Consider the following 143813-nt stretch of genomic DNA (forward strand, 5'->3'; position numbering starts at 1 on the left):
TTTGATGCTGGAGATTAGTGTAGCTGGAAGCCTCATCTTTCTTAACAGGAATATACAATGGTCCCAGGCTTCATCAATATTCTTTCAAGTGAATGTCTCATCCCAATCTTGCTATTATAAAGCCCTGGTTCTTGGTCCCCTGATTCAATTAAAGGCACAATTCCCAGGAAAAGCTGCTGGCCTACTTAGGGATTTGGTCCTAAATGCAGCAGTTGGCACAGATGAATGGCAGGTGTGCTCTATATGCTTTGTGGGATTATCATTGGACACTAACCAGTTATTCCCTGGTTTCCCCAATAGGGTTGTGGCAGAAAGATCATGCATTCCTCGTTTCTCGACATACAGTACATCGATTCATGAACACTTTCACCTTGCCTGTATGAGGTTTAAAATAAAATCTTGACAAGTGTCTAATCAGGAAACAGTTACAGTATAGAAATGTTGCCAGTCCTGTCTAAGCTAAACCCCTTCCTTTGAAGATATTCAAAAAGCAATACATTGTGGAGTATATAAACTGCACATCAATACTGTCCACCACAGTAATTAACGAGTCAATTGGCATTGAGTAAAAATCTTGAAGATTTAGAGCAATCTTATTTAAACAAGTCTCCGATAAACAATTGTGTGTAAGATCAATGTCTTCATTACTAAAATAGACCAGCTCACTGGCAGGGGCTCCCAAACTCAGTCCTATGGACCCCAATGACTGCATGGTTTGGTTTTTGCCCTAGCATTACACAGCTGATTCAAATCAACTATTCATCAAGTGTGTAGTGTTAAGGCAAAAAAAAAAAAAAAACGTGCACCTCTTGGGGTTCTGCGGACCAAGTTTGGGAAACCCTGCTCTATGGAATGTGAATGTGTAGGAGGTCTGGCTGTTGAGGTCAGAAGCTATTCACTAGTCAATGAAGGAAAAACATGGCCATGAAGACACACCCTTGTTCCATCTAGCACAGCTATTTGATCCATACACTACACAAGAACAAGTATCTGAAAGGCGACCTTTCAAACGCACATGCTGGTGAATTGTTTCAATAGTTGCTATTCTTGGTTTACCTTTGATCTTGGTATCTTTCACACTTGGCAGTGTTCAAACATTAACACTGAACGGGGGAAATGGTTTATAATAGTATTCTAGACAATGGGTCTAATTTACTGTCCCTTTGACATTAAACTTCTTGCAGAAGGTATAACATCAAATGGTCACGAGCTGCTGAGGCAATATTTGAAGCAGTACTTCGACTTGGTTTGATCATCAAAGAGCTGTGAGCAGGTCTACAGAGCATTTCTTAATTATAAGGAGTGTTGACATTCGCTTGCTCCTGCACTCTTCTGGCAAAATCTCCAACACAACATTGGAAACATACAAAAACTAAAAAGGCACACAGACGAAGCATACACTAAGGGGAACCAAGTCAATTGAAATCAGGTAGAAAAACAAATGACTAGGATTTTGGAACCCTTGCCACATTTAAGTATTGTTTATTTTTGTCTGCCCATTCCCTATGAAGTGTGGCGTCCTCAGCCTACGTTTTGGGACTCCAGGACACAACACTGAGTCTCTTCTTGATAAGAATGGGCACTGATGGCTTCCTTGTTTAAGGAATTTGGTCACCACCACAATCCCCTTTACAAGGAGACACAGACACCATACACTGCATTCAGAAAGTATTCAGACCCCTTGACTTTTTCCACATTTTGTTACAGCCTTATTCTAAAATGGATAAACAAAACATATCCTCATCAATCTACACACAATACCCCATAATGACAAAGTGAAAACAGGTTTTTAAAATAGTTTGCACATTTATAAAAAATAGAAACTGAAATACCTTATTTACATTAGTATTCCAACCTTTTTCTATGAGACTGGAAATGTAGATGTTTCTTCAACTTGATTTGATTCCACCTGTGGTAAATGTAATTGATTGGACACACACCTGTCTATATAAGGTCCCACAGTTGACAGTGCATGTCAGAGCAAAAACCAAGCCATAAAGTCGAAGGAACTATCCATAGTACTCCGAGACAGGATTGTGTTGAGGCACAGATCTGGGGAAGGGTACCAAAAACATTTCTGCAGCATTGGAGGTCCCCAAGAACAGTGGCCTCCATCATTCTTAAACTGAGGAAGTATGGAACCACCAAGATTCTTCCTAGAGCTGGCCGCACAGCCAAACTGATGGTCACTGACAGAGCTCCAGAGTTCCTCTATTGAGATGGGAGAATCTTCCAGAAGGACCACCATCTCTGCAGCACTCCACTCATCAGTTCTTTATGGGAGAGTGGCCAGACGGAAGCCACTCCTCAGTAAAAGGCACAATGCAGCCCGCTTGGAGTTACCCAAAAGGCACCTAAAGGACTCTGACCATGAGAAACAAGATTCTCTGGTCTGATGAAACCAAGATTGAACTCTTTGGCCTGAATGCCAATTGTCTGGAGGAAACCTAGCACCATCCCTATGGTGAAGCATGGTGGCAGCATCATCCTGTGGGGATGTTTTTCAGCGGCAGGAACTTGGAGACTAGTCAGGATCGAGGGAAAGATGAACAGAGCAAAGTACAGAGAAATCCTTGATGAAAACCTACTCCAAAATGCTCAGGACCTCAGAATTAGGCAAAGATTCACCTTACAACAGGACAACAACCCTAAGCACACAGCCAAGACAATGCAGGAATGGCTTCAGGACAAGTCTTTGAATGTCCTTGAGTGGCTCAGCCAGAGCCCGAACTTGAACCCAATCAAACATCTCTGGAGAGACCGGAAAATAGCTGTGCAGTGATACTCCCCATCCAACCCGACAGAGCTTGAGAGGATCTGCAGAGAAGAATGGGAGGAACTCCCCAAATACAGGGGTGCGAAGCTTGTATCGTTATACCCAGGAAGACGAGGCTGTAATCGATGCCAAAGGTGCTTAAACAAAGTACTCATAAATGTAATTTATAAAAACCTGTTTTTGCTTTGTCATTATAGGGTATTGTGTGTAGATCAATGAGGGGGGGAAAAAAACTATTTAATCCATTTTAGAATAAGGCTGTAACATTAAAATGTGAAAAAGTCAAGGGGTCTGAATACTTTTTGAATGAATTGTATTGTGGTCATTCCTGTTATACATACGCAGTATATATAATATGACAACAATGATGGAGACAGAGAGACATCAAGGCAGACAGAATGGAGCCAGATAGCCGCCTCCTAGAGATCGTAAAGCCTGGAAAACAGCATTATAATGCATGATTATCTTTCAAGCTCAGATTTCTTTGGACAATCAAATACAGTCTGTCAGAGATCTGGTTCAGACTTCACCGCTCAATGGCAGTCAGTGAGAGGAATTGGTAGTGGTTGAGAGAACAGACAGATCAACTGTACATGTGAGGGTGAGGACAGTCCAGCTGCTTGGGTTGTGTGGTTGGTTGATGTCTATGTATCAAATTAAACAAGGTGTGAAAAAAAAGAAGAGTGCTTTGATTGTGTTGGAGTGCGACTTGAGGTCCAATTCTGTTAAGTCTCACTGGGCACTGGTAGGAGTCTGGTCGCAGCCTGGGTTGTGTAACTGTGGTTCTGAGTCCAAGCTGTAGGGCAGTGGTCATTCCTGTTTGGTCCAGGCATATCAGAAGTACAAAGCAGGTTCACTGCTGAAATCTGACAGCAAGGAGCTGTCTGCTGGGGTGAGCTGATTATATATAAAATGAAGAGCAGGGTAAGGGTGGAGAGAGAGAAATAGAGTTACTTTAGTAAATTATGTGCTGTTATGCCATTCTGATCCTTTTAAAGTAGCCCCACAAAAGTTTAGGTTGATTAATGAATGTGTCATATCATATACAGTACTAGTCAAAAGTTTGGACACACTTACTCATTCCAGGGTTTTTCTTTATTTTTCTACATTGAAGACATCAAATCATGTAGCAACCAAAAGAGCGTTAAACAAATCAAAATATATTTTATATTTGAGATTATTCTAAGTAGCCACCCTTTGCCTTTATGACAGCTTTGCACACTCTTGGCATTCTCTCAACCAGCATCATGATGTAGTCACCTGGAATGCATTTCAATTAACAGGTGTGCCTTGTTAAATTTATGGAATTTCTTTCCTTCTTAATGCATTTGAGCAAATCAGTTGTGTTGTGACAAGGTAGGGGTGGTATACAGAAGATAGCCCTATTTGATGAAAGACCAAGTCCATATTATGGCAAGAACAGCTCAATTAAGCAAAGAGAAATGACAGTCCATTACTTTAAGACATGAAGGTCAGTCAATTCATAAAATGTCAAGAACTTACAAAAAAAAACATTTTCAAGTGCAGTCGCAAAAACCATCAAACACTATGATGAAATTGGCTCTCATGAAGACCACCACAATAAAGGAAGACCCAGAGTTACCTCTGCTGCAGAGGATAAGTTCATTACAGTTACCACCCTCAGAAATTGCAACCCAAATAAATCCTTCACAGAGTTCAAGTAACAGACACATCTCAACATCAACTGTTCAGAGGAGACTGTGAATCAGACCTTCATGGTCAAATTGCTGCAAAGAAACCACTACTAAAGGACAACAATAATAAGAAGAGACTTGCTTGGGCCAAGAAACATAAGCAATGGATATTAGACCAGTGGAAATCAGCACTATGGTCTGATGAGTCCAAATTAGAGATTTGTGGTTACAACCGCCATGTCTTTGTGAGATGCAGAGTAGATGAACAGATGATCTCCGCATGTGGGGTTCCCACCGTGAAGCATGGAGGAGGAGGTGTGATAGTGTGGGGGTGCTTTGCTGGTGACACTGTCGTGATTTATTTAGAATTCAAGGCACACTTAACCAGCATGGCTCCCACAGCATTCTGCAGCGATGCGCCATCCCATCTGGTTTGCGCTTAGTGGGACTATAATTTGTTTTTCAACAGGACAATGACCCAAAACACACCTCCAAGCTATATAAGGGCTATTTGACCAAGGAGGATAGTGATGGAGTGCTGCATCAGATGACCTGGCCTCCACAATCACCCAACCTCAACCCAACAGATGGTTTGGGATGAGTTGGACCGCAGTAAAGGAAAAGCAGCCAACAAGTGCTCAACATTTGTGGGAACTCCTTCAAGACTGCTAGAAAAGCATTCCAGGTGAAGCTTTTTGAGAGAATGCTAAGAGTGTGCAAAGCTGTCATCAAGGCAAAGGGTGGCTACTTTGTTTAACACTTTTTTGTTTACTACATGATTCCATAGTTTTGATGTATTCATTATTATTCTACAATGTAGAAAATAGTAAAAATAAAGAAAAACCCTTGAAATGAGTAAGTGTCCAAACTTTTGACTGGTACTGTTGCCTTACCATAACTTCCCCTGACATCTGTGTGCGCTGGAAATTGGTGTCCCCCTGGTAAACAGGGTCATCAAGCTTATGTTCCTGCCAGCTGTTAAAATCCACTGTGTGCTTGGGAATGTAACTGGACAGATCTGAAGGCATAGGAATGGGGAAAGCACAATGCAAGTCTGTAGCACATTAGTTATTTATTATACATTCTTTTATTGCACGAGCTCATGTACACGTTGACTAAAGATTGGCAATAAACTGTGTAATGAATAACTAATCTAATTATACTGCATGTCTACTGTTTAAATGGGGAGACATTTATGGGAGAGCAGATAAAAATGACAGATATGTTTAGTTACAACTCACTGAAAGATAGTTTTTGCCTGCTGAACCCCAGCGGTTTCTTCATTAGGATGTAATGCTAACTCTGACCAGTAGGTGTCTCCCATGCTACATCAAACAGTAGCAGTTCGGTGCCAAACCACCATGCAGCCATTTCCAGATTACTAATAGGTTGTATGAATTCATTACTTTCCCTTATCGTACCCTCTTCACCATTAGAATAAGTTTCATTTAGTCAGTTTGATTACTTTCCCTTTAACTCTGTCCTCTTCTCACTCCAATTCCATCCCCTCCCTCTTCCTCTCATTCTATACGTTTCCTGCTTCCCCCCCCCCCCCCCATATTCCCTCTTTCTCTCTCTCACCAGTGCCGTTGCTGGTGTAGCTCGGACGAGGGATGTGGATGCGGCCCACCATGCTGGGTTGATCCTCCTCCTGACCTCCTCCCTTCCCTTCCGCCACCGCCTCCTCATCATCCTCCTCCTCCTCCTCTCCGCTGTCCCACACGCTGCTCTCTGAGGGTACTCATAGCTGCTCTGCATGCTCGACTCGTTGAACGATATCTTCAGCTGAGTGAGGGGGAACGGAGAAGTCCGTCAGTGATTTAAAGACACTCAAACATAAGACTCAGTGGTGAAATGGTAGGCCTGCTGTTTATGGTTCTCTTAAGGGTTGAGTGCTATGAATTGAATCTCCTATCAGCACTTTCAATTAGTAAGTGTACCAGAGAGAAAATGTCAGCTTCATGTCAATTCATGTACAAAGCTTGACATCAGGCTAACTCAATGATTGGGATTTCCCCTAGCTCTGCTTGCCACAATAATAATTTTCTTCCTCAGCACTACAAAGTCAGTTTAGTATGATAGTACAGCCACAAAAGATTCAACGCTGCAGAATTAAAATACCACCGGTTTATTGTGCATACTGTACTTTACTCCCCTATGATGACAGAATAGTTCTGACCACATTGAACAATAAAAGAAATTGGTTTCCTTATTACTGTATCATTAAATGTAATTTGGCTTATTGCATTGTCAGGCCGGCCTACTTTGATTGGATGAATTTCAACACCAGCATTGTATGTGTACGTGACCCAAACTGAACCTAGTAGCCTACACAAGCACATTATCTTGATATATTGGGGTTACCTTAAAGGCACTTGTAAATATGAGAATATGTGCTTGACCTGTGAGTTTAAATTTTCCAGTGTTGGCCTCTAGTATCATGGCACAGGGCAGGTGGCAGCGTTGCAGGGGCTGCTGGCATTGTGATTGATGGCTGGAAAGCTAGTTGTACGACATCTCCGTTTGGCAACAGTCCAGCGCTGCACAAACATGCCACCGTGGGGTGAGACTTTGTGGCAACATGTTGCAGAACGTGACTATCAACTTCACAACAGCCAACCTCAATAGTCTGAAGGCTTAATGAAGCTCAAAACATTGACCTTTAATGGCTAATAAGCTGTGACAATTAAGCATACAATGCAGATGGGTACATGTACAAAATGAGAATAGGCTATATCTCAGACATTCAATAACTCAAGTAATTTCTCAACTTCTCAGCCCCGATGATACTGTATGCTTTGATAAAACAAAAACCCATTGAGGCATGCTGCCTTATCGCTGATTTCGAAAGTGCTTTCATTTTCACTTGTGGTGCATTTTTCAGTTCATCATAATAAGCATGTGCTTTCAGAAGGGAAAGGACATGCATTGAACTCTATTCATAATCTAAGCACTATAATTAGACTGATTTATAAATCAGTCATTTTAATTCCTTACAATTAAAATTACATTAAAACCCAAGAAAGATGCAGATATCATATTAGGGACAAAACCAACTTGTTTTTTAATCATGTGATCTATCAAGACAGTGAATTAGTTGTGTGTTTGGCCTGGTCGTGGCTGAACCAGTGGCAGCCGTGGCCTTCCAGTGACAAAGACCAAATGAGGAGCACAAATACTATTTTTAAAAGGTATTAAATCCAGTCTAAAGCCATATCACTGGAGCTCCAGCCCCAAAAGACCATCAGCTTTACAAATCAGCTCTTTTAAATGTCTAAAACCCTCGCTCTCTCCCAAGTTCCCTCATCAACTTAATCACGCCAAAGCATTTCACCACGTGGCCCATGTCCTGCTTTAGGAGTCCATCTCCATGCCACGAGAGTGTATCAATAAAATCAGACTAGCCGCGGGGTTAGCTTCCTCTCTGTGTAGATCTGGGCTGAGACGTCAGGGCTGCCCCTCTCTCTGCCCACCCGTGGCTATGAAGGCCTGTATTATTCAAGAAGTGATTGCTGTCCTCCTCTCTGGGCACTGAGACAGGCCAACAGAGGGCCGATTCAGGCACCAGGCTCTTCCCATTCACCACTGCACACTTCAACAGGACAGAGACCACAGAACCAAATTGTCTGAGCGCTCTCTCACCCCAAAAACAGGACAATGACACGGAAATGACTCAGCTGAAGAGGATTTGAGCATTTGCTGTTGGTTTTTATGATTTTTTTTCCTCAAGAGAGTAGTGAGAGTGTATTAATATAGTGTTGAAAAAAATGGTGTCTGTTTGCAATTCTGTCTGTGCGGGAGAGAAAGTGCACAACAGAAAGAGTAACAATGCGAGAGAAGGAGCGAGCCAAAGCGAGAGGGAATTAAAATTTTCCAGGCCACCCAGCACGCTGTCCTAGTTTAGTAGAGGGTACAGTGACATGATGCACATTGAGACACACACGGTGGAATCTGGTAGAGTTCATCCCAACATTCTGGCAGCGGATTGGAGGGGAGCTCTGCTGTGGAAATTGGGTAGGAGCTACAGCAAGTACAAGAGTGCAGGGTTTGGGCATTTAAAAGGACCCATGAGCACCAACAAGTGAAGTTCGTAGGATAATGTCATTCATTTATATATATAAATTATATACATAGTACCAGTCAAAAGTTTGGACGCACCTACTGATTCCAGAGTTCTTATTTTTAATAGGTTCTACATTGTAGAATAGTGAAGACATCAAAACTATGAAATAACACATGGAATCATGTAGGAACCAAAAAAAGTGTTAAATCAAAATATATTTATTTTTTGAGATTCTTCAAAGTAGCCACCCTTTGCCTTGATGACAGCTTTGCAAGAGGTTCTCCTGCTCCCTTATAATTATCCGTGAATTCCTTTTTGATTGGTTTTTGTGAGAGATGTAGCCACTTTCGTTTGTTTCCCGCCGTTTCAATGGAAGTGCGTTGGGCTTCTCTTTTGCGGTAAAACCATGTGTGGTTATTAGGAGGATGAGGATTATTGGCTTCAACTTGGCCATCTATACAAATCCTTAAATTTAAAAAAGGAACCTGGTTTTTGGTCACTTTCTCATTATAAAAACAGCGATGGTGAGATTCAAATGGTGAGATGAATGCTACAGCTAGTCATGGCTTTATGTGTCCCTGCATCGGCCACATAGGCTACAGAAAGATTGGATGCATGGAGATTTATTTAGTCAGGCAATGTCCACATTATTCTCACATTTTAGAATGTAATAATAATTTTTATATCGCTGCATTGGCAAGGCCTAAAAAACAATTATTCTTAAAGTGGTAATGTCCTACTTTGATACTTTTTGCATGTTTTTTGGAGCAGTAGGGTTCTATATTAGGCCCTATATGTACAATTATATAACATTGAGGTCCTTGAACATTACAATGAAGTGCTTGTAGAAGTCCCTGAAAGTCCTTGAATTTTGCTTGCCAATGTCTTTATGAACCCTGCTTAGAGTATGTATAGTCCTATGTTGTTGTATAGGTGGAGTTATGGGCCAATATGCATATATTCATTTTTATTCCTCTAAGTACACTGCATGATCATCTTTTAGATTTTTGTTTCAAACCGTTTAGAAATTTTGATCACGATGTTACACATTGGCCCCATTATTTATAGAAAGACCCATATACCTGTTTAAACAAGTTTCCATCCTGAAATTAGGAATAAGCAAAGGCTTTGATTTCTGGTCAAATAGATGGAAAAAGGTTCTTAGACCAGTTTCACAAACTTGGTCTTAGTCCTGGGCCCCCCCAGGTGCACATTAAAATGTAAATACTACAGTATTAACAAGTATTTTTCACTACAGTGAATACTACAGTAAAGTCCCCAAAAACACTACAGTGAATACTATACTATTTATAACATAGTAAAATAAAAGTAGAGTACAGTAGAACACACTAGAGTAGTGCCTACTGTACATATTGTATCTGATTTGGTCTCGTCTGAACCAACCAAATATGGTGTTTGGGGGCAGAGCTCATTACAATAACAGCCAGTGTGTACAATAATTTCCAGATATGCAAAAGAAGGATATTGTATATTTCTACCTTTGTGTTCAGGATACATCACCATGAAGAGAAGGACATTCATATCCATAATTATACATTTCTGTATAGTACAAATCAGGGACCCATGATGAAATTCCGTTAACAAAATAAAACATTTCAAAGTCAAGGTGTCTTTCTGCAGACATCTTTGAATCTTAATTCAGAGCAGATATTTAAGAGCTTTTGGAAAACGTGGTCTCATAAAATACTGAGGGAGATTTTACTGTAATTTGGTTACCAAACTTTGCATTTGCAGTCTACACAGTTCTTCCAGCAAATATGTTTTTGTGAAGTTCAGTGTAAATTGTTCAAAGTAGTCTTTGTGCATAGAGTTATATATATTGATATTTTATTTAACTAGGCAAGTCAGTTAAGAACAAATTCTTATTTTCAATGACAGCCTAGGAACAGTGGGTTAACTGTCTGTTTGGGGGCAGAACGACAGATTTGTACCTTGTCAGCTTGGGGGTTTGAACTTGCAACTTTCCGGTTACTAGTCCAACGCTCTAACCAGTAGGCTACCCTGCCGCCCCATATGGTTTGTTAAACTCTGAAATCTGTTTGGCATACATTTTAAAGTAAAAAAACTGAATCAAAGCGTAATTGCATTACTGTGGAATTACCCAATTGTAGGTGTGTGTGGGTTTACATGGGTGTGTTTTGTGATAGGAGGGGAGGAGGGATAGCCTTGTTAATGCCCCTCATTGAGGTGTGGGACACACTGACCAGATGCCTGATTAAAGCTCATCTCCTGCCAGCCAGTTAATATTAGAATCCTACTACAATGGAGGTGACAGACAGCCACTCGCATACATTATCATATACAGAGAGGAGATTTGAGCGTAACCGATGTGAAATAGCTAGCTAGTTAGCAGTGCGCGCTAGTAGCGTGTCAATCGGTGACATGTCTCGCTCGGAGACCTTGAAGTAGTTGTTTCCCTTGTCGCTCTTTTTATAGAGCGATAGGTAACGACGCTTCGAAGGTGACTGTTGTTGATGTGTTTAAAGGGTCCCTGGTTCAAGCCCAGGTTGGGACAAAGATAGGAACGGAAGCAACACTGTTAGATGAGCATGGATTGGAGTTATTCCACTAACATGTTGACTAAACCATTGCAAAATAAATGTACACGTTATTCAATCATTTCATTCAAATTCCTCGCGGGCGTTTACGTAGCCAGGCGCTAAAATCGAACTTGCTTCTATTTTAGGCACTTGACGCGCTGCAAGTCCCGCCTCTCCCATCTACTCATTGGTTTATAAAACGAGCATATCATCCCACGTGGGTGTTTGAAAGATGAGTGTGGACATCGTTCCAGTCCAGTTGGTGGCGATAATGCACCTTAAAGGTGGTTACCAACAGCCATATATAATCCACAGAAGAACAAGACAACAAACAAGGAGAGATTAATAAAACATAAAATAAAATAAACTGCTTTCACCAGTAGATTTCTTTTCCGAGTAGAGAAAACCTGATTTGACTGAAATTTATAAATTATACAAAAATCCAGCAAAAAAATTAAATTAAAAATGCCCATATGCATTTCAGGTAAAATAACCCAATCTTAATCTCCCAGGACAAATAACCTAGCAACAGCAAACTATCTTAATGTCCTCAAATTAAAACACTACATGATCAAAAGTATGTCGACACCAGGTCGAACATCTCATTCCAAAATCATGGGCATTAATATGCCGTTGGTCCCCCCTTTGCTGCTATAACAGCTTCCACTCTTCTGGGAAGGCTTTCCTCTAGATGTAGGAACTAGAGGTCAACCAATTATGATTTTTCAACGCCGATATCGATTTTTGGGGGAAATAATGACAATTACAACAATACTGAAAGAACACTTATTTTAACATAATACATCAATAAAATCAATATGGCCTCAAATAATGAAACATGTTCAATATCGTTTAAATAATGCAAAAACAAAGTGTTGAAGAATGTAAAAGTGCAATATGTGCCATGTAAGAAAGCTAACGTTTAAGTTCCTTGCTCAGAACATGAGAACATATGAAAGCTGGTGGTTCCTTTTAACATGAGTCTTCAATATTCCCAGGTAAGAAGTTTTAGGTTGTAGTTATTATAGGACTCTCTCTCTCTCTATACCATTTGTATTTCATTAACCTTTGACTATTGGATGTTCTTATAGGCACTTTAGTATTGCCAGTGTAACAGTATAGCTTTCGTCCCTCTCCTCGCTCCTACCTGGGCTAAAACAAGGAACACATCGACAACAGCCACCCTCGAAGCAGCGTTACCCATGCAGAGCAAGGGGAACAACCACTCCAAGTCTCAGAGTGAGTGACGTTTGAAACGCCATCAGCGCGCACCCCGCTAACTAGCTAGCCATTTCACATCGGTTACACCAGCCTAATCTCGGGAGTTGATAGGCTTGAAGTCATAAACAGTGCAATGCTTGAAGCACAACGGAGAGCTGCTGGCAAAACGCAGGAAAGTGCTGTTTGAATGAATGCTTATGAGCCTGTTGCTGCCTACCACCACTCAGTCAGACTGCTATCAAATCATAGACTTAATTATAACATAATAACACACAGAAATACGAGCCTTAGGGTCATTAATAATCCGGAAACTATCATCTCGAAAACAAGACGTTTATTCTTTCAGTGAAATACGGAACCGTTCCGAATTCTATCTAACGGGTGGCCTCCATAAGTCTAAATATTCCAGTTACATTGCACAACCTTCAATGTTATGTCATACTTAAGTAAAATTCCGGCAAACTAGGCGGCCCAAACTGTTGCATATACACTGACTCTGCGTGCAATGAACGCAATAGAGGTGACAATTTCACCTGGTTAATATTTCCTGCTAACCTGGATTTCTTTTAGCTAAATATGCAGGTTTAAAAATATATACTTCTGTGTATTGATTTTAAGAAAGGCATTGATGTTTATGGTTCGGTACACATTGGAGCAACGTTACGCACTGCATAGATTATATGCAACGCAGGACACGCAAGATAAACTAGTAATATCATCAACCATGTGTAGTTAACTAGTGGTTATGATGATTGATTGATTTTTATAAGATAAGTTTAATGCTAGCTAGCAACTTAGCTTGGCTTACTGCATTCGCGTAACAAGCAGGCTCCTCGTGGAGTGCAATGTAATCAGGTGGTTAGAGCGTTGGACTAGTTAAATGTAAGGTTGCAAGATTGAATCCCCCGAGCTGACAAGATAAAAATCTGTCTTTCTGCCCCTGAACGAGGCAGTTAACCCACCGTTCCTAGGCCGTCATTGAAAATAAGAATGTGTTCTTAACTGACTTGCCTAGTTAAATAAAGATTAAATAAAAAGGTGTAAAAAAAAAAATAATAAAAAAATAATAATAATAATAATAATAATAATGTCCAAAAATACAGATTTCTGATTATGAAAACGGCCCCAATTAAATCGGCCATTCCGATTAATCGGTCGACCTCTAGTTGGAACATTGCTGCAGGGACTTGCTTCCATACAGCCACAAGAGCATTAGTGCGGTTGGGCACCAAAGTTGAGCAGTCGGCATTCCAATTCATCCCAAAAGTGTTCGATGGGGTTGAGGTCAGGGCTCTGAAGGCCAGTCAATATCTTCCACACTGATCTCGACAAACCATTTCTGTATGGACCTCACTTTGTCCACGGGGGCATTGTCATGCTGAAACAGGAAAGGGCCTTCCCCAAACTGTTACCAAAGTTGGAAGCACAGAATCAGCTACATTAGGATGTCATGTTGTAGCGTTAAGATCTTTTCACTGGAACTAAGGGGCCTAGCCCGAACCATGAAAAACAGCCCCAGACCATTATTATTCCTCCACCAAACACTACAGTTGACACTATGCATTCGGGCAGGTAGGGTTCTTCTGGCATCCGCCAAACCCAGATTTGTCCGTCAGACTGCCAGATGGTGAGAGTGATTCATCACTCAAGGAGAACGCGTTTCCACTGCTCCAAAGTCAAATGGTGGAGAGCTTTATACCACTCCAGCTGATGCTTGGCATTCCGCATGTTGATCTTAGGCTTGTGTGCGGCTGCTCGGCCATTTCATGAAGCTCCCGACGAAAAGTTGTGCTGACGTTGCTTCCAGGTAGTGAGTGTTGCAACCGAGGACAGAAGATTTTTACGTGCTACAGGAGCTGTTCCTCCTAGATGTTTCCACTGCACAATAACAGCACTTACAGTTGACCGGGGTAGCTCTAGCTGAGCAGAAATTTGTAGCAATTACTTGTTGGAAACAATGACGGTGTCACGTTGAAAGTCACTGAGCTCGTCAGTAAGACCATTCTACTGCCAATTGTTTGTCTATGCAGATTGCATGGCTGTGTGCTTGATTTTATACACCCGTCCGCAAAGGGTATGGCCCGAATCCACTAATTTGAAGGGGTGTCCACACTTTCTTTTTTATATATAGTATAGTTTGTTCACAGTTGGTTTTGGCATTTTAACCTGCGTGTCATGAACGTGTCTGGTGGAGATAAACAATCAACATGCGCACAATGACACGCGGAGCCGGTTTGATCAGCATGTAACGCACAACATTTCAATTCCAATTTTTTAACCAGCCTTAAAGTAGACAGCAGCTCTACAGAACACAAAATAGTACCAGGAACCATTGGTTTCTGAACTCGCTAACAACCATTAGCAAATCTTCAACCATGTGTTAGTAACCACACTTACTGATTTAGTGCCTTGAAGTACCACCCCCTACTCCTTACACACAGTCAATCATGTAGGCAGAATCTCACAGCTGTGGATGAAAGTGTTTGTTTGCTACAGTGTGAGCCGTCTCTTAGATACAGTCAAAGAAAGAGAATATGACAAATTAATGAAAAAGTGATATGGTCCATTACAATGTCAAAGCTAAGGTGAATATATACACCAAATGTACAAAACATTAGGAACACCTTCCTAATATTTAGTTGCACCCCCTTTTGGCCTCAGAATAGCCTCAATTCATTGGTGTCAAGTGTTCCACAAGGATGCTGGCCCAGTTCTTGACACACTCAAAACTGTTGCGCCTGTCACCTACTACCATACCCCGTTCAAAGACACTTAAATATTTTGTCTTGCCCATTCACCCTCAATAGCACACATAAACCATCCATGTCTCAATTGTCTCAAGGCTTAAACATCCTTTAAAATCAGTCTCTTCCCCTTAATCTACCCAGATTATAGTGGATTTAACAGGTAACGTCAATAAGAGATCATAGCTTTCACCTGGGTTCACCTGGTCAGTCAATCATGGCAAGAGCAGGTGTTCCTAATGTTTTGTACACTCAGTGTCAGGAGTAAGAGAGAAAGCAAGTGCTGTGTATGGACCTCTTCCTTATGCTGGAATCCTAATGGCAATATAGAATGGCCGCGGCTTGCGTTGCCAGGGTGACAAATGCCATAGATAAATGGGAGAGAGGAGGTGGAGCACGAACAGGCAGTACAGGGCTGAGAGGGAGAACGAGAGAGAGTGGAAGAGGCATGCTAGTAGACAGACAGACCGTATTGTATATGCTCATTGAAAGAGGGAGAAATAGGGCATAGCATTTGAGAAAACTAACTGAGTCTGATTATAACCTTACCACAGAAACACAGTGCAAGAACATAATAAACCACAGAAAACCATGGCACTACAGACAGATATGATCTGTGAGAAAGACCATCTACAGTACATGCAGTTGGTGCTGTAACTGTCACAGTGGGGTTAGAGGGGAATGTGAATATTATGTGTTTGTATATAAATAGACAGTAGCACTGAACACACACAGTGTTACATATACAGTCAGGCAACATTATCTACAAGAACACACTGAGAAATAGTGATATTAATAGGGGCTGTTCCATCTGCCCACATGACCTCAACACACAGTACTGTTTTTATACATCCCCGAAACCACCTACGCATCATTCTATCCATCCGGTTCTCAAACACTTCTCTTTTCCTCGTTCTTTCGATCGCTCTGACACACACGGGTCAGGTCTGAATTAAACATGACACTGACGCTTTGCGGGATGAATTCTAATTAGTGACTGGCGGAGCTATACAAATGACACAGGCTGTATGAGAGCTGTGTGTGTGTGTGTGTGTGTGTATGCATGCATATGTAGGTGCAATATTTGACTGTGTGTCATCATTATGTTGTTGGCATTGCCCCAATAGTTCCGTTTCTCACCCTGCCCGCCCGGGCTCACAGAACTCTACAGCCAGATAACACTCACTGGAACGGTCACGCTTGTCACAGGCGCCGACGAACCGCACACAGGTCGGAATGAAGCTGAAGACCCAGTATCAATGGCATATTTACACCTCGGTATGGGTCTTGAGGGAAACACTGATCTCTGCTGCTGCAGTAGATGCACCTTAAATACACAGACCTACTGGAGAGGCACAGGCAGGCAAGCGTGTGACGTAGTCATGATGAATGTTCCAAGATGCTGAGATAGTGGCTGAAACGGTTCATCTAAACCACACTGAGGCTCTTGGGTCCGACAAACAAACACACACACAGTGCGTACAGAATCAAGCACACCCAGGCAGGTACAGTTGAAGTCGGAAGTTTACATACACCTTAGCAAAATACATTTAAACTCAGTTTCACAATTCCGGACATAATCCTAGTAAAAATTCCCTGTTTTAGGTCAGTTCAGATCACCACTTTATTTTAAGAATGTGAAATGTCAGAATAATAGTAGAGAATTATTTATTTCAGTTTTTATTTCTTTCATCAGAAGTGGGTCAGAAGTTTACATACACTCAATTAGAATTTGGTAGCATAGCCTTTAAATTGTTTAACTTGGGTCAAACGTTTCGGGTAGCCTTCCACAAGCTTCCCACAATAAGTTGGGTGAATTTTGGCCCATTCCTGCTGATAGAGCCAGTGTACCGGAGTCAGGTTTGTAGGCCTTCTTGCACACACACGCTTTTTCAGTTCTGCCCACAAATATTCTATGGGATAGAGGTCAGGGCTTTGTGATGGCCACTCCAATACCTTGACTTTGTTGTACTTAAGCCATTTTGCCACAACTTTAGAAGTACGCTTGGGGTCATTGTCCATTTGGAAGAACCATTTGCGACCAAGCTTTAACTGATGTCTTGAGATAATGCTTCAATATATCCACATCATTTTCCTCCCTCATGATGCCATCTATTTTGTGAAGTGCACCAGTCCCTCCTGCAGCAAAGCACCCAAACAACATGATGCTGCCACCCCCGTGCTTCACGGTTGGGATGGTGTTCTTCGTCTTGCAAGAATCCCCCTTTTTCCTCCAAACATAATGGTCATTATGGCCAAACAGTTCTATTGCCATTTCATCAGACCAGAGGACATTTCTCCAAAAAGTACAATCTTTGTCCCCATGTGCAGTTGCAAACTGTGATCTGGTTATTTTATGGCGGTTTTGGAGCAGTGGCGTCTTCCTTGCCGAGCGGCCTTTCGGGTTATGTGGATAAAGGACTCGTTTTACTGTGGATATAGATACTTTTGTACCGGTTTCCTCCAGCATCTTCACAAGGTTCTTTGCTGTTGTTCTGGGATTGATTTGCACTTTTCACACCAAAGTACATTCATCTCTAGGAGACAGAACGCGTCTCCTTCCTGAGCGGTATGACGGCTTCATGGTCCCATGGTGTTTATACTTGCGTACTATTGTTTGTACAGATGAACGTGGTACCTCCAGACATTTGGAAATTGCTCCAGAGGATGAACCAGACTTGTGGAGGTCTACAATTTTTTTTCTGAGGTCTTGGCTGATTTCTTTTGATTTTCCCATGATGTCAAGCAAAGAGGCACTAAGTTTGAAGGTAGGCCTTGAAATACATCCACAGATACACCTCCAATTGACTCAAATTGTCAATTAGCTTATCAGAAGCTTCTAAAACCATTACATAATTTTCTGGAATTTTCCAAGCGGTTTAAAAAGGCACAGTCAACTTAGTGTATGTAAACTTCTGACCCACTGGAATTGTGATACAGTGAATTATAAGTGAAATAATCTAACAATTTTTGATAAAATGACTTGGGTCATGCAGAAAGTAGCTGTCCTAACCAAAACTATAGTTTGCTAACAAGAAATTTGTGGAGTGGTTGAAAAACACATTTGAATGACTCCAACCAAAGTGTATGTAAACTTCTGACTTCAACTGTACATACACACTAGACAGAAATACACACTAGACAGAAATGCAGACAGAGACCGACACACATAGTCAAGGAGAGAGGCAAAGACTGAAGCGTGCAGAAGAAAACGAAGTAGTGAGATAAGAGGAGAGAAGGAGGAAGTGTGATGAGGGATGGGAAATGACTCCAGGTGGTAAATAATTAAACACAATGGACCTTTACACCTGGAGCACACAATAATTGGATTTCCTGTGTTACAGACACGGTGCATTGGCATTATTTAAGTATAAACATTTTTAACTTCCCTTACGCATGGCATGACTTTCCCACAACCAATAAAAAACAGTTTCTCTTAACATTGGACAGAGGAATGCACTATTGTAAACCATGACTGCTGCCAGGATTGTAATTTTCCAATTTGAGATATTTCAACTAGGGCTGATCCCAATTAGTTGACTAGTTAATTGTTTGGTCGATGGGCTGTTGGTCAACAGTGATTTTTTATTTGTCAAGCAGTGTGTGAGATAGATAAATAAAAGAATGATGGCACACGAGACACCCGTCTGATTTGTACCCTTCTCAGTAAACTAATCCATTGGAGGCCACGTGAATGGCACAGTCCAAGAAGAAGGGAATTGTGGCCAAAATGCACATCTCTACAGAATGTGCTCTCTCCCAACAATTGGTCCACATTCATTGTTTCATAACTTCATTGTGTGAATTGTTTGCCTTGATTGTTTTTACATTTTTTTTATTTAACCAGGCATGTCAGTTAAGAACAAATTATTATTTACAATGACGGCCTACTCCAGCCAAACCCAGACGATGCTGGTCCAATTGTGCGCTACCCTATGGGACTCCCAATCATGGCCGGATGCGATACAGCCTGGATTCGAACCAGGTACTATAGTGCCGCATCTAGGACTGAGATGCAGTGCCTTAGACTCCTGTGCCACTCGGAAGCCCTATCAGTTCCCCATTACATATATTTATTTTTTACCTTTATTTAACTAGGCAAGTCAGTTAAGAACAAATTCTTATTTTCAATGATGGCCTAGTGGGTTAACTGCCTGTTCAGGGGCAGAACGACAGATTTGTACCTTTTCAGCTCAGGGATTTGAACTTGCAACCTTCCGGTTACTAGTCCAACGCTCTAACCACTAGGCTACCCTGCCGCCCAATATCACCAGTAGTAGCCTACATTTACTTTGAATTCCTAATCTGTTTGTTTGGTTATGGTCATTTCTATTAATGCATTTAATATATTATTGCAGTCTTTCACCATTGTCATTGTTGGAGTGGACACGTTGTTTGCACAGCATACAACCTATGCTACACATGTGAGAAACAAGTTTGGGTTTATTTCATTCAATTTAGTCATTTGTTTGAAGCGCTACTTGTCAATGTTGAGTAAGGACACACCCCTGACTATGTGTAAAAGTAGGCATATAGACTACCTGGCCTGCCTGCAAATGTAGGCATATAAATATGTGCACATTTGGGGATCGGATATTATTTCTGATTGGCTTAATGAACCACGACTAATGACCTGTGGAGCTTCTCAAAGTAATGTTTTCTTCACCTCAAATAGCAGGCAAACAAAGTCTGTTTTTACATCCATTGAGAATTACAATAGTTCATCAATGTAGCTGAAAGATCTTTCCAGCTCTCTCCCTTTTCTATAACCACTCAGCGTGAAAGGGAAAAATATCATGCCCTGATCCAGTGGAAATGTCATAAAATAGATCTACTTGATGAGCTCTTATCTCTAGGGAAAAATAGCCTACTGCTGTGTCTGTCAAGCTCACTGGTGGAAAGAGGGCCCTACATTTTTTTTCAATGTTGCAAGTTTGCTAGCACAAGCTTCTGGCTGGACCAAAGTTGATACAATGTTTAAAGTTGGTTGCAGACAGGCCATGCGTAGCCTGTGTGTTTTATAGAAAAGAAAATACTTTTTGTTGATAATTTTTACCTGCGGGCTGCAATGTTTTTATTTGTTGGCTTTATGTAGATTATTTTTACATAGTTGGCAATTTCAATAGAAATAACTTTTTAGGTTGGGACGGCAGGTAACCTAGTGGTTAGGGGCGTAGGAATAGTAACCCAAAGGTTGCAAGATTGAATCCCCGAGCTAGCAAGGTAAAAAATTAAAATCTGTCGTTCTGCCCCTGAACAAGGCAGTTAAACCCACTGTTCCTAGGCCGTCACTAAAAATAAGAATGTGTTCTTAAATCGACTCTGCAGCACTACTTTGCCCCGACAAGAAAGGGCTGTTTGAAAAGGTTTCCCTGTCAAGATGAGCAGTGACACGGCGTGTTGAGGACATCGCAGAGAATATGGAACAGTTGAAAGACAAGGTAAAGGATTTCACCTATTTCTCCTTGGCCCTGGATGCGAGCAGTGATGCACGTGACACGGCGCAGTTGTTGATATTCGTAACCCCAGACTTTGAAATTGGAGGTGATTTCTTCAGTGCAGTCAATGAAGAGCACAACCACAGGGAAAGATTTATTAGAGGAGGTTAGTAAGTGGGTGGCAAAGCTGGGACTGAGTTTTGAAAAGTTATCCAGTGTGACCACTGATGGGTGCCCAAACTTGGACAGGGAAAAAAAAGGATACAAGATCAAGTAGCTGAGCTGAACTCAGATCAGAAAATTATTTCCCTGAGTTGCATTATTCATCAGGTGCACTGAAAATGTGTTGAAAATTAAATGAAAAATGTGTTGAAAATGAGTCATGTTGGAGAAACAGGTCATTAAAGTGGTAAACTTCATAAGATAAAAATATTTAAACCACAGGCAGTTTGTCTCACTGTTGGAAGAGAGTCCGGTCATGCAGATCTCCCCTACCATACAAACATGCGATGGCTGAGTTTGGGGAAGATGCTTAAAAGGGTGTGGGACCTGAAGTCAGAGATTGCAGAGTTTTTTCAAATGAAAGGAAAATATGTGGATTTCCCTCAACTGCAAGATAAAGAATGGTTGGCTGATTTTGCCTTCACCGTGGACATCATGGCCCTCATGAATGAACTGAATTCCAGACTACAAGGATAGGCCTTTTTGCACATCAGATGTACAGCCTTGTCAAAGCCTTCAAGGGAAAATTATTCCTCCTGACCCGCCAAGTAGAAGCCAACAATCTCCCCCACCTTCCGACACTACTAGTCGGTTCCCTATCAGATGACCAGCGGGAGAAGTATGCATCGCTGCTGTGTGCTTTGAACAGTGAGTTCTCTCGTCATTTTGAGGATTTCAAAGTGTTGGAAAATGTCATGCTGTTGGTTTCCTCTCCTTTCACCTTCAATGTGGATAATGCTCCCACTGACCTGCAACTTGAGCTTATCGATCTTCAGTCTGATGCAGTGATTGGAGAAATATTCAAAACAATGTCACTGACGAGCTTCTAAAGATTTAGGAGTCATGCTTAGAAGATGTATGTAATGTTTGGGATAACCCATGTATGTGAACAGACAGACGGTGATGAATTATAAGTCAAGGCACAGATAATCTCTTACTGACTCACTTCTCAACAAATCCTGCACATGGCGACGTCAGAATCTATACCGGACTTCACTGCTCTAGTCAATGCCCATCAGAGACTTCACTACTCACACTGAGTAGCTTAAATGTAAAGTTGAGCTTATTTATGTGCATGTTGAAAAAGCAAAATAAGAGACATATCTGGACGTGATTTACAGTAGATATATCTTTCGACACATTCATACACATGATGTATAATCCTGTAATATGATACCTTGCTGATTCATATCATCCTACTTCATTCTGGCCTATGTGACAGTGTAACATCATGGGTCCAAACTACAGTAGCCTATACTCCTCATCATGAGTCCCATATCTGGATAACAGGCCCTAAACTCCTGAGCACTAAATTGATAGCTGACACAGTTGCGCCTGACCAGCCTGGAAGACAAACAGCAGTTGAGTGTACTATCAGACAGCCAATACAGCAGACAGTCACAGGCCCCTCCACTCACTTCCTGATGATGACGACATGTGACATGGCCTTCTGCTGAGAGCCAACATGACAATTAATCGACAAAGACCCATGAATGTGCTATAGGTGTGTGATTGGGACTGCTATTTTATGTTTTCTGCTTGATAAACAAGGAAATCTGTACAAAAGACACAAGGATCAAAGCATTTTAAATAAAAGGTTATAGGTTTTCAGTGATATGTTTGTGGAAAAGATTCAGGCCATATCATGAGAAGGAAGTACATTTGAAAATAGTCCAGCCTCAAGAATTAATCTATGACCAGAACATCTCGTTAGGGGTATGCTCCTGGCTGTACTACTATGGGTATTTAGGTTCCATAGGGTATTATCAGCTTGTCACAAGCACTTTTTCATTTGAATAGAGGTTATTTACAAGTTTAATATGGTAGCCTACTTGTAGTCTGGAATGACTGGAATTACTACAACACAACAACAGTACTTAAGAGAACAGCCCGGTCACCAAACCTTTAAAATCAGCTTGAATGAATAGATCGGTTCTATCAATTACACATTACTCAGCTGCGTAGGTCCAGGCACAGGCCTTCCACTGAGAAAACACATGGAAATGGCAACATGGAAGCACAGAATACAAAATGGCAGGAATGGTCTCTTCTCGTTCTGTCACGAACACATGGGCCATCTCCTGTTTCCTATAATAACTGGTCACCAACCTCAAAAACAACCAGCCACTCCTCCCAATCTCTTCCTGCCAGCTCAATTTCTATTCAATGACAGAGAATTGCCACCATAGACCACAACAAAGAAATACACCAAAAGTTGTTCCAAAAGGTACTAAATGTATTCGGAAAGTATTCAGACCCCTTGAATTTTTCCACATTGTTACATTACAGCCGTATTCTAAAATGTATGAAATAGTTTTTTTCCCCACCTAATCAATCTACACACAATACCCCATAATGTCCAAGCAAAAACAGTTTAAAGAAACGAAATAATTAAGCAATTTAAAAAAAATATCACATTTACATAAGTATTCAGACCTTTCACTCAGTACTTTGTTGAAGCACCTTCGGCAGTGATTGCAGCCTCGAGTCTTCTTGGGTATGACGCTACAAGCTTGGCACACCTGTATTTGGGGAGTTTTCCTATTCTTCTCTGCAGATCCTGCATCTTTCCCTCATTCCTGACAAGTCTCCCAGTCCCTGCCGCTAAATAACATCCCCACAACATGAAGCTGCCACCACCATGTTTTCGCTTTGTCATTATGGGGTAGTGCGTGTAGATTGATTAGGTGGGGAAAAAACTATTTCATAAATTTTAGAATAAGGCTGTAATATAACAAAACGTGGAAAAAGTCAATGGGTCTGAGTACTAACTGAAAGCACTGTATGTTATTACACATTCTGTAAAATCTATTACCATTGAGAGAATCTAGGCCAATCAAATTATTAAAGCCTTATGCAAATCAACCCTGGTGCAGTGTGACCTATATAACCAACTATCACTCCTTAAAGATAACATCACAAGCAAAGAGTAAAGGCTTAAAGGACAAGCGCGATTATCCAACACACTATCCAAGATAATGAATACAGAATTACAGTAGGGCTAGGTGTAAAGCATGTACATGTAAGGGCCTTATTTGAATCTGTCATAATGATTTGAAAGCAATGCTGAGACTTAACTCCAACACACTGCAGAATCCCCCCCCCCCCAACATTCAGAACTGAACAGGCAACCGTGGCCAATAAATGAGTGGAAGTACATTTTTTCAGAAACATAAGAACCTAGTAGGCGGCGATACACTGGTTTCAAGATCCACTCTCTTATATTGATGTGTTTGAAAAACTTTACATCCAGCAAGCTCAGTTCCTCTTGAAATGGATTTGAATAGGAAAAAGCACATTTGAAAAACTCATCCCAAATGCTGAAAAGGAAACTCACACAGAACCATAGCCAAGTAATTCCACACAATTCCATAGGCCTACCCTTGATGCTTTTGTAATTGCTGCCCTGCCCTAGCTTTAATACCAGAGGAACCTTGGCCGTGGTAAAATGATGACCGGGAGGAGAAGTATGCATGTACATACAACAAAGGCGAGGGAATTTGGTGAGCCCAAACATAGCATGCCTAATGAATTCTATAGAGTTCAGAGTACAAAAACACTGATTGCTTCTGAGGGGCCTCATTACTGCCTGTGTTCTCTGTCTCCTGGCCAGGGACAAACACAGGGACACACACACACACACACACACACACACACACAACCTGCGAATTTGAATTTGGCCCGCGGGCCACCAGTTGACAATTCCTGCTGTAGAGTTAGTAGAATTTCATGTTGAATATCCTACATTTAGCAACAGAGGCCTGAGTAATATACAGTGCATTCGGAAAGTATTCAGACCCCTTCCCTTTTTTTGTTACCTTACAGCCCCATCAATCTACACACAATACTCCATAATGACAAAGCGAACAGGTTTTTAGAAATGTTTGCTAATTTATAAAAAAAAATTAAAAAAACAGAAATACCTTACTAACATAAGTATTCAGACCCTTTGCTATGAGACTCGAAATTGAGCTCAGGTGCATCCTGTTTCCATTGATCATGCTTGAGATGTTTCTACCACTTGGGAGTCCACACATTGACAGAGCTCCAGAGTACCTCGGTGGAGATGGGGAGAACGTTCCAGAAGGACAACCATCTCTGCAGCACTCCACCAATCAGGCCTTTATGGTAGAGTGGCCAGCCAGAAGCCACTCCTCAGTAAAAGGCACATGACAGCCCACTTGGAGTTTGCCAAAAGGCACCTAAAGACTCTCAGACCATGAGAAACAAAATGCTCTAGTCTGATGAAACTCTTTAGCCTGAATGCCAAGCATCATGTCTGGAGAAAACCTGGCACCATCCTACGGTGAAGCATGGTGGTGGCAGCATCATGCTGTGGGGATGTTTTTCAGCGGCAGGGACTGGAAGAGAGGAAGAGATGAACAGAGCAAAGTACAGAGAGATCATTGATGAAAACCTGCCCCAGAGCGCTGAGGACTTCAGACTGGGGAGATTGTTCACCTTCAAACAGGAAAACGACCCTAAGCACACAGCCAAGACAAAGCAGGTGGGGACAAGTCTCTGAATGTCCTTGAGTGGCCCAGCCAGAGTCCGACTTGAACCCAATCGGACATCTCTGGAGAGACATGAAAAAAGCTGTGCAGCAACGCTCAACATCCAACCTGACAGAGCTTGAGAGGATCTGCAGAGAAGAATGGGAGAGACTCCCCTAATACAGGTGTGCCAAGCTTGTAGCATCATACCCAAGAAGACTTGAGGCTGTAATCACTTCCAAAGGTGCTTCAACAAAGTACTGAGTAAAGGGTCTGAATACTTATGTAAATGTGATAGTTTTATTATACATTTGCAAACATTTCTAAAAACCTGTTTTTGCTTTGTCATTGTGGGGTATTGTGTGTAGATTGATGAAGGGAAAAAAATCAATTTTAGAATAAAGCTGTAAAGTAATGTGTGACGTAGAAGTCCGTCACTGGCCGCGGGCAGCATTTGGTTCTTTAACGCACACACATATTCATCACTCCTCCCTGCGCCATTATACCATAAGTTAACAATGTGGGTCGACACACAAATTAACTTCTGTCTTGGTGCATGTATTTCACACTTGTCAATGTTCATATTTGAGAGATACAATAATTATTATACTTATCAATGTTGTGGATGAGCGCATTGTTTGTTTGTTCTGTTCCTCTCTCTCCATCTCGGTAGCTTCCGGGTATGCTGGAAAAGGACCCGAGCTAAGGGAATTGGGTTGGCTTTATAGTGCCTGTCCCAAATGGCTCATTAATGCATATGGGCATATTGAAAGATATTGTCAGTAGTGATGTAATGTTGTAAATGTTATGTTGTGATATTGTTTAAAACCGTGTTGCAATGTATATCCTTTAGTATGTTTAGTTCATGGAAAATGTAGGTTTGTATTGTTAATTGATTAATTAATTAGGGTTAATTGTTCTGAGGGGAGGGGGCTAGCCCTACAAAAGGAGCCTCTCAGTCATGGGGAGGCTTTTTTGGATTGAGCTGTGGATGGGGCAGCATTGTTTTTAAGCTGTCCCATAAGGTAGACGTTGAGGGCAGTACTGTTGTTTTTTGTTCCGGAATCACTTGTAAATAAACACCTTTGCACAGAAGAACTTTTGCGGCTCCGCCATCTTTTTTATTTTGATAGAGGTTTAGGTTATCCAGTTTAGCCTTCTGGCCTACTCTACGTGACATAATGAAATGTGGAAAAAGTCAAGGGGTCTAAATACTTTCCGAATGCGCTGTACATAGTTTTTTCCCTTTCTTCTTTGGGACAGACAGGGTTGTTTGGCATGAGGCCTTACATTAACCTGTTGGTAAAAGGCCTACACAATGACACCACACAATGACACCACACAATGACAGATAAAACAGGCCTACTTAGACCAGGGTCCTGGGGTGAACCTGACTAATAGACAGCCCGTTCAGTCCCATAGCTTAGACAGGTGGGTGTCTGGTACTAACCAACTCAAGTCAGGTTTTCCAAACCAAATCCTGGGGATCAAGTAACGGGTTGATCAGATCAGTATGCTTCAAGCAAAGACATACCCAATAAAGCACTAGTAAGGAAATAAATAACATACATTTGCAGGACAGTGGTCAAAAACACTGCAAAATAAAAGTGCCACACAAACAATATAATCTACAGAGGTGTGGTATAATGAGAAGGGCTGAAAAGCAGACCTAAATTAGAAGTTTAGCCTAGTCCACTCCATAGACATTAAAACCAGCTGATAGTGATAGCTCCAACATCATCCACTTATTTCTATGGAAAACTCCCAATGGGACATGAAGGAAGTATTTTAATTTGAAGAGCGCGTCCTCTGCATTCATTTTGGTGTCACGCGTTACGGTGTTCAGAGTTTGTTATAACCAATTCATTGATGTGATTATGATATAGGTCAAGCCCTATTGGTCATGTACATGCGAGGTATACATGTAAAGAGAGCCAGAGGTTGAGGGAATGTTTTTCCTAAACAGATTATTGATTTCAGTAACATAACTTTTCATTCAGAAATGGGTAAAATTATGTTGCATCTTCAGCAACACGGACAGCATGATAAATACTGATGTTCTGTAGTGGTCGCTGAAGCAGGGAGGAGAGAGAGAGACAATGGATGCTAGTCACACAGTCACTCGCTGTCTTTTTTTTAACACAGCGCCACAAGTCTGAGCCAGGCGGCACAATCAAATCAATTGTGGTCAGACTCCATCTAGTCATTTGTGTCTTAATTATTTAATCAAACAGTGTGCTTAAAGCATCAGACAAGCTCAGTGCATATATTTGATTTGATTAAAACACAGGATGTGTCTATATATGGAAAAATAGGTTTTAAAATTTCAATCAATCGATTGGTCGAAAGAACAGACTCTTGGTCAACCAAGATTCTATTTTGTTGGGGACAGCCCTACTAAGGATCATGGTGAAAGTGGCCATAACTAGCAAAGGATCATGGTCTATGTAGTTGTTTTCATCTTGCCTGAGAGTTAACCTTAATGTCAATAGCATAAGGGCGCGAGCACATGGTCCTGTGTGTAGACAAATGTAGTAGTCAGAATGGATCACTATTTAAATATCTAAATTTGTAGAGAACTTTAAAATAATTAATCGTGGGGATGAAACTTGATTATAATAAACAAAATTAGAGCGCAAAACAGCAGTCTAAAAAATGATTCTGCCAATCGTTATTTATATAGGCTTTCTAGGGCAGACCAGGGATTTTGGCACCACTAGGTTGCTATGCAGTAGCCGACAAGCAGAGCTCATGACTTCACGGTCCAGACCAGACACTGGGGGCTAGGCCCACTCATATGCATAGTCGCATAAAAACATTGTTTAATTATACTAAATGACAAAGCACAAATGGAAAATGAAAACATTATCACTGTAAAAAAGGCTTCTTTAGATTAGTGTTCAAACAGCATGTGAAGAACCACGAGTTGGGCACTGTGTCTCACCTTCTTGCCAGTGGAGCCTGTCTTGATGAGGCAGGAGCGTCCCAGGGACTGGTAACCACCAATAACCTCTATCTCCTCCACAGCAGGGTAGCGCTTCTTCAGCAGGGAACCCAGCTGGGTGTAGGGGGCCTGGGATGGCGTGGGGGGGGTCTGGGCCCCTCCGGAGGGCTCCTGGGGCTCTGGAGAGCCAGGCTGAGGCTCTGACTTACGTTTAGGCACCACAGTGAAAGTATTCCCCTTCCGCCCATGCACCACTAGAGTTGGACTGGGGGCTACAGGCTTCGAAGGGTCCACATCTATGTCATCTATGTTGGTGACAGGTAGCTGGTCAGCTGGGGCATCCTCTGGAGGTGGCGACTGGATAGAGGGAACTGAGGAGGGTGCTGGGGATGGAGAGGGGGGCTGGGTGGCAGTGGGGAGAGGTGGGTCTGGTTTGGTTGGCCTGGCTGCCCTCACCTCCTCTTTCCTCTTGGAGGCTGCTGGGGTGGGTGGAGGGGTAATGGGAATTGGCACTCCTGGAGTGGGCATCTCTGCCAATCTCTGGGAGGGAGGAAACTTGATGGGGCTGGAGGGGGCCGTGCTTCCCGGGGAAGAGGCTGCTCTGTGGCGTTTGGGGAAGACTGTGAAGGAGTTGCGGGACTGGAGGCGCAGGTTGGCAAGGGCACGAGCCTGGATGTCCCCGGAAGGCAGCAGGGAGAGGTCAGGGCGGGGCGAGGGACAGATCTTGAACCCTGGAGAGGGGGGAGACATCAGGGGTGTGGTGGGGGTGGCAGGGGACTCGGCACGAGCACGGCAGGTATCCGGAGAGCATGGCACCTTGGATTTGGGGGGCACCTCTGTGCTCTCCCAATCGCTCTCTCGGAAAGGCTTGGTCTGGGGGCCATCTGCCTTCTCTCTGGGGTTGACCACCACACTGTGTCCCCCACTCACCTCAAAACGCTGGCGGTAGGAAGACACTGATTGAGGGGGTCCAGCAGAGTGCAGGATGCTGTCAGGCTCATAAAGAGGGGGCTGTAGATTTGGTTTCGAAGACTGGGAGCTGGGGGAGACTGAGGAAGATGACTGTGTGGTGCCTAGGGTGCGGACTGGTGAGCTAGGCTGGGCGTGTGATTTGTATTTTGGCACCAGATCTGGCTGTGGCTTGGGTCGTTGTCTTGGCCTGCTTGAACTGGTCTCCAAGTCCAGTAGGTTCTCTGTGCTGCGAGACTTGGGTTGCAGTTTTCCGTAGTTGCTGTCAAATTTCTGCAGCATGCGGCTCACCCTGCCCTGACCCTCTCCTGTCTCGAATGCGCCCTCGTGACAAGGATGACTTAGCGTACTCAAGTTCTCCTCGCTCCTGCTTAGTGTGGTGTCATAAATAACCACCTCCTTTGCCCGTATCTCGGTCACCCCACCAGCTCTCCTGTCCAAGAGGTCATTGAGGGAGCTGTAACTGCTTAGCCCATTCTGCTGCAGATAAGACCCGCTTTTTATTCCACTGGCCCCCGGAAAGTAATCCGGATCGGATTCTATGATAATGATATTCTCAGCGCGTATAGTCCGAATTCCAGGTACACTGCCATACAATTCCAGTATGTGCTGGACGGGACGAATGGCACACTCCCTGTCCTGCCGTTTCTTTCGCTCCTTCTCCAGTTTGATGAAGGGATTCTCCTGCAATGGGCCTAGACTGTCCTGCAGAACCAGACTTTCCTGTCCCTCGCCATCGTTTACCGTTTTCTCCGAGTCATACGGGTCGGTGGCAGTCAAGGGGTCTTTGTTAGTTTTCACCGGCGAGAGCTCTGGGGAGGTGGGGGAACTGCCACGCTTGCCTGCAAAGTGCTGGCTCGCTGGAATGATGGTGTAGTTCCGAACTGAATCAGCGTTGGTTTCATTGTCTTTTTTGGGGGCGCTGCTGTTTCCCGTTACTTCGCCATTAACCCGCGATGAGCTCGCGCTAGGGCAAAGCTCAGCCGCTCCTGCTCCAGACCCGCCACCCTTTGCTTTCCTCCGCTCCAGAATCTCTCGTTTCCAGGCCGGCATCGTCGGGCTCTCCTGCCCAGCCTCCTGGCGGAGAACACGGACTTCTCCTCCACCAGACATTGTGGGGAGAAATGTAATGTATCCGGGAGATGGTGTTCCCCGACTGGGGAAGAAAGCTGTATGTCGCTGTACCTGCAGCGCCGAAAATCGCATACACACTTACATCCCCACGGTCTCTTTCGGTCTTTCTGCGTTCTTCCTCCTCTGTCTGTGACTCCTGCCCCGCCCTCCGCACCTGTAAATCTACGTCATTATTCAGTCTTAAGAACAGCGCCCCAAGAAGCAACCTCATTTGGTGATATCGATTTGGAATACACCCCATTTTCACAGAGTACCACCCATCAAAGGAAATCCCTCCTCTTTCTATTGTTGAGTAAGTAAAGAGAAACTGTCACTCAAGGAAATTCAGTTCAGCCCCACTTTTACGGTTTAACCCTTTCAGTGAATAAATTGAAATATGTTATCATAAAAGCACGTATCGACTCAATTGTTCTTTTAAAAAAAACAAAAAAAAACAATGCATTTCATTTCAATTTAATTACTGACCTAAACATGAAAGGTACCATTAAATGGTTTTAATAGATTCAAGTATTTAAATGTGTGTGTGGAGCAGAGCAAATTATCGACCATCAGTGTCCAAGACCAATACATTTAAAGTCCCTGCTGTTGCCTTGCCAGCACTCTAAATAAAAGGGTGCTGGATATAAGATAATTAATTTGGTCAAGCTATGCCTACTACTATTCTACTAGTTGTTTAGGGAAAACATTAGATGAAATCCTGTGAGACTATTGGATCATATTCGATTCTCTCACCTTAATCCATGTAATAATAGGAAAACAAGAGATTGGTGCTTGATAGGCCTAAAATGGTCAAACAGCTCAACATGTATTTTATTTTCCTAAATGAAGCTTATGCAGCCTTAGCCATGATATTAGCGATTATGACTTTTCCTTCCATGAAAGTTCATAGGAGTGAGTTCCTTTTATTACTTGAACGGCCTTGCCAATGTTGGTTTAGGCATAGGAAATTGAGTGGGTCACACGCCCATCTTCAATGTAAATAGCGACACCTTGTGCCCACATTTCGTCGTCATAAGGCATAACAGTGGACATACCAAAGATCTAAGTCTACATGGGACATAACGGCATGGAATCCGTTCAGCATTGTCCAAAAGAGGGCTGATTAATGTTTCATAGATTTCTGATGATATTAAATAATATTACATTATCAACTTTACCAGCTTAAATGTTTATTTACACATATATACAAACAACAACAAGGTTACCAAAAACGAGCAGAAAAGAAAAGGAGAAGAAAAAAACTGGGACAGTCTAACCAAATTCAAGACAGTACTTCAATTATCCCTCCCCAGCACCACATTTCACGTTAGGAATTAAATTACACTTTGAAGGATACAATTAGGCCATGCTTGAACAAGAGGACCATAACACAGATCAAATACGATACATTTTATCCACAGGCAGCAATGTTCATGGGAGAGCCATGCAGACAAAGCGCATGGAAACACTGTCACACTGTCCTCAGACGAGGTCAGAAACTGAGGGGAAACACATGACCCTCATCTCCAGCCATTAGTCCACTGACAATAGTCTGTTAATTACAACAACCCACCTGTATAGACGGGTTGGCTCACAACGTCACGAAAGTGATCCAAGCGCATCGATGTGGCCCGGAATGCATGCGGTTGTTATGATAGCTAGCAATAATAGTGAATTTCGTTTTGCATGGCCCGGTGCCCAAGGTGGGTAGGATAATTCACTTAAGACCTCCGTCTACCCGGGGCCATGCAAAATTAACTCCACCATTTACAAGAACCTGCCATGAGGGGAATGGTAGGTGGGTCGTTGCAGCTTGTATCTTCTTATTGATGTCATATCTTGTTTAGAGGTGTTTTCGCTAGCTAGCTAGCTAACCAACAATGTATTTGAGAGACAGCAAGTACTCATTGTGCAAATGTATTTATGTTTCCAATAAACATTGAAAGTAAATATAGTTTACATGTTGTCAACAATCTAAGCCAGGGATGGAGAACTTTGGGGGTCACAAAATTCTGAACTCATGAGGTCTAGATCTGTGTACCTACATCCATACAGTCCCCCTTACATCCAGACACACACATTTTATTTATTACCTTTATTTAACTAGGCAAGTCAGTTAAGAACAAATTCTTATTTTCAATGACGGCCTAGGAACAGTGGGTTAACAGGGGCAGTAGGACAGATTTTTGTCAGCTCGGAGATTTGATCTTGCAACCTTTTGGTTACTTGTCCAACCCTCTAACCACTAGGCTACCCTGCCGCCCCAACATGCCTTAAGAGCCAGCCCTAACCTTTTGGGGGCCCTACCTTTTGCCCCCCTACCTTGCAAGCAAAACGTGACAGCGGAAGGAATAATATGCAGTTTTACAGCTAATTTCCTGATATTCTACACATTCTACCTTAGGGAGAGAAATGTTTGCCGTTTTTAATATGATATCTGAGTGAGTAACAAAATCAATGGGGCCCCCCTGGTCGGTAATTAGACAAAATTTAAATAGCTGGCAAGACTAATTTACCAATCTAAAAAATGTTAGCTGACATGGTATAATTTGAGTGACTGACATAACATGAGAAAAACTGCTGATACACAACCAAATTTGCCCAACCCGGTCTGGGTTTTTTTCCCCCCATAGTTGCGCACGCATCGATTTTGTTGCTAAACAAAACCGCCCCTGGCCTCAGTTGACGCGGCAGGCACGAATCATCAGCAGCTGCAGGAGGATGAAGAGCGGTGAGACAATGAGACCGAACCACAGATCGCGCGCCTGCTCCTGCTCTGCCAGCTTCTGGCACAGCAGCACCTCACACACCAGCTTGAGGCTGAGCACCGTCAGCACCCATAGCAGCCTCAGCACTGCCAGCCTTTTCTCATTCTCCTGGTACAGCCGGATGGACACGATGGCTGTGAAGTAGGTGCTGAGGCCATCAGCGGCAAACAGAGGGATGAAGACCAGCCACCAGCTCATCCCAGGGTCAAAGAAGTCGGCCCGTAGCGCTACCAGCACGCTGAAAACCAGCAGAGCCCCCAGTTGGAGGAAGAGCTCAAAAGTGGCAAAGCCCAGCCATTGGACCAGCTCCCGCAGAGAGAACAGCATTGCCTTAAGGTGGAGGAAGTAGACGCAGGTGGACTGTTCAACCAGGGATGAGCTGGGGTATAGTCACTGGTTCGACTCAGGAGAGGTGATGTTCCAGACTCAGGGTGGTAAAGTGTGAAGGAAAGGAGACATGGACATCTGGGCAGGAATCCACAGAAGGCAATAGAAGAGGAACTGCTGCACAGACGATAAAGTTCATCTACATCATTGAAGACAGTGGGGGGCAGAGAGGACGGAATACAGTGAGCCAGTGATGAGCTTCACATGTGGAGGATGTCTTCAAAGAATCAAGGTGTTCTGCCTTTATTTAGAAACAGAGATATTTTATTCAGAGCATGACAACAAAATGTAACTTCCATTTATTGAAATGGCCATACACTGAACATCAGGGACAATAACTGTTTTCTTCAGTTCCCTTTTACCAAATTACATTGTAACAAGCGTGAAGTCGATTGAAACAAACGTATCAAAAGTTGCAAACATTGTTACAATCTCAATCTGTAAGGTTAGTCTAGACGAAACTGATGTGTCGTTCAGAAATACAATGGTTCGAGGGTAGTGATGATAGTTGAAATCGCAAACGAATAACGTAATATCTGTCTAGTAGTTAACCGATCAGATGTTGTATTGTCAGATTATTCGGATAGTTAACTAAATAACGTTAGCTGAGCTACAGTCAATGAGCTAGCTCGCTATCTACAGAATCTCCTAGCGAAGCCCTTCTTCATCTCATACTAGCTAGCTACAATCACCACATACAGCTATTTCTCCTTCTTTGCATGTGTGAACTGATGGGGGTTATTGTATGACATTACAAGGTTTTAACAACAGTTTGTGGTTTTACCTTAATCCATTGAGTTCCGATTTTTTCGTAATGTTTTCCTTTCTTCACTGAGATAGTGTGCAATCGCGAGAACTTGTACATTCACGGAATTTACGGTGGCCGGTTAGTGCGTGAGACTAGTGCAAGCGAATGCCAATGAGCAAGGACGTACTGTACAAGGTAAGAACACGAACATTAACCTTGTTGTATGCTAGTTTATGCTGATAAATTACGTTTTGGATGTTGCAAGGTGAACAAGTTATTATACATCTGCAGAATATGAGCAGGAGGAGTTGCAAGTGTGCTTGCTATAAGCCGTTTGGTGTATGGAGCACATGATTCTTGATCGAATAAATTGAAGTTAGCTTTCTGTCATTACATTTAATTGTTTTAAACCTATTGTTTAATAACAGATTTAGCTTAATCATTACTAATAGTGGGTGTTGTATGTCATAAAGCACAATATTGTAAACTTGCTTTCTAAATCAGTCATTTAACCATCGTTGTCAGGTATCGCTTTAACGTTACTCGTTTCCAGCTGTGAACTTTTGATGTCAGGTGTCAAAGCATGCATTTTGCTTCTCTAGTCCGCGTGCTTATGGATAGTTCCTAAGAAAATAGGAATTATGGACGGACTCTCTCCACCCATTTGATTCGAATATAATTACCTGGTTATTTGAATAAAATCAGCCATTTTAATATAGATGTAGACCTTTTCATGTTAATAAATCTTTAAATTATATGATTAAACGGATCTGGGATGTGCTTTCATAAATGTGAACAAACACTCTTGCTCACGTTGTGTGAAAACCAGCCTTATCACTGCTGTCACTCAGGGTCATCCAATTGTTTCGTTTAAGTCGGGTTTCACGCATGCTTGGTCAGTTAATGTGGGTGAATGTGTAAACCATTCTCTCATTCCAATGCCTCTCAGAAATGTGGGCGTGAATATAAGTTCCATTGTCAAACACCTCTCTCTTCCTCTCTCTCAGGGCAAAGATGCAACCCGTCGAGTCTCTCCTCCACAGTGGTTATTTCCACCCAACACTCAGATACTGGCAGACCTGTGCCTCAGACTTGAGACCTGAGAACCTCATCTACCCCATCTTCATCACGTAATGTCTCTCCTCTACCACATAGACACTAGGATGTCTTGATGTTGTGATACAAATGTCAAAGTAAGGTAAACTGTACAGTACCAGTGAGAAGTTTGTACACACCAACTCATTCAAGGCTTTTTCTTTATTTGTGCAATTTTCCACATTGTAGAATAATAGTGAAGACATAAAACTATGAAATAACACATATGTTTGAAAAAGTTTTTAAAAATGAGCATATGTGGGAACTCCTTCAAGACTGCTGGAAAAGCATTCCTCTTGAAGCTGGTTGAGAGAATGCCAAGTGTGCAAAGCTGTCATCAAGGCAAAGGATGGCTACTTTGAAGAATCTCAAATATAACATTTGATTTGTTTAACTCTTTTTTTTGGTTACTATATGATTCCATATGTGTTATTTCATCGTTTTGATGTCTTCACTATTATTCTACAATGTAGAAAATAGTCAAATTACAGAAAAACCCTTGAATGAGGTGTGTCTAAACTTTGGACTGGTACTGTATATATTTGGGTGGCTATGTGTTTTTCTGACATGGCAGCTTTCTGGTTCTTTTCTCCAACAGTGACAGCCCTGATGCTGTGGAGCCCATCGCTAGTCTACCTGGCCAGGCCAGGTAATGACTCCAGATGACCTGTTCATTTGGTTTATAATCTCATCTATGATAATTGCTCATCTATGCTGGGTACAGTAGTTGAATACCCCCAATGTGCTATTAATGTATCATGTATTGTAATCATATTTTAAAACATATGACTTTGAAACAAAAATACTTTCAATTAGAATTATCATGGCTATCTGATTGAGTGAGAATGAGCGGGGGATGGGACCATTGAGAGCAAGGCTGTGACCTCCAGATAAATACTGTGAGGCAGGGTGGATCCAGAGCCAACAACTGGGCCAAGATAAGAAGAGAATCCATTAGCTTTTTGTCCCTCACAACCCTCTCTTATCATGTACCATTTGGTTACAATAAAGTAGGCTGTAAACCAATACTGAGCCCTAAACCTTGGTACTATTATGTGTCAGAGTTGAAAATACTGTGTCTATAGTTCAAATCAAATCCAAGTTTATTTGTCACGTGCGCCGAATACAACAGGTGTAGACCTTACAGTGAAATGCTTACTTACAGGCTCTAACCAATAGTCCAAAAAAGGTATTAGGTGAACAATAGGTAAGTAAAGAAATAAAAAGACAGTGAAAAATAACAGAAGCAAGACTTTATACAGTAGCGAGGCTATAAAAGTAGCGAGGCTACATACAGACACCGGTTAGTCAGGCTGATTGAGGTAGTATGTACATGAGATATGGTTAAAGTGACTATGCGTATATGATGATGAGTGGTGGGACATAATGCAGACAGCCCGGTTAGCCAATGTGCGGGAGCACTGGTTGGTCAGCCCAATTTGAGGTAGTATGTACATGAATGTATAGTTAAAGTGACTATTTATATATGATAAACAGAGAGTAGCAGCAGCGTAAAGAGGGGTTGGGGGGGCACACAATGCAAATAGTCCGGGTAGCCATTTGATTACCTGTTCAGGAGTCTTATGGCTTGGGGGTAAAAACTGTTGAGAAGCCTATTTGTCATAGACTTGGCACTCCGGTAGTTATCTGACTTCGGCAGTTATCTAACTTACTAAGACTGATTTGGTTTGTTGCCCAAGAAAACATGTATTTGATCTCCATAGCCTAAAATCATCACAATGCATTGCTAATGAAGTGCCACTATATAATTGCTTGTCTCAAAGTTGTATTGAAATATCACTTTGTTGTTTGTCCATTCCCTGTGTCTCCCTCAATCTATTTTTTTCTCTTCTCAGATATGGAGTGAATAAACTGGAGGGCATGCTACGCCCCCTTGTGGAAAAGGGCTTGAAGTGTGTGCTGATTTTCGGAGTGCCTGCAAAAATAGCTAAGGTACCAGTAAACTATACTGTATCAAAAATATAAATGCGACATGTAAAGTGTTCCATGTTCCATGAGCTGAAATAAAAGATCCCTGAAATGTTCCATACAGACAAAAAAAAAATTCTCTCCAATTTTGTGCACATATTTGTTTACGTCCCTGTTAGTGAGCATTTCTCATTTGCTGAGATAGTCGATCCACCTCACAGGTGCTGTAATATCAAGAAGCTGTTTAAACAGCATGATAATTATATAGGTGCACCTTGTGCTGGGGACAATAAAAGGCCACTCTAAAATGTGCAGTTTTGTCACACAACACAATGACACAGATGTCTCAAGTTTTGAGGAAGCATGCAATTCTCATGCCGACTGCAGGAACGTCCACCAGAGCTGTTACCAGAGAATTTAATATTAATGTCTCTACCATAAGCCGCCTCCAACGTCATTGGAGAGAATTTGGGAGTACTTCCAACCAGCCTCACAACCGCAGACCATGTGTAACCACACCAGCCCAGGACCTCCACATCCGGCTTTTTCACCTGTGGTATCGTCTGAGACCAGCAACCCGGACAGCTGATGAAACTGAGGAGTATTTGTCTGTAATAAAGCCATTTTGTGGAGGAAAACTCATTCTGATTGGCTGGGTCTGGCTCCCCATTGGGTGAGCCTGGTTTCCAAGTGGGTGGGCCTATGTCCTCCCAAGCCAACTCATGGCTGCACCCCTGCCCAGTCATGTGAAATCCATAGATTAGGGCCTAATGAATTTATTTAAATGGACTGATTTCCTTTATATGAACTGTAACTCAGTAAAATTGTTGCATGTTGCATTTATATTTTTGTTTAGTGTGTATATATAGGTATTTCTATGAACTAGGGTACCAGTGAGGATTTCCTACACTGGACAACTTGTTACAGCTGTTGATAAGTCATTGATAATAATCAGCATCCCCCCCATGTCATTACATTAAGATATGGGGGGATTGTGGCTATCTATATTGAATACGACTCACAAGTTGATTTAAAACCTGTGCTTAACCTTTTATCATGGTTGGTGTTTTGACAGATTTGTCTAAAATCGTGTGACATAAAACAACTTTTCTTTCCTTGCATTTATGGCAGTGTAAATTGTCGTTATATAATATTATGCATTAATCAGTTAAATTAGATATTGAACTTGAACCCTTTAAGAATCCTGGATCTAATTGTTGGACAGTTTTTGTGTAACTCAGAAATGCAGTGTAACTACGTAACATTTAGTTTCTTTCTCCTTATGTTACGGGGTGAAAATCAAATAAATGATGTAGGCGATTGCAAAATCGAATGCTTCTAACCAAAAGGGTCACCTTACCTTGATACTTAAAACCTAAATCAATACTGCCATTAAATTAGTTCTTCAATAATTATGCATAATACTTGTTGGATGCGCATTTGTGTCCATTTGATGTTACACCAGTGTAATTTTCACATGTCATCTGATCCAGGAAGGAATTGTCAGAATGACAGTCATGTGATGAACAGCTGTTGTGATAGTGCATGTGATGCAACAACAGCCCAAGTGCTGGAAAAAAGGTGTACACAAGGAATGTCCCGAATATTTTGGTGTCTCATTCCTTACATTGTTGAAGACAGTTGTGCCTGGATCCACATTGGATCTAATATCCCTAGCGAATTGATATTGATCATCTGTTGTTGTCTGCTTGATTGACAGCAGGGTCTCGTTAGATTTAACAGAGAAGGCGTTAAGATAATGAGTCTATGTATTTGTGCCACAGATTGGACAGAGTTTACTGTGCACAATTGTGTAGGATATTCTGGATATAATGACAAGCCTAGTGGTCTTATTCACAATATGATCAGGTAATGAAATAACATGACAAATACATTTTGTTTTCCATGTTACACCTGCAACAAAAAAATGTGTTGGGGGGGGTTCTATATTAAGCCCTACATGTACAATTTATATAAATTATACAATTGTATAACACTGAGGTCCTTAAAAATTACAATGAAGTGCTTGAAAAAGTCCCTGAAAGTCCTTGAATTTGGCTTGCCAATGTCTTTATGAACCCTGCTTAGAGTATGTATAGTCCTAGGCCTACAGTCGTGACCAAAAGTTTTGAGAATGACACAAATATACATTTTCACAAAGTCTGCTGCCTCAGTTTGTAGGATGGCAATTTGCATATTCCCCAGAATGTTGTGAAGAGTGATCAGATTAATTGCAATTAATTGCAAAGTCCCTATTTGCCATGCAAATGAACTGAATCCCCCAAAAACATTTTCACTGCATTTCAGTCCTGCCACAAAAGGACCAGCTGACAAAATGTCAGTGATTCTCTCGTTAACACAGGTGTGAGTGTTGACGAGGACAAGGCTGGAGATCACTCTGTCATGCTGATTGGTATGTATTTAAAAGGCTTGACGCCAGATTTCTTGCACACCTTGTCATCCTCTCAGGATGAGAGAGGTTCGGGTGCAGACACAGACAATACTCCGGCTGTGTTGGCTGTGAAGAAGATAAAGTCTCTTTTCCCTGACCTGCTGATGGCCTGTGACGTCTGCCTCTGTCCCTACACCTCACATGGACACTGTGGTCAGTCACTGTCAATCACATTCCATTTGTCTAAAACTAATGCAAATATAATTCCTTTTGATTGACAGTACATTGTTATAAGACTGCCCTCTGATTCTCCTTCAGGAATCTTGCGGGAGGATGGCACTCTGGACAATGGTGCCAGTTGCCAACGTTTGGCAGAAGTGGCATTGGCCTATGCCCGCGCTGGTGAGTTTGTTCACTCCTCACCCCTCTGTTTTCTACTCACTTCTAAAAATAGTCTTTATCAATACCAATGTTGTTATTGTTTATACCCATGTCAATAGTTTAAGATCTCTTGTTTGTCTCGTACAGGCTGTCACATCATTGCACCCTCTGATATGATGGATGGGCGAGTGGGAGCTATCAAACATTCACTGATGTCCAATGACATGGGCAACAAGGTAACAGATGGGAGCACTAGTTTGTACATAAAAATAGAACGCATATTCATATGGACTCAATAAGGAAAGGAAAACTTGCCTTAAGGAAATCCTCATTAAGGAAGCCGTTTGCTAAAAGGCAGAATTTCCTGAACGAAAATGTCCAAGAAAATACATGTATTTCCTCCTCCTCCTCAGGTGTCAGTGCTGAGTTACAGTGCCAAGTTTGCTTCCTGTTACTATGGTCCCTTCAGGTAACAATTGATTGTAAAACTTAAGATGGGCAGAAAAGGCATTACTTACGCGTTACCATTTGACAAGATGTTCTAAGATCTATTATTACGTGTGTGTAGAGATGCAGCACAGTCCAAGCCAGCATTTGGAGATAGGCGCTGTTATCAGCTGCCCTCCGGTGCAAGGGGCCTGGCACTACGAGCTGTGGTAAGAAAGTGTCTGAAGTCCGTCCATGTGTATTAGGGGGAGATCGTGTTTGTGTCAGAGATCTTCTGTTTACCCAGCTGGTTGAGGTTTTGTTTATGGTTTTATCTCAGGACAGAGATGTCAAGGAGGGAGCAGATATGCTGATGGTGAAGCCAGGACTGCCCTATCTGGACATAGTGAGGGAGGTCAAAGACAAGGTCAGTATGTTCTCCCTCATTAACCCCTTTCTGTCTGGTAACAGTGTTTCAGGCTCTGGGAGTGGTGTTGATAGTTTGAGCTAAATAACCACACCACACTAAATTCACATCCAAGCTTTTCATCAGTTATCTATAAAGACTACAAAACTTGCCTCTTTAGCTTCTCTTCTGACAACATGAACTCAGCAAAAAAAGAAACAGCCCTTTTTCAGGACCCTGTCTTTCAAAGATAATTCGTAAAAATCCAAATAACTTCACAGATCTCCACTGTAAAGGGTTTAAACACTGTTTCCCATGCTTGTTCAATGAACCATAAATAATTAATGAACATGCACCTGTGGAACGGTCGTTAAGAAACTAATTCTACTGACTCTGGAAAAACACCAAAAGAAAGATGCTCAGGGCCCCTGCTCATCTGCGTGAACTTCCCTTAGGCATGCTGCAAGGAGATATGAGGACTGCAGATGTGGCCAGGGCAATAAATTGCGATGTCTGTACTGTGAGATGCCTAAGACAGCGCTACAGGGACGCACAATCTCTCCATCAGTGCTCAGACTGTCCGCAATAGGCTGAGAGAGGCTAGACTGAGGGCTTGTAGGCCTGTTGTAACTGTCAAAACGTCACCAATGGGCACAAACCCACTGTCGTTGGACCAGACAGGACTGGCAAAAAATGCTCTTCACTGACGAGTCGCGGTTTTGGCTCACCAGGGGTGATGGTCCGATTCACATTTATCGTCAAAGGAATGAGTGTTACATTTAGGCCTGTACTTTGGAGCGGGATCAATTTGGAGGTGGAGGGTCTGTCATGGTCTGGGGCGGTGTGTCACAGCATCATCGGACTGAGCTTGTTGTCATTGCAGGCAATCTCAACGCTGTGCGTTACAGGGAAGACTTCCTCCTCCCTCATGTGGTACCCTTCCTGCAGGCTCATCCTGACATGACCCTCCAGCATGACCATGCCACCAGCCCTACTGCTTGTTCTGTGTGTGATTTCCTGCAAGACAGGAATGTCAGTGTTCTGCCATGGCCAGTGAAGATCCCAGATCTCAATCCCATTGAGTACGTCTGGGACCTGTTGGATCGGAGAGTGAGGGCTAGGGCCATTCCCCCCCAGAAATGCCTGGGAACTTGCAGGTGCCTTGGTGGAAAAGTGGGGTAACATCTCACAGCAAGAACTGGCAAATCCGGTGCAATCCATGAGGGGGAGATGCACTGCAGTACTTAATGCAGCTAGTGGTCACACCAGATACAGACTATTACTTTTGATTTGTCAAAACACCCCCCCCCCCCCCCTTGTGCAGGGACACATTATTCAATTTCTGTTAGTCACATGTCTGTGGGACTCGTTCAGTTTATGTCTCAGTTGTTGAATCTTGTTATGTTCATACAAATATGTACACATGTTAAGTTTGCTGAAAATAAATGCAGTTGACAGTGAGAAGATGTTTCTTTTTTTGCTGAGTTTACATGTTTTCACTATCTTTCACAATAGTTTCATCTGCTCCATCGCTTTCTTACCATCCTTCTCTGGTCTTTTCCAGCACCCCACTCACCCACTGGCAGTGTATAATGTGTCAGGGGAGTTTGCCATGCTGTGGCATGGGGCCCAGGCTGGAGCTTTTGACCTGCGCACCGCTGTACTGGAGTCTATGACTGCCTTCCGCAGGGCAGGTGAGAGGGGATGGGAGAATTTGGGTCTGGAGGAACAGTGCTCTCTATAGAGAGAGTGAGTTCTACTGCTCTAGTTGTATATTCTTCCCCTGCTCTAGGTGCTGACATCATCATCACCTACTACACACCTCAACTGCTCACCTGGCTGAAAGAGTAACAGACAGAAGGATGGACATAAAGAATGATCATGTGACAAACTCCTTTTTACCTAGCTGTGCAAGGCTGACCTACACTGACAAATGGTGTCTATTCAAACTGACATGTGAGAACAGGCAATCTATCTTCATACATTAATTTACAGTTTATTTTTCTATATAACATTGTTACGTCATATTGTTTTTTTTCTTTGTGTGCAGCAACCACTAATTCTCACCAAAGGTGGGAGTCTTGGAGCTAGTAGACACATTTGTAAAGCGTATCAAATTCGCTTTGAAGGGTTTGTCTGTTAGATGAAAGAATGGTAATATAAAATATGTTGATTGTGATTTTGTTTTATGGGCATTATTTACTATTCTATAGTTTTCTAAATAGAGTATGACGAATATAGGCCTTGACTTTTTATAGCTCTGTGCCGTCTGTAATAGCTCTGGCTTTAGCACTGACATTTAGCAGTGGTTGTAAGGTTGGGTCAAGAAACCTGTAAAGATCTTTTTTTACCAGGGTAAATGGTCCTGTCCCAGAAAATAGAGATTTGTTAGATAACAGCAATAAAGCTACAATCAAGTCTGAAATGTGCTCCATCAAGTAACATTTTCTTAATTACATATAACTTTGTTCAATACGTTTGTCATAGATTTTACTAAATATAATGAAAGCAAAATAGGTTGCAGTTCAGATGCACTCGACTCTGCTGGTTACTTTCTGTACTTGGGTGTTGTCAGATATATCCACCTCCCAAACAAGGAGTGTACAGACAAGTCGTCATTATCACAAGCACAGAGGAAAAGTACCGGCTAGACATATGCAGAACTATCTAATTCTGTACTAATCAGTGAAATCTTGAAGGAAGGATGCATTTTCAAAGTACAAAAACCCTACCCCTAGTCCCTCTCTAAAATAGCCATCTAAGAGAGAATCTTATTTTCTGGAGGGTTTTCACTGGAAGGTGCAGCTTTGAAGACTGTCCACACATCCTCCCCTGCAAAATAGAAAAACAGGTAGAAGTTTAACATGCTTTACTCAGCTACTATACCTACACACACCCATAGATTTGACAGGACACATGAAACTGGATGTAAACTAGACATACACATTTTGGCAGGTCAAAACACTTACCCCTGAGCTGGTATTGTCAACCTGTAGCTGATTTGATCTTTCCTGAGGGGCAGCAGCAGGAAACTATGCTGTCAGCCACATAGGACAGCGCTGAGAAGGGACACAATTTCTTAATGTGCAATATTACAGTATGGGTCTGTTTCAGTGCTTTCATGTATTTTCCTCATCCTATGTTCATTACATTGTTATTACTTTTATACTAGGGCTCTTCGTTAGGGAGAACAGATATTTTTTAACTCCAGTGAATTTCAAAGCTTTCTATTTTGTCTGCCAATCTTTTGTCATCTGTAAATGATGCACAATCGGGAGCATCCTGTCATCACCACCATGTACGGCAACTGCGCCGCCCTCAACTGCAAGGCTCTCCAGAGGGTAGTGCGGTCTGTACAACGCATCACAGGGGGCAAACTAGCTGCCCTCTGTGACACCTGCAGCACCCGATGTCACAGGAAGGCCAAAAGATCATCAAGGACAACAATGACCCGAGCCACTGCCTGTTCACCCCGCTATCATCCAGAAGGCGAGGTCAGTACAGGTGCATCAAAGCTGGGACCGAGAGACTGAAAAACAGCTTCTATCTCAAGGCCATCAGACTGCTGTCAACATACAGACTCATCTCTGGCCACTTTAATAAATGGACTTAATAAAGGTATCACTAGTCACCTTAAATAATGCCACTTTAATAATGTTTACATATCCTACATTACTCATCTCATATGTATACACTTTTCCATACCATCTACTGCATCTTACCTATGCCGCACTGCTATCGCTCATCCATATATTTAAATGTACATATTCTTATTCATCCCTTACATTTGTGTGTATAAGGTAGTTGTGAATTTGTTAGATTAGTAGAACTTTACAGTAGATTACAGTTCTGATTATTCACAATACAATCCTGCACTTTAGTCTACCCTACAAGGGCAACCAGCAAAGCTATGCGACAGGCTGGTAAAATGATACCACCCCTGTCAGGTTTCAAGTTGTAACTCCTTGGCCAATTGAGAAAAATCCTAACCATTCTCTTATAAGTGTCTTATTTTGATGAGCATGAAAAGGAATTACTCTAGAAAATGGTAAATTATTGCATTCATTGAATAATGTGTACAATTTTGATTTTAGTTAAAGATTGAGTAAATTATGGTATATTAGACTTGTAATTATTTGCTATATAATGTTGTAATTTTCTTACCGCTGAAGATGAGTCACATCATGGGTTGGCTTCAGAAGATGATCTTGGTCATAGACTATATGGGCTGTGGTAGGTAGCTTGTACAGTCACAGGAGCTGAAGAAAGGTGCTCAGTTCTATGCAAGTGCTCTAGCTGTTGGAGGTGTGTGCAGACTGCACAGACAAGCCAATGAGAGAACATTCATCATCACAGATGCCTGCATCAGCAATTATGTATGAATAATGCAGAGGAAACTCACTCTGCTAAACTGTCAACAAATTTCTTTGTCAAATATTTTCAACAAATACATGCTTTTGCTCATTCTATTTTCCTCTACCCAAGAATACATTGAGTAGGCCCATCTTTTATACACACAATATATATTGTGTATTTGTTTACTATTGTTATTAGTTTTGTGTTTATAAACCTCTCTGATAGTGCACAATAATTCCCTAACGACCAATTACTGCTATGTAATTGATTGGTTTAGCCCTGGTTTTAATGTCTGGTTTACCATTCTGATGAGATGGCGAGTGTTCTGAAATCCACTTGTCGGGTCTATAACATGTGGGGCAGGAGACTTCTCGCGTTTGTCACTAGTGACCACAAACCACCCGAATTTATGATTTCATGATTATTATTTTTTACAATCGAGTCATACAGGTGCAGAACATTGTCATTTTTCCTGGTTCGCTAGCTACAGTAGCTACCGCCTGTTAGCCATTTGATTCGTCTCCATAAAGATTGTCCACGGGCAGGTGGTTCACGGTTTCATATTATACGAATTTATGTTGGGGGGGGAGTAGTTATTGATATAGCTACATTAATGTTTAAGGACACACTTGCAAAGTTACATTTAGGAACGTATGACAGCTAACGTTAGCTTGTAGCTTATCTTGCTATCGCTTAACGTTAGCTAGGTAACGTTAACTTAGTTAGCGAGCTGAAAGGTTTTGCTTCCCTAAATGTGTAGCTTTCAATATATTAATCACACATTTCAAAACAAACCGTAACGAATATTGTCTGTTTTAATTTTACTGTTATTTTTAGTTGGAGGTATGTAGAACATAGCTAATTGTTGATGCCGGTAATGTAACTAGTAGGCCTTTGATCAATACTAATTTATATTATTAACGTTACACATAAGAGTCATTGGACGACGCGAAAACGTCTTCTATGGGGAGTTTAAGAGCCCCGACGCTCGGACGGATATTATTAACATGCATCACATGCGGTACCGTTTTTGAAGCATAAGGACCTTAACTTTAATATCAACGATAAATAATTTTCAATAAACAACAGGTTAAATTGACACACGTAGGTTTATGGTTCCCACACAGCCATATGTCAATGTTACAGCGCTTGTTTACGGGAGACAGAGTGGACTAACGTTACATGCATCTCCCAACACCTGTGTGTAAACTGAAGAAGGACACCACAAACGGGTTGTCGTTGGAAAATAATGTCGGCTGCAACTGTGTTAAAATCGATTAAAACAGTGTACATTAAGTGTATATTTTTCGTTTGTACAATTATTTTGATGTGATATGAAAGTAGAGATATTAGAATCCGATTCACGTTTGAGAATCGAGAATCAATGAGAATCGATTCACGTTTAGATGGCGTATTTTGCTGTTTTGGATTCCAGAGCAATTCGCCTATAAACAGAACAAGTCCTTGGTTTAGCTAGCAATCTAATGTTTACAGAAAGGGGGTTGTTTGTTTGCGAATGCAAGATTAACGTTAGCTAGTAACTTCAGAAGATTCGCTAGCAAACGTTGTAGCTATATGTGGATATGTATAATTTATGGATAGAGCCACCATTCCTTGTTGTGTCCATTATTCCATATGATCAAGACTGATGATTATACACATGACTGGTTAATTCCACTTCATTCTATCAACTCATGACTGGTTGCTGGACCTCAGTGGGCAAACCTTGCAATGTGGTGTGGGGTTCCAGTCAAACTCTTAGCTGTCATGCTTACTATAAAACGAGTTGGAAGGAAATAGTGTTATTTTCTGGGGCAGGGTCTTATATGTTTTGGGTGCTGCTGTCATGCATGTGTTACTGTATGGCTTCAAATAAAATAAAAACATTTTATTAGTCACGTGCCAAATACAACAGGTGGAGACCTGAAATGCTTACTTACAAGCCCCTAACCAATGCAGTTTCAAAAAAGTATGGATAAGAATAAGAGATAAAAGTAACAAGAAATTAAAGAGCAGCAACCTCAGATCCTCAAAAGGTTCTACAGCTGCACCATCGAGAGCATCCTGACTGGTTGCATCACTGCCTGGTATGGCAACAGCTCGGCCCAGACCACAAGGCACCACAGAGAGTAGTGCGAACGGCCCAGTACTTCACTGGGGCCAAGCTTCCTGCCATCCAGGACCTCTATACCAGGCGGTGTCAGAGGAAGGCTCTAAAAATTGTCAAAGACTCCAGCCACCCTAGTCAAGCCATAAGACTCCTGAACATCTAGTCAAATGGCTACACAGACTATTTGCTGTGCTGCCCCCAACCCCCTCTTTACACCACTGCTACTCTCTGTTGTCATCTATGCATAGTCACTTTAATAACTCTACCTAAATGTACATACTACCTCAACTAACCGGTGCTCCCGCACATTGTATTGGTACCCCCCTGTATATAGTCTCTCCACTGCAGCTTCGTCGATGAGAATGGGGGCGTGCTCAGTCCTCTTTGTCATGTAATCCACAATCATCTCCTTTGTCTTGATCACATTGAGAGAGAGGTTGGTGTCCTGGCACCACACGGCCAGGTCTCTGACCTCCCTATAGGCTGTCTCGTCGTTGTCGGTGATCAGGCCTACCACTATTTTTTTGTGTTTTAATTTTTTTTACCCCGTTTTCTCCCCAATTTCGTGGTATCCAATTGTTTTTAGTAGCTACTATCTTGTCTCATCGCTACAACTCCCGTACGGGCTCGGGAGAGACGAAGGTTGAAAGTCATGCGTCCGTCAAGGTCTGCACCGTGAAAGACTGCACCGTCAAGGTCTGTCACATCATATGACCTGAGAAGATGGTATCTTTAGCCTAGGGCTAGGGATAAGCCAAATAAAGATGGCCATTGTGCACCAATATTTGTTTTGTTGGTTTCCACAACAACAGTCACAAAGATACATTTCGGCCTCAAGGCCTATGTTAGCATAACTGCTGTTATGCAAAAATATAAATATTTGTCAATAATATTATAGCACAGGAACCATCACGGACCTGAGTTTCAAGCTTGTAGTGCCCAAAAATGTGATGTAAGGGGAAAGAAATGTAATTGTTGAGATTTGCACTTCGTAGCTGTAGACTTGACATCTACTCTCACATTTTTCTGTTCTCATCTTTAAACCACTCGTCTCTCTCCTCACCCAACATCCTCCTCTCTACTGTGCTGGCCAGCTTTGGGACACAGAGCGGCCCGATGGCACCATTACCACGGTGCACAGCTCCAGCATGCTCCACTTCAACTGGGGCTACACCCAGTTCTCCCAGTTCAACACTGACGACACCCTGCTATTGGTGTCTGGAGTCTACCTGGGCTCTAATCAAATCAAATTGTATTTGTCACATACACATGGTTAGCAGATGTTAATGTGAGTGTAGCGAAATGCTTGTGCTTCTAGTTCTGACAATGCAGTAATAACCAACGAGTAATCTAACCTAACAATTTCTAACACGTAAAAAACCCAAATACTGCATAGTTTCCTAGGAACGCGAGGCGACCATCTCTGTCGGCACCAGAAGTCATTCTTCCTACATTTACATTTACATTACATTTAAGTCATTTAGCAGACGCTCTTATCCAGAGCGACTTACAAATTGGTGCGTTCACCTTATGACATCCAGTGGAACAGCCACTTTACAATAGTGCATCTAAATATTTTAAGGGGGGTGAGAAGGATTACTTTATCCTATCCTAGGTATTCCTTAAAGAGGTGGGGTTTCAGGTGTCTCCGGAAGGTGGTGATTGACTCCGCTGTCCTGGCGTCGTGAGGGAGTTTGTTCCACCATTGGGGGGCCAGAGCAGCGAACAGTTTTGACTGGGCTGAGCGGGAACTGAACTTCCTCAGTGGTAGGGAGGCGAGCAGGCCAGAGGTGGATGAACGCAGTGCCCTTGTTTGGGTGTAGGGCCTGATCAGAGCCTGGAGGTACTGAGGTGCCGTTCCCCTCACAGCTCCGTAGGCAAGCACCATGGTCTTGTAGCGGATGCGAGCTTCAACTGGAAGCCAGTGGAGGGAGCGGAGGAGCGGGGTGACGTGAGAGAACTTGGGAAGGTTGAACACCAGACGGGCTGCGGCGTTCTGGATGAGTTGTAGGGGTTTAATGGCACAGGCAGGGAGCCCAGCCAACAGCGAGTTGCAGTAATCCAGACGGGAGATGACAAGTGCCTGGATTGGGACCTGCGCCGCTTCCTGTGTGAGGCAGGGTCGTACTCTGCGGATGTTGTAGAGCATGAACCTACAGGAACGGGCAACCGCCTTGATGTTGGCTGAGAACGACAGGGTGTTGTCCAGGATCACGCCAAGGTTCTTAGCGCTCTGAGAGGAGGACACAATGGAGTTGTCAACCGTGATGGCAAGATCATGGAACGGGCAGTCCTTCCCCGGGAGGAAGAGCAGCTCCGTCTTGCCGAGGTTCAGCTTGAGGTGGTGATCCGTCATCCACACTGATATGTCTGCCAGACATGCAGAGATGCGATTCGCCACCTGGTCATCAGAAGGGGGAAAGGAGAAGATTAATTGTGTGTCGTCTGCATAGCAATGATAGGAGAGACCATGTGAGGTTATGACAGAGCCAAGTGACTTGGTGTATAGCGAGAATAGGAGAGGGCCTAGAACAGAGCCCTGGGGGACGCCAGTGGTGAGAGCGCGTGGTGAGGAGACAGATTCTCGCCACGCCACCTGGTAGGAGCGACCTGTCAGGTAGGACGCAATCCAAGCGTGGGCCGCGCCGGAGATGCCCAACTCGGAGAGGGTGGAGTGGAGGATCTGATGGTTCACAGTATCGAAGGCAGCCGATAGGTCTAGAAGGATGAGAGCAGAGGAGAGAGAGTTAGCTTTAGCAGTGCGGAGCGCCTCCGTGATACAGAGAAGAGCAGTCTCAGTTGAATGACTAGTCTTGAAACCTGACTGATTTGGATCAAGAAGGTCATTCTGAGAGAGATAGCGGGAGAGCTGGCCAAGGACGGCACGTTCAAGAGTTTTGGAGAGAAAAGAAAGAAGGGATACTGGTCTGTAGTTGTTGACATCGGAGGGATCGAGTGTAGGTTTTTTCAGAAGGGGTGCAACTCTCGCTCTCTTGAAGACGGAAGGGACGTAGCCAGCGGTCAGGGATGAGTTGATGAGCGAGGTGAGGTAAGGGAGAAGGTCTCCGGAAATGGTCTGGAGAAGAGAGGAGGGGATAGGGTCAAGCGGGCAGGTTGTTGGGCGGCCGGCCGTCACAAGACGCGAGATTTCATCTGGAGAGAGGGGGGAGAAAGAGGTCAGAGCACAGGGTAGGGCAGTGTGAGCAGAACCAGCGGTGTCGTTTGACTTAGCAAACGAGGATCGGATGTCGTCGACCTTCTTTTCAAAATGGTTGACGAAGTCATCTGCAGAGAGGGAGGAGGGAGGGGAGGAGGATTCAGGAGGGAGGAGAAGGTGGCAAAGAGCTTCCTAGGGTTAGAGGCAGATGCTTGGAATTTAGAGTGGAAGAAAGTGGCTTTAGCAGCAGAGACAGAAGAGGAAAATGTAGAGAGGAGGGAGTGAAAGGATGCCAGGTCCGCAGGGAGGCGAGTTTTCCTCCATTTCCGCTCGGCTGCCCGGAGCCTTGTTCTGTGAGCTCGCAATGAGTCGTCGAGCCACGGAGCGGGAGGGAGGACCGAGCCGGCCTGGAGGATAGGGGACATAGAGAGTCAAAGGATGCAGAAAGGGAGGAGAGGAGGGTTGAGGAGGCAGAATCAGGAGATAGGTTGGAGAAGGTTTGAGCAGAGGGAAGAGATGATAGGATGGAAGAGGAGAGAGTAGCGGGGAGAGAGAGCGAAGGTTGGGACGGCGCGATACCATCCGAGTAGGGGCAGTGTGGGAAGTGTTGGATGAGAGCGAGAGGGAAAAGGATACAAGGTAGTGGTCGGAGACTTGGAGGGGAGTTGCAATGAGGTTAGTGGAAGAACAGCATCTAGTAAAGATGAGGTCGAGCGTATTGCCTGCCTTGTGAGTAGGGGGGGAAGGTGAGAGGGAGAGGTCAAAAGAGAGAGGAGTGGAAAGAAGGAGGCAGAGAGGAATGAGTCAAAGGTAGACGTGGGGAGGTTAAAGTCGCCCAGCACTGTGAGAGGTGAGCCGTCCTCAGGAAAGGAGCTTATCAAGGCATCAAGCTCATTGATGAACTCTCGAGGGAACCTGGAGGGCGATAAATGATAAGGATGTTAAGCTTGAAAGGGCTGGTAACTGTGACAGCATGGAATTCAAAGGAGGCGATAGACAGATGGGTAAGGGGAGAAAGAGAGAATGACCACTTGGGAGAGATGAGGATCCCGGTGCCACCACCCCGCTGACCAGAAGCTCTCGGGGTGTGCGAGAACACGTGGGCGGACGAAGAGAGAGCAGTAGGAGTAGCAGTGTTATCTGTGGTGATCCATGTTTCCGTCAGTGCCAAGAAGTCGAGGGACTGGAGGGAGGCATAGGCTGAGATGAACTCTGCCTTGTTGGCCGCAGATCGGCAGTTCCAGAGGCTACCGGAGACCTGGAACTCCACGTGGGTCGTGCGCGCTGGGACCACCAGATTAGGGTGGCCGCGGCCACGCGGTGTGGAGCGTTTGTATGGTCTGTGCAGAGAGGAGAGAACAGGGATAGACAGACACATAGTTGACAGGCTACAGAAGAGGCTACGCTAATGCAAAGGAGATTGGAATGACAAGTGGACTACACGTCTCGAATGTTCAGAAAGTTAAGCTTACGTAGCAAGAATCTTATTGACTAAAATGATTAAAATGATACAGTACTGCTGAAGTAGGCTAGCTGGCAGTGGCTGCGTTGTTGACTTTGTAGGCTAGCTGGCAGTGGCTGCGTTGTTGACACTACACTAATCAACTCGTTCCGTTGAGTGTGATAGTTTCCACAGTGCTGCTATTCGGGGGCTAGCTGGCTAGCTAGCAGTGTTGGGGAGATTGCTGCCTCTGGGGAGATTGCTGTCATCTGTCTTGGTAGGACACACACACCTGCTATTTCTCACTCACTTTTTGTCTCCTTCCCTGTCTCTCCTCTATCTCTTTCTCATAATGTGCTTTCATTGGTAATTGTTCTGGAATGTGCATCACAAGGCATTTAACAAATGAAATTAGGCTACTTAATTCAAAACGCAAGTTATCCTCATTAGAAATGTTTTGGTATGCAATGACGTTACTTACGACACAGACATTGTGACTCATGTGTGGCACATAGATGGAGCTCAGTATGAGGACATGTGGAGGAAAACTAAATGACATACACAGCACACCTCTTAATTATAACCCTAACAGTAAGACAACAAACATTTCCTCAGTGTTTGTTTGCATGCAAAACAGGTCTTAAAAGTAGCATATTTGCTCTGAAACACCCAAGCCAGATTATAACCATTTTTTATAACCCATTTCAGTTGTGCAAGTGCATCCATCAAAACACAAAGAATCTCACCACACCTGAGACACGTTTTTGCAACATTGTATGAAATAGGCCTACCTGTATTCATGAAGATTGATCTGACCTTTCTATGATAACATAACTGATATCTAAAATATAACAATATTTTCTATTCTCATACTCTAATTGGTCCTTATCCAATGTGGGTAACATAGATAACCATGGATGTGTCTTGTCCTGCTCTCCTCCACAGAGAACTACACCCTCCTGTCCTGTGTGAGGAACAAGCCCTACGATGTGTTTGGCTGCTGGCTGAACGAGACACACCTCGTCTCTGGCAACCTGCGCTGGATCGGCAACCTGCGCTGGCACAGCAAATAGTCTGGGTAGCCATTTGACTAGATGTTCAGGAGTCTTATGGCTTGACTAGGGTGGCTGGAGTCTTTGACCATTTTTAGGGCCTTCCTCTGACACCGCCTGGTATATAGGTCCTGGATGGCAGGAAGCCTGGCCCCAGTGATGTACTGGGCCTTTTGCACTACCCTCTGTAGTGCCTTGTGGTCGGAGGCAGAGCAGTTGCCATACCAGGCAGTGATGCAACCAGTCAGGATGCTCTCGATGGTGTAGCTGTAGAACCTTTTGAGGATCTGAGGACCCATGCCAAATCTTTTCAGTCTCCTGAGGGGGAATGCCCTCTTCACGACTGTCTTGGTGTGCTTGGACCATGTTAGTTTGTTGGTGATGTGGACACCAAGGAACTTGAAGCTCTCAACCTGCTCCACTGCAGCCCCGTCGATGAGAATGGGGGCGTGCTCACTCCTCTTTTTCCTGTAGTCCACAATCGTCTCTTTTGTTGTCATTCAAAGTTACAGTTCATACAAAGAAATCAGTTAATTGAAATAAATTAATTGGGCCCTAATTTTAAGCTATGGATTTCTCATGACTGGGCAGGGGCACAGCCATGGGTGGGCCTGGGAGGGCATAGGTCCACCAACTTGGGAGCCAGGTCCAACCACTGGGGAGCCTGGCCAAGCCAGGCCAAGCCAATCAGAATTAGTTTTCCCCCACAAAAGGGCTTTATTACAGACAGAAATACTACTCAGTTTCATCAGCTGTCCGGGTGGCTGGTCTCAGAACATCCCGTAGGTGAAGAAGCCAGATGTGGAGGTCCTGGTTGGACCTACTGCCAAATGATCTAAAATGACAGTGGAGCGGCTTATGGTAGAGAAATTAACATTACATTCTCTGGCAACAGCTCTGTTGGACATTTCTGCAGTCAGCATGCCAATTGCATTCTCCATTGTGTTGTGCCAAATCTGCACATTTGTCTTTTTATTGTAGCTTCTTGATATGCCACACCTGTCAGGTGAATAGATTATCTTGGCAAAGGAGAAATGCTCACTAATGGGGATGTAAACAAATTTGTGCAAAACATTTGAGAGAAATAAGCTTTTTTGCATATGGAATATGTATTTTATCTTTTATTTCAGCTCATGAAACATGGGACCAACACTTTACATTTTGTGTTTATAGGGAGAGGACAAGACCTACCTGCTCTTCACCAACGGCAGCCTTACCTACTCCCCCCACCAGATAGGTATCAAGCGGATCATGCCTGACCAGATGATCACGTCTGGGCCTGTCCTGGGGGAGGAGTGCAGCACAGACAAGTTCTTTGACTCTCTAGACCATGTGATCGGCATGGGCCTGTCTCCAGACCACAGGTGAGGGAGTGAGTGTGCGTCATGGGCAGCAGTGTGAAGAGGCTGAATAACTTAGTTGCAAGGCTACAGGTGCAAAGATGTGACAGAAGGAGTGCACCTGAAACCCATTTGAATGACATAAAAACCTCATAGTAACTAATCTCTCATGGACAGATTCTCACGGACAGATTAAACGGCAAGAATCTGTCAAAGCTCAAGCATAATTGTGTGATTACGAGCAGCAATAGTTCCTGGTTTTGGGTTTTTATCATTGATTATCTGGACGAATCAGCATTGGGCAAACATGGTGCTTAAATTGGTGCAGGGAGTTTCAATCCCATGTGCAGATGATTGACAATTTTTTGTGGAAACTGTTTATCGTAAAAATTCATGAAAACCAAAATTTGCTCCTGGCCATGATGAACACGGGTGAATTTAACAGAAGGGAGGGGTTTGGCAGAGTTTCCTTTTGCACAATGGCAATCACAATTGTTAACTGCATTTCCCCCAGATGTAAATCATGAAATGAGAATTTAGCTTCTGGGTAACCAAGATTACATAGTAAATATTTGTCTTACAACATCACCTTGATTTCCTCACTTTGTTTTTAATGCTGAACAAGTACACCTTTACCAAGACCGTCCATGCTGTTGTCTCTGTCCAGGTATCTGTATGTGAACAGTCGAGTGTGGCTGGCGGGCTGGGTGATCTCTGACCCCATGTCTCCGCACCCCATCACTGAGGAGATTGACCTGCATGTCATTGACCTGAATAGCCTGCGGGGGGAGAGGCGGAGCCCTTAGGCCCACCGAGCCTTCACACCCAACGAAGAGTGCTTCTTTATCTTCTTGGACGTCAGCAGAGATTTTGTGGCCAGGTATGTATGTCACGGCTGCTTTAACAGTTACAGGCAGTATGGGGTTACTATGGGTTTATAAATGACTTCCGATCCCTTTTTCAATGTTATTGGGCCTTTGTATCAGATACTAACAGAGAAATGATGTGTATTATATGAAGGACATATTCTTCCATATACAGATTTGATCATCTTTAATCCGGTTCAGCATGTGTTTTATGAAGTTGAACTAAATGTAATGCAAACCCCAGCTGGGCACAGAAATCACCTACAGTACCTTCAGAAAGTATTCACACCCCTTGACTTTTTCCACATTTTGTTATGTTACAGACTGAATTTAAAATATATTAAATTGTGATTTTGTGTCACATGCCTACACCCAATATCCCATCATGTCAAAGTGGAATTAGGATTTTAGAGATGTTAACAAATTAATACAAAATTAAAATGTCTTGGGTCAGTAAGTATTCAACCCCTTTGTTATGGCAAGCCTAAATAAGTTCAGGAGAAAAATGTGTTTAACAAGTCACATAATAAGTTGCATTGACTTTCTCTGTGTGCAATAATAGTGTACAAGAATACAGGCATCCTTCCTAACTCAGTTGCCGGAGAGGAAGGAAATCACTCAGAGATTTTACCATGGGGCCAATGGTGACATTGAAAAAGTTACTGAGTTTAATTGCAGTGATAGGAGAAAACTGATGATGGAACAACAACATTGTAGTTACTCCACAATACTAACCTAAATGAAAAGGAAGCCTGTACAGAATAAAACATATTCCATAACATGCATCCTGTTTGCAATAAGGCACAAAAGTAAAACTACAAATAATTTAACCTTATGTCTGTTGTGTTGTGTTGAATTTTCCCCAAACATATCACTGAGTACCACTCTTCATATTTTCAAGCATAGTGGTGGCTGCATTATGTTATGGGTGTGTTTGTCATCGCCAAGGACTAGGGAGTTGTTTAGGATAAAAAAGAAACGGAATAGAGTTAAACAGGCAAAATCCTAGAGGAAAACCTGATTCGGTCAGCTTTGCAACAGACACTGAGTGACATTCATCTTTCAGCAGGACATTAACTTAAAACACAAGGACAAATATACGCTTGAGTTACTTACCAAGACAACATTGAATGTTCCAGAGTGGCCTAGTTACACTTTTGACATAAATCAGCTTTAAAATCTATGGCAAGACTTGAATATGGCAGTCTAGCAATGATCAACAACCAACTTGACAGAGCTTGAATAATTTTATAAAGAATAATGTGCAAATATTATACAATCCAGTTGTGCAAAGCTCTTAGATTTACCCTGAAAGACTCACAGCTGTAATTGCTACAAAAGGTGATTCTTACGTGTATTGATTGACTCAAGGGTATGAATACATACAGTGCCTTGCGAAAGTATTCGTCCCCCTTGAACTTTGCGAGCTTTTGCCACATTTCAGGCTTCAAACATAAAGATATAAAACTGTATTTTTTTGTGAAGAATCAACAACAAGTGGGACACAATCATGAAGTGGAACGACATTTATTGGATATTTCAAACTTTTTTAACAAATCAAAAACTGAAAAATTGGGCGTGCAAAATTATTCAGCCCCCTTAAGTTAATACTTTGTAGCGCCATCTTTTGCTGCGATTATAGCTGTAAGTCGCTTGGGGTATGTCTCTATCAGTTTTGCACATCGAGAGACTGAATTTTTTTCCCATTCCTCCTTGCAAAACAGCTCGAGCTCAGTGAGGTTGGATGGAGAGCATTTGTGAACAGCGGTTTTCAGTTCTTTCCACAGATTCTCGATTGGATTCAGGTCTGGACTTTGACTTGGCCATTCTAACACCTGGATATGTTTATTTTTGAACCATTCCATTGTAGATTTTGCTTTATGTTTTGGATCATTGTCTTGTTGGAAGACAAATCTCCGTCCCAGTCTCAGGTCTTTTGCAGACTCCATCAGGTTTTCTTCCAGAATGGTCCTGTATTTGGCTCCATCCATCTTCCCATCAATTTTAACCATCTTCCCTGTCCCTGCTGAAGAAAAGCAGGCCCAAACCATGATGCTGCCACCACCATGTTTGACAGTGGGGATGGTGTGTTCAGGGTGATGAGCTGCGTTGCTTTTACGCCAAACATAACGTTTTGCATTGTTGCCAAAAAGTTCAATTTTGGTTTCATCTGACCAGAGCACCTTCTTCCACATGTTTGGTGTGTCTCCCAGGTGGCTTGTGGCAAACTTTAAACAACACTTTTTATGGATATCTTTAAGAAATGGCTTTCTTCTTGCCACTCTTCCATAAAGGCCAGATTTGTGCAATATACGACTGATTGTTGTCCTATGGACAGAGTCTCCCACCTCAGCTGTAGATCTCTGCAGTTCATCCAGAGTGATCATGGGCCTCTTGGATGCATCTCTGATCAGTCTTCTCCTTGTATGAGCTGAAAGTTTAGAGGGACGGCCAGGTCTTGGTAGATTTGCAGTGGTCTGATACTCCTTCCATTTCAATATTACCGCTTGCACAGTGCTCCTTGGGACGTTTAAAGCTTGGGAAATATTTTTGTATCCAAATCCGGCTTTAAACTTCTTCACGACAGTATCTCGGACCTGCCTGGTGTGTTCCTTGTTCTTCATGATGCTCTCTGCGCTTTTAACGGACCTCTGAGACTATCACAGTGCAGGTGCATTTATACGGAGACTTGATTACACACAGGTGGATTGTATTTATCATCATTAGTCATTTAGGTCAACATTGAATCATTCAGAGATCCTCACTGAACTTCTGGAGAGAGTTTGCTGCACTGAAAGTAAAGGGACTGAATAATTTTGCACGCCCAATTTTTCAGTTTTTGATTTGTTAAAAAAGTTTGAAATATCCAATAAATGTCGTTCCACTTCATGATTGTGTCCCACTTGTTGTTGATTCTTCACAAACAAAATACAGTTTTATATCTTTATGTTTGAAGCCTGAAATGTGGCAGAAGGTCGCAAAGTTCAAGGGGGCCGAATACTTTCGCCAGGCACTGTATGCAAATTAGATTTCTGTATTTCAATCATTTCTAAAATTTCTTAACATGTTTTCACTTTGTCATTATGGGGTATTGTGTGTAGATGGGTGAGAATGTAAAAAACATGTTTTTATTCATTTTGAATTCTGGCTGTAACACAACAAAATGGGGAAAAAGTTAAGGGGTATGAATACTTCACTCGTCATTCACCAGTGATTATCACTCTCCCCCTAGTGGTGCAGAGGACAAACATGGCTACATCTGGGACCACCACCACCACATCTGCCTGGTGCGGCTGCAGCATGACGTAGTGGTAAACTCTGTGGCCTTCAGCCCGACCGACCTGGAGCTGCTGCTCTCTGCCAGTGACGACTCCACCATCAAGGTGTGGCACTCGGCTCGTCCGCCTGGCACAGACGTCCGCCCGCGCCCCGCACCCTCTCCTGGCTGGTCCGCAACAAGAACACCACCTCCGTCAACGGGAAACCCTGACCACCTGAGAGGGGTGGGAGGGGACTGGAAATGAGAGCGGGGACTTTCATAGGTGACGCACACTCCAGGAGTAGCTATCTTCATTGTGGGAAAATCACACTTTTTTTATGCCTGCCTACACAGTGTGGTAGATATGACATCACCAACCTCCAAGGACATGTGACAGCTGGGGTAAGCCACAAGGAGGCATAATTGCAACAGCAATTTCACAGGCCTCTCCATAAATGGCCTTTTTGAAGGTGACACCTAGCCAGGTGAATTGCTGTCATGGTGAAGGTCATACGGTGCAGGTAAATTCCTCCTGGACCTTTGCAAGGTCTGGGAGGGAAATTACATTCATTGATTATAACGATCATGCTTCCAAAGAATGAATGAGCTACTGGAGAAGAAACATGGGAGACTACTTCAAGAAAAAAATATATTTTGAGTTTGTTCACTGAATGAAGAGAAGAGATGTGGACACTAAAATATGGTCAAAGATCACACTTGTGTGTTTTGTCTTGTTTTTAAGTCTTTCGATCTATGTGCATGTTTGCATATATTCTTTCACATTTGTTTATGTTGCGTTGTACTATCACATCAGTGATGGCATATGATTGCAGAGCTGAGGATGTCTGAAATTACCAAGAGCAATTCAAGTGGTCTGGTACCTCCTGAAAGTGTGTTTGTGAATGTGTGTCAGAGGGGCCCGAATAATCCAGGACTGTAATGGCCGAAAAGGTATATCTTCATTGTTACACTCAAGTTTCACCAAATTGTCATGATAGAAATATCACTGAACTTTGTTGCTACATTCCACAATCTACAAAATTACTCTGACTCTCCTTTAAAACACATGCTAGATGAATAAGGTGACACAACCGACTCATTGCTCCTGAACACTGCCAGTATGATGCCAGTTTCAAATCAATCTTTTACTAAATGGTTGTAACAGTCCTGTGGTCATTTTATCCCTGATGGATAAACATCCAACTGGTCATGGGATTGGTTCATAGGAAGACGTGTCTTTATTACTATTGTGTCAGCAAATATGCTCAATGAATGCTTCCAAAGAGGCTTACAATGGGAGTGCCACCTATAAACACCCCACCTGGTCCAAGGTCATGAAGGTGAAAACTGGCAATATCAAGGCAGTATTCCTTTGAAATTGTTTTGCAGCCATCGGGTAAAGATATCTGTATCTGAACTAGCACACAATTTATGTAAGTGTTGCATTTTTTATAGAGCCTACTGACAAAGCACAAAGCAGTACAGTAGGGCATAGTCATATCTGCATTTCTTGCAGCAAAAGCCTTCAGTCCTCTAATGCTTTTAAAACACTCTCTCCTTAAACCTGAGCTAGACATCTGTGTGCCTGTTGCTTCTCTGATTGGATGTAACCACAACCTACCCCAGCTCTGGTCATGCATCATTTGATTGTGCATAGAAAATGTCAAATTTAAGTTGTTTAAAAAAAATATGTCTTGCTCTTTTTCAGTTGTCTCTGGCTAATCTGCAACCCTACACCAGATTTGATTGAACTTCAAATAGACACATACCGGTTACCTTTCATTTCCAATGTGAGCGGAAAAGAGCCTTGTGATCACAGGGCAAAATTCAATCAATGCTCATATAACAAAATCACATGCTTGGTTCATGTTCTCTGACCAAAGCAAAGAGACAATCACAAGGTGTATAGTATCCATAAAGTAGATCTCCCCAGAGCCCTATACTACGAATGTAGTTAGCGAGGTAACTTTATTCAACTCGGGATAAATCGGTACCACGTAAGTGGCTCACATTTTAGCCAGGTACATTACTTTTTTTATATGGCAACGAATCCTTCAAATCTAATCTGGCTAACTCCTGCAACTCTGGGCTAACTCCATTAACCCGAATGAAGGTGTCGGAGTCTCGAGTTGAGGCCCAATGAAATCAGATTGCATCATCATCCTGTTCATTTGAGGAAGACTGACACCTGATTTTACACCTGATTTTAAATCAAATGTCAGGTATTTTAACGATCACATTGCACATTTAGTAATGACAGAATACATTTAAAACTTTACGCACTAACTTTGACTCAATACAATTATTTTATTAATTTGAGTGGGGGAAACTGCTTGTGCATTAATAAGCACACCGAAGACGAACTTTAACGTAATACAAAGACGTCACTAATAACCTATTTCACACCATAGCCTGCTGAATATGCAAGAAATTCTTTCATTTTGATTTCAACACAAATGAAAACAATGCGGCACTGGCTCGCCCATTGATTGATGTTTCAGGATTGTCTCAATTAAGAGTTCCAGTAGCCATGTGCGACATTCACTCGCCCGTTACAAGCCTGCTAGAGTTGTAGGGAGAAGATCAATATCCATCGTCGCATGGATGAAGCCTGAGCAGTAATGTGAAGCTGGCTAGCTTTAGAAAACCCCGAGTAGATCTAGATTGTTTGGTAGTATACCCCTCTGGAAGTAAAGTCACACGGACTCAGTTTTATCAAATGTATTTATTTTCATAACACCATTCTCATTGGTAGATAATGTATTGAGAAAAAGGTATACTTTTCCCCACTCCAATTTATTGTTATAGATACAATATATATTCTATATAATCCCAGGACTACTCCATGCTAGATAGGTGTTTGAAATAACATGCAATCAAATCAAACACCTCAAAATGTTCCAATAAAAACAAGTAACTACAGCACACAAGTCTTGACAGTCAAAATCATGAGAATAAAACAAAATGACTCCTGCAAGATCAGTGCGACTTCCTTGGTTAAATAAGACAAAGAAATCAATTAAACTTAAACAGGTAACTATATTAAATCAGAATTGCTTTCCTTTAACACATGCATATAATTAACATTACACACTGTGCTGTTATATTTCTGTAACCTGCCCTTCAACAAAAACACCTACATGTGACTCTTTACCATTACAGTGACAAAAATATACATAATCTACATTAACACATCAAATGTCTTTGTATATTAGTTATAGCTGAATAATGACCAACAATAATATGTTAAGTGAAGGAGATGTCCTTAAATAATTCTCATCCACTCTACACAAGATAGATAAGGTTAACCTGTCACAAGTATGACATTCAGAAACACTTAATTGTTCTATTCAATACAATTATGCTGGCATAATAGCCTGCTAACTTACCATTTATTTATGCGCTAGCTCAGTATAAATACTAATCTTGAAATTTGAGATAAAATATGCATTTCGTATTTGAAAAGAGCAGGAGCTTTCTCAGCTTAGCCTATAACATATAGTTCATATAATTGTTAGTTAATATACTGTATTTTATTACAGTATATTTAATCATATATCTTAATTGGGTACATGTCTACTGTGGCGTACTCTTGTACACTACAGCTATATAGGCACTGTTCATCTACCTAGCTAACAGAACTGGACTGAAAAGTATACTGACGAAAGATACGATGATCGGTTCATCTGAGCCTCGAGCGGATCAAATCAAAATCTAATTGTATTTGTCACATGCGCTGCATACAGCAGGTGTAGACCTTACCGTGAAATGCTTACTTACAAGCCCTTTACTAACATTGCAGTTGAGAAAAATAATTGTTAAGTAAAAAAATAGATAGTTAAAAAAATAAAAGAGCAGCAGTAAAATAGTAGCGAGGTACAAAATGTTACAAATAACACGAAAACACACAATAGCACAATTGGTTAAGGGCCCGTAAAATCGGCAGCCATCTCCTCCGGCGCCATTCAGTCCAAATGGCATATAATGCTCAAATTAAGTATTGCCCATGTCTGCCTGAAGCTCAGGATAATGCAGAGGATGTGGTGCCTTTGAAAGGTCAATTAAGAGGTGTCAAATTTGGTCCGCTTTGCAGCTATTTTGATCATTCTTTGCCATGCTTAGTAGAAGACATTAACGGTAACAAACTTAATGCTGCTTCAATTTGATGGAAAACTACTTTAATTCAAGGTAAAGCCTGTTGTGCACATGCACAGTATTATGCACCCACCTTGTTCAATGATTTGTTAGGCTTTAAGTACAGCGCATACAGCATGGATGTGAGCAGTGGTGTGTATTCATGGATGCCAAGGGAAGCCAGGCTCCCCCACAAAAATAACAAACAAATTAATTTAGCTTTCATCTTTCTGTGTTTCATAAATGTCCTTCAATTCACAAGAGGCTGAATGTATCTCACAGGAGAAAGCATTCAAGCAAACAAAATAGCAACCCTCTGTCTCTGTATGTGTAGCCCATCTATGCTGTCTGGTCAAAAAGAGTGACATTGTTGCCACCCATAGCATTGAATGCAAGGGAAGCCAAGGAGCATTTGGCCTCCCTTGATCATTTTTTCTATAAAATAGCCAATCAACGTTGAGCTAAACTGAGTGAGATCAGCTATGAATGGTCCTGGCACACCAAAAAAAAAGAAGTCTCAAGGTAAACCAGTTTGGATTTGGCCTCAGACCAATCACATCACATTAGAAGCCAAACATTGACAGAAAACTGGAATTAATTGCATCCCATTGTGTCGTTGTCCTCCAGTGGCTAGCTGGCTAAAATTGTCCCATTCCTAAATTAGCAATGGATAGAGAATTGGACTTGTGGTTTACTTAATTATCCGTACTGGCCAATGATTATAATGGGAAATCTGATCCAACCATAAATTCATACTTTGTGTACCTGGCCCGAGAGGATGGAAGTTCAACATGTAGCTACATGTAGTAATGTTAGGCTAATGTTAACTAGCTGGCCTGGCGCATCATTGCCAATGAAAGGAAGTTAGGGTGGTGAACTAGTATTTTAGCCAGGTAGCCTTGAACAACAAAAAACATTTTTTAAAGTGTATGACAGAGTCATAGATCGTTTAGGCAACAGGAAAGTGGAGGATGGCATTGGCGTTTCTAGGGTAGGGTGAGTCAACATGTTTTTCTACTTGCACAGAAATCAGAACCATGGACAGCTACATCATATTTAGCTTATATTGGTTGGACAATTTTTTTTGTGGTATCTTTTAGTTGTCACTGTATTAGACTAAGCATAGGTGATTAGATGATGTTGAAATGGTGCTGGAATAGTGGAGGCAGCTCCTGTTTTCTTTGTGACTTACGGTAACTCAGTGGTTCTAAATCAATAGTTGTTTCGTAGTCTGAAAATGACAGAAACATTAACTTGCTTGATCATGCTGTAGGCCATGTAACTGTTACATGCAAGATCTTTTGTGGACTTCACCAGACAGAGGTTGCTCTCCTGTTTTGTGATGAAAAAAAAGCTGTGGTTGAATTTATTCTGCTACGGTGTCTTCTTATTGTCTCGACCTTCAGGCCTATATGTTACGGTGTCAAGGCATATGAACTAACAGGTTATAGAGCAAACAACGCAATGATCACAACACATAGGTTGTGATCCCCCCCCCCCCGGCTTGGCTTCCCCAGTGATGTTACCCACGCACCGCGTGGATGCGGGTGCACAACTGGATGCGAGTGCACAACTGTTTAAATGGGAAAGCGTACTTATGTTTTTGGAATGCTCTAAGCTACTTAGTTAGACCCGTTGCTCCTCAAGGAGCATTTGCCATCTATGAACAACTAGTATAATTGTACTGTTGCCCCCCCACAATTTATTTTTATTTAATTTTTTTAATATTTTTTTTTTTTACAGATTGCGCTTGCTAGTCTTACGCATAACCTAACCCATCCTCCTTTATCCGGGCTTGGGACCGGCTTGTAGCTTTTTTGAGAAAGCACTAGGCGGAGTTTGTGGAACATTTCTTTAATATAAATTACCGACCGGTTGGTTTTGCCATTTAAAAAGTTGTGCCTGCTCACATGATGAATGGGCAGGATCTCGAACACATCCTTGTCCATGTGTACAACAGGTGCTACCTCAAGTAAAAGCAGTTTTTCACAACTTGACAGTGTCATTTTGGCACGATCACATCAGTGTCTCCAAATTAAGAAATATTGGAAAATAATAGAAATACATAACGTGATTTATGTGCAATGAGCCTATTTGCTGACCAATTTTGACAAGCTCTTATTGCCTTGCATTCAAAAACAGTCACGGCATCCTCTGCATAATACTGCACTTCTAGTAGTCAGAGCCAACACTTGGGTTGGCCATATCACTCACCCTATTTTTCTCTGTTTAAACCAATTGAAAAGATCTGCTAGCAGAATTCATTTTCATTCCAGTGCCTTCAGCCAGCAAAATAAACAGTGTCTATGATATACTTATAATAATAAATATATGAAATGTATTATAATATGACTTATATTATGCAATTTCAGAAGTTATATATATTAGTCTGCGTTTTGTGCCTTGGTGTAGGGGGCTTCCACAGCCTCTACAAGCCTGTGAGGTCTACAATGGCCTTGATGAAAATGGTATCATCCCTAAGGTAGGAGCTCTTGCCTGTCAGTTTAGCTAATGGACAGAAGAGTGGGCAGCCACTGGCTATGTTCATCTCACTGATTGGCCGCTGGAAAGAGGTAGAGCTGACATCAGGTCGGAAGGCGTCAATAATATGCTCCCTGTTATTCTGATCCAGCAGCATCAGAGTCACCTATAGGGAAGAAAATGAGTAGGGAGACTTCATATTTTGATTGATTTATAATGCAGTCGGTTGTAGTTAATTATGTTAGACATAAGTAAGATCAGGTTAATATGACAGATGGAGTTGAATAAGGAATCAGAAAGGTAGAGAAACTCACTTTCTGACTGAAGGGCCATTTGAGCAGAGCGTCACACTTGCCCCTCATCACCACAAAGAAAAGAGAAAGGTGTGTCCCTCGACCTGTTCCATCCCCATTCAGATACAGTCTCAGACACATCTTATAGCCATATTTACTGGAATAGAACGCTGTGGGGGAAGATAAACTTCTTTAGACAGGCCCTCGGTATCTGCCTCTCACACACACTCACAAGGAAAACATGAGTGCATAAATGTGTATTGGTATGGTATATTTACAATACAGTAAGGATATGCAGGTGTAGAGAATAACATATAATTAGCGTGGATCTAACCTGGTGAGAACATGGCGGGTGTTCGCCCGGCCACAGCGTCCTGCCGGCGGCGTGAGAAGTCAGCGATCTTCCAAACAAACACACCGTCAAAGGTGCAGAACTGGAGCTCCCTCAGAGTCTGGTCTGTCTCAGCTAGCTGTAGATCCCGCATGGTGAGAGTACGCTCTAGTTGACGCACCTTGTTGCTGAGGTTCTCTATCTTGTCCTGGTCTAGTCGATGTTGTCGAGAGAAGGCCTCTAAAGTGAGAGAGCTCCTCTCTACTTCTCTGTTCAGTACACACACTATATTCTCCAGCACTGTCACCTGCAGGACCACAAGGGGAGACCAGAGAACACAATGAATACCAATCCTACACTATGAGTTGCTGTATCTTCAACAACTTCAGATGGACAAATATTCAGGTCATCTATTATAGTTAAATAACAACACGGTACATGTAGGACGCCAGTTTGTTTCATAATTTACCAGCTTGATTATCATTGTCACACAGGAGGAGGGACAACAACCACCACATTTGGACTGCGAAATTTAGACAAGCTAGGAAATTACAGCAGCTAGCCTTCGTACATAACAAATATCTGCTCAAATGAGACCCACCTTATGGTCAAGGCCACTGGTCTGTCCAGAGGCAGCGGTTCCACCCCCAACTGTGGCTGCAGAAGCTGTGGCTCCCTCCTCAGGAGCGCGGTACAGGCCAATCCCAGAGTCCTCCTGCCACTCCCCCAGCCCCGGGGCCTCCGGACGCTGCAGCCGCACCATAGATGTCGCCAGGATCAGACGCATGTGCTCCATGACGCTCGTCTGCTCGTGGTCACTGTGCTTTCCATTATCAATCTGCGGTGACACAACACAAGGCATTTAGCACACAGAGTTAACTAGTCTGTTCGATACTGTTCAGTGTCAATTTCAGATGCCCTTCAACATTGAGATTAAAGCTGGAATTAAATTGTAGAGGGCTGCACATAAAGATAATTTACTCTCTACAAACACTAGATGTCTCTTTTGAGACATGGCTCTCTTAAGGGTGTGTCCAATACTCAAGGGCAGATCTAAATCCGAGATACACTGAACAAAAATATAAACACTGAACAAAAATATAAACGCAACATGTAAAGTGTTGGTACCATGTTTCATGAACGTAAATAAAAATTCTCCGAAATTTTCCATACTCAAAAATATTCTCTCAAATTTTGTGCACACATTTTTGGTTTACATCCCTGTTAGTGAGCATTTATCCTTTGGCAAGTTAATCCATCCACCTAACAGGTGTGGCATATTGAGAAGTTGATTAAACAGCATCATTACACAGGAGCACCTTGTGCTGGAGATAATAAAAGATCACTAAAATGTGCACTTGTCACATTACCATGCCACAGATGTCTCAAGTTGAGTAAGCATGCAATTGGCATGCTGACTGCAGGAATGTCCACCAGAGCTGTTACCAGAGAATTGAATGTTAATTTCTCTACCATAAGCCGCATCCAACGTAGTTTTAGAGAATTTGGCAGTACGTCCAACCGGCCTCACAACTGCAGACAACGTGTATGGCGTTGTGTGGGTGAGCGGTTTGCTGATGTCAATGTTGTGAACAGAGTGCCCCATGGTGGAGGTGGGGTTATGGTATGGGCAGGCATAAGCTACGGACAAACGAACACAATTGCATTTTATCGATGGCAATTTGAATGCACAGAGATATCGTAATGAGATCCCGAGGCCCATTTTTAAAGGTATCTGTCTGTGACCAACAGATGCATATCTTTTTTTATTTCACCTTTATTTAACCAGGTAGGCTAGTTGAGAACAAGTTCTCATTTGCAACTGCGACCTGGCCAAGATAAAGCATAGCAGTGTGAACAGACAACACAGACTTACACATGGAGTAAACAATTAACAAGTCAATAACACAGTAGAAAAAAAAAAATGGGCAGTCTATATACAATGTGTGCAAAAGGCATGAGGAGGTAGGCGAATAATACAATTTTGCAGATTAACACTGGAGTGATAAATGATCAGATGGTCATGTACAGGTAGAGATATTGGTGTGCAAAAGAGCAGAAAAGTAAATAAATAAAAAAATAAAAAAACAGTATAAAAACAGTATGGGAATGAGGTAGGTGAAAATGGGTGGACTATTTACCAATAGACTATGTACAGCTGCAGCGATCGGTTAGCTGCTCGGATAGCTGATGTTTGAAGTTGGTGAGGGAGATAAAAGTCTCCAACTTCAGCGATTTTTGCAGTTCGTTCCAGTCACAGGCAGCAGAGTACTGGAACGAAAGGCGGCCAAATGAGGTGTTGGCTTTAGGGATGATCAGTGAGATACACCTGCTGGAGCGCGTGCTACGGATGGGTGTTGCCATCGTGACCAGTGAACTGAGATAAGGCGGAGCTTTACCTAGCATGGACTTGTAGATGACCTGGAGCCAGTGGGTCTGGCGACGAATATGTAGCGAGGGCCAGCCGACTAGAGCATACAAGTCGCAGTGGTGGGTGGTATAAGGTGCTTTGGTGACAAAACGGATGGCACTGTGATAGACTGCATCCAGTTTGCTGAGTAGAGTGTTGGAAGCCATTTTGTAGATGACATCGCCGAAGTCGAGGATCGGTAGGATAGTCAGTTTTACTAGGGTAAGCTTGGCGGCGTGAGTGAAGGAGGCTTTGTTGCGGAATAGAAAGCCGACTCTTGATTTGATTTTCGATTGGAGATGTTTGATGTGAGTCTGGAAGGAGAGTTTGCAGTCTAGCCAGACACCTAGGTACTTATAGATGTCCACATATTCAAGGTCGGAACCATCCAGGGTGGTGATGCTAGTCGGGCATGCGGGTGCAGGCAGCGATCGGTTGAAAAGCATGCATTTGGTTTTACTCGCGTTTGTATTTACTCGCGTCTGTATTCCTAGTCATGTGAAATCCATAAATAAGGGCCTAATGACCGTATTTCAAATGATTGATTTCTTTATATGAACTGTACCTGAGTAAAATCTTTTAAATTGTTGCATTTATATATTTTTTTCAGTATGATAGTCATCTTTGCACCCCAACAATGGGCAAGTTTCTCTTGATCTACAAGGCTACAAATAGGCATATTTATATGACTAACAAATGAGGTCATAGGAAGGTCAGGTCATAGGAAAATATAAACCTGTTCCCTCTATGACAAACAAGAAACCAGTACTAAAGAGCTGGCTGGGACATTATGTTCAAAGATCATCATATAGATAAAACCTTATCTGATTAAATATAAGTGATCTTCTACACATACCACAGCCTTGCAGCCAACCTCACTGAATGGACATGCAGTCTTAGACTTGGCACAGGATCTGCTGTGATCTAGAAACTGAAGGGAAAGAACAGAAGGAGAAAGGTCAGGGTTATGAAGATGAATGGGGGGGGCAAACCCTGAAATTACCCACCATATTTTAAAATGTGAAGGTTGACAGTTGAGAGAGGTTATTTTGAGCTAAGTTCAAAGGTCCAACTCAAATGGAAAGTGCAACTACCTTTTTAGTTGTGTTATGAGAAGACTTTGTAGTAAGACCGACTTCTACTAAAGACTGATAAATGATTAACATAGGCCATTCTGTTCATGCTCTGGCCTCCCACATGAAAAAAATACTACAGTATACTGTAGTATCACTATATACTGTAGTTTTTTTGCAGACTTTACTATAGTATTCACTATAATGTACAGTGAATACTGTAGTATTTACTGCAGTGTTTTGAAGACATTAATTCAAATGTTATTTGTCACATGCTCCGTAAACAACAAGTGTAGACTAACAGTGAAATGCTTACTTACAGCCCCTTCCCAACAATGCAGAGAGAAATAAATTACTGAAGTACTTACTATTGTGTTTTGCAAACATTACTGTAGTATTCTGTATACTATAGTCTTGCTTAATTAGGTTTTAAATTATTTTATTTGTAATCTTGTCGTTACTTTCTCCTAGAAGAAACTTACTGGACAAACTAAGAGAGCAAATTGTCCATAACCTGTAGGTAGGACTGTGGTCTGAACGGTTAGGTTCCACGCTTCTGCTCTTTTCTATAACCTGTAGGCAACACAATATATGGTCTATACTTGGCATGTAGGTTTTTCAGTAATGGGTGGCACACATTGGGAAATGGGGGAGGGGACCCACATGCAAATACAGGTTCCATTGATGACTGACTGGCACTTGTCTGGAAACCCAGCAATTGACTATGTTGTTTACATATCCTTTCTTACTGCCTTGTTTTTTTGTTTGCATGGTTACTACACGATTGAGGGATACTACAGTGTGTAGAATATGTTCTACAACATTCTATAGTAAGCACTACACAGTCGAGGGATACTAGTGTGGACTATAGGATTCTGCAGTGTACTACAGAATTCTATAGTAAGTACTACAGTATTCTATAGTAAACTGTATTATTTTTATGTGGGCTATTCTTGGCTAGGCAATAATGCATCCTTATTGAAAGCAGCAACAGTATGGCACCAACAATAGTAATTTAGCAGATGCGCTTAGCCAGAGCGACTCACGGGAGAAATTAGGATAAGTGCCTTGCTCAAGGGCACTGACAGATTTTTCACTTAGTCGTCTCGGGGATTCTAACCTGCCCACCGCTCTTAACAGCTAGGCTGCCTGAAAGGTCACAGAGATACAGTAGAGCATAGGGCTGTGCGGTATACCGTATTTTACTATATACACAGGTATTTATGCACGAACCAGTTTGGGTTTTTACTTTACCTTCTATAACGGCATTTGACTGTTTGGTTTGTTAAATGTGATACGCCGTGTGTAACGTCCATTTTTCCTCCACTCTCTCGCTCTACATGCCGCTTTCCACACAGACCTAGTCCCACCCCGTCACTCAAGAAGCGCATTTGTTGTAGTCTGCATGGTCAATGCAGCACATGCAACAATTTTGATGACAACGATGTTGTTTCCACTTTGATCTTAATTTAAATCCACAAGCGTTCTATAATTACAATATTAGTTTGTGTTTATTACATCTGCAAACAGCTAGTTTGTAATTTCTTAGCAAGTTAAGATAAATCGTGTTAGTCACTAATGCTAACCGCTAGTTAATACTTTTATTAGCTGGTTAGCTAGCCAGCTAAGCTAGCTAATACAGCCTTATACCAGTACTGGTGGAGGCTTAAATCAGCATGTTGTTTGTGCAACAGTATCTTCTAAAACAAATAGGAATAAGCAAAGCATGAATATGTTGGCTATATGAATAAAGACTTAATGTAGACAAAGAATATAGGGTCCCCTAGGAAACACTGAACATTACTTTGGTTCCTACCCTGTCACAACTCTTCCATGGTATTTTCATTCGTTGTCATGTCAAGCAACACTCTATTCAAAGTGCCCACTATTATTTATATTCTAACTATATAATTATAATAAACATTCCATTTCCATGATTCCAAAAGTTCACCCAAGTTTTTTGATCTAAATCACAATTGCAACATTTGGTTTCAAATAAGGCCTAGTATTTTTGCCCATATCGTGGGGAAATGATCTCAAATGAGTGCAGGAAATGCAAAAATGGATGGAAATGCAGGAAATGATTTTAGGTTGAAGTTAAATTGAACAGTATAAAACAATCCGAATGGAGAAAGACCCATTGAAATAATTTAGAATATAAACTCAGCAAAAAAAGAAAGCCCCTTTTTCAGGACCCTGTCTTTCAAAGATAATTCGTAACAATCCAAATAACTTCACAGATCTTCAAAGGTTTCTAAAACTGTTTGAATGATGTCCATAAGTATAACAGAACTCATATGAGAGGCAAAATCCTGAGAAAAAAATCCAACCAGGAAGTGGGAAATCTGAAGTTTGTAGTTTTTCAAGGCATAGTGTCTATGGGGTCATATTGCACTTCCTAAGGCTTCCACCAGATGTCACAGTCTTTAGAACATTTGAGGCTTCTACTGTGAAGGAGGAGAGAATGAGAGCTGTTTCAACCAGAGGTCTGGCAGAAGGCTATGAGCTGATCACGCGTGCGCCCGTGAGAGGTAGCTCCGTTCCATTGCATTTCTAAAGACAAAGGAATTCTCCGGTTGGAACATTATTGAAGATTTATGATAAAAACATCCTAAAGATTGATTCTATACATCGTTTGACATATCTCTACGAACTGTAATATAACTTTTTTGACATTTCGTCTGAGCAACGCGCATTATGCATTTGGTTTACTGGGCTAAACGCACAAACAAAAAGGAGGTATTTGGACATAATCGAACAAAACAAACATTTATTGTGGAACTGCGATTCCTGGGAGTGCATTCCGATCAAGATCATCAAAGGTATGTGAATATTTATAAAGCTATTTCTGACACCTCTCATTCGTTATGTACAAAAACCTAATTTGAAATTGGTTTGCTATGATGCATTTCTGATAATAGCAGACCAATTTCAAATGAAGTTTTTGGACATAATGATTAACTTTATCAGACAAAACATACACAATAAATGTAACATGAAGTCCTGTGAGTGCCATCTGATGAAAATCAAAAGGTTCGTGATTAATTTAATCGCTATTACTGATTTTTGTGAGCCCTCTCCTTGGCTGGAAAATGGCTGTATGGTTTTCTGTGACTAGGTGCTGACCTAACATAATCGTTTGGTGTGCTTTCGCTGTAAAGCCTATTTGAAATCGGACATGGTGGCTCTATTTACAAGAAGTTTATCTTTAAAATGGTGTAAAACACTTGTATGTTTGAGGAATTTTAATTATGGGATTTCTGTTGTTTTGAATTTGGCTCCCTGCAATTTCACTGGCTGTTGGCGAGGTGGGACACAACCGTCCCACATATCCCAGAGAGGTTAAGACACTAACAGCTTACAGATGGTGGGCAATTTAAGGTCACAGTTCTGAAAACTTAGGACACTAAAAGAGGCCTTTCTACTGACTCTGAAAAACACCAAGATCGGTACAGCCGAACATCACACCTGCTGGACAGGTACTGGATGGCAACAACAACTGCCCGAGTTACACCAGGAACACACAATCCCTCCATCAGTGCTCAGACTGTCCGCACTAGGCTGAGAGGCTGGACTGAGGGCTTGTAGGCCTGTTGTAAGGCAGGTCCTCACCAGACATCACCGGCAACAACGTCGCCTATAGGCACAAACCCACCGTCGCTGGCCCAGACAGGACTGGCAAAGAGTGCTCTTCACTGACGACTCGCTGTTTTGTCTTACCAGGGGTGATGGTCGGATTCACGTTTATCATCAAAGGAATGAGTGTTACACTGAGGCCTGTACTCTGGAGCGGGATCGATTTGGAGGTGGAGGTTCCATCATAGTCTGGAGCGTGTGTCACAGCATCATCGGACTGAGCTTGTTATTGCAGGCAATCTCAACGCTGTGCGTTACAGGGAATACATCCTCCTCCCTTATGTGGTACCCTCCCTGCAGGCTCATCCTGACATACTGCTCATTCTGTGCATGATTTCCTGCAAGACAGGAATGTCAGTGTTCTGCCATGGCCAGCAAAGAGCCCGGATCTCAATCCCATTGAGCACGTCTGGGACCTGTTGGATCGGCGGGTGAGGGCTCGGGCCATTCCCCCCAAAACTGTCTGGGAACTTGCCTTGGTGGAAGAGTGGGTTAACATTGCAGAGCAAGAACTGGCAAATCTGGTGCAGTCTATGAGGAGGAGAGGCACTGCAGTACTTAATGCAGCTGGTGGCCACACCAGACACTGACTGTGACTTTTGATTTTGACCCCCCCTTTGTTAAGGGACACATTATTCCATTTCTGTTAGTCACATGTCTGTGGAACTTGTTCAGTTTATGTCTCAGGTTGTTGAATCTTGTCATGTTCATACAAATAGTTACACATGTTAAGTCAGCTGAAAATAAACGCAGTTGACAGCGAGAGGACGTTTCTTTTTTTGCTGAGTTTGTGTTGCCACCCTAGGGTCACACTACTCAAAAAGCTGAGGTCTGTTCAACGCTGGTCCGACCAATCTGATTCCACACTCCAAGCTGCTTCCATCACGTGGACTGGGATATGTTTCGTATTGCGTCAGACAACAACATTGACGAATACGCTGATTCGGTGAGAGAGTTCATTAGAACGTGCGTTGAAGATGTCGTTCCCATAGCAACGATTAAAACATTCCCAAACCAGAAACCGTGGATTGATGGCAGCATTCGTGTGAAACTGAAAGCCCGAACCACTGCTTTTAATCAGGGCAAGGTGACCGGAAACATGACCGAATACAAACAGTGTAACTATTCCCTCCGCAAGGCAATCAAACAAGCTAAGCGTCAGTATAGAGACAAAGTAGAGTCTCAATTCAACGGCTCAGACACAAGAGGTATGTGGCAGGGTCTACAGTCAATCACAGATTACAAAAAGAAAACCAGCCCAGTCACGGACCAGGATGTCTTGCTCCCAGGCAGACTAAACTTTTTTGCCCGCTTTGAGGACAATACAGTGCCACTGACACGGCCCGCAACTAAAACATGCGGACTCTCCTTCACTGCAGCCGACGTGAGGAAAACATTTAAACGTGTCAACCCTCGCAAGGCTGCAGGCCCAGACGGCATCCCCAGCCGCGCCCTCAGAGCATGCGCAGACCAGCTGGCTGGTGTGTTTACGGACATATTCAATCAATCCCTATCCCAGTCTGTTGTTCCCACATGCTTCAAGAGGGCCACCATTGTTCCTGTTCCCAAGAAATGAAGTGCTTTGAGAGACTAGTCAAGGACCATATCACCTCCACCCTACCGGACACCCTAGACCCACTCCAATTTGCTTACCGCCCAAATAGGTCCACAGACGATGCAATCTCAACCACACTGCACACTGCCCTAACCCATCTGGACAAGAGGAATACCTATGTGAGAATGCTGTTCATCGACTACAGCTCGGCATTTAACACCATAGTGCCCTCCAAGCTCGTCATCAAGCTCGAGACCCTGGGTCTCGACCCCGCCCTGTGCAACTGGGTACTGGACTTCCTGACGGGCCGCCCCCAGGTAGTGAGGGTAGGCAACAACATTTCCACCCCGCTGATCCTCAACACTGGGGCCCCACAAGGGTACGTTCTGAGCCCTCTCCTGTACTCCCTGTTCACCCACGACTGCGTGGCCACGCACGCCTCCAACTCAATCATCAAGTTTGCGGACGACACAACAGTGGTAGGCTTGATTACCAACAACGACGAGACTGCCTACAGGGAGGAGGTGAGGGCCCTCGGAGTGTGGTGTCAGGAAAATAACCTCACACTCAACGTCAACAAAACTAAGGAGATGATTGTGGACTTCAGGAAACAGCAGAGGGAACACCCACCTATCCACATTGATGGGACAGTAGTGGAGAGGGTAGTAAGTTTTAAGTTCCTCGGCGTACACATCACAGACAAACTGAATTGGTCCACCCACAGACAGCACCGTGAAGAAGGCGCAGCAGCGCCTCTTCAACCTCAGGAGGCTGAAGAAATTTGGCTTGTCACCAAAAACACTCACAAACTTCTACAGATGCACAATCGAGAGCATCCTGTCGGGCTGCATCACCGCCTGGTACGGCAACTGCTCCGCCCACAACCGTAAGGCTCTCCAAAGGGTAGTGAGGTCTGCACAACGCATCACCGGGGGCAAACTACCTGCCCTCCAGGACACCTACACCACCCGATGTCACAGGAAGGCCATAAAGATCATCAAGGACAACAACCACCCGAGCCACTGCCTGTTCACCCCGCTATCATCCAGAAGGCGAGGTCAGTACAGGTGCATCAAAGCTGGGACCGAGAGACTGAAAAACAGCTTCTATCTCAAGGCCATCAGACTGTTAAACAGCCACCACTAACATTGAGTGGCTGCTGCCAACACACTGAATCAACTCCAGCCACTTTAATAATGGGAATTGATGGGAAATGTAAAATATATCACTAGCCACTTTAAACAATGCTACCTAATATAATGTTTACATACCTTACATTATTCATCTCATATGTATATGTATATACTGTGCTCTATATCATCTACTGCATCTTTATGTAATACATGTATCACTAGCCACTTTAACTATGCCACTTTGTTTACATACTCCTCATATGTATATACTGCACTCAATACCATCTACTGTATCTTGCCTATGCCGCTCTGTACCATCACTCACTCATATATCTTTATGTACATATTCTTATCCCCTTACACTTGTGTCTATAAGGTAGTAGTTTTGGAATTGTTAGCTAGATTACTTGTTGGTTATTACTGCATTGTCGGAACTAGAAGCACAAGCATTTCGCTACACTCGCATTAACATCTGCTAACCATGTGTATGTGACAAATAAAATTTGATTTGATGCACATTTCAGAACTTTTATTAAAATCAAAAACATAAAATACCGTCATAAATTTGAAAAATACCATGATATGATATTTTGTCCATATCACCCAGCCCTAGTAGAGCACAGACCTTTTCCCGTGGAATCTTTTTCTTTCCACAGTCCTTGCACTGCATGGGAAACTTCTGGCAGAGTTCATCATGAGCCTGTAACGCATGAGAAGTGGCATTGGTAAGAGAATATCAGTTCATCCCAGAGAGTAAGGAGGACATTCCATAAGCATCTCATCACAACCGTACTCTAAAGTACTGGAGCTAATTGTACATTTGTTGGCCATTGGTGTTCTCCAGATAAGCTCCCTCACCTTGATCTGCTTGAAGTTGAAGGAGACTTTGCAGTACTTGCAGTTCAAAGTTCTTTCTTCACATTCTCTCTCGTTATGCCTCTCTTTTTCACTACGCAGGATGAGGACCTGGCAGGCTTCACATGGTACGTGCTCATACTCGCACTTGCCCTCGTGTTGTGTCTAGAAACAAAAATAAAGAGACACTATTCAAACAAATTGATCACATGCAGCCCGGATTGTAAACACATGGACACAAGCTTTGAGAGGAATAATGGTACATGTTACACCACATTTGAAAACCCCCAGAACCAAATTGAGTAGTTTGACAGCGCTTGTTAGATTTAGTGCACAATGAGGTTTAGTTCTGTGTTTTGAGATTATACCGTAAAGGACAGTCATTCCTTATCAGACTTTATGTAAATTCCTCAAACAAAATGGAGTGGCGTTATTACTGGTCTTAGAATTTACATTGAAGTTGAATGGTATTCGAATTGTAGGTAGGTTTAACACCTGACATTTACTTATGAGTGTACTGTGGGAGGAAATGTGGTTGACAATGACTGTAAACTTGTGCATAGATCCCTTTTCTGCAGTCAAATGACCTGATCCCCCTCGAGTGGCCTCATGGGTGGAATATTATTATTAATGTTCATATTTTTTATTTTACGCTGAAAATCCTGTGTTTCTATATCAAATGTTTTTTCTATATTTCATTCTTCTGTGGTATATAAAGTATAATAGTGGGATGCACCCCAGTTAGCAATTGATTGTGGGTGTTGCAACAGTTGAAGCAGTTTGTTGCACCCAGCAGATAAGCAGGCAGTTAGGGACATTTTCAAGTTCAAATACAAACATCCCCCTCTGAGCGGGAAGCATGATAAGAGTGTGGGGTCTAGGAGTATTTGTGAAGATGTGCAAAGTAAGCCTTTGTGTCTACTAACTAAAGTATTTGGCATTCATGAAACACAAACACAATACTGCTGCACAGTTCATGCAGTAACAAGCAAATTATAACTCAACATTTACTGTGTTTCGTTTTTCTTTGTCTCATCTCAAAAACATGTGGTCGGGTAAAGGAGGGTGGGTTGGAGAGGGTGTATGGCATTTCTGCTCTGTGGAATCACTCCTCTCTGAGCATCAGTGGGAGCAGCAGAACTGGTGAGTACACATCTATTTTCTTCATTTCGACCTGGGACTAACCATACAGGCATGGCCCACTGTAGGCTTCTATGACTAACTCTTACCATAAACAAACCCAAATATAGCTCCACCCACCACTAACTTTAACCAGCATCAACATCACTCCCTAAATGGAAAAAATTTCAGCCCATGCCTGGTTGGTGAGCAACAGTATACATCTTCCTATTCCCCTGTGTATCAAATTATGTGACACTGAATGAGGTTTGTCTTTCATTTCTCCATCTTGACATATGACACTAAAAAGATCAGAGAAACCCCACACATCACGTATGTTCTGCATGATAAAACAAATTATGGTAACACTTCTTTTGAATAGTCTGTAGAGTATCTACAGACTATCCACTAACCCAAACCCTAACCTTAACCCCTTAATCTAAACCTAACCCTAACAGTAACAGTAACCTTGCAAGCATTTGCATGTCAGCAGGTAGTTTTGTTGATAGTATGACCATCTGTAAAGCATCTACAGATAGTCACACTTCATTTGGATAGTCTAAACCAGAGGTTTAGCTAATCAGCAAGTTGTCAGGGTGACATTCATCTACACGTATGCAAAAAGAATGATCTCCCGAATCAGTCCTAATGCATTGTAGATACCGTTAGTATTAGTATCACTACTCCCCCCCCCCCCCCCCTCATGTAAAACTACTGTTGAGATGCAGTACACTATAGGCTAAACTTCTACCCACAGCTTGGAGACATACATGTACCCGGTATCAATCATTACCCAAAACCCCCTTTTCACTGCATTAGCATAGACAAGAATGTCACATATAATTGACATATAACTGCCCTTTTATAACCCAAAGAAGCAAATACAACACTCTGACCAAATAAAAAAGGAAAATGGCCTTTTAAAACATCCCCCATGCTGACATGTCTTGTATTATACAACAGTACATGTTTTTTTAACCTTCAGCGCTGTAGGGCAAAGTTCGTTCCTCAAAAATACTTCCCTGCTGTTTTTAAGGCACTAAAGTCAAAGGACATTTTGAGATGTTTAATATATCAGCCAGTATCACTATCATGACTATTATTGCTAAACATTGTACTGAATACTGTAAACATGGTTAATCTAGCACAGGGAGACTTCGGGACTTTCCACCTCATAGTGTGCCAGTCAAAGCATGTAGGGACTTTCCAGGCTGAGCCTTAATGAGACAAAGGCATCCTGTTTCAAACCAAAAGTTCAAAATCTGTGCCAAATCAAGCACCACAAATTTAATAGTAAACCTACAGGTATGAATTTAAGTCCTTACTATACCTCATATTCTTTGATGCAACCTGTCCAAGAGCAGCCCCCATTGAAACATTTGGCAGGCAGGCTGGCGATTTCTCTACCGGCTGCATTGTCTGGAAAAGCCTTGGGGGGGGGGGGACAAGAACAAAGAGTACTATAATTACATAGCTGTCTGGTTCACTGTGAGCTGTCCAGACAATGTGGGGTATGGTTGAAGGATGTGGTTGGTGCCTTGTGAAAATGACATCTGGCCAACTACCTAAGCAAGGGAATATCCTACATAGTTCACTTCTTCCCCCTCAAGTTTCATTTTCTCCCGCAAGCTTCGAACTGTAATGAATCGGAATCTTGTGAATGAAAACACTCCAGTATTGGTGTCCTTTTTTCGCCAAGAGCAACATGAGTCACCAGTGATATTCTTAGAAGTCAAATTAATGGTACAAACGCTTACCTCATTGCTATTGAGAATGGACTGGGGCTCCTCGTAGATCTCCTCCTGTTGACAGGCTTCACAGGGCTTGGGTCCAGAGCTGATGGAGACATACGTCATGGGATTTTACAGTTAAACATGATTTCAGTGGATTAGCCTCACCTGATCCACTACCAGCATCGCTGATGATCACCAGTGGGATATAAAGCACAGGGCTAAACTAGAAAGATGAATCATGTAACTATGTAGCACTTTGCAAAATACAGGACACTTTTGTTGGGCAAGTCATGTCAAGATACTCAGATCTACAACAAGACAGTAATAGGTATTAATAACACTAGAATTAGAGAGCACGGGCAAGACATACAGTACAAGGACAGGCGCATCAGTATGCGAGGCAACAAATTACCTTCCACGTACTCCTTCACTCATAGCTTTTCCCAGTACAGATTCTATGTGGTCTGACCTCTGATAATGATTTCTTTACATTTCACAAGTCAGAAATGTCCCGTCTTGAACATACATCCAATAACTCACTGATAATCAGGTGATAAAATCAGGACATCCTGTAACTACATAATGCTGATGCTTAACTCCATTCCAACTTCTTTCAATTCCACTGCACATTTTTGACTGGAGCTCACAAATTAAAAAAGGGGCAAAAACATAGCTCTTTCATTTGTAGCAGCATGTGAATTATAAACAATTCCATGATGCCACTTCTCTTTAAAGGACTAAAAACGTCTGACAAAAATGTAAGATCATTGTAAAAAAGAAGGGGGAATCACAGAAAAAAAAGGTGCCCAAAGTTAAGAACACCAGTGTGTTAATGATCAGATTAACAAACATAAATAATTAGGCAGTGTGATATGGAGAGTAAAAACTCCTGGTGAGTAGACATCTTGAGTAGTAATCAGCAAGAGCAGCTTGATCCAGTGTTACCACCTCCAGAGCTAAAATCCATTCCAGATAATCCCAGTGGAGGCTGGACCTGCATTAGTGTTGATCATCTGACATTACCACACTCCCACCGCAGACAGACACACAGTCCATGATGGCTCATCAAGTGGAAGGGTGAGATGCTGATGGGAGCAACAACACCACCACAGAGAGACGCTGCAGTACTGCAACTACAGCAGGACAGGGTGGGGTGGAGCAGCATGCTCAGTGAGAAAGGGTTTTTAAAGGTGGGGGAAAGAGCAGGGTTTGCAGAGCCGGGAGAGTGGCTGAGGGGAGGAGGTCCTGTAGTCTACCTGGTGAGCAGTTTGAAACAGTGGACACAGAAGCGATGTCCACACTGAGCCTGGACCGGCTTCCTCAGGACCTGGTGACACTGCTGGCATTGGTATTTAGTTTCCATGGAAACAGCCAGCACATTCTTCGGGATCCCTTGGAGGGAGGAATCTAAAGAGGGCAGGGCCATGCTCCTCCATCAACTTCTGATACAGCTTCCTGTGTAAACAAACATCAAACACTTATGAGTAGATCGATCAACTGCAGCGAATCCCCCTACCCCCTCCCAGGCCACTGCAAGTTTAGGCTAGCTACAGAACTCAAAACAGTTATGTTTATTCATTTGCAGCTGTTGCACGTGGGATGCATTCACAGTTGTGCACCCCCATAACACATCCACATACAACTTCAGCACATAGTATACAAATTATTCTCGTAATACTATCAAAGGGTATAGTGATGTCCCTTCAAGACATCTTGTGAAAGAGAAATAAGATGTGAAAGGGGATGTATTGTGAAACAGATAGGCCTACCAACTGCCAGTTGGGTAAAGTAGAATAAAGGCCATTGTAGAATGAACACAGGGTCTGGCTTGTGGGTTGCTTTGTACAGAGGTAACTTGTGATCCTGCATGTGATACATGTTTTGTCATATGACACAGCTGGGAAGAACTAGGCTAAATGTGGGTTGTGATGAACAAAGCTGTGATGACAAGTGCATGACTTGGCAGTAAGGTACAACAGACTACAACCCTATTTCATACAATATACCAATGGTGACCTGCCATTAAGGGCAGGTGGGGCTCTTGTTATTAGTTTTTTGAAATGATAATAATTGAAAAATAGAGCATGTTCTTTTGGCATTAATTCATGTCACAAATCAGTTTGCGAGTTTTTTATTTTAATAGTTGTACTTAAAAAAAATAAAAAAAATTTAGAGCCGCATACAAACATGGCCTCGTTCTTGAGTAAGGCAGCTCCAAAATACAGATGTTTTCAGCCCATCTCAGTGCTTACTGTGGTGGAGGGGCAGCCAGCGAAAATACAGAGCGTAAGCGTTTGTAATCGTCGCCGTGATTGGCTCAGTGTTCTGTCACTCATGGGGACACTGCAGAATCTACAGGGCGAGCTAGGCTTGTTCAAACACCCTTGGGTGTTGCCATAGATTTACATTAGAAGTGCCTGTCCAAGAAGGCCCAAGGTCATTGGCCACAGATAAAATGTCAAATCACGTAATAGCTATCCTAGCTTTGATTGGCCTGATCATGTCAACATCATACTTTCAAAACCTTCGCTAGCAAGCTAGCTAGCTAAACAAGCCGTCATCATCATGAATCACATCGACATTCTACTGGCAAATCCTTTTCAATTCTCGTCAAATGAAGAGAAAGTATAGATAAAACGTATCGGTGCTCATCGATCATAAACATTACACAACAAGTCGGAAATCACAAATTCAACAATGAGTGGTTTGGAAGGAATAAGTGGTTAACTGCGAGTGTCGCAAAGCAATCCCCATTTTGCTTCGCCTGCCTGCTATTCGGTGGAGGGTGTGTGGTCCAAGTCTGGGTTTAAGGATTTAAAACAGCTGTCTGAAAAGTTATCTTTTCAAGTTTAAAAGGATAAACTTCTGTTGGTGTCCATTGAAGTGCTGAACAAATAGGCCTACCTCGTCGCAGCTTGTTTGCTTGCACTTGCTTATACTTTGAGCTAAGTGTTAATGAGAACAAACATTATGAAATTTACTAAACATAAATGTAATAATGTTTGTGTATTGTTCAAAAGTCACAACTCATCTTGGCATTCATTACTATTGAAGGAGAATTGCGGTTCTTATCGAGTTTCACAAATCCACAAGGCGTCAGTAGAAACCATATTTATTTAAGCAAGTCAGCCATATCAGCTATGGTTTTTAAAAAGGCAGTAAATGAGGCTGAATGAACGGTTTCACTGCCAAGGCCCCGCTGATAGCCAGGTGTAGCGGTGGTAAGTGGTGCTGAAGGAAAGCTCCACTGTTGGGACAGCTATGTAGGCCTAACAGTTTGTGGGCACCGTTTGTCATCGTTATAGTGCAATTAATGCATTGTTTAGTGTTGTGTAGTGGCTTTGCTGGCATGCATCTATAAAAATTGGGTGAATTTGCCCCACCAAGATTTACATGCTAAAATCACGACAGCAATATATAACATATATCAATATATAACATTGTAACTGCAGCATTATTACAAGTTTTAGGCTTGCTTGAGTCTCCATAGAAACCATATCAGTAAGACAGGCCAAGCGGAGAAAAGATGGCCCGTGTAAAACAGAACCATAAAATACATTACTGGTATCCTGGAGACCATAGCGTACCTAGGGATTTGTTATCCCTAATCAGTAAACCATTGGTAACAGAACATGAGCAGGGCTCTGGTTAAAAGTAGAGTCAGGTAAACAGAGTTTGCGGTCTGTGGCAATTTATCAATTCCTATACAGCAGAGAGTGAACACCCCACAGCAAAGGGTTTGTCACACAATTTACCGATCCAATCAAACCAGCTAAGTAGATGCAATGTACAAATGACCTCTACTAACCTGTACCCCCACACATTGACGGTACCCTGTATTTAGCTTCATTATTGTTATTTTATTGTGTTACTTTTTGTATTATTTTATATTACTTCAGTTTGGAGCTATTCTACTACTACTACTACTCAGCCACAAGATGGCACTCTCTTTTACTTGAGTAAAAGTAAAGTAATTTAACATAAAATGACTCAAATAAAAGTGAAAGTCACCCAGTAAAATACCACTCGAGTAAAAGTTTGAAAGTATTTGGTTTTATATATACACTTAAGTATCAAAAGTAAATGTAATTGCAAAAATATCAAAAGTAATTGCTTATATTAAGCAAACCAGAGGGCACAATAGTCTTGTTTTTCAAATGTATTTACGGATAGCTAGGGTTACACTACAACATGCAGACATCATTTACAAACAAAGCATTTGTTGTTTAGTGAGTCCGCCAGATCAGAGGCAGTAGAGATGACCAGGGATGTTCTCTTGATAAGCGAGTAAATTGGACTATATTCCTGTCATACTAAGCATTCAAAATGTAACGAGTCCTTTTGGTGTCAGGGAAAATATATAAGTAGAAGTTGTCTACAATATAAATAGTAAAGTACAGATACGCCAAAAAACAACTTGAGGAGAACTTTAAATTATTTTTACACCACTGCTCACACTGCAACTTTGCAGCCCCTCCACCAAAAATAAAGTTAATCTATCACGTTCCTCTTTAAGTTCTTCATTAATCTTTCCAAACCCTAATTTCATGTACTTGTTGGATAGGGTGAATCACTGGCTCTTGCACACGAGCTACATGGTCACTTTGTGGATATAATTTTGACAATAGATATCTATTGTCTTGGCCAGTTTGCTATCTGAGAAAGATTTATCCAATTAAACTAATGGGAGGTGCCATATACAATCCATGACAGATTAGATTTTTTTCAATCATTAGCACATCTATTTTATCAACTTTAGTTTCCTCAAATGTTTGGCAACTTGGACCATCCAGTGATGGTGGATTGATATTCAACAGACCTCTGATCATTGGTAGGCTATTTCGTGTAGGCTGCAATAAATACAGAGGATCTCGGAATTGAACCAATGTATGAACGCTCTGGTTTTGAATCACGGTTCTCTGTGCAACTCAAGAATCAAGACCATATTAGCCAATCTCTGGGATACTCAGTATCTCCAGGACAGGCCTACTCATCACAAGTGTCCCAGAAAGGAAATTCCCCCGCTAAAGGGGCGCAATCTCACAGTCCTCAGCTCCACACCGTAAAGACGTAGCCTACTCAAGAAGCACTGTCAATAGGCCTCCCACTGACCCAGTAAAGCCAAGGCATTTCTAGATCCGGGCCGAGGTGAACGAAGCCTACTTCTTGGTCTCAGAAAGGCAGCAGCGATACACTAGGTCATCTGCTACATCCTCCTTCTCCCGCAGCAACCCCAACAGCCGGGCAGAGCCTAATCTCTCCTGGACAGATGGTAGTAGCACCTCTTAACAGACAAAGGGATGCAACTAACGAGAAACGTTGTTCCATGCAGCACGCAACACTCGAACAGAGTGGAAATAAATTCCAACTGACCAGGGCGCCAATAAAACATACGTCTAGGTCTATGGAAGGCAAATAGAGATGCACCAAGCCATCAGATGCACCTCTGCTGCATATGCACTGGGTCCCAATAGGTCTTTGGAAACAAGGACCTAAGAAGATCAACGAAAGTGGCAGTCCATGAAGCAGTCGGACTCCACACACACTACTGTTTTACATGTTTATTTAACTAGACAAGTCGGCTAAGAACAAATTCTTATTTACAATGACAGCCTATTCCGGGCCAAACCCGGACGACGCTGGGCCAATTGTGTGCCGCCCTATGGGACTCCCAATCACGGCCAGTTGTGATACAGCCTGAATTCGAACCAGGGTGTCTGTAGTGACGCAGTGCCTTAGAACGCTGCACCATTCAGGAGCCCCAGCGTAGAGAGATGGACACCCTACCGCTGTCACACATCCGCCACTCGAGGCCCTGAACATCAGATACTTTCACACAAGTGCACACTATGGGAGAAAGGTCAGAGAATTTGGAAGACCTAATGCAGTCTCATAGTGCAGTGTTTAAATGAACCATTAGGAAACTAGATTGAAATCCAAAAATCTGTGTTCAAGATTGTAAAAAGGAAGTACTTGTACAAATGACAATTGTCAGTGTATGCTATATTTGACCGGCAGATGGTAGCTTTTATGCCTTTCCCTAACCTAAACCTCACTGAAACTATATCCAACCTTAACCTAACCCAAATTCCTAAACCTAACCCGAATTCCTAAACCTAACCTAAACCTAACCTTAAATTCGTTTCAACCCACTATACCTAAACTTAATTGTTGTTCTGCAGGTCAAATTTCCACTTCCTTTATGCTGCATTCGTGACATCTCGTAAATGTGTAAATACAAACATAGGACTGGGAAAAATCCACTTGAATGCCCCTCCAACTCGTATTACTTCTGGGAAACCTGTCTATCAAGATGCGTTTTAGTGCTCGTCGGAGCTTCCTATTTCTTAGCTGCGATGTCGGAAATAGGACTTTGTTTCATTCATGTGGTTTTTGGTCCGAACAATTAGTCAACCGGTAACATTTTCACAGGCTTATAATAAAGTTCACTTGCTTGTTTAACATTGACAATATGGTCAAACTAGCTACATTACCCATATTGTAGTTGACAAAAACGCACATGGTCATCGTTTAGTTTAAAAAGGCAGTTAACACACTGTTCCTAGGCCGTCATTGAAAATAAGAATTTGTTCGTAACTGACTTGCCTAGTTAAATACGTTTTTTTTATTTAAATAAAATATTTAAAAAACGTCACAACTCGGCAACAAACATTTTCTCAGTTTCCCCACTTGAAATTCCAGCCTGTAGGGTCATTCTAGTGAACTAGGAACTTCCGATAACTCATAGCACGTAAACGCAGCATCTTCTCTGTGCTCCAAGTTACCCACTTGCAGCTCTCTGACATCATATCATGTCAAAAAAAGTTGTGTTAACAGAAATAACAAAATACAAATTGAACACATGCTTAAATAGATTTTTGTGCATGCATTTACATTAATGGCTGTGATCATTTTCTAAATTGATAGGTAAAACTGTTCTGTAGCCAGCTAGATAATGTAACCAGCACAGAACAGATTAGGCATGTGCCGTCTTGGCAGGTCATTCAGCTAGCTAATTATTTATTTATTGAAACTTCTACTGTACTGATGTGTCCTTTCATCTTCCGTTTGATTCAGAAATAAAAAGCAGCTCTGGAAATACTTCTTATGGGCAAAAAAAAAGAGAGCAAAACAATCATAGCTAGCTTTTTAATGACCTCTATCCTTGATTGTATTTCCCACTTAAAAGCACATTAATATACAAAACTCATTATGACATAACTGGTAACTACAACCTTCCCACTTGGTCATAAACGTAGCATTAGGACTTGCTTCCATTCAGCCACAAGAGCATTAGTGAGGTCGGGCACTGGTGTTGGGGCGATTAGGCCTGGCTCGCAGTCAGCGTTCCAATTCATCCCAAATGTGTTCAATGGGAGGTCAGGGCGCTGTGCAGGCCAGTCAAGTTATTCCACACTGATCTCGACAAAGAATTTCTGTATGGAACTCGCTTTGTGCACGGGGGCATTGTCATGTCGAAACAAGGGCCTTCCCCAAACTGCTTTCACAAAGTTGTAAGCACAGAATCTAGAATGTCATTATATGCTGTAGCGTTAAGATTTCCCTTCACTGGAATGAAGGGGCCTAGCCCGAACCATGGAAAACCACCCCAGATCATTATTCCTCCTCCACCAAACTAAGGTTGGCACTATACATTCTGGCAGGTAGCGGACTGCCAGATGGTGAAACGTGACTCATTACTCCAGAGAACGCGTTTCCACATTTCCAGAGTCCAATGGCGGTGAGCTTTACACCACTCCAGACGACGTTTGGCATTGCACATGGTGATCTTAGGCTTGTGTGCGGCTGCTCGGCCATGGAAACCCATTCCATGAAGCTCCCGACGTACAGTTCTTGTGCTGACATTGCTTCCCGAGGCAGTTTGGACCAGGGCAGCTCTAGCAGGGCAGAAATTTGACAAACTTACTTGTTGGAATGGTGGCATCCTATCATGGTGCCACGTTGAAAGTCACTGAGCTTTTCAGTAAGGCCATTCTACTGCCAACTGCCAATGTTTGTCTAAAGTGATTGCATGGCTGTGTGCTCGATTTTATACGCCCGTCAGCAACGAGTGTGGCTGAAATAGCCGAAGCCACTAATTTGAAGGGTTGTCCACATACCTTCCATAAGTCCAAACGAGAGCAAGGTCAATTATATTATACTGCCAATGTAACCGATACAATAAGATACAATTGATAAGACTGACTTCACGAAGCGAATTTGAATGTCATAAACTAATGAACGTGGCATAGGCTGCGACATTGACCCTGGAAAAAAGTAAACAAGATTGCCATTAAATAATTCTCAAGTAGAGATCCACCCGACATTTCGAGGTACTGTAAAGTTTAGGTACGTGTATTTGTCTGTATGTATGTATATACGTTTCTGCCGGATCAAAAAAAAACATGTATAAACAGTAAAGCGGATCTTCCTACTCTGTGCTGCACCTTAAATACGCAGCCATGTTCAGGCAGGCAAAGGCTAAGATCGAGTCTGAATTCATGCTAAAAAATGTAGTTGCTCTGTGTAGGAGTCATCGTCACAATCATTTAACTGCTAGCTAAGTAACCCAAGTGTTACACTCACCAATACGTGCTCCAATGTGATGTTACTGGAACATTTGTAATGGAACTTGCAAAAAGCGGTGCGACAAAAACAACAGTTACACATGGGCTAAACAAACGCACAGCCAATAACACAACATGATGGCTCAAACACGTATCATGAAAGTCATGTTTTAGTTAGCTTTTGGAAACGTTAACTTGAGCACATAACTTTCCCGAACATCACACTTAACGTTATACATTGTAATATTTGATTTACCTGATATAGTAGGATGGCTAACATTCGATGTTTGCTGATGCGTTGTCTTCTAGCCAATATATGAAATGCAATCATAATTGACTGTAGCACATATAAGGCACACACAATCGTTCCATTATGAGTGACACATTTCCAGTCCATTTAAAATGAACCCATTATTCCCTTGCCCTCTTCAACACTATTTTAACCGTCATGACACGTCATCACGTTCGCTTCATTTTTGGTAAAAGGCGCCTGTGCCAGCTAGCGCACAACAAAGAAATGTTGCGTTCACTCCTCGTTTCAAGTCGAAGAAGCCCTGGTAGGGGCGCGTTTATGTTCGAAGGTATGCAAGTGAGACTGTATTGTAACTAAATAACCATGGACAATATATATTTCGATAATTAGAGAATGATAATGTATTATTTGTTTTATTTAGCTATAAGGTCGTATAGTAGCGGTTAGCGGAGTGTACCACAACTCCACAGTAGGGGGTTCTCCATTATATCACTTCACAGAACTACCGCTAATAAATAGGGCAAACCAAATTGGTTTTCCCCTACTCATCTGTAGATCTACTGCGCAGACTAGACCAGGGTTTCTCAAGCAAGACACATCACAACTACAGCTACCAGATGTATTATACTGCTCAAATATTAGACTATAAATAGTACCTTACTATATTATATTTATGCTAAGATTTTGGCATCATTTACTTTATATTCGTATTCTTATTTTATTTCTTATTGTTGTAGCATTTTCGAGAAGGAACCTGCAACTATTCATTTCGTTGGGCTATGCATACCGTACATATCCTGTACATACAGTACGACTAATAAAACTTGAAACAAGAAGTGCTCAGAGTACTTTCAGGGGTTCCCTGAAAAAGCAGGGATAAAATTAACTAAATGACAATAACTGCAGCAATGCCAAAATACCTATAATGGAAGAACTGTTTGACAAACAGTTTTGCAATTTTATATTTTGAGTGTCGACAATTAATTTTGGCCTCACATTGTATTCTTAAAAATGTGTAGGGGTTCCCTAGAAAAGGGTACAGTGGGCCGGGTACCCCTTGGACTAGACTCGGTATTGATTACCTATTCATTGTCATATGATCTCCTGAAGCTCAAAGGAAAAACTCCTATCACAACTCACTGGGCACACACTGGTTTGTCACATGTGCCAAATAGAACAGGTACCTTAACCTTAGCCTAAGGTACCTTAGCGTGAAATGCATACTTACAAGCCCTTAACCAACAATGCAGAATTTTCCAATGTAAATATTTGTTAATAAAATACAAATGTAAGAAGAATAAGTGACACAATAAAATAACAATAACAAGGCTATATACATGAGGTACCGGTACCGAGGCAATATGCGGGGGTACATACTATTCGAGGTAATTGGGGTAATATGTACTGTACATGTAGGTAGGGGTAAAGTGACTAGGCATAGATAATAAACAGCGAGTAGTAGCAGTGTAAAAAAAGGGGTCAATGCAAATAGTCCGGTGGCCATTTGATGAACTGTTCAGCAGTCTTATGGCTTCGGGGTAGAAGCTGTTAAGGAGCCTTTTGGACATAGACTTGGCGCTCCGATACCGCCTGCCGTGCGGCACCAGAAAGTACAGTCTATGACTAGGATGGCTGGTGTATTTGACCATTTTTTTGGGGCCTTCCTCTGACACCGCCTGGTATAGAGGTCTTGGATGGCAGGAAGCTTGGCCCCAGTGATGTACTGGGCCATACGCATTACCCTCCGTAGCACCTTGCGGTCGAATGCCGAGCAATTGAATACCAAGCGGTGATGCAAACAATCAGGATACTCTCAATGGTGCAGCTGTAGAACTGTTTGAGCATCTGAGAACCCATGCCAAGTCTATTCAGTTTCCTGAGGGGATGTTGTTGTGCCCTATTCATGACTGTCTTGGTGTGTTTGTACTAGGATAGTTTGTTAGTGATGTGGACGCCAAGGAACTTGAAGCTCTCGACCCGCTCCACTATAGCCCTGGGATCGTGCTCGGCCCCCTTTTTCCTGTAGTCCACTATCAGCTCTTTGGTCTTGCTCATGTTGAGGTAGATGTTGTCCTGGCACCACACTGACACGTTTCTGACCTCCTCCCTGTAAGCTGTCTCATCATTGTTGGTGATCAGGCCTACCACCGTTGTGTCGTCGGGCAAACTTAATGATGGTGTTGGAGTTTCCTGTAGTCCACTATCAACTCTTTTGTCTTGTGTTGAACTGTTGAATTAAGTTGAACTAATGTGGAATAGATGTTGAATTGACGTATGTGCCCAGTTTGAAGGTGTGTACTGGAAACAGAGCACTGGAAACCACCTGTGGTCCCATGATCTCTCAGTACTAAGGTCACTACAGTATTAATACCATGTCCTGATGGGATGTACATGTGTACTCTACTGTATGTCTGATGCTGTTTGGTGTCACCCACAGCCCTTTGTGTCCGGCAGCATCACCATGGCGTGGACTCTGCAGAGGTGCAGTATGGCGGACTGTACCCAGGCCACATCCCCACCAGCCCCATCCAGAAAGCCCTGTTGGCTGTCGGCTCCGGGGTGGCAGCTCTGCAAGACCCCTACAGACATGGTGAGAGGGATGCCCACTTCCAGTTGTGATACTTTCATATGGTCATTTTGCATCTGTAAGGAGTTTGGCATGCTTAACTGTTCTTACAGAACATGTGGGTAGGCAGTGTTCACTGTTTTACTTTCCTTTCTTTTGCATTGGAAACTAAAACTATTTGAATGAGTTTCATTACGCACAGTACACAATACCAAGCAGGGTTATTTAATGGTTGTCATGTGTCATTTAGACCCCTAGTTATCAAGGTGTGGAAAACACTGACATTTTAGAAAAGCAAGAAACTAAAAGAGTCATAGGGAAACTATGTCGTAGATGTTATTTTGATTTAAACAAGTCCTTGAAATATAAATTATTCAAAAGGGGGAGAAATAACTTGAAAGTGACTCTTGGTGTAACATACTGTACTGCATTTTCTCAATAAAAAGTACCACATTTCTCTTCACTGTAAGCCGTGTTCCCCATGTAGACATGGTGGCAGTGCTGGGAGAGACGACAGGACACCTGGCCCTGATGACGCTTCGGGATCGAATGAGAGGAGACCCTGAGGGCTATACCATTCTAACGTATGCCACAACTTCTGCTGTCTATCTCACTCTATGTTCACCCTGAAATATACATCTCTATGATTTTAAATAAGTTGTGTGTACAATTGCTTGTCTGTGAATGCTCATGTGTGCATGTTTCACCTATTTCTGTGTAAGTGAGCGCCCACGGATCAGACTATCCACATTGGATCTGTCCAAGATGGCTTCCCTTCCAGATGGATCCTTTGGGAGAGAGTACCTGCGCTTCCTTGAGGACAATGTGAGTTTGTGAAGGACATAATGGATCTCTTTATAGAGGAAGCGTAGTGGTTATTTGCCAATCCTCGTATTCCTCTACGTCTCTCTTAGAGGGTGACCCCTGACTCGAGGGTGAACGTGAAATTTGTGGATAATGAGGAGTTGGCGTACGTCATGCAGCGGTACCGAGAAGTCCACGATTTACTGCACACCTTACTAGGCATGCCCACTAACATGCTGGGTGAGTCTGGGGAAAGGGGATTCACTGAGAGTATTGGTATTAGTGTGTTTCACTACATGTATTTTCTTTCTCACTTCCTCAAACTCAGGTGAAGTGGCAGTAAAGTGGTTTGAGGCTGCTCAAACTGGCCTGCCCATGTGCATCCTGGGAGCAGTGATGGGACCGCTCCGTCTGTCCACAAGGTGCTCCCCATCAGGCTCTCTTATTCATACTGTATGTAGTGATATAAACCAGGGGCCTTTTCAGGAGACTGACTGTCTGCCATGTGCATCCTGGGAGCAGCGTTGGGACCGCTCCGTCTGTCCACAAGGTGCTCCCCATCAGGCTCTCTTATTCATACTGTATGTAGTGATATAAACCAGGGGCCTTTTCAGGAGACTGACTGTCTGCCATGTTGAATAGGAAGTAGTCTTGGCTCTACTCGGTACATTTCTGCAATGTTTGTTGAATACATCCCAAGATTTATCTGTGATGTCATCAGTCTCCAGGAAGTTGTACTGTATATTCTAAGGGAGACTGGTGGTAAATGGAACATACACTTCCTGGACACCTCTGATATTTGGTAATCAATCACACACCTGAGCAGCACCCTGAGGTGTAAAGAGAACTGACATTTAGGTGGATGACTTCCTTCAGGGAACTAAGACAATATAGTTGGTTTATTTGCAAGTGTCACAGAGCTAGTTGAGCTAGTTATATTCAACACACTGTAGTTATTGACTGAAAGGAATGGAATTCTGTCTTCTGAAAGAATTACAGTTCACACGTATTGTTTTTCTGGAAGGGAAGTCTGGTTTCCTTCCTGGCTGAAAAACATCCCCCTTGTGTGTGGAAACTAATACTTACTGAAAGTGTCATCGTGATTTTTCTGAGTATTGGTTTTGACTGTAAATGATTTCTGCTCTGTAATACAATAACCATTGACATCACAGTCTGGTATTTGTACAGCGATGCAGTTATTACGGCCTGATTGTTTGCTTGTGCCGCAGTGGTCTGGAGCCCTTGGTGACGTCCCTGGGACCGTGGGCTGTGAGGAATGGCCGGCAGGCCCGCTGTGTCTTCAGCATCTTCTACGAGCGCCGCTGGGAGCAGAGTCTGGAGGACCTGAGAAAGGAGCTGAACATCGAGCCTCCCCCGCTCACCATCACGGCCACCAGCCAGAAAGCCACATTAGATTCTTAGCACTGACCTCGAATGTCAGAGGTCACTGTACAACCAGATGGGACAGAATGCAGGGACTCTTTGGAGGGATGTCATACAGTAATTTAGGCATTGTATGTGGAGTCATAGCAATTGTGTCAAGCTTCCCCCATGATTTCAAGTAAAGGAAGAAAAGGCCAATATTCACAGTGGGTGCAGAGGATTACCAGAGGGCTGGATGCAATTTTCACCATGGCACGGATACACATAATTATTAGAATATGGCACATATTAGTCAATTATTGCATTCTATCCATGCTACCTGAGACATGAAACAGACAAGTTGGAGGGCATGCAGATAGGTCAGATCGTATTGGTCACATACACATGGTTAGCAGATGTTATTGCGAGTGTAGCGAAATGCTTGTGCTTCTAGTTCCGACGCACAAGCATTTCGCTACACTCGCAATAACATCTGCTAACCATGTGTGTGTGACCAATACGATCTGACCTGACCTATCTGCATGCCCTCCCACTTGTCTGTTTCATGCCTCAGGTAGCATGGATAGAATGCAATAATTGACTAATATGTGCCATGTTGGAATAATTATGTGTGAAGTATCACCACGGTCTGTGCCATGGTGAAACTTGCACTCCTGTGAGGGCATACACGCAATTTGCCTAAATGGAAACACCTCTTCATTTTTATTGGACACTGTAGCAATGTTTTTGTGAAAAAGTGTATTTGTTGTTTTTAAAAGTCACCTTGACCTAGAGAGATTTACACCGTTACCAAATCATCACAGCAGGGTAAGCCTACACAAAACAGCCCTTATTTGTAGTGGTTGCTAAAAATCCCCTATGGGGAAAAAAATGAATGGTGGAAAAACGATTGGAACCTTTTCCCTGTTTGACAGTTGGTTTTTATGGGCATTATGGCTCATACTGTGGTACTCTGTTCTACTATATCTGCCATTTCCATTACACATGTCACAATGATTCAATATAAACCTACCTATTGAGTGCAAGGCACTTTTTGTAACAACCTTGTTGAGGATCTTGTAGGTCATGGCTAAATGGGATAAGATACAGCTTTTGTAAAATGAATGCCTAAATGTGATTTTATTTGCATGTTAGCTAACCTGAACCCTAACGCTTTTCCTGAGATCTTAACCTAATTCACCTAATCTGCTACGTTAATTATCCTAACCTGCTAATAAACGTAACAAAAGCTGTAGGCTACATATCCCATCTAGTCAAAACCGGTTCTTGTATTAGGCCTACCAGCTGGTATTCTTCAACCACCTAATCATCACAAGGCTAGGCAGACCGAGGACAAGGGAGAGCATGTTGCTGGCAGTTAGGCTATGTGAGGTGGAAGTGAGTAGTTATTTAGTCATCAATTGATGACTGTTGATAGAAAAAGTAATGTCTGGTATCAGTAAAACAATAAGACTTAAAAAATGTTATATCTGACATAGCCCTATTGGTATCACACATGGCACATTTACTGTAAAGAATGGCAGTCATGTAATATGTTTTATATGTATTCATGATGAGCACAGGGCTGTTCATGTATCTCAGGGGTGAGATGTGTGGCTCATCAATAAATGCTTTGCACATTGTTGATGCCCGTTTCAATGACTCTGGGATGAGTACAGTAGTACAGCATTATGAAAAGACTAAAGGCTATATTCAATCAGATCTGCTTTAGCCAAGGTCATTTGACTCTGATGTGTGCCACAGAAAGTATTTGACTCAAGTGACAAAATTAAGGAAATTAGAGGGGGGGGGGGGGTTTCGCCAAGGCCATTTTCTTGCCTGCCTTCTAATTTCCTTAATTTTGTGGCTAGAGTCAAATACTTTCTGTGTGGCACACATCAGAGTCAAATACTTTATGTAGAACAAACTTCACATCAGGTTAGTAAAGCGAAATGAATCATTTGTGTATGTGTGGTATATTTAACATAGAGGGAGTAAAATGTAGGCAAGCAATAAACATTTCAGAACAACGACTAGTCGAATAAGACATGGGAAAGATGACGAATTTTGGAAAAGAGATTTATATACAGACTAATACACTTGAAACAAATAGCCAAACCGAAAACTACAGACATTTCTTAGTGCCTCCACCGCGATCAAACCGCCATAAACCTGTTTTTATCATTTTTTTATTTTATTTCAACGTTATTTAACCAGGTAGGCTAATTGAGAACAACTTCTCATTTACAACTGCGACCTGGCCAAGATAAAGCAAAGCCGTTTGACACATACAACAACACAGAGTTACACATGGAATAAACAAACATACAGTCAATAATAGAGTAGAAAAGGTCTATATACAGTGTGTGCAAATGAGGTAAGGCAATAAATAGGCCATGGTGGCGAAGTAATTACAATATAGCAATTGAACACTGAAATGGTAGATGTGCAGAAGATGAATGTGCAAGTAGAGATACTGGGGTGCAAAGGAGCAAAATAAATAAATACAGTATGGGGATGAGGTAGTTGGATGGGCTATTTATAGATGGGTTATGTACAGCTGCAGTGATCTGTGAGCTGCTCTGACAGCTGGTGATTAAAGTTAATGAGGGAGATATGAGTCTCCAGCTTCAGTGATTTTTGCAGTTCATTCCAGTCATTGGCAGCAGTGAACTGGAAGGAAAGGCGGCCAAATGAGGAACTTGCTTTGGGGGTGACGAGTGAGATATACCTGCTGAAGCGCGTGCTACGGGTGGGTGCTGCTATGGTGAAAAGTGAGCTGAGACAGGGCTTTACCTAGCAAAGACTTGTAGATGACCTGGAACCAGTGGGTTTGGCGACGAGTATGAAGCGAGGGCCAGCCAATGAGAGAGTACAGGTCGCAGTGGTGGGTAGTATATGGGGCTTTGGTGACAAAACGGATGGCACTGTAATAGACTACATCCAGTTTGCTGAGTAGAGTGTTGGAGGCTACTTTGTAAATGACATAGCCGAAGTCGAGGATCGGTAGGATGGTCAGTTTTATGAGGGTATGTTTGGCAGCATGAGTGAAGGATGCTTTGTTGCGAAATAGGAAGCCGATTCTAGATTTAATTTTGGATTGGAGTTGCTTAATGTGAGTCTGGAAGGAGAGTTTACAGTCTAACCAGACACCTAGGTATTTGTAGTTGTCCCCATATTCTAAGTCAGAACCGTCCAGAGTAGTGATTCTGGACGGGCGGGCAGGTGCAGGCAGCGATCGGTTGAAGAGCATGCATTTAGTTCTACTTGCATTTAAGTGCAGTTGGAGGCCACAGAAGGAGAGTTGTAATGGCATTGAAGCTCGTCTGGAGGTTAGTTAACACAGTGTCCAAAGAAGGGCCAGAAGTATACAGAATGGTGTCGTCTGTGTAGAGGTGGATCAGAGAATCACCAGCAGCAAGTGCGACATCATTGATGTATACAGAGAAGAGAGTCGGCCCCATAGAGACTGCCAGAGGTCCGGACAACAGGTCCTCCGATTTGACAGACTGAACTCAATCAGAGAAGTAGTTGGTGAACCAGGCGAGGCAATCATTTGAGAAACCAAGGCTGTTGAGTCTGCTGATAAGAATGTGGTGATTGACAGAGTCGAAAGCCTTGGCCAGGTCGATGAATACGGCTGCACAGTGTTGTCTCTGATATTGATGGCGGTTATGATGTCGTTTAGAACCTTGAGTGTGGCTGAGGTGCACCCATGACCAGCTCTGAAACCAGATTGCATAGCGGAGAAGGTACGGTGGGATTCGAAATGGTCGTTAATCTGTTTGTTAACTTGGCTTTCGAAGACCTTAGAAAGGCAGGGTAGGATAGATTTTGGTCTGTAGCAGTTTGTGTCTAGAGTGTCTCCCCCTTTGAAGAGGGGGAAGACCGCGGCTGCTTTCCAATCTTTGGGAATCTCAGACGATACGAAAGAGGTTGAACAGGCTAGTAATAGGGGTTGCAACAATTTCGGCAGATAATTTTAGAAAGAGAGGGTCCAGATTGTCTAGCCCGGCTGATTTGTAGGGGTCCGGATTATTCAGCTCTTTCAGAACATCAGCTATCTGGATTTGGGTGAAGGAGAAATGGGGAGGCTTGGGAGAGTTGCTGTGGGGGGTGCAGGGCTGTTGACCGGGGTAGGGGTAGCCAGGTGGAAAACATCGCCAGCCATAGAAAAATGCTTCTTGAAATTCTCAATTATCATGGATTTATCGGTGGTGACAGTGTGTCCTAGCCTCAGTGCAGTGGGCAGCTGGGAGGAGGTGCTCTTATTCTCCATAGACTTTACAGTGTCCCATAACATTTTTGAGTTTGTGCTACAGGATGCATGGGTCATCTGTGTGTTCACCCGCACCCGCCTGCAATTGACAATAACACATCTGCAACTGCCCAACTTTTGGCTACGTGAAAAGTGAAAATCTGAGGCCGGCACCCGACGCTAACCCGCTAATATAGAAAATGTGCTGTAGGCTACAGTCACTTGGAAAATTCCAGAAAATAATGGCATGGCTCAAGAAGCTTCTGATAGGCTAATTGACGTAATTTGAGTCAATTGGACGTGTACCTGTGGATGTATTTCAAGGCCTATCTTCAAACTCAGTGCCTCTTTGCTTGACATCATGGGAAAATCAATAGAAAACAGTCAAGACCTCAGAAAAAAGATTGTAGACCTCCACAAGTCTGGTTCATCCTTGGGAGCAATTTCCAAACACCTGAAGGTACCACGTTCATCTGTTCAAAGAATAGTACACAAGTATAAACACCATGGGACCACACAGCCATCATACCGCTCAGGAAGGAGACTCGTTCTGTCTCCTAGAGATGAATGTGCTTTGGTGCAAATCAATCCCAGAACAACAGCAAAGGACCTTGTGAAGATGCTGGAGGAGAAAGGTACAAATATATCTATTTCCACAATAAAACGAGTCCTTTATCGACATAACCTGAAAGGCCGCTCAGCAATGAAGAAGCCAATGCTCCAAAACCGCCATAAAATAGCCAGACTATGGTTTGCAACTGCACATGGGGACAAAGATTGTACTTTTTTGAGAAATGTCCTCTGGTCTGATGAAACAAAAATAGAACTGTTTGTCCATAATGACCATCGTTATGTTTGGAGGAAAAATGGGGAGGCTTGCAAGCCGAAGAACACCATCCCAACCGTGAAGCACGGTTGTAGTAGCATCATATTGTGGGGGTGCTTTGCTGCAGGAGGGACTGGTGCACTTCACCCAACTAGGTGGCATCATGAGGCAGGATAATGATGTGGATATATTGAAGCAACATCTCAAGACATCAGTCAGGAAGTTAAAGCTTGGTCGCAAATGGACAATGACTCCAAGCATACTTCCAAAGTTGTGGCAAAATGGCTTAAGGACAACAAAGTCAAGGTATTGGAGAGGCCAAAACAAAGCCCTGACCTCAATTCTATAGAAAATGTGTGGGCAGAATTGAAAAAGCTTGTGCGAGCAAGGAAGCCTAGAAACCTGATTCAGTTACACCAGCTCTGTCAGTAGGAAAGGGCCAAAATTCACTTATTGTGGGAAGCTTGTAGAAGGCTACCCAAATCGTTTGACCCAAGTTAAACAATTTAAAGGCTATGGTACCAAATAGTAATGGAGTGTATGTAAACTTCTGACCCACTGAGAATGTGATGAAATAAATAATAGCTGAAATTAATAATTATCTCTACTATTATTCTGACATTTCACATACTTAACATAAAGTGGTGATCCTAACTGACCTAAGACGGGGCATTTTTACTCGGTTTAAATGTCAGGAATTGTGAAAAACTGAGTTTAAATGTATTTGGCTAAGGTTTATGTAAACTTCCGACTTCAACTGTATATGTTGCCCTAGATTAGAAGACTAAATAAACCCATGCTCCCCAGAATGTCATAAATGATAGAGTGAATGCTTCAATCTAGTTGACATTGGTCAAGTTCTCTGTCATCTTTGTTTATTTTAACTAGCAAAGACAAATCAATATTTCTCCACAAGTAGAGTTTCACAATCATCACACATAACATAGAACTGTTATCCTCTTTTAAAATTTCACCAAGCAATACTTTTCACAGCTTTTCTCTTATTTAATTCAACTCTGACATTGTCCATTTTGCCTCCATAACTTTTTCTGCCCGTTCCCAATAACATTTGGCGATTGGAGTGTAGGCTATTTGGTGCGCATACAGGCACACGCTTTGATCACACCAACAGTGTTACATTTTGGTACACCAGAATTACATTCATTTCCAATGAAACGCTGCATTTGCCATGCAGCATTGCGTTGCAGAGGCAGTTGCGCAGACGGCTTTACAGAAATGGTAGCAGAAGGTGAATGTTGAACTTTTGTTGCATACATATCCTGATGCTGCGTACTACTTTGCGCAATGACACTGACAGTCTCATTGCACAAAATAGTACACAGCATCATCAGGATATATGTATGCAACAAAAGTTCAACATTCACCTTCTGCTACCACTTCTGTCAAGCCATCACACCGAACGCACTGCAACTGCCTCTGCAACGCAACCAAAATACAAATGACGCTGGTCGGTGTGATCGCAGCCTTAAATTTAGGCTTACGCACTAATGCCAGATAGCCTAAAATAATGAAATAAAAGCGTAAATGTAGCCTATAGACATAAATTGCACAAGACTTATACATTTATGGATTTTTTGTAAGGTATTGTTTTCTCTTTATTCAACCCTTTAACCGCAGGGATTGCGGGTTACAAGTCAACCTTCGCATCACTATGACACTACATTGCCCCCTGCTGTTTTTAGACTATGTCTTGCATTGAGTTTCATTCATTTTCTTCCCACTGACGGATGGATGGAAAGTAGGATGTGAGTTTCAATAGAGACATACATTGCATATCAGACAATTAACAAATATTTGTATGCGTATGGATCAACCATTCCTTCAGACAGGTGTCGGTTTTAAAAGATAGAAAAGGTATCAAACAGTCACTTAACTTACAGTAAATTAACATATAATAACAGAAATATAAATAGCATACTCCTATATCTAAAATGACTACAGTATGACTCATTAGGACTACTGTATAATTTGATCAAGAGACTCATACAGAAATCTCTACAGATTCATTACTTCAGATTAAAATAAACAAAGAATAAATTAGAAATATATCTCCCATCAAAAAACCTTCTGCATACCTCTTCAATGCAGAGAGACATAGGGGCCTAAATTTGGCCAATTTGATTACATTCAAATAAATTGTGAAGCTTTGATAGAATACTATTAGTAGGATGTACAAATATTATAAGTAATTCAGTATCATTTTATCAGCAGGTGTAATGTCGTACTACTTGTTGTAAGCATTAATGAGCCCTTTCACTGTTATATTATCAACTCATATGATATGCCTTATGAAAGTGTTACCCGTAATTCTATATCATTGACACTTCAGTTACAGTACTTCAGAGGTCAGTGCAGTATACTGACACTGCGGTCAGCCACAGCAAATGCTGGCAGCAGCGGGCCACTAAAGGCGTGTCTGACCGAGTGCAACACAGCACTGGAGTCTGGGTCATAAAATATCAGGGTCTGACTAGGCCAGTCCAGGAGTAGCCCTAGACTCTTGGGCTTGTGGACCACATGCAGGGGTGTGTTCTTCCCCGCATGGCAGAAGGAGAAGTCCCCATTGTATTTGGAGAGCACCCAGGACTGGATGTTGTAGCCCAGTCGGGAGTCGTTGCCCGAGCCCTTGCGCCCCATGCTGGAGTAGCATACCCCCACCTTGAAGGCCCCGCTCTCACCCATGTCAATCACCCAGCTGTGGGTGCCGGAGGAGATGGCCAGGGTGCCCAGCGCATTGGGCCAGCAGTCGAAGCGCGCTGGGTTGTAGGGCGGGGACTGGCGTGACCACTTAGGCAGGAAGGTCAGAGTGGAAAGGTCTTCTGAGAGGGAAAGTGCGGAGCTGACAGTGCGCTCGTCAAATGTCAGATTTGCTGAACCATAAGCTTAAGAGAGAGAGGGAAGAGAAGAGTGTATTTTTATTCAGAATTAATTAAGCACTTATTGCCAGTTGTTCAGACACTAACTACAACTATTTGAAACTACTGTATCCTGAACTAGAAGTTGCCCTGGCCTGTATCATGTTACCAGTTGGTCCCAGCAGTATGGCGCTGGCCCACAGGCCCCTCATGAGTTTGCTGTCACTACAGCTGGCGTTCAGGTTGAGATGGTCGGTGTCATGAGGCTCACCCACCCCCTCTGCCTCCTCAATCCTGATACACACACAAACGAGGCAAGTCATGTAAATCTGGATAATGAACAACGCAGGATTGCTTCACCAAGTGGTTGAGCAAATATACATGTCAAAACAGAATATTTACCTCTCAGCTATTTCCTGGCCAGAGGTCTGAAACACAAGAGAGCGTCAACGATGATTTACAGCAATCAAGTGTATCATTATTATCATCATCATCATTTGCACCACCATCACCACCTATTTTTTCATCCTTCTTTCTTCCACATCTATACACTCCCACGTCCCACCCTCTATAGATGTTCTAAATCATTTATATACACACTAGAATGCTGATGCTATGTATTAGGATGCTGTGAAGCCACCGGTCAGCCATTTTGGTACTCCCCAGTAAGAGCAGTTCTCCAAAGGAATGTATGGAATATAATGTAAAAGTATGCCTTAAAGGGGCAATCTGCAGTAGCTACATTCATTTTTGGACTTATAAATTAATGATTTGTACCCATTGATTCTTGAAGAATATAACTTAAATGCCTCATGAGCTTACTTCAGCTGTCGTACCTCATCAGTACCCAAAATATAAGCTTGTTTTACTCCAATGTTTGCCAACAAAGTGAATGTAAACAAACACGGTATAGCCGCAAATCATAGTTAAAACTATAATTTTTATATAATTGACTTTTAGTCCTTGCATCCATAGCTCGGTCAATGAATTTGAGAGTGGTTACATTTCTCCAGCCCCAAACCTCAGCTTCTTAGCGAAACAGTAGCAGAGAAATTGAGCACCCCCTATCAGTCATCTAGTGTTTATTTTATTTATTTATTTCACTTCACCTTTATTTAACCAGGTTGGCCAGTTGAGAACAAGTTCTCATTTACAACTGCGACCTGGCCAAGATAAAGCATAGCAGAGCGACACAAACAACAACAGACTTATAAATGGAATAAACAAACATGCAGTCAATAATACAATAGAAAAAGTCTATATACATTGTGTGAAAATTACATTACATTACATTTACATTTACATTAAATTAGAAAATGAGGTAGGATAAGGGAGGTTAGGCAATAAATAGGCCATAGTGGTGAAATAATTACAATATATGTCACGTTCTGACCTTTATTTCCTTTTTTTTGTCTTTACATTTACATTACATTTAAGTCATTTAGCAGACGCTCTTATCCAGAGCGACTTACAAATTGGTGCTTTCACCTTATGACATCCAGTGGAACAGCCACTTTACAATAGTGCATATAAGTCTTTTAAGGGGGGGGGGGAGAAGGATTACTTTATCCTATCCTAGGTATTCCTTAAAGAGGTGGGGTTTCAGGTGTCTCCGGAAGGTGGTGATTGACTCCGCTGTCCTGGCGTCGTGAGGGAGTTTGTTCCACCATTGGGGGGCCAGAGCAGCGAACAGTTTTGACTGGGCTGAGCGGGAACTGTACTTCCTCAGTGGTAGGGAGGCGAGCAGGCCAGAGGTGGATGAACGCAATGCCCTTGTTTGGGTGTAGGGCCTGATCAGAGCCTGGAGGTACTGAGGTGCCGTTCCCCTCACAGCTCCGTAGGCGAGCACCATGGTCTTGTAGCGGATGCGAGCATGGTCAGGGCGTGAGTTGGGGTGGGCAGTCTGTTTGTTTTTCTATGTTTGGTTTCTGTTTCGGCCTAGTATGGTTCTCAATCAGAGGCAGGTGTCGTTAGTTGTCTCTGATTGAGAATCATACTTAGGTAGCCTGGGTTTCACTGTTGGTTTGTGGGTGTTTGTTTCCGTGTGTGTGTTTGTCGCCACACGGTACTGTTTCGGGTTTTGTTGATTTCACGTTATCATTTATTGTTTTTGTTCGAGTGTTCATTGGTCTTTATTAAAAACATTATGGACACTTATCATCTTGCGCTTTGGTCCACCTCTCCTTCTTCCTAAGACAACCGTTACAGAAACACCCACCAACCAAGGACCAAGCAGCGTGGTAACAGGCAGCAGCAGCAGCAGCAGGAGAGGCAGAGATACCTGGAGAACTGGACTTGGGAGGAGATTCTGGACGGTAAAGGACCCTGGGAACAGCCAGGGGAATATCGCCACCCCAAAGCAGAGCTGGAGGCAGCGAAAGCAGAGAGGCGGCATTATGAGGAGCTAGCACGGCAGCGCAGCTGGAAGCCCGAGAGAAAGCCCCAAAAATGTCTTGGGGGGGGGGGACACGGGGAGTGTGGCGAAGCCAAGTAGGAGACCTGCGCCAACTTCCCGTGCTTACCGGAGAGAGAGAGGGACCGGGCAGGCACCGTGTTATGTGGTGGAGCGCACAGTTTCCCCAGTGCGTGTGCATAGCCCGGTGCGGTACATTCCAGCTCCTCGTATCGGCCGGGCTAGAGTGGACATCAAGCCAGGTGCATTGAAACCGGCTCTACGCATCTGGTCTCCAGTGCATCTCCTCGGGCCAGCGTACATGGCACCAGCCTTATGCGTGGTGTCCCCGGTTCACCAGCACAGCCCAGTGCGGGCTATTACAGGCCGCACTGGCCTGGCTACCGGGAGCATTCAACCAGGTAAGGTTGGGCAGGCTCGGTGCTCAAGAGCTCCAGTGCGCCTGCACGGTCCGGTCTATCCAGGGCCGCCAGAGCCTTCCTCCTGTCCTGAGCCGCCAGAGTCTCCCGTCTGTCCTGAGCCGCCAGAGTCTCCCGTCTGTCCTGAGCCGCCAGAGTCTCCCGTCTGTCCTGAGCCGCCAGAGTCTCCCGTCTGTCCTGAGCCGCCAGAGTCTCCCGTCTGTCCTGAGCCGCCAGAGTCTCCCGTCTGTCCTGAGCCGCCAGATGCTCCCGTCTGTCCTGAGCCGCCAGAGTCTCCCGTCTGTCCTGAGCCGCCAGAGTCTCCCGTCTGTCCTGAGCCGCCAGAGTCTCCCGTCTGTCCTGAGTTGCCAGAGCCGCCAGTCAGCCAGGAGCCGCCAGAGCCCCCAGCCAGCCAGGAGCCGCCAGAGTCGTCAGTCAGCCAGGAGCAGCCAGAGCCATCAGCCAGCCAGGAGCCGCCAGAATCGCCCTTCACTCCGGAGCTGCTGGAGTCTCCCGCCTGTCCGGCGCTGCCGGAGTCTCCCGTCTGTCCTGAGTCGCCAGAGCCGCCAGTCAGCCAGGAGCCGCCAGTCAGCCAGGAGCTGCCAGAGCCCCCAGCCAGCCAGGAGCCGCCAGAGTCGTCAGTCAGCCAGGAGCAGCCAGAGCCATCAGCCAGCCAGGAGCCGCCAGAATCGCCCTTCACTCCGGAGCTGCCGGAGTCTCCCGCCTGTCCGGCGCTGCCGGAGTCTCCCGTCCGTCCGGCACTGCCGGAATCTCCCATCCATTTGGGACCCATAGCTGGGGTCCCCTGTTGGAGGTCTGTGGCAAGGGTCGCCGCTCATAGGAGGACACGGGGGCGGTTGAGGAGGCGGACAAAAACTGTGGTGAAGTGGGGTCCACGTCCCGCGACAGAGCCGCCACCGCAGACAGACGCCGACCCAGACCCTCCCCTATAGGTTCAGGTTTTGCGGCCGGAGTCCGCACCTTTGGGGGGAGGGGGGGGGTACTGTCACGTTTTGACCTTTATTTCCTTTGTGTTGTCTTTATTTAGTATGGTCAGGGCGTGAGTTGGGGTGGGCAGTCTGTTTGTTTTTCTATGTTTGGTTTCTGTTTTGGCCTAGTATGGTTCTCAATCAGAGGCAGGTGTCGTTAGTTGTCTCTGATTGAGAATCATACTTAGGTAGCCTGGGTTTCACTGTTGGTTTGTGGGTGTGTGTTTCCGTGTGTGTGTTTGTCACCACACGGTACTGTTTCACGTTATCGTTTAATGTTTTTGTTCGAGCGTTAATTTTCTTTATTAAAAACATTATGGACACTTACCATGCTGCGCTTTGGTCCTCCTCTCCTTCTTCCCAAGACAACCGTTACAATATAGCAATTAAACACCGGAGTGATAGATGTGCAGAAGATGAGTGTGCAAGTAGAGATACTGGGGTGCAAAGGAGCAAAATAAAAATTAAAAATAACAGTATGGGGGATGAGGTAGTTGGATGGGCTATTTATAGATGGGCTAAGTACAGGTGCAGTGATGTGTGAGCTGCTCTGACAGCTGGTGATTAAAGTTGAGGGAGATATGAGTCTCCAGCTTCAGTGAGTTTTGCAGTTAGTTCCAGTCATTGGCAGCAGAGAACTGGAAGGAAAGGTGGCCAAAGAGAAATTGGCTTTTTTGGGTGACCAGTGAGATATACTTGCTGGAGCGAGTGCTACTGGTGGGTGCTGCTATGGTGACCAGTGAGCTGAGATAAGACTGGGCTTTACCTAGCAAACTTATAGATGACCTGGAGCCAGTGGGTTTGGCGACGAATATGAAGCGAGGGCCAGCCAACGAGAGCATACAGGTCGCAGTGGTGGGTAGTATATGGGGCGTTGGTGACAAAACGGATGGCACTGTGATAGACTGCATCCAATTTGCTGAGTAGAGTGTTGAAGGCTATTTTGTAAATGACATCGCCGAAGTCAAGGATCGGTAGGGTGGTCAGTTTTACGAGGGTATGTTTGGCAGCATGAGTGAAGGATAATTTATTGTGAAATAGGAAGCCGATTGTAAATTTAATTTTGGATTGGAGATGCTTAATGTGAGTCTGGAAGGAGACTTTACAGTCTAACCAGACATCTAGGTATTTGTAGTCCACATATTCTAAGTCAGAACCGTCCAGAGTAGTGATGCTGGACAGGCGGGCAGATGCAGGCAGCGATCGGTAGAAGAGCATGCATTTAGTTTTAAGAGCAGTTGGAGGCCACAGAAGGAGAGTTGTAATGGCATTGAAGCTCGTCTGGAGATTAGTTAACACAGTGTCCAAAGAAGGGACAGAAGTATACAAAATCGTGTCGTCTGCGTAGAGGTGGATCAGATAATCACCAGCAGCAAGAGCGTCATCATTGATGTATACAGAGAAGAGAGTCGGTCCGAGAATTTAACCCTGTGGCACCCCCATAGAGACTGCCAGAGGTCCAGACAACAGGCCCTTCGATTTGATACACTGAACTCTGTCTGAGTAGTAGTTGGTGAACCAGGCGAGGCAGTCATTTGAGAAACCAAGGCTGTTGAGTCTGCCGATAAGAATGTAGTGATTGACAGATTCGAAAGCCTTGGCCAGGTCGATGAATACAGCTGCACAGTATTGTCTCTTATCAATGGCGGTTATGATGTCGTTTAGAACCTTGAGCGTGGCTGAGGTGCACCCATGACCAGCTCTGAAACCAGATTGCATAGCGGAGAAGGTACGGTGGGATTCGAAATGGTCGTTAATCTGTTTGTTAACTTGGCTTTCGAAGACCTTAGAAAGGCAGGGTAGGATAGATTTTGGTCTGTAGCAGTTTGCGTCTTGAGTGTCTCCCCCTTTGAAGAGGGGGAAGACCGCGGCTGCTTTCCAATCTTTGGGAATCTCAGACGATACGAAAGAGGTTGAACAGGCTAGTGATAGGGGTTGCAACAATTTCTGTTAGAAATTTCTGTTAGAAAAAGCTAGCCTTTGCTTCCCTATCTGCCTGTTCCTAACTGCCTCACATGCATTGGTTCCTAACTTCCCTGAAAAGTTGCATATCACGAGGCTATTCGATACTAATGCAGTACGCCACAGGATGTTTTTGTGCTGGTCAAGGGCAGTCAGGTGTGGAGAGAACCATGGGCTATATCTGTTCCTGGTTCTACATTTTTTGAATGGGGCATGCTTATTTAAGATGGTGAGGAAAGCACTTTTAAAGAATAACCAGGCATCCTCTACTGTCGGAATGAGGTCAATATCCTTCCAGGATACCCGGGCCAGGTTGATTAGAAAAGCCTACTCGCGGCCTCCCGGGTGGCGCAGTGGTCTAAAGCACTGCATTGCATTGCTAGCTGTGCCACCAGAGACTCTGGGTTCAAGCCCAGGCTCTGTCGCAGCCGGCCGCAACCCGGGAGGTCCATGGGGCGATGCACAATTGGCCTAGCGTCGTCCGGATTAGGGAGGGTTTGGCCGGTAGTGATATCCTTGTCTCATCGTGCAATAGCGACTCCTGTGGCGGGCCGGGCGCAGTGCACGCTGACCTGGTCACTAGGTGTACGGTGTTTCCTCCGACACATTGGTGCGGCTGGCTTCCGGGTTGGATGCGTGCTGTGTTAAGAAGCAGTGCGGCTTAGTTGGGTTGTGTTTCGGGGGACGCATGACTCTCGACCTTCGTCTCTCCCGAGCCTGTACGGGAGTTGTAGCGATGAGACAAGACAGTAACTACTAACAATTGGATCCCACGAAATTGGGGAGAAAAAGGAGAGTAAAAAAATAGATTTTTTTTTTTTTTTAAAGACTGCTCTCTGAAGTGTTTTAGGGAGTGTTTGACAGTGATGAGGGGTGATGAGCGTTTGACCCATTACGGACACAGGCAATGAGGCAGTGATCGCTGAGATCTGGTTGAAGACAGCAGAGGTGTAGTTGGAGGACAGGTTGGTTAGGATGATATCTATGAGGGTGCCCGTGTTTACGGATTTGGGGTTGTACCTGGTAGGTTCATTGATAATTTGTGTGAGATTGAGGTCATCAAGCTTAGAGCTAAACTTGTAGGATGGCCGGGGTGTTAAGCATGTCCCAGTTTAGGTCACCTAACAGCACGAGCTCTGAAGATAGATGGGGGGCAATCAATTCACATATGGTGTCCAGGGCACAGCTGGGGGCAGAAGGTGGTCTATAGCAAGCGGCAACAGTGAGAGACTTGTTTCTGGAAAGGTGGATTTTTTAAAGTAGATGCTCAAATTGTTTGGGCACAGACCTGGATAGTAAGACAGAACTCTGAAGGCTAACTCCGCCCCCTTTGGCAGTTCTATCTTGTCGAAAAATGTTATAGTTAGGGATGGAAATTCCAGGGTTTTTGTTAGTCTTTCTAAGCCAGGATTCAGGGTTGGCAGAGTGTGCTAAAGCAGTGAATAAAATAAATTTAGGGAGGAGGCTTCTAATGTTAACATGCATGAAATCAAGGCTTTTACGGTTACAGAAGTCAACAAATTAGAGCACCTGGGGAATGGGAGTGGAGCTAGGCACTGCAGGGCCTGGATTAACCTCTACATCACCAGAGGAACAGAGGAGGAGTAGGATAAGGGTACGACTAAAGGCTATAAGAACTGGTTGTCTAGTACGTTCGGAACAGAGAGTAAAAGGACCAGGTTTCTGGGCACGGTAGAATAGATTCAAGGCATAGTGTACAGACAAAGATATGGTAGGATGTGAATACAATGGAGGTAAACCTATGCATTGAGTGAAGATGAGAGAGATATTGTCTCTAGAAACATCATTTAAACCAGGTGAGGTCACTGCATGTGTGGGAGGTGGAACTAAAGAGTTAGCTAAGGCATATTGAGCAGGGCTAGAGGCTCTACACTGAAATAAGGCAATAATTACTAATCAAAACAGCAATGGACAAGGCATATTGACATTTGGGAGAGGCATGCGGGGCCGAGTGATCAATTGGGTCCAGTGAGTAGCTGGACGAGCTGGAGACACGGCGATTCAGACAGCTAGCGGAAGTGCCTTAGAGGGACGTCACAACGGAAGGAGTCAGTTGTAGCCCCAGTATATATATAAATCATTGGTCTCTCCCTCCCTACCTGTACCCATCTCCCTTACTCACTGCCAGCTGTATGTCCGGTGTGTTTGTGAGGGTGTGCACCAGACGTGTGCGCGTCTGTGTGAGCATAGCCAGGGCCTGGCCCCAGTGGGCTCTCTGGGTGAGAAGGCACTGCTCCACCCTCTCCTCCTCCCTCTGCACCGCTTCCAGCAGCCGCTGTTCCTCCTCCTCCACCGCCTCCCTCACCACATTGACCTGGGCCACCACTTGCTCCCGAGCCCCGCTCGCCTCTACCTGCATGGACACACAGCAGAGGGCATAGGGGACACAGCAAAAAGATTTTTATGGAATCCATTAGATATCTGTGTGTAGAGCTTGCGATTCCAAAGCTGTATGAAGTGTAAGCACATAAGGGACAGTGTGAGTGTCACAGGGCTGCTCACCTGCAGTGCCCGCTCTTTGGCAGTCAGGGTCTGGTTGATAAAGCGCTCCATACGCTGGGCCTGCAGCTGCATTTTCTCACATATGTTAACCAGTTGGTTCTGTTCAGGACAACACACACACACACACACACACACATTCAGTGACTGGCATAAAACGAGACTGGTGTTGGACTTGAAAACCACAGAGCTGATCAGGTACATTCTCAAAAGCAGGGACCCACTATCCTGATAAGCTTATTCCTGTAGTGCTGAACTGCCATCACCAACATGTCATTGTGTATCCTGAAATAGAAAATCATTTAGAAGAGCACTGATGATAATTGATGCTGCCTCTTCCCAACAGCTTGAAACTCTTGTCTCCTCACACCCCATGACACATCAACAGGGGAAACTCCTCAGTCTGGTGTGGGATAAGTGTGGCACACCCTACACACCCACCAGGCATGTGAACACACACTTTCAAAAGACAAACCAGCTGACCCTTTGTACTGTCGTACCCCAGGTAACCAAAGGTATACTCAGTTTGCCTGTTGCATTCTCACTCCTAACTCTAGGTAAACAAAGTCTCCTGGCCCCATTCACTGTGACCAAGGTCCATATGACGCACAATATGCAGCTTAAATGTAACTGCTCAAAAAGGACATGGTGTTATTAATATGTGGTATATTCTAATGGTATTACTATAAGAGACTACATCTGGATAATATGATTTCGGGAAAAGTCTGGGCTCTCACCCTAATGCCTGTCACTCTGCTGACCAGGGGTGTCACTGTGTGGCTCTGGCAGGATCCCACTATGGTGCAGTGCAAGCATATAAGTTTCTGCTCGGAGCTGCAGAACCAGTCCAGGTCTGATTCATGTTCCATGCAAAGTTCCGATTCACCTGAGAATTTTCCGGATTCTGAGTCGGAGGTGGTCACCACTGATGTAGAGGCAGCCTTTCTAGACAACCTGGAGACGACTTTAGCTGACAGAGTTTCATGTTGGTGTACATCCAAGGAGAAGAAAATCTGCTGTTGTAAATCCATATTAAAGTCTCCCGAACTTTCTCGAACTTCCACTCCAGTGTCTGGGTCGTCTCGCAAAGACACAGGTGTCAAACCACATGATTCTGGCTCCGCGCTCATGGCACGTCAAATAGCCTACTAGGCTAATAGCAATAGAACGCAACAGGTGGCTTCAGTAGCCAATCTACTGCAGTTATAACACAGGTGTATCAAGGTATAAACACGGAAGTAACACGTACACTAGAGCTGAAAAATAAGTTTAGCAACAACTGCAACAACGGGGCAGTATCAATGAAAAAAAACCTACATGATCTTTTAGCTTTACATGTATTATAGTTTAGTGTAGGCTATATATTTGAATATTGTATAATTCAATAAACAAAATAAGCCTACATTTAGCGTCCTGGAATGGTATAGGCTAGGCCTACATTTCAATTACAAAAATGTATTTTGAGACTCTTGTGCCGCGTTCAAAACAACTGGGAACTCGGATAAATACGACTGGGAAAAATAGATTTGAACCGTCATCCAACTCGGAATTACAATTTGGGAACTCGGGCCTCTTTCTAGAGTCCCGATTATCTGACCTGAAGATCACTGGTGTCACGATTTGACCTCGTATTTTTCCGAGTTCCCAATTGTTTTGCAAGTGGCAACATGACCGAGTTTATGACTTGCAATTCTGAATTGGATGACCATTCAAAGTCCGTGCTTCATTTTTTCCGAGTTCCCATTTGTCTTGAACGCACTGAAGTTGGAGATTCCCGAGTTCCCAGTTGTTTTAAAACACAGCAATATGCACATGACTGATTATACCGGGGGTCATTCACTTCATGTCCGAAACTCTGATAGGACTGCCTGGAGTTTCTGATTTGGGAAGTATCAGAATAAACCATTAGGAAGCTCTATGCAAATAATTTACCTTCATTTTAGCTCGGAGGTTCAGAGTTTCCAACTTGATTTCAACGTGGCATTAGAACGTTTTATAAAATAAATGGCTTACTGTAAACCCCACAGTAAACGTGTAGGCTAATCTTGGTTTCTAGTCTATGCCTAGCACTTTTGGTCATTTTACTTAGGCCTAAATAAACATAATTTCAAATGTATTTAAAGTGCAATGTCAGAGATACATTTCCATTGACGGAAATAAAATGCACAAAAAGGGAAAGGGGGATAAAAACTGTTGCATTAAAAATGGAATCGTTTTTATTTTGAAGGAGGAAACAACCACCTGTCTGGTGGACTAAATAAGGGGTTCTCCTCAGGGACTCCCAGACATTTGAACTATTCCACAACTAGCACACCAGTTTTAAATTGTCAACAAAACATCAAACCCTTGACTATGTGAACCAGGTGAGTTAGTTCAGGGCTACAATACAATTGCGAAATGTCTAGGTTTGAGGACCACTGGACTAAATAACGCAGAAGACTAGAATCCGAGTGTAGAAATCTACTCTGAATCGAATAGCTAGGCCTACTCTAAATCTACTCGGAATCGGACATGGATTACAATCACATAAAACAGGGCAGGATTAATCCAAGGGTTCTTTCCATCCATGGGCTACTCCTGTCTGGCACCCAGCAATCCTACCGCTTCTGTTTTCGCGCTAAAATGACAGCTCACTGTCGGAATACACAGGAACAAGCAATAGAAACGTGATGGCGTCAGGAGAGAAATGGGTGGTGCTCAAAATAAATCCCCGTCTTTGATTGGAGAATCGGATAGGACAATAGATTAAGAACACAAAATATGTAACGCTTTTTTGGATTGGATTGAAGCTTTTCAAAGCAGTATTCTCAGTGGTTGAAAAATGTTTAGCTTCTTCGAACCCTCCCCCAAATCTTGCCTGGCTTTCTTCTACGCCAGCGATGTGTCACGGAGGTTTGTTAGCCGGTGGGGAGGACCAAATTCGGACATTGATTGACCCTATTTAACCAAACTGGCAGTAAATCGGGTCTGGGGGGTCGCCCTGACGACTTTTACACAAGTAGATCGCCTCACCTGTTCTTACATTTCTCCCCTTGATCGACCGCTCTTCCAATGTCGGATTTCAAGCTCGGGATTGTTCGACTTGGCCGTGTGGCCGGGAAGGTGAGCTGGATCCAGGGGCTGCCATGTGTGCGACAAGAAGGGAGGGGATCACAAAAGTGCTTACAAAATGGCTCGTTGAGATAGGCGATGGCTGGCATCGAATATGAAAACAGACAGACATAAGTCGTGGATCTTTTTAGAATTCTAGGTGGTCTAATATAAATGTTTCGCTGGATTCGTCTTCTCTCGAAGCCGCCCAGAACAACCTATTAATTAGCTAGCCATGCTGAAGCTAGCTACATTTAACCGACGTTCCTAGCTAACTAGCTAATTTATGGACGCAACGATGTTCTGGGTCAATGTTAAAAAAGTAAAACATATCCTGGCCTCCAAATGCACACTTCACAAACGGTCAAGCAAATTGTAATGTAGCTAACTGGCGACACTGGCTAGCGAAGTAGTAGGAAGCCATTGCCACGCTCTACCAGGAACACCGGCATGACAGTTCTCAAGTAACGTTTGTTACCTTTTGTGTTTTAGCGAACTACGGTATTATTATTGTTTAAACAATCTTATTGTTTTGTCTTTACATTTGAAGGCTGTCAAACTTCGTCTATTATGTTCCATTATTATTGACATGTAACTGACGTTACTCCTAGCTAGTGTTTTGTTTAGCTACGTCAAACAGTTTTTACCAGACGAATTTGAACAGTGACTTTAATATTTGTGTCCTCTTGTTTTTAGCTAGGACAGTTGGTAAACATTGAAATGTCACTTGTAGAAATGAGAACCACTTGGACATATCACGTGTAATGGAGTGACCCCCTGGTACATTAATCCATCAACACTTGTGCTTTTGCTTGCCAGTCAGTGTGATCGATAGCTATGTTTCCTCAAAATGCTTCTGTGTTTAAATGATTGCTAACATACTCAAAGCAAATGTAACTTGACTCAGGGTCTTGATTATACCATCACATTTTTTTTTTTTTTTTATTTCACCTTTATTTAACCAGGTAGGCTAGTTGAGAACAAGTTCTCATTTGCAACTGCGACCTGGCAACATGTTAGGTCATCTCACACACCTCATTGTTGTAATCTTGCCCCATTGTTTTTAATCCCACACAATAATAGTGTAAACTCACATTACATGTGGCAATAACTGTCCATTATTTTGCAGACAAAGTACACACTGATTGATGAACAGGACATACCATTGGTGGAGAACTATGCTTTTGAGGTAAGAGGGTTAGGATTTATGTGGAGGTTTTGTGCGAGGGTCCTTATAGTCAGACCATTCCCTTGCTATCCTGGCCCTGGTAAAAACAACTGGACTTGTCTTGACTATGAGGCCTGGGATAAATAAATCAATGTTACACCATATTTTTCAGGCACGCATGGAGGTAGATGCAGACGGCAATGGGGCAAAGATCTTTGCTTATGCCTTCGACATTGGCAAAGGGCGCTGGGCTGGCAGGCCACTGCACGAGCTGCTCTGGTGAGTTGGTGTCCCATCCCCAAAATCTGCAACTAAATACATCCTCATAGTCTGTCGGTTAGGGCAGCTTTTTGCCTTTATCTAACAAACTGCATGCTTCATATTCAGTGTGTGATGCTGGCAGACCAGTTGAGTCATAAGACGATTTGAATGTTTATCCAGGGAGAAACACAGAGGAGGCATCGCTCCCAGCTTCCAAGTAGTCCACATAAACTCTGTTACAGTGGATAACCGTCTGGACAACCTGCGACTGGTCCCCCTGGGCTGGAGCCCTAAATCAGAGGAGATCTCCAGCAAGCAAAGGTATTGCAGCTGTGCACTTCTCCACTACAATTACTAGAGCTACATTCTGCTCTCCTAGCATTCTTCACTTCTCCACTACAATTACTAAAGCTACATTCTGCTCTCCTAGCATTCATTACATCTCCACTACAATTACTAGAGCTACATCCTGCTCTCCTAGCATTCATCACTTCTCCACTACAATTACTAGAGCTACATTCTACCCTCCTAGCATTCATCACTTCTTTACTGAGGAAAAGACAACATAATATTGAGAAAATACAAGGTTATTCAGACTTGGCCTGGTATTACTTGTCCATTTACATGTTTCACTTGTCAGAACATAACTTTGAACGGGTCTTTTTTTTCTATCCCTGTAGAGAGCAGTCTTTGTACTGGCTGGCCATCCAGCAGGTACCAGCTGACCCCGTAGAGGAGCAGTACCTGGAGCTCAGTCGTACCCGCTACTACAATGCTAACGGAGAGCTGGTGGAGGAGGAGGAGTGCTCCTGTACTTACTACGAGTGTCACTACCCACCCTGCTCGCTCATCGAGAGGAGAGTATGTACTGCTACCCATATATTCTGCTTTCTTCTGTTATTTTCACTCTATATACTCACTCTTGGGAAGGGAGTGCTGAAGTACATGGCTTTGAGGATATTTGTGATCAGAGGCTGACATAGATTATTGTTGCTATTTTGAGGTGTTTAATATAAGTCTCAGTACAGTGTCTTTCCACCAGTTTGACTTTGTATTCCATCTGCCCACAGCTTAGAGAGTTCAACATCTGTGGCCGCTGTCAGGTGGCTCGCTACTGTGGCTCCCAATGCCAGCAGAGGGACTGGCCCGCCCACAAGAAGCAGTGTCGTGAGCGCAAGAGGGTCCTAGCCCTAGAGTCTGAACCTGAGCGATGATCTCTGAATCAATCACCAGAATAGGGGAATGGGGGGGTGGAAATGAAGTGCAGGGGGGGGGGGGTCTGCTGACAGACTAATGACAGAGGACAATGTTGGTTGGTTGAAAGGGTGGGAAGATTTAAAAAAAATATTTCAAAAACTACAACCAGTTCACAGAACTACAAATCTCCATGACTTGCTTTTTTTGGAGAGGGAGGTCCTCCTGGAGCTCTACCTGCTGCTATGAATTTGTATGTTTGAGTAAGAAGAGGTCACATGGATGAAACTGGCTGTGCTTCTTTTGGACTACAATTGATTACAGTTGTCATCAGCTTTCTCCTTACTCCCACCCACCAACCAGTAATGCCGTGTGTACAGGGATATAGGGATGACAGTGCCTGCTGTTCACCTGGTACAATGGACATGGACCTTTTCACTGTACTATTACTCCCTCTTGGACCTTTGGTGCACATACTCAAGACACCTTCCTGTCATGCTCCAAGACCAACATAAAACGGATAGATTTTCCATGCTGTTTCACGCTAGCAGTATTGTGTGTGCTGCCATTATGGACTGAAGGATATAGATGAAGTGTTGAACATTGGGGGGAGGGGGGTTATTTTGTTCTGTGTATTATTATTATTTTTTGATGGTGGGAAGGGGTTAGTGATTTTTGGACTTGATCACATTGTTACTTTCCTGTGTTGAACATCCCTGAATGAATCTCTCTCGATGCGATCTGTTCGGTTTCCCTTCCAGACGCTCACACCCAGTCCCTGTCGCTAATGTTTGAGGGATGTCCTGGGAACAACTTAAACCCAGGTTGGCCATTGGACAGGCTACGTTGGGATTGTATGAAATGGCCCGAATATGTTTTGTTTTCTACACATCAGTCATTAAAGAGATCTGTTCTATGTCCAAGTGATCGTAGATGAAATAATACATTTTCCAGATCACCACCTCAGTGTACTATTCATGCATACCTGCTCAAAGTTAGTCTTCCTGTAACCTCGCTCCCATGCTATTCCACACAGTGAATATAAGCCTGGTACATCAATGATTCAAAGTTGGCTTTTAGTGGTAGTGACCATAGCATTTTATGGGAGTGAATTTACTGAGTAAAGTATTTGTAGCTTAATTTTAGCTAGTCGCGTGACTCTGTGCTTGGGGTGTGCTGGCATATAGGGTAGAATTAGCGGAAGGTGTTGTGGGAGATGATTGGTAAATTAACCTAATGCCTAACGCCTGGAGTTTCTCTTGGTTTTTCTGTGTTGGCTGGAGAAGTTTGAACCGTTGGTCTACCAGGCTCTTCGCATTTGGGCAGAAGTTTCTGGGAATGAGATTTAGGTGCTTTCAAGACAACTGGGAATTCAGAAATAACCCAGGTCAAATCATGACGTTGGGGATCTTTAGGTCGGAAAGTCTGAGCTCGAGAAAGATGCCAGCTTACGACTTGGAATTCTGAGTTCAATGACCATTAAAAATTATTTTCCCAGTCGGAGCTAATTTTTTTTCTGACTTCGCAGTTGTCTTGAATGCACTGAAGTCGGAAGTCTGAGATTTCCCAGTTGTTTTGAATATGGCATTAGTCTTCCTGTTTTCTTTTAGTTGATGAATCTTGACTAACATTCACAGATCTAGCATGTAACAAGCAGACAGATGTAATACATCCAACACATTGATTGTTAGTTATGTATGTAGACCGGTTCATAACACTGCACTGAGTTGTTTTAACATACCCCACTGTTATCTTTTTTTTAGAGGAAGGGAGAGTTTGGACCATTGGGTGTCTTTAAAAAAAATAAGTTTAATAGGTAAAGGAAAAAGCATGAATCAGAATAAAGACTAAAGTTGGGGATAACTGTAAAATGAAATAAAATGTTTCACATTGATGTATGACCCTTGTGGGAATTTAAGGGACCCTCTTGGTATGTCACCACTAAAATGTCTGTTTTTCACATACCTATGATTTATGATGTTGGTTCATTTAGATACAGAGCATTCGGAAAGTATTCAGACCCCTTGACTTTTTCCACATTTTGTTACGCTACAGCCTTATTCTAAAATGTATAAAATATTTTTGCTCCTCATCAATCTACACACAATACCCCATAATGACAAAATGAAAACAGGTTTTTGGAAATGTTTGCAAATGTATTAAAAATAAAAACAAATACCTTATTTACATAAGTATTCAGACCCTTTGCTATGCGACTTGAAATTGAGCTCAGGTGCACCCTGTTTCCATTGATCATCATAGATGTTTCTACAACTTGATTGGAGTCCACCTGTGGTAAATTCAATTGATTGGATGTGATTTGGAAAGGAACACAACTGTCTATGTGCATGTCAGAGCAAAAACCAAGCTATGGGGTCAAAGGAATTGTTCATAGAGCGCCGCGATAGGATTGTGTCGAGGCACAGATCTGGGGAAGGCTATCAAAAAATGTCTGCTGCATTGAAGGTCCCCAAGAACACAGTGGCCTCCATCATTCTTAAATGGAAGAAGTTTGGCACCACCAAGACTTCCTAGAGCTGGCCGCCCTGCCAAACTGAGCAATCGGGGGAGAAGAACCTTGGTCATGGAGGTGGCCAAGAACACGATGGTCACTCTGATGGCTCCAGAGTTCCTCTGTGGAGATGGGAGAACCTTCCAGAAGGACAACCATCTACGCAGCACTCCACCAATAAGGCCTTTATGGTAGAGTGGCCAGATGGAAGCCAATCCTCAGTAAAAGGCACATGACAGCCTGCTTGGTGTTTGCCAAAAAGCACCTGAAGGACTCAGACCATGAGAACCATAATTCTCTGGTTTGATGAAACTAAGATTGAACTCTTTGGCCTGAATGCCAAGCGCTACATCTGGAGGAAACCTGGCACCACCCCTACGGTGAAGCATGATGGTGCAACAGTTTTTCAGCAGCAGGGACTGGGAGATTAGTCAGGATCGCAGGAATGATCAATCAAGCAAAGTACAGAGAGATCCTTGATGAAAACCTGCTAAAGAGTGTGCAGGACCTCAGACTTGGGAGACGGTCCCTAGGCACACAGCCAAGGCAAAGCAGGAGTAACTTCAGGACAAGTCTGAATGTCCTTGAGTGGCCCGGACTTGAACCTGACGAACATCTCCGGAGAGACCTGAAAATAGCAGTGCAGCGACGCTCCCCATACAACCTGACAGATGATATTTAATCAATTTTAGAATAAGGCTGTTATGCATCAAAATGTGGGAAGAATCAAGGGGACTCAATACTTTCTGAATGCACTGTATATTAACGAAACAGTCAATCTTTCATTTAGCATACTATAATAGTTTTACAAAGGGGCAATTTGAAGGGGTTGCATATCAGGGTTAGGCTCAGAAAATGATAGCATGGAATTTATTGTGGAGCTTGTAAAATCAGATCGTTACCTCTTGAAAATGTAGGCTATTGCCTAAATCTATTTGCAGGTGTGAATAAACTAGAGTAAAGAGGGGATAGTAGGCAAATGTACAAATAAAGGAGCCTGGACAGTTTAATGTGTGTCTAAGTAAAATGGAATGAATAACCTTTACTCAACGTCAACATGGTGATCAGTGGGCTGGTCTGGTACTGTGCAGCTCTCTAGGACAAGAGATAGGAGCATAAGGAGCCTGTGATGTTTATCTCCTCCCTCTCCTTCACATTACCCAAGCGAACCCAACCCAGGCAGAGGAGTGAGAAACACTCACTATTGAATTAGGACCTATGTGAAAAAGCGGTTAAAGGATAAAAAAAAAATTCTGGAAAAACACTGCGACTGCTACTAGAAAATGTCACAAGTCTATCTTCATTGCGGTACAATTTGCCCAGAGGCTCGAATGGTGTTATCGTAGCACTAACGGACAGATTGCAATGCTTTCAACAAAACAATATATCTTTGCACACCTGAGCACAGTGGATATTTAACTGGACTTAACGGACAGCCTTTATGGATTTCAAACGTCTGTATCTGAGCCACAACTCTCACTCAGCACTGACCCAGTGACTATTTTAAGGCTTAACTTAATATAATTAAATGGGTATTATTTTAAGACAGACTGCATCTTGTTGGAACGCTACACAGGCAATCATATCCAAATCATTAAACTTAGACTCCCTTTTTATAGGGCTCCTGAGTGGCGCAGCGGTCTAAGGCACTGCATCTCACTGCAAGCGGTGTCACTACAGTCCCTGGTTTGAATCCAGGCTGTATCACATACGGCTGTGATTGGGAGTCCCATAGGGCGGCGCACAATTGGCCCAGCGTTGGCTGGGGTAGGCCGTCATTGTAAATAAGAATTTGTTCTTAACTGACTTGCCTTTTTAAATAAAGGTTACATTAACCACAAAAGGCACTAAAGTCCTGAAATAATACAATACATGACAACTGATGGCCTGTCCTGACCCATGTCACACCAATAAGTGATATGGAAGCTGGCTTCACTTGACTACGCCTGAGTATAAGGTGACTACTGAAAATAATGTTTACTGCTACTGTTTGTAATTTGTATAATCATGGTTCTGAGACGCACATACATAATCTCTAAAGCATATTAATGTCAGGCTTTACAATGTGACAGCTCCTGACCAGTGGTTAATGTTTTTTCCCCTGCTCATTCAGGCTTTGCAGTACTGCAGCCTATCTTCTTGGAGTCCTGGTGGAAAGAGGTTGTGCAGCATCTGCAGGTCATGGCTCCAAAGTGCAGCAACGGCCTTGTAGGTACTCTCGGGCAACTCCTAACCAGACATGATCCAGACATTGTGATGAATGCTGCTGGTGCCTTAGCCTCCTTGGTGTGTGGGTGTGGCAGCCTTACCAGTAACCCTCTGTCTTGAATCATCCCTCTCTCAGGTTGAGAGCTCGGCTGGGCGTGGGTGGCTACAGAGAGATCAGGCTGTGTTTGGGCAGGTCTTGACCAGCCTGTTGACCCTGCTGGACCAAGGACGGGAGAACAGTCAACTCTGCTGCCCTGATCCTGGTCAGGCTGTCTCTGTGTAAGGTGGCCTGCCAAGGCTTGTTACGCCACCCTGAAGTCCCCAGCACCTTAAGCCACCTGGCACAAAGCCGGACAGAGGCAAGGACACAGGGGGATAAGGTCTTGTGTGGCAAAACACAGCTCTGCCATGATACTGCACTGTTGATCCCAGAATGCCATGCCAGTAGGAATTGTGTTATTGCTTCACTACCTCAGATTGTTTCATCAAATATTGACACTGACAGGTTATCTTGATTTTGAATCCACACCAAGCTCTGTTATTCAAAGGGGTATTGTTTTGTTAATCTCTCCAGGTTCACCGTCTACAAGCCCTGATGAGTGAGGTGGCTGAGCCAGAGGCGGGACAGACGGCCTGTTTTGCATTGAGTTGCCTAGTAACAGAAGATGGACACGATCTGGTGCTGGGTAGCCCCTCCTTCCCCAGTCTGCTTGATTCCCTTCTTTACCGCTTACAAACAGAAGACCAGGACAGTTCCTGGTTCGCTGCCATGTATGTCCATCACTCCGTCTGACACCCTAGGGCCTGGCTCATTCTGTCATCAAGAAGAATTCATCTCGCTGTTACTGTACCATTAGAGAACATGGAAAATATTTCACAATCTATCATAGTGTAGCCAGATAGATACCTGGCTGAAGCACAGCCCCTCACCCTTTCCATCCTCTCTCGCTCTCACAGGGCAGTGAAAGTACTGTCACGAACAGCTGGAATTATTACACGTGAGAGCACAGGTTTCTCGAGTAGCGACTGAAAATTGGCTCATTACAGTACTCTCTGGAACGTCTCTGTTGAACCAGATTATTCCAACAAACCTCGAATGCCATGTATGCTTGGTTGGTCAGTTATTACATAGCTTGAAAAATAGGCTAATATCAATAGGATGTCTATTACTGTATTGATCATATTACTATAAGGTTGATTTATATATCAATATCCATTAGTTATCAATTACTGGTGGTATAATTACATTAAAATGACAATGGCATACTCTTTTCAATATGGATAAACAACACCTCAACCAATGAAATGTACATTTTGTTGTTACTTGCATTTATTTCTCAATCAGGGGAGGCTGCTGAGGGGAGGACGGCTCATAATGGCTGGAACGGAGCGAATGGCATCAAACACATGGAAACAATGTTTGATGTATTTCATACCATTCTGCTCCATCCATTACCACGAGCCCATCCTCCCCAATTAAGGTACTACCAACCTCCTGTGGTCTCAATCCCATTCTGACTCCCCTCCAGTCTCTCTCCAGCTCTCCCTCCATTGGCCAGGAGCTCAGGGAGGAAGTGAACTCATGTCTTAGGAACCTGTAGCTGTTTTCCAAGCCATTGCCCCTGACAACTAGACTCCTCCCATTGGGGGCCTGCACTGTGTCCTAGGAGAAGTGTTTCCTTGAGAATGGGCTAGAGATCACATACAGGTCAGCTGACTGCCAAATAAAAATGAGTTTTATTATAGGGACCTTTTCACCAAATAGACCCACTCCAAGGCTCAATATTTTTAGCAGAAACATAAATGAAAAAATAAAAATTGTTACATGGACAAGCAACATTGTGTCATTCAATGTAGAATTGGAAATAGTCAACCAATATCAAAAGGTATCATTGTGGAAGCAGTTGCCTGATACTCTTTTTCGGTCCTCAGCCTTCTGGACAGAGACTGTTCTCTATCTTGGAACTCTTAAGTCTTGTGACCTTGTCTGTCTTTATCCTCAAACATGGACATTGAACTCTCACTCCGACTACTCCACTCTACCTCTGAATCATGCCATAGAATCAGAGGATGGAGGGACAAGGCCTGGACCTCCACAGGAGCTGCATGTGATTGGATGCACAGCGTCTCATGTGCGACGGAGTTGGGTTTCACTGGCGGGCAAGCTAAAGCCCAAGGTGTATCAACTGTATCGTGGTCAAGCGCTAATAGAGCTGGGATAAATTATGCTACTCCAGTCAATGCAGATTTTACTAACAGCAGCCTTAAACATTTACCATAACACCAAATGTCTTTTGTACATTTATTATTTGCTAGGGCTATAGTGGGTGGTCTGTCCCCAGGAACCTTGTACCAGCTGAGTGTGTGTGCATTGGGGCCTGGGGAAGAGGTTGGCCCCTGTGTGGCGGTGAAGGTCCGTAGAGCCGAGGCCACCAACACAGCCTATACATGTACTGTAACGGCCATCACTTCCAAAGGGCGAAATTAGAGACTGCCCATCACCAAGAGGACCGACAGGACAAGAGGTCAAACAGGACAATGACCCTAAGCACACAGCCAAGACAATGCAGGAGTGGCTTTGGGACAAGTCTCTGAATGTCTTTGAGTAAATGAGCCTGGACTTGAACCCGATCGAAAATCTCTGGAGAGACTTGAAAATAGTCGTGCAACAATGCTCTCCATCCTACCTGACAGAGCTTGAGAGGATCCACAGAGAAGAATGGGAGAAACTCTCCAAATACAGGTGTGCCAAGCTTGTAGCGTCATACCAAATAAGACTTGAAGCTGTAATCGCTGCCAAAGGTGCTTCAACAAAGTACTGAGTAAAGGGTCTGAATACTTATGTAAATGTGATATTTCTGTTTTTATTTTTTTATACATTTGCACAAATTTCTAAACCTGTTTTTGCTTTGTTATTATGGGGTATTATGTGTAGATTGGGGGGAGGGGGGGGGGGACGTGGAAAAAGTCAAGGGGTCTGAATACTTTCTGAATGCACTGTTGGTGAGTATCAGGGCATGTTACATACACTGCTCAAAAAAATAAAGGGAACATTTAAACAACACAATGTAACTAACTCCAAGTCAATCACACTTCTGTGAAATCAAACTGTCCACTTAGGAAGCAACACTGATTGACAATAAATTTCACATGCTGTTGTGCAAATGGAATAGACAACAGGTGGAAATTATAGGCAATTAGCAAGACACCCCCAATAAAGGAGTGGTTCTGCAGGTGGTGACCACAGACCATTTCTCAGTTCCTATGCTTCCTGGCTGATGTTTTGGTCACTTTTGAATGCTGGCGGTGCTTTCACTCTAGTGGTAGCACGAGATGGTGTCTACAACCCACACAAGTGGCTCAGGTAGTGCAGCTCATCCAGGATGGCACATCAATGCGAGCTGAGGCAAGAAGGTTTACTGTGTCTGTCAGCGTAGTGTCCAGAGCATGGAGGCGCTACCAGGAGACAGGCCAGTACATCAGGAGACGTGGAGGAGGCCGTAGGAGGGCAACAACCCAGCAGCAGGACCGCTACCTCCGCCTTTGTGCAAGGAGGAGCAGGAGGAGCACTGCCAGAGCCCTGCAAAATGACCTCCAGCAGGCCACAATTGTGCATGTGTCTGCTCAAACGGTCAGAAACAGACTCCATGAGGGTGGTATGAGGGCCCAACGTCCACAGGTGGGGGTTGTGCTTACAGCCCAACACCGTGCAGGACATTTGGCATTTGCCAGAGAACACCAAGATTGGCAAATTCTCCACTGGCGCCCTGTGCTCTTCACAGATGAAAGCACGTTCACGCTGAGCACGTGACAGACATGACAGAGTCTGGAGACGCCGTGGAGAACGTTCTGCTGTCTGCAACATCCTCCAGCTTGACCGGTTTGGCGGTGGGTCAGTCATGGTGTGGGGTGGCATTTCTTTGGGGGGCCGCACAGCCCTCCATGTGCTCGCCAGAGGTAGCCTGACTGCCATTAGGTACCGAGATGAGATCCTCAGACCCCTTGTGAGACCATATGCTGGTGCGGTTGGCCCTGGGTTCCTCCTAATGCAAGACAATGCTAGGCCTCATGTGGCTGGAGTGTGTCAGCAGTTCCTGCAAGAGGAAGGCATTGATGCTATGGACTGGACTGCCCGTTCCCCAGACCTGAATCCAATTGAGCACATCTGGGACATCATGTCTCGCTCCATCCACCAACGCCACGTTGCACCACAGACTGTCCAGGAGTTGGCGGATGCTTTAGTCCAGGTCTGGGAGGAGATCCCTCAGGAGACCATCTGCCACCTCATCAGGAGCATGCCCAGGCGTTGTAGGGAGGTCGTACAGGCACGTGGAGGCCACACACACTACTGAGCCTCATTTTGACTTGTTTTAAGGACATTACATCAAAGTTGGATCAGCCTGTAGTGTGGATTCCACTTTAATTTTGAGTGTGACTCCAAATTTAGACCGCCATGGGTTGATAAATTTCATTTCCATTGATCATTTTTGTGTGATTTTGTTGTCAGCACATTCAACTATGTAAAGAAAAAAGTATTTAATAAGAATATTTCATTCATTCAGATCTAGGATGTGTTATTTTAGTGTTCCCTTTATTTTTTTGAGCAGTGTATATCATATCTAATTTTATTTGTCACGTTTTCATAAACAACAGGTATAGACTAACAGTGATTCTTACTTTTGGGCCCTTCCCAACAATGCAGAGAAATAATAGAAAAATAATAACGCAATAAATAAATTCCCAATGATTAACAATAACTCCACTATATACACGGGGTACCAGTACCGAGTCGACGTGCAGGGGTAGAAGGAGGTAGATGTGTACATAGAGTGTACAACGTATTACGAACACCTGCTCTTTCCATGACTGTCCAGGTGAAATCTATGATACCTTATTGATGTCACTTGTTAAATCCACTTTAATCCATGTATTTTATTAGGGATCCCAATTAGCTGTTGCCAAGGCAGCGGCTACTCTTCCTTGGATCCAAACACATTAAGGCACATCACATAAAAAATTGCAAATAAAACAGATCATATATCATTACTACACCACTACTTATCCACAACAAAAAAATTACAATACCACCATACAACAATACTATTATGTGTGGAGTGCGTGTGCTAGCATGTGTCTCCTCACAGTTTGTTGTTCCATAAGGTGTTTTTTTTTTCAATCTGATTTTACTGCTTGCATGAGTAACTTGGCGTGGAATAGAGTTCCATGTAGTACTGTGTGTTTCCCGGAGTCTGTTCTGGACTTAGGGAGTGTGAAGATAAGGGGAGAAGACCGGTTAAAGAAGGATTTTTTAAGACTTGAGTCAATTGAGACATGGATTGTGTATTTGTGCCATTGAGAGGGTGAATGGGAAAGACAAAATATTTAAGTGCCTTTGAACTGGGTATGGTAGTAGGTGCCAGGCACACTGGTCAGTGTCAAGAACTGCAATGCCGCTGGGTGTTTCACACTCAAGTTTCCTGTGTATCAAGAATGGTCTACCACCTGAAGGACAACTAACTGTGGGAAGCTTTGGAGTCAACATGGTCCGGCATCCCTGTTGAATGCTTTCAGCACCTTGTAGAGTCCATGCCACAATCAGTTGCATTGTCTTAGTGACGTTGAGGGAGAGGTTATCCTGGCACCACATTGCCGGGTTTCTGACCTCCATGTAGGCTGTCTCATCGTCGTGTCGTGTATTATGCTTTGAAATCCCTTCCTATGACAATAACCGTCTCTGTTCTAGGACCAGGCTTATAACAGGACCAAGAGTACAGAGCGAAATCAGAGGAAGCCATTCTCTGACAACAAACTTGACCAAACTTTATGGGGACTGAATGCTGAGTTAAGGCTGCCAGGCTTGCTAGGACAGACCAGATGCAACTTCAATTAGCACTGGGGTGTGAAGTGAGAGGTGTTGAGGCCTTTGGGCCCAACAAGTGCAGGAGTCCCTCGCAGCCTGCCCCACCCAAATCCAGAGGCCTTTGAAGCCCCTTCCTGCTGTTCAGATACCATCCACTGGCCTTTTCTACAAGAAATCTGCCTCCAGAAATAAAAGCTTCTCTCAAGTGGGTGTGTCACCTACTCCCATTGCCTGCTGCACTGCTGCTTGAATTCCACCTGGCGATCTGTTCACCTTCTGTCTCTTCTGTCTCATTTTGCTATTTTGTTTTTTTCCTCATGACTCCTGCATGCTTTGTTGACTATGAACTTTCTTGTTTACCCAACCGTGGGACAGACTGTTTATTCCCACACTCGAGACTCTGACTCTCTATTGGTTACACTGACTTTTGGCCTTCCATCCTATTCTAACCACCTCTCTCCGGCTTTGTATTAATGTTACTGAAATTGCTGTACAATATGATCTTGTTGTCATCTAATGCACATTCAAATGTCATAAATCAACACTGCAGAGCTCTCCTTGTCCTCTGCCGTGCCTTGATTGTATTACTGCTGATGATGTCTGGAAATGTGCATGTACACCCTGACCCATCTACTGTTGCTAGCCACAATTCTGATTTGTGCTCTGATATCTGCTACACTGATTTCTGCTCTCGGAAAAGCCTGGGTTTTCTGCACTAGAATCTTATTACCTAAAATGGATCAATTAAAAGTGTGGGTTCACAGCTCCAAGCCAAATGTGTTGGTTATTACTGAGACGTGGTTAAGGAAGACTATTTTGAATACTAATGTTAACCTTTCTGTTTGTAACCTTTTTCGACAATACAAATCTTCCAAAGGTGGGGGGAGTGGCAATCTTTACCAACAATCACCTTCAGTGCTCAGTTGTCTCCACCAAGTCTGTCCCCAAACAATTTGATTTGCTGGTTTTAAGTATTAAACTTTCAAATACCTCTTTGTTGACTGATGCTGGGTGCTATCGTCCTCCTCCAGCACCGGCCTGTACCCTACCTGCCCTAAACTCTCTTCTGCCCCCATACACTAAGTATGAATGTGTCCTGCTAGGTGACCTAAACTGGGACAATTTTAAACCATCTGACCAAGTCCTAAAGCAATGGGACTCCATAAATCTTTCTCATATTATTATCAATCCTAAAAGGTATGACTCCATACACGCAGAAAAGGCTCCTTTCCTCTATGTTATCCTCACAAATAAAAAAAGGTTCAGCCCCTGGTTCGACAGTGATCTTGCGGATTTACATGCATACTCAAGCACATGCATACTCAGGCTGACTGGCTCTTGTACAGACAAATGAGAAATAAGTGCACTCAGGCTATCTCGAAGGCCAAAGTTAGTTACTTTAAGGAGCGGTTCTCTCTCTGTGGGTCTAACCCCAAGAAGTTCTGGAAAATGGTTAAAGACCTGGAGAATAAACCCTCTTCCTCACAGCTGCCCATCCCTCAATGTTGATGATGTGATTGTTACTGACAAGAAGCACATGGCTGAGCTCTTTAATCACCACTTCATTAAGTCAGGATTTGACTCTGCCATGCATCCTTGCCCATCCAACATTTCCTCATCTCCCACCCCTTCTAACACGACTATCCCCGATGCTTATCCCTCTTTTTCCCCTGCCCTGCCACAAAGTTTCTCCCTGCAGGTGGTTACTGAGTCCGAGGTGCTAAAGGAGCTTCTTAAACTTCGGAGCTTCTTAGACTTCTAAACATGGTTTAGACCCTTTCTTCTCAATTAAGGTTGCTGCCCCTATCATTGCCAAGCCTATCTCCAAACTTTTTAACCTGTCTCTCCACTCTGGGGAGGTTCCCATTGCTTGGAAGGCAGCCATGGTTCATTCTTTATTTATTTAAAGGGGGAGATCAAGCTGATCCTAACTGTTATAGGCCTATTTCTATTTTGCCCTTTTTATCAAAAGTATTGAAAAAACTTGAATAATCAACTGACTGGCTTTTATTTATATTTATTTTTTACCCCTTTTTCTCCCCAATTTCGTGGTATCCAATTGGTAGTAGTTACAGTCTTGTCTCATCGCTGCAACTCCCGTATGGACTCGGGAGAGGCGAAGGTTGAGAGCCATGCATCCTCCGAAACACAACCCAACCAAGCCGCACTGCTTCTTGACACAATGCACATCCAACCCGGAAGCCAGCTGCACCAATGCGCAATGAGACAAGGATATCCCTGCCCGGCCAAACCCTCCCTAACCCGGACGACGCTGGGCCAATTGTGCGCTGCCCCATGAGCCTCCTGGTCGCGGCCGGCTGCGACAGAGCCTGGGTGCAAATCCAGAATCTCTGGTGGCACAGCTAGCACTGCGATGCAGTGCCTTAGACCACTGCGCCACCCGGGAGGCTTGACTGGCTTTCTTGATGTCTAAAGTATTCTCTCGGGTATGCAATCTGGTTTCCGCTCAGGTTATGGACTGTGACACTGTAACCTTAAAGGTCCTCAATTATGTTACCATTGCCCTTGATATTAAGGAATGTTGTGCTGCTATTTTTATTGACTTGGCCAAAGCTTTTGATATGATAGACCATTCAATTCTTGTGGGCTCTTTAGCCTGGTTGGCTAACTATCTCCCTCAAAGAGTTCAGTGTATAAAGTCAGAACATCTGCTGTCTCACTGCCTGTCGCCTGTCACCTGCCTGTCACCAAGGGAATACCCCAAGGCTCGATCCTAGGCCCCACTCTCTTCTCAATTTACATCAACAACATAGCTCAGGCAGTAGGAAGCTCTCTCCTCCATGTATATGCAGTTGATAGTCTTATACTCAGCTGGCCCCTCCCCGGATTTTGTGTTAAACGCTGTACAACAAAGCTTTCTTAGTGTCCAACAAGCTTTTTCTACCTTTCACCTTGTTCTGAACACCTCCAAAACAAAGGTCATATGGTTTGGTAAGAATAATCTCCCCACAGGTGTGATTACTACCTCCTGAGGGTTTAGAGATTGAGCTAGTCACCTCATACAAGTACGTGGAAGTATGGTCAGACGGTAACACTGTCCTTCTCTCAGCACATATCAAAGTTACAAGCTAAAGTTCAATCTAGACTTGGTTTCCTCTATCGTAATCGCTCCTCTTTCACCACAGCTGCCAAACTAACCCTGATTAAGATGACCATCCTACCCATGCTAGATTACGGAGATGTAATTTATAGATCAGCAGGTAAGGGTGCTCTCGAGCGGCTAGCTGTTCATTACCATTCGGCCATCAGATTTGCCACCAATGCCCCTTATAGGACACATCACTGCACTCTATACTCCTCTGTAAACTGGTCATCTCTGTACACCAGTCGCAAGACCCACTGGTTGCTGCTTATTTATAAAACTCTCTTAGGCCTCACTCCCCCCTATCTGAGATATCTACTGCAGCCCTCATCCTCCACATACAACACCCGTTCTGCCAGTCACATTCTGTTAAAGATCCCCAAAGCACACACATCCCTGGGTCGGTCGTCTTTTCAGTTAGCTGCAGCTAGCGACTGGAATGGGCTGCAACAATCACTTAAACTGGACAGTTTTATCTCAATCTCTTCATTCAAAGACTCAATCATGGACACTCTTACTGACAGTTATGGCTGCTTTGCGTGATGTATTATTGTCTCTACCTTCTTGCCCTTTGTGCGGTTGTCTGTGCCCAATAATGTTTGTACCATGTTTTGTGCTGCTACCATGTTGTGCTGCTGCTATGCTGTGTTGTCATGTGTTGCTGCCTTGCTATGTTGTTGTCTTAGGTCTCTCTTTATGTAGTGTTGTAGTGTCTCTCTTGTCGTGATGTGTGTTTTGTCCTATAATATAATTTTTTAATCCCAGCCCCGTCCCCGCAGGTGGCCTTTTGCCTTTTGGTAGGCCATCATTGTAAATAAGAATTTATTCTTAACTGACTTGCCTAAATAAAAGCTGACTATGACCAGTAGAGTAAAGCATTGGATCACACTGAAAAATCGTACATGTTCAGAGAAGAAAATAATCAAGACTGTGACAAGCATGTTCTATTGTAGTTTTGATTATGGGTCTTTTCATTTCTTTTGTATGCTAAAATCTTAAACTTTTGCATAATATATAAATTACAAATCTTTACATAGCAGAAAACAAACTATACCAATCCGATTTATCTACCCATAAAAGTGAATACAGTAATGCACACTTTATGCCTCATTAGTTAAAAGCTGCACTGACGCCCCCACACCACGAGGCGTCGTGAGTCATTTAGTATCACAGAAACCTTCATAAAATTATACCCTTCGGGATTTGTTTTACTCTATGCGGAAGTTGCAAGTTTCATAACAGTTATGTACACATTGGCTTGTATATGTTGGATATTGTAGTGGTATAATAAATACGTCAACTTAATTAAAGTGTTTATTTACGAAATGGTCAACCTTGGACTCACAAAAGTGGACGATGCGCTTGCAGCAAAACATCCGGTTGGTCTTTTCTCTTTTTACTGCTTCAACCTTTTACGCAAGACACTGCTGAATGGTTGCTGTAGCTCAGCTGTAGATTACACGTGCTTTGTGTTTTGACGTTTTAAACACGATTATATACATTTGCTAGGTTTTACAGCCTTCCTTGCTAGTTGTGTTCTCAGATTTCTTACCAGAGCTACCTAACCTGGGACACATATTGAACATAAAATAATCTCTCATGATGATTGTATTTTGTATTCAACCCATTTGCGATCTTTCTTCTCTCTCAGGGTTTACAGCAGTATGCTGCCTGTCAGTCTCATGCCTTCATGAAAGGGACAGCGACCTTTATATTGGGTGAGTGACACTCTCCCAATGCTTTGTTTTCACTTCATATAATAGCAATTTATTTATGCATGAATGCATCGTGGAGCCGCTTTCATGTACCCAAACATTTCCTGTACTCTATTGTAGGGACAAGTGGATTATTTCTCATACAAAAAGTTATTCAGAAGAGGCTTCCATATCCTTTGCAGTGGAACCTGCTGATTTCAACAGGTGAGAGTGTGCCCGTGTACTCAAATTACAGAATGTGATGTTTAGCTATAACTTGCAGTAATATAGAGTTTAGAATGATTGTCTAAACGTCAATCATGTCTACCTCTTTGTCTCACCTTGTTCCTTTCATTGCCCTCTCTATTCCCCTTCAGCGGCTTCGTCAGTGGGCAGCTATGCAGTGACACGCTGGGAGACAATGAAGTGCACTGACCTATGGATGCTAATAGAGACAGGGAAAGTACCAGACCGAACACCACACAGTGAGTATAGCTGTGGTTCTACTCTATTCTATGCCATTCTATACTACGTGGACTAAATCTCAATGCCTGTTGTGAAGACGGACACAAAATAAGAGGGGTAGACATTAGGTCAGCAGTTTATTCAGCTCTCAGGTCTCTGACATCTCTCTGTGTCTGTCTGTATTGCAGTAGCAGAGCCTGCCCCTGAGGAACCAGCTGGGCCTAAGAAGACCCCATATGGAGATGTGATGGAATGACCACAGGACATACTCATGTACAGGCAACCCCAGTCCTCTGCTTCACATCTCAACCACTCAACCCTATCAATAAACACATTTATTTAGGTATTATGGTTCAACTGCGTCACCATTGGACAATGTTCTGCCATGCTGGACTTAGTTTCACGTGGGTTCAGTGATTGAACCCGTTATATAGATCAGAAAACCTTGTAAATTGATCATGGCATTTTGTCAGATTGAGCCACCCTGACTTGTGTCCAGATGAGTACTATTATAGTGCATAGTTTATTTAATATATGGAAAAGGTAAGGGAAAAACATTATATGTTATAGAATGGGCTTGAGGGTTGAATAAACAATGTCCGTTTGATCACATCCTGTAAATACTTCACCTGTTGTATTCGGCGCATGTGATAAATAAAATTTGATTTGATTTACTGGGTTTAATGCAATAGAAATCATGTCTATCATTAAGCTTTTATCTCCTCAAAGGTAAACCACTGTTGACACATGAGTAAGGGTCAGATTTCCAGACCAATAGGCTGTGAGATTTGGATTTGGAGCGCAGGGTTTTTTCTGGATCAAAAAGGGTGGTTGGTAGGGGTGTGGCTACATTTTATAACACATTTTAGAGGCTCCCATCTTGGAGATGAGAGTCTAAAGCTATTTATCTAGGGCTTCCTGAGTGGTGCAGCGGTCTAAGGCAGTGCATCACAGTGCTTGAGGCATCACTACAGACCCGGGTTCAATCCCAGGCTGTGTCATTGGCCTAGCGTCGTCTAGGTTAGGGGAGGGTTTGGCCAGGGCGGGCTTTACTTGGCTCATCACTCTCTAGTGAGCCGGGCGCCTTTTGTAATGCAGCTGAGAGAAAAAGTTGCATTTTAAAACTTCTTCGGGTTCGGTGTCTCTTCCACGGGACGGTAGAGCTAACGTAGGCTAAATCGATTAGCATGAGGTTGTAAGTAAAAACATTTCCCAGGACATAGACATATCTGATATTGTCAGAAAGCTTCAATTCTTGTTAATCTAGCTGCACTGTCCAATTTTCAGTAGCTATTATAGTGAAAGAATACCATGCTATTGTTTGAGGAGAGTGCACAATTTTGAACATGAAAAGTTATTAATAAACAAATTAGGCACATTTGGGCATCTTGATTTAAAATTTTGAACAGAAATTCAATGGTTAATCTAAAATGTTGCACATACACTGATGCCATCTAGTGGCCAAAATCTAAATTGCACCTGGGCAGGAATAATACATTTTGGCCTTTCTCTTGCATTTCAAAGATGATGTATTATCTTTTACCAGATCTATATTGTTATATTCTACTACATTCCTTTCACATTTCCATAAACTTCAAAGTGTTTCCTTTCAAATTGTACCAATAATATGCATATCCTTGCTTCAGGGCCTGAGCTACATGTAGTTAGATTTGGATGTGTCATTTTAGATGAAAAAAAGGGGCTAATCCTTAAGAGGTTTAATACTCATTTCCCACGATTCTACATATTCTGCCATGGACCTGAGGATTTTTTTTTGTCGTTTTAAAGGTAGTTTCTTTTGCTCAAACAATAAAAAAATGAATACTGCTAAATTGTTTTGGGAATTTTCCTTTCTCCCTGCAGTCTAGTTTTTATTTTGGTGATTGTTAGTTCCCAGAGATTATATTATTAAAAAAGATATAGGTCCATTATCTTTTCAACATACTTTATATCTGGTTTTAGTCGTTTAAGTTTACACTTAGTTTTTACACTGTTTACACTGTTTGCACTTAGGTGATCCGAAAAAATGCTTAGGTGGGCCCGCCCAAGGATTACAATGGCAGAAAAATCCCTGGAGCAGGATACGAGGGCAAATGTTGCATTTTGACAGCGTTCCACAAATTTGTTTTCACTTTTTGGGGGGATTCAAATTTTAAGCTCATGATCCAGTATTATTTTTTATGCCTTGGTTGGCATGCTGTACGGCTGAAACAAACCAATAGTTTCCTAAAGTGCCACTAGTGGTTAGTATGGATCATTGAGTTTTTGTAGAATTCTTGCACATTTAACACAGTTTGGGAAAGGTTATACTAGCAGCATAACATACAGTACATACCGTATATCACTAGGTATAATGCTTGGTTTCTCTTTCATTCAGAATTGACTTTATTTAGCAACTCCTCAACTTTACTTTGAGTCAACAGAGGGTGTGAGCAGGATGCCTTACAAAACTGTTTGACAAAGGTCTTCTAGAATTGCATTGTAAGGACTACTGTCTATATTCATCCACTTGGTGAATGTGTCTCACACTTTATGTAGGCTAATACTACATCAATTTATTTAGGATATTTTATGATTATAGCTTTAAATACTTAGTGAATTTTTTTTATGAACACATTTGTGAGTACTTTGCATGATTTGCCTAATTCTGTTCAATTTAAAGTCAATGGAATTTGCGTTGATGAGAGATGGCAAAGAAGTGATGACCGGAGGGGAGGGAAGTCCACACGAGGGTACGCTAATGTGAAGATGTCTGTAATGATACATGACATAATGTTCATTGAACTGAAGCACTTTAAAATTATTAGGCTAAAACAGATTAGCACAATGTGTTGATTTCCTGTTAGTGATAAGCATTAGTGTTAACGACGTACAGGATTTATCTCTGAAACATCCATTAAACAGATCATGTTTGCCTTTGTCACTTACAGTATATATATATAGTAAATGCTGTGAGTCTGGAGAGGGGGCTTTGGTCACCATTATTTAGACATGCCACCACTAGCTGGCTCACGTATATGTAAAGCCACTCACATCTCTCGTGCGGATTTGCTCATTTGGTTGAAGAAGAGGCATGAGAGCGTGAAACTATGACCATTTGACACTTCAAGTCAGTGTATTCTACCTCATGTCCTGTCTCATTGCAGTAACGGCATATAGTCTTATGTGTGTCTTAATCTTCTCATGTCCCAAATGACCAGCTTAACTCATTCTATTGACTCTGAATGACTTTTCAGGACATTCAACACAATGTGTACATCCCACACAATGCATTAGCTGATAATCCAAAAACGATAACACCAAGCTTGATCAAATCAAATCAAATGTATTTATATAGCCCTTCGTACATCAGCTGATATCTCAAAGTGCTGTACAGAAACCCAGCCTAAAACCCCAAACAGCAAACAATGCAGGTGTAAAAGCACGGTGGCTAGGAAAAACTCCCTAGAAAGGCCAAAACCTAGGAAGAAACCTAGAGAGGAACCAGGCTATGTGGGGTGGCCAGTCCTCTTCTGGCTGTGCCGGGTAGAGATTATAACAGAACATGACCAAGATGTTCAAATGTTCATAAATGACCAGCATGGTCGAATAATAATAAGGCAGAACAGTTGAAACTGGAGCAGCAGCACAGTCAGGTGGACTGGGGACAGCAAGGAGTCATCATGTCAGGTAGTCCTGGGGCACGGTCCTAGGGCTCAGGTCCTCCGAGAGAGAGAAAGAAAGAGAGAATTAGAGAGAGCATATGTGGGGTGGCCAGTCCTCTTCTGGCTGTGCCGGGTGGAGATTATAACAGAACGTGGCCAAGATGTTCAAATGTTCATAAATGACCAGCATGGTTGAATAATAGTAAGGCAGAACAGTTGAAACTGGAGCAGCAGCATGGCCAGGTGGACTGGGGACAGCAAGGAGTCATCATGTCAGGTAGTCCTGGGACATGGTCCTAGGGCCCAGGCCAGTTGAAACTGGAGCAGCAGCATGGCCAGGTGGACTGGGGACAGCAAGGAGTCATCATGTCAGGTAGTCCTGGGGCATGGTCCTAGGGCTCAGGTCCTCCGAGAGAGAGAAAGAAAGAGAGAAGGAGAGAATTAGAGAACGCACACTTAGATTCACACAGGACACCGAATAGGACAGGAGAAGTACTCCAGATATAACAAACTGACCCTAGCCCCCCGACACATAAACTACTGCAGCATAAATACTGGAGGCTGAGACAGGAGGGGTCAGGAGACACTGTGGCCCCATCCGAGGACACCCCCGGACAGGGCCAAACAGGAAGGATATAACCCCACCCACTTTGCCAAAGCACAGCCCCCAAACCACTAGAGGGATATCTTCAACCACCAACTTACCATCCTGAGACAAGGCCGAGTATAGCCCACAAAGATCTCCTCCACGGCACAACCCAAGGGGGGGGCGCCAACCCAGACAGGCTGACCACAACAGTGAATCAACCCACCCAGGTGACGCACCCCCCCAGGGACAGCATGAGAGAGCCCCAGTAAGCCAGTGACTCAGCCCCCGTAACAGGGTTAGAGGCAGAGAATCCCAGTGGAAAGAGGGGAACCGGCCAGGCAGAGACAGCAAGGGCGGTTCGTTGCTCCAGAGCCTTTCCGTTCACCTTCCCACTCCTGGGCCAGACTACACTCAATCATATGACCCACTGAAGAGATGAGTCTTCAGTAAAGACAGGTTGAGACCGAGTTTGCGTCTCTGACATGGGTAGGCAGACCGTTCCATAAAAATGGAGCTCTATAGGAGAAAGCCCTGCCTCCAGCTGTTTGCTTAGAAATTCTAGGGACAATTAGGAGGCCTGCGTCTTGTGACCGTAGCGTACGTGTAGGTATGTACGGCAGGACCAAATCAGAGAGATAGGTAGGAGCAAGCCCATGTAATGCTTTGTAGGTTAGCAGTAAAACCTTGAAATCAGCCCTTGCTTTGACAGGAAGCCAGTGTAGAGAGGCTAGCACTGGAGTAATATGATCAAATTTTTTGGTTCTAGTCAGGATTCTAGCAGCCGTATTTAGCACTAACTGAAGTTTATTTAGTGCTTTATCCGGTGTAGTAGTGGCCACGACACCATTTTGCTCCTCCCTTTCTATAGGTATACACTTTTACAAGCACTTTGCTACACCCGCAATAACACCTGCTAAACACGTGTATGTGACCAATAAAATTGTATTTGATTTGAAGATTGTCAAGGATCTCAGCCACCCGAGCCACAGCCTGTTCACCTCGCTACCATCTACAAGGCGGAGACAGTACAGGTGAATCAAAGCTGGGACCGTCAGACTGTTAAATAGTTTCACTAGATGGCCTTCGCCCAGTACCCTGCCCTGAACTTTAGTCACTGTTACTAGCCTTCTCTAGAGCGGAGTTTGTAAGGATTCAAAATATACTGATGCTGGGTAAAACGTGAAGATGTGGTATGGTTCAAGCTCCTTTTCTCAAGGCCATTAAAAATCATACTTGAAACTAGTGCTAACAGGCATATTGGAATTGGTCTGATATTTCTGTCTTCATACATACTAGAGGCACAGTGTGTCATTACTATGTAGTTTGGTATATACACTGATTAACAATGCTTCGAAGAACAAGAACACATTCTTCATAAGCCGCCTGTCACGTGATGAATTTGATAGATGGCTTAGACTAGAGCAAGACATGCATTACAATCTATAAATACATACTGCATGTATTTATAGGAGTCTGAAGAATTTGGCTAAGATATCAGTCTTTTGCATCATTATTGTTATAAAAAACACAGGATCAGCTTCATGGGTGGTAGAAATCAGTATGTGTGTAAATAGAACACAATGAGATTGTATTGTATCTTAAACCCTACTGTGGCACCATTTGCATAGCTGAACTAGTTTCCTTTTCAAATTTGTGCAAATATGTGTTTTTCTCTCTTAATGGAAGCCTGTGAAACAATAGTCTTTTTACACATAACTATCTGGAGAACCTAGGTGACCAAAGTCCATTCCCTTAGGCACCCAGAGAAGTGCTTAAATAAACCCTCTTAATAAACTCAGAAACACCAGAAAAGCAGGAACAGAATGAAGGCTTGGAAATGGGGGATACCTAGTCAGTTGTACAACTGAATGCCTTTAACTGAAATGTGTCTTCCGCATTTAACCCAACCCCTCTGAATCAGAGATATGTGGTGGGCAGCCTTAATCGACATCCACATCTTAAACACCCAGGGAACAGTGGGTTAACTGCCTTGCTCAGGGGCAGAATGACATATTTTTACCTTGTCAGCTCAGGGATTTGATCCAGCAACCTTTCGGGTTACTGGCCCAACGCTCTAACCACTAGGCAATCCTTGTCATAGATGAGGATTGGATTGGTTTCATTATTTGGGAATAGACATTCACAGTCTAATCTGAAGGCTAAATGAGATAAAGACTTGGCACTATCTGTTCCCTCCTTCAGCCTCCATCGCTTAAATGTACTTCCACTTCTTCTCTGTCTTCCATTATGACTCAACTTAGGATAAAAGTCTAAGATTTGAAGCACTTCCCGAAAATAATGCAGTGACCCAGCTCTCAAATGGTTTGCCACATGCACAGCGATATTGCTGAAGGGAGAGACAGAGATACAAAGCACAAGTAAAAAAAGATATATAATGTGTGTGCGTGTGAGCGTGTGAGTTGGCCAGTGGGGTGAGGGTAAACCTATGGTTCTAATAAGTAAGATAAACAATAGCAGGGTCAGGGATAATTCCCTCAGTGCACTCATGGTTTAGCTTCCACTGATGAACTGTGGGCACTGTAGTGTGTGTGTGTGTGTGTGTGCTTGCGTGCGTGTGCGCGCAGGCTTATGTGTTTGTGTGACTGTGGCAGTGTATGTGCGTGATTAGGAGAGAGAGACAGGGTGAAAGGAAAAGTAGGGGAGGGAGGCTGGTAGAGAATTGAGGATTAAATTGTCTGACTCTGAACCTGCCGATCAGTAAAAGAACACCACTCACATTGGCAGTGCAGTCTATCTCTCTCTGTCACGTGCACACACACACACACACACACACACATGAGCATGCACATGCACGCACACACACCATCTTTTTCTCTAGCTATGCTACTACATAGGAGCGTGCACTAGCTGACCCCGGTGGAGTAGCCAAAGAGGGTTTACTGTTAGGATAATTCCATCCATTAATGACCAAAGCCACTGTGTGTAGGACTTTCTACTGTATGCAATTGTCAGATCCTTTACTATGACAATCAATTTGATCTCACCCTCAGGCATTCAGTGATTCTGTTCGCAAAATCAATATGTTATCAATAATGACTAGTACTGTGTTGGTTGGTTTACAGTGAGAGGAGAGGAGAGAGTAGAAACAGGGATACATCATAAATGTAGCCTATATAAATTGCAGCATTCCCTGTGACAGAGTGAAACTTAAATTACATCAAATTAAAAGTTGTCCTCAAGGGATGAGAGAAGAATTCAAGTCTGAGCAAGCGAGGCTTGAGGATGAAATGGAAGTGACTGCTCTTCTCTAATGATGTATCTACATGGAGGAAAGACGAGATAGCTGTGACTTGTGTTAGTTATAAGAACCTTTTTTCTAAAGATATATTACGATATGCTTGGTCATATAAAGCTTACAAAGCCCTATATGTTAAACATTGTGAAATATTAGTGGCTTAGTCAGTTAAAACACTTTCATTTATGGAATATAGTGGTGATACAAAGCTCTAATCTACAATGTATCACTCATAGGCTACAGTGTATCATATGCCTATTACTATGTATAAACATTATTGTAAACATCTTGGATAAAGACGGACTATTTTTTTTTTTTTACAATTAGACCCAGATGTAGGGTAAACACGCATATTTCCTCACTCATTAAGTGGGTAGGGTTTGAATCCTTGGGCGAATAACGTCCGGCTCTATGAATAACAAAAGCACAACTCAAACTTCTACCTTCCACAAGTTCCTACCAATAAGCGCACGGCAATTCTGACGATGACCAATGGCTGTGTCCCTAGACAAATCTGCGCAGACGTTTGAAGGACTGTCCAGTTGAAATAAAGTATCCTGGAGCTGCAAATCCGGAGAGGGAAAGCAGTGTTTCGTCAATGGAAGGCATAAAGAGAAATGGGTAGAATTTCTAATTAATTTTGAATAAATATAGTAGGCTAGGCTACTTATTACAAACGAATAGTTGTTGTATCACGCGCAAAGTAATAAGACTTTATAACCACGTTATAAGATATATCTTGGTGAGGTTTGAGTTTGCCATTATTCAGTTCAACGATTGATAAATGAATGGCTCTGATAGTGACTGATCGGAGGTGCAAATTGAACGGGTCATCGACAATTTACGGTAGGATTGGCACAAGAAGAGAAGGCAAGACAAGCAGAACCGGTAAAATGCAGCCCAAAGACACGGAATATTCAACAGATGGGTTACCCAAAGCATTTTTACACAGTTTGAGGACACTCTTTGACATCCTTGATGACGGGAAGAGAGGGTATGTGCACATATCGGAGATTGAGAGTCGATGGCAAGGGGCAGATACTCATGATTTGCCCGGCGGGGTGCTGGAGTGCCTGAGGCGGGTGGCCCCACCGCATGGTTGCCTGACATTTGAGCGCTTCGTGGCGGGGTTGCGATACTCGATGCTGAACCCGGACAACAACAACCAAATGAAGGGACCGTCTGCCGTGCACCCGGAACAGCACCATCTGCCAGCGCAAAAACCAGGCCCGCTTTCTGCCTGCTCGGTCGGAACTCGGATTGAAAACAAAGTTATTCCACTGGATCCGAGCAACGGGACCAACAAAACGCATCACAACCGCGCGTCCTCACTTCAGAGTCGGTCCAGACATGAGGAGGGGAACACTGGATACCCAGTCACCTCTGCCGCAGGTGGCCCCGTGCGGTACACCAATGCGGGTTATGAGAGATCAGGCAGAAGTTTGGAACGGATTCCCATTGTGCTCGAAAGCGGTTCGTATCGAGAAGATTCGGTTCGAATGGTGAAGCAAGCTCATCCACAGCAGAGTCGGGTGAGGTCCATAGAGTCCCTTGCGCTCGAGTCACCAAGCCTCCAAAAACCAAGTAAGTTTGAATGTCACTCTTGATTGATTTCACATTGTGATAAATTAAATACATATCTGAATGAGTATTGAGTGGGTCTGCAGGAGAGATTAATTATCTAAGATCAGGACCAGTCATCCATCTCTGTCTCTCTCCATGGGTGTATTTTGTTTCTCACTAGGGTAAGCGATCGGGAAAGACTCAATGATGTAAAGCTCATTGATCGTCACTCAGTAATGAGATCAAGTGGGTTGTAAAACCGGTCAGGGCTATTCTGCTGTCTCAGTCTCATTGACCCAGGTGTGGACATAGAGGGGTATGAAACAGACACACGAGCACTTATCATCGCTATACCAGACACACAGACATCCTCTCACTAAACCTCTGCAGCACAACAGGTTAAGTTCCAGGTTACAAAATGTTTAGCATCAAACTAAATCAGTGGTGTAAAGTACTTAAGTAAAAATACATTAAAGTATCTGCTTAAGTTGCTTTTTTGGGGGTATCTGTACTTTACGATTGATATTTTTGACTACTTTTACTTTTACTGAACTACATTTCTTAAGAAAATAATGTACTTTTTACTCCATACATTTCCCTGACACCAAAAGTAGTCATTACATTTTGAATGCTTAGCAAGACAGGAAAATGGCCCAAATCACACAATTATCAAGAGAACATCCCTGGTCATCCCTACTGCCTCTGATCCTCTGGGCACACTAAACACAAATGCTTCGTTTGTAAATGATGTCTGTGTGTTGAAGTGTGCCCCTGGCTATTTGTACATTTTAAAAACACTAAAATGGTGCCGTCTGGTTTGCTTAATATAAGGAATTTGAAATTATTTATACCTTTACTTTTAATTTTGATACTTAAGAATATTTTAGCAAATACATTTACTTTTGATATTTAAGTATTTTTAAAACCAAATACTTTTAGACTTTTATTCAAGTAGTATTATACTGGGTGACTTTCACTTTTACTTGAGTCATTTTATAATAATGTATCTTTACTTTTACACAAGTTTGACAATTGGGTACTTTTTCCACCACTGGACTAAGTGTCAGCTGCCCTCTGAGCTCTTGATGCATGCAGTCTCGCAGGTTGACGTTTATTGTCATGAATCCTGCCCTGGAGGCAGAACTGAGCGATTTCCTCTAGATGGGCCAGCTGCAAAGTCAATATTGGCTATGTGTGATCCACCGCCTCCATTCAGCCTTATGTAGACTAGTAACATTTGATATTGCTTTTTTTTAAACGTTGGATAAAAGTAGAGATTCAGAGCTACAAAATGGTATATCATACACTGCAGTTGAGAAACAACGAGAAAGTAATTCTGCTTTGAAAGTTGACAAACTTGTAACCCCACTTTTGAGAAAATGTCCCTTGAATGTTTTGGTACACCTACTGGAGAGCTCGTCTTTGTCTACACCTATTCAGCATCGTTCACACACCCTTAAGCCTTAGCCCCACCTATCTCTTTACAAAACTCCAGGTAAAAATACACTTCATCTAGTACTTGGCCTATATCCTAATCTGACTTTGAAAGTGTCCAGATAAAAATATTTTATAATTAGCCTATTAGATGATGCTTACCCAGACACTTGTCGAAGTTGATGGGTCATGTGAAAGACATGCTATAACCACCCCCAACCACATCTAGAAAAGTGGATGGGTCACTATTGTCTAGACATGTACAGTACACATGTTCATGATATACAATAGATGTCCGTAACCACCCCCAGACATACCTGGCTAACTTGATGGGTCATTTAATCATTCTATTGCGAAGTAGAGTCTTTTGTTTAGACATGTAGCCAGCTAGCTAGCTAAACAATGAACCATAATCCCAGCCCATAGCTACAGTAGAAATGGATTGTCATAGCTAGCCACTATGCATTAAATCATAGAGTATGAATCTGCAGGTAGGTAAAACTGTTAATGATAGCTAGATAGCTGTGTACTGTACATGTCTAGACAATAGTGACCCATCCACTTTTCTTGAAAGTCCAATATCTTAAAATCTTGACTGCTGACATGCAAAACATTTTTGGGACTGTATCAACAGTGGACTAATGAAAAAGATACCAAAAGTTAGTTTTTGAGTGGATTTTCCATTTAAGATTCAGTACTGGCAGTCAACATATAATAATAAAATAATAAAAAACAGAACACATTACCTGGAATGACATTCACTCTCACAGGTGGCCAAAAATAACAAACTGAAAGCCACAGCCCCAATAGGCCAGGCCTCCAAAATCACATTGATCTGTCAAAGTCGTTATTTGATTTCAGACTAACTGAATAGGTTGAAAGAACCAAAGCGTAATTTTGGATCATACCAATCAGAAAAAACACTTCAGATGAAGAACTGTGCCGTCCTACTTTTTACAGTGCAGGACAAGTACTGTGCAATATAGGCTCCATTTTGAGTCAGCTAACTGATTCCCAGATCTTTTGATCACATCCTTTCTTTTAGTGTGAAGGTGCCTACTCTGAGCTTGTCATCACAGCCTTGTAACTTCTAATTTGACCTCACCTACACACATGCTAACACCAAACCTTACCCTACACTACACCCATACTGCTAGTGTCAGTGTTTATGGACAGCTCTCTTCAATAACTTAGCTGTTTGTTCTCTCCCTCTATGTGAAGATGATAAGACCAGCCACGCCGCCGCTGTACATTTTCTAGCCCTGGAACCACTGGAACCACTGCCAAATTGCCACATTAGAACAGAGAACCAGAGCCCACAGCTAGGGGCCACAGCTAGGGGTAAATTCTTCCACACTCGCTGGTATTTTACTAATGGGTGAGCTCAGCTAACTAACCACCATTATTTCAAAGCCCTGGTATGCCTTTTAAATCTCTCCGCTCTAGTGAAAAGTGTGTAATTCAGTAATTGGCCTCCAACTTGTCCAGCGTGAGTCACAGATCATGTCTCAAATTCTTCAGGATGCTTAGCCAGAGTTTAGACTGGGGTTTGGACTGCTGCTAACGGGATCATCAGCCCAACCTTTACTGGTCCTTTCCCGGTGCCCTCATTAGACTGGCCTGTGTTCACCGAGGTCGGGAAAGCCATGAAGAAAATCCTGCTTTGTCACATGCATCACACACACACACACACACACACACACACACACACACACACACACACACACACACACACACACACACACACACACACACACACACACTTTCTCACTCACTCTCTCACTCACACACACTCTCTCTCTCTCTCTCTCTCTCTCTCTCTCTCTCTCTCTCTAATGGCCTTGCTGAATCCAAGCCTGTCTGTCTGTATAACTGGGAATGTCTGAAGCTATAACTGTGACATGTCCGTGAAGAAGCAGCCTGGAGGCCCTGGCTAGCTACTTACGTCAGTGCCACAGAGCCACTCTAGAGGAGCCTGTACATGGGATTGGAAAGTGTGGTGAATGGTGATGTTAACTCCCCCAGCAAACCCGCTGGATTAGAGCAGATTACCACACGCAGGGTAATTGAGGCACGGCAGCTGTGAAATCCTGCCCACCCCTGAAGAAGCAGCCATTACCCTGCACTCCCTCTCTCTCTGGCACCCTATTCTCTACATAGTGCACTGCATAGGGAATAGAGTGACATTTGGGATGCTGTCTCTTCTTGGGAGATGTCCACAACCATGGATAGAGGTCGCGGCTGCCCCTGTGGTACTCAGTGAAGAGGCTGATGTGGTATTGGAGCAGGGTAATGGGCCAGCGGCTGGTGCTGGATTGTGGGCTATGGTTTACAGAGCTACTGAACCCAATGCTTTAGTGTCCTGCCAAGGTTATGCTGAATTAAAGGCATAATAACAATTATCATTCCTCTGGAGCACTGGAAAATAATTCCCACGCTTTTAAAGGCAGCTTCTGGACAGCATCACTGTGTGGGTGAAATGACATCCATGTTATATGATGCTCTAAACATTAGGAAAGATTTAACATTTTTCATGGCTGCAGATCCTGCTGTTCTATCTCTGTGTATCTGAGCAGTGAGCTGTAGGCAGCCAGACAGGCGGAGGAGGCTGTGTGGAAGTGGTTGGACAGAGAGAGAGAGAGAGCCTGTCAGAGCTTGCCTTCCTGACCCGTCTGACTGCAGATTAGCTGTGAGGTGTGAGGAATAACTCACCTCAGGAAAAACTGGCTCTAGAGAGAGAGAGAGAGAGAGAGAGAGAGAGAGAGAGACAACAGGGGAGGCGCAGAGTACAGGAGGGACATTCTTTGTCAGCCGTTACTGCTCAAGACAACATGACATCACCTGTGGATGCATGGAGCAATAGAAACTGCTATAAAGACGTCCCTCAACTGCCTGGAATGTTATTCATTCACA

The 143813-nt window shown here is 43.1% G+C and overlaps 9 protein-coding genes and 1 pseudogene across 11 annotated transcripts in view; 6 read left to right on the forward strand and 4 right to left on the reverse strand.

The window, feature by feature from the left end:
- Positions 1 to 3512: 3512 nt before the first annotated feature.
- LOC115122442 (taperin-like) lies at positions 3513 to 30379 on the reverse strand. Its single transcript, XM_029651651.2, is given in 5 exon segments — positions 3513 to 3673; positions 5325 to 5449; positions 6013 to 6165; positions 6168 to 6216; positions 28118 to 30379. Coding segments are annotated over 5 exon segments (2565 nt in total). The 5' UTR covers positions 30293 to 30379; the 3' UTR covers positions 3513 to 3610.
- Positions 30380 to 32735: 2356 nt separating this feature from the next.
- On the reverse strand, positions 32736 to 34226 carry tmem203 (transmembrane protein 203). Its single transcript, XM_029651669.2, has 2 exons — positions 34139 to 34226; positions 32736 to 33595 (listed from the first exon to the last, which is right to left on the reverse strand). Exon 2 carries the CDS (start codon positions 33292 to 33294, stop codon positions 32878 to 32880), a length of 417 nt encoding a protein of 138 aa, XP_029507529.1. The 5' UTR covers positions 33295 to 33595; positions 34139 to 34226; the 3' UTR covers positions 32736 to 32877.
- LOC115122451 (delta-aminolevulinic acid dehydratase-like) lies at positions 34209 to 42910 on the forward strand. The gene is made up of 12 exons (XM_029651661.2): positions 34209 to 34297; positions 35110 to 35232; positions 35796 to 35846; positions 37054 to 37150; positions 39596 to 39731; positions 39837 to 39920; positions 40047 to 40135; positions 40313 to 40368; positions 40468 to 40555; positions 40666 to 40752; positions 42296 to 42425; positions 42524 to 42910. The coding sequence occupies exons 2-12, from the start codon at positions 35117 to 35119 to the stop codon at positions 42580 to 42582; spliced, it is 993 nt and encodes a 330-aa protein (XP_029507521.1). The 5' UTR covers positions 34209 to 34297; positions 35110 to 35116; the 3' UTR covers positions 42583 to 42910.
- Positions 42911 to 46781: 3871 nt separating this feature from the next.
- On the forward strand, positions 46782 to 59008 carry LOC135571510 (F-box/WD repeat-containing protein 5-like; annotated as a pseudogene).
- A 2014-nt stretch (positions 59009 to 61022) lies between these two features.
- On the reverse strand, positions 61023 to 88142 carry traf2b (Tnf receptor-associated factor 2b). 2 transcript variants are annotated; one of them, XM_029651696.2, is made up of 12 exons: positions 87889 to 88142; positions 87652 to 87696; positions 80322 to 80520; positions 79090 to 79168; positions 78663 to 78761; positions 76217 to 76378; positions 75984 to 76058; positions 68818 to 68892; positions 66153 to 66389; positions 65555 to 65858; positions 65242 to 65390; positions 61023 to 65093 (listed from the first exon to the last, which is right to left on the reverse strand). In XM_029651696.2, the coding sequence occupies exons 3-12, from the start codon at positions 80489 to 80491 to the stop codon at positions 64875 to 64877; spliced, it is 1569 nt and encodes a 522-aa protein (XP_029507556.1). In that variant the 5' UTR covers positions 80492 to 80520; positions 87652 to 87696; positions 87889 to 88142; the 3' UTR covers positions 61023 to 64874. The 2 variants fall into 2 exon arrangements, with proteins under 2 accessions (XP_029507556.1, XP_029507547.1); XM_029651687.2 differs by lacking the exon at positions 87652 to 87696.
- Positions 88066 to 94260, forward strand: coq4 (coenzyme Q4 homolog (S. cerevisiae)). The gene is made up of 7 exons (XM_029651704.2): positions 88066 to 88213; positions 90323 to 90475; positions 90939 to 91035; positions 91174 to 91276; positions 91366 to 91495; positions 91584 to 91677; positions 92485 to 94260. Exons 1-7 carry the CDS (start codon positions 88081 to 88083, stop codon positions 92675 to 92677), a joined length of 903 nt encoding a protein of 300 aa, XP_029507564.2. The 5' UTR covers positions 88066 to 88080; the 3' UTR covers positions 92678 to 94260.
- Positions 94261 to 99284: 5024 nt separating this feature from the next.
- Positions 99285 to 111493, reverse strand: LOC115128893 (B box and SPRY domain-containing protein-like). Its single transcript, XM_029659033.2, has 6 exons — positions 109597 to 111493; positions 108863 to 108961; positions 108483 to 108713; positions 100980 to 101005; positions 100747 to 100871; positions 99285 to 100604 (listed from the first exon to the last, which is right to left on the reverse strand). Exons 1-6 carry the CDS (start codon positions 109987 to 109989, stop codon positions 100069 to 100071), a joined length of 1410 nt encoding a protein of 469 aa, XP_029514893.1. The 5' UTR covers positions 109990 to 111493; the 3' UTR covers positions 99285 to 100068.
- A 214-nt stretch (positions 111494 to 111707) lies between these two features.
- Positions 111708 to 116764, forward strand: LOC115122502 (zinc finger MYND domain-containing protein 19-like). Its single transcript, XM_029651713.2, has 6 exons — positions 111708 to 111961; positions 113079 to 113138; positions 113290 to 113396; positions 113559 to 113699; positions 114059 to 114239; positions 114449 to 116764. Exons 1-6 carry the CDS (start codon positions 111911 to 111913, stop codon positions 114590 to 114592), a joined length of 684 nt encoding a protein of 227 aa, XP_029507573.1. The 5' UTR covers positions 111708 to 111910; the 3' UTR covers positions 114593 to 116764.
- Positions 116765 to 129446: 12682 nt separating this feature from the next.
- Positions 129447 to 131093, forward strand: tmem141 (transmembrane protein 141). Its single transcript, XM_029659034.2, has 5 exons — positions 129447 to 129634; positions 129907 to 129973; positions 130091 to 130174; positions 130327 to 130434; positions 130603 to 131093. Exons 1-5 carry the CDS (start codon positions 129581 to 129583, stop codon positions 130668 to 130670), a joined length of 381 nt encoding a protein of 126 aa, XP_029514894.1. The 5' UTR covers positions 129447 to 129580; the 3' UTR covers positions 130671 to 131093.
- A 7274-nt stretch (positions 131094 to 138367) lies between these two features.
- Positions 138368 to 143813, forward strand: part of LOC115122511 (suppressor APC domain-containing protein 2-like) — a 31913-nt gene continuing 26467 nt past the window's right edge. The window contains exon 1 of one of the 2 annotated variants that reach the window (XM_029651729.2): positions 138368 to 139487. In XM_029651729.2, the coding sequence (XP_029507589.1) occupies positions 138692 to 139487 (796 nt within the window). In that variant the 5' untranslated portion in view covers positions 138368 to 138691. The remainder of the gene's footprint in view (positions 139488 to 143813) is intronic. The other variant, XM_029651721.2, reaches the window with a different exon arrangement.

Source organism: Oncorhynchus nerka, linkage group LG4 (genome assembly GCF_034236695.1).
Source record: "Oncorhynchus nerka isolate Pitt River linkage group LG4, Oner_Uvic_2.0, whole genome shotgun sequence".
Lineage (NCBI taxonomy): Eukaryota > Metazoa > Chordata > Actinopteri > Salmoniformes > Salmonidae > Oncorhynchus > Oncorhynchus nerka.

What these genes read in the sequence shown, in the direction of transcription:
- tmem203 (XM_029651669.2), bottom strand. Translation starts at nt 33,294, where the DNA reads ATGCTGTTCTCTCTGCGGGAGCTGGTCCAATGGCTGGGCTTTGCCACT.
- LOC115122451 (XM_029651661.2), top strand. Translation starts at nt 35,117, where the DNA reads ATGCAACCCGTCGAGTCTCTCCTCCACAGTGGTTATTTCCACCCAACA. An exon ending in AGTCTACCTGGCCAGGCCAG is followed by an intron (nt 35,847 to 37,053) that starts GTAATGACTCCA and finishes TTCTCTTCTCAG; the next exon opens with ATATGGAGTGAATAAACTGG. An exon ending in TGCCTGCAAAAATAGCTAAG is followed by an intron (nt 37,151 to 39,595) that starts GTACCAGTAAAC and finishes TCATCCTCTCAG; the next exon opens with GATGAGAGAGGTTCGGGTGC.
- traf2b (XM_029651687.2), bottom strand. Translation starts at nt 80,491, where the DNA reads ATGGCCCTGCCCTCTTTAGATTCCTCCCTCCAAGGGATCCCGAAGAAT. An exon ending in CCATTCTCAATAGCAATGAG is followed by an intron (nt 78,762 to 79,089) that starts GTAAGCGTTTGT and finishes CCCCCCCCCAAG; the next exon opens with GCTTTTCCAGACAATGCAGC. An exon ending in GTTGCATCAAAGAATATGAG is followed by an intron (nt 76,379 to 78,662) that starts GTATAGTAAGGA and finishes TTTTGTTTCTAG; the next exon opens with ACACAACACGAGGGCAAGTG.
- coq4 (XM_029651704.2), top strand. Translation starts at nt 88,081, where the DNA reads ATGACACGTCATCACGTTCGCTTCATTTTTGGTAAAAGGCGCCTGTGC. An exon ending in GGGCGCGTTTATGTTCGAAG is followed by an intron (nt 88,214 to 90,322) that starts GTATGCAAGTGA and finishes TGTCACCCACAG; the next exon opens with CCCTTTGTGTCCGGCAGCAT. An exon ending in GCAAGACCCCTACAGACATG is followed by an intron (nt 90,476 to 90,938) that starts GTGAGAGGGATG and finishes TTCCCCATGTAG; the next exon opens with ACATGGTGGCAGTGCTGGGA.
- LOC115128893 (XM_029659033.2), bottom strand. Translation starts at nt 109,989, where the DNA reads ATGAGCGCGGAGCCAGAATCATGTGGTTTGACACCTGTGTCTTTGCGA. An exon ending in GCAGAGTGACAGGCATTAGG is followed by an intron (nt 108,962 to 109,596) that starts GTGAGAGCCCAG and finishes TGTCCTGAACAG; the next exon opens with AACCAACTGGTTAACATATG. An exon ending in CACCGGACATACAGCTGGCA is followed by an intron (nt 101,006 to 108,482) that starts GTGAGTAAGGGA and finishes CTTGTGTTTCAG; the next exon opens with ACCTCTGGCCAGGAAATAGC.
- LOC115122502 (XM_029651713.2), top strand. Translation starts at nt 111,911, where the DNA reads ATGTCGGATTTCAAGCTCGGGATTGTTCGACTTGGCCGTGTGGCCGGG. An exon ending in CCACTGCACGAGCTGCTCTG is followed by an intron (nt 113,397 to 113,558) that starts GTGAGTTGGTGT and finishes ATGTTTATCCAG; the next exon opens with GGAGAAACACAGAGGAGGCA. An exon ending in GAGATCTCCAGCAAGCAAAG is followed by an intron (nt 113,700 to 114,058) that starts GTATTGCAGCTG and finishes CTATCCCTGTAG; the next exon opens with AGAGCAGTCTTTGTACTGGC.
- tmem141 (XM_029659034.2), top strand. Translation starts at nt 129,581, where the DNA reads ATGGTCAACCTTGGACTCACAAAAGTGGACGATGCGCTTGCAGCAAAA. An exon ending in GAACCTGCTGATTTCAACAG is followed by an intron (nt 130,175 to 130,326) that starts GTGAGAGTGTGC and finishes ATTCCCCTTCAG; the next exon opens with CGGCTTCGTCAGTGGGCAGC. An exon ending in ACCAGACCGAACACCACACA is followed by an intron (nt 130,435 to 130,602) that starts GTGAGTATAGCT and finishes TCTGTATTGCAG; the next exon opens with TAGCAGAGCCTGCCCCTGAG.